Source organism: Arachis hypogaea, chromosome 15, assembly GCF_003086295.3.
Source record: "Arachis hypogaea cultivar Tifrunner chromosome 15, arahy.Tifrunner.gnm2.J5K5, whole genome shotgun sequence".
NCBI classification, from domain to species: Eukaryota; Viridiplantae; Streptophyta; class Magnoliopsida; order Fabales; family Fabaceae; genus Arachis; species Arachis hypogaea.
Genome location: NC_092050.1, coordinates 152,668,962 through 152,813,140, shown reverse-complemented (window position 1 = coordinate 152,813,140; position 144,179 = coordinate 152,668,962). Strand labels below are relative to the sequence as shown.

General features: G+C 31.9%; 9 protein-coding genes and 1 pseudogene across 12 annotated transcripts; 3 read left to right on the top strand and 7 right to left on the bottom strand.

Annotated features, from left to right (window-relative positions):
• The first annotated feature begins 21,428 nt into the window (after positions 1-21,428).
• On the top strand, positions 21,429-22,934 carry LOC112749283 (alkane hydroxylase MAH1-like). Its single transcript, XM_025797545.1, has one exon. The coding sequence runs from the start codon at positions 21,429-21,431 to the stop codon at positions 22,932-22,934; it is 1,506 nt and encodes a 501-aa protein (XP_025653330.1).
• A 6,539-nt stretch (positions 22,935-29,473) lies between these two features.
• LOC112749282 (alkane hydroxylase MAH1-like) lies at positions 29,474-31,132 on the top strand (annotated as a pseudogene).
• A 3,583-nt stretch (positions 31,133-34,715) lies between these two features.
• LOC112749280 (alkane hydroxylase MAH1-like) lies at positions 34,716-36,263 on the bottom strand. The gene has a single exon (XM_025797542.1). It carries the CDS (start codon positions 36,261-36,263, stop codon positions 34,716-34,718), a length of 1,548 nt encoding a protein of 515 aa, XP_025653327.1.
• A 29,857-nt stretch (positions 36,264-66,120) lies between these two features.
• LOC112749279 (alkane hydroxylase MAH1-like) lies at positions 66,121-67,705 on the bottom strand. The gene has a single exon (XM_025797541.2). It carries the CDS (start codon positions 67,669-67,671, stop codon positions 66,121-66,123), a length of 1,551 nt encoding a protein of 516 aa, XP_025653326.2. The 5' UTR covers positions 67,672-67,705.
• Positions 67,706-76,817: 9,112 nt separating this feature from the next.
• LOC112751422 (altered inheritance of mitochondria protein 32) lies at positions 76,818-82,814 on the bottom strand. 3 transcript variants are annotated; one of them, XM_072217256.1, is made up of 8 exons: positions 82,376-82,814; positions 82,181-82,266; positions 80,981-81,286; positions 80,803-80,886; positions 79,775-80,092; positions 77,942-78,838; positions 77,296-77,500; positions 76,818-77,208 (listed from the first exon to the last, which is right to left on the bottom strand). In XM_072217256.1, exons 1-6 carry the CDS (start codon positions 82,715-82,717, stop codon positions 78,769-78,771), a joined length of 1,206 nt encoding a protein of 401 aa, XP_072073357.1. In that variant the 5' UTR covers positions 82,718-82,814; the 3' UTR covers positions 76,818-77,208; positions 77,296-77,500; positions 77,942-78,768. The 3 variants fall into 3 exon arrangements, with proteins under 3 accessions (XP_072073357.1, XP_025656347.1, XP_025656349.1); XM_025800562.3 differs by having other exon boundaries at positions 77,296-78,838; XM_025800564.3 differs by lacking the exons at positions 76,818-77,208; positions 77,296-77,500; positions 77,942-78,838 and adding an exon at positions 79,400-79,686.
• LOC140179023 (uncharacterized) lies at positions 77,026-79,017 on the top strand. Its single transcript, XM_072217257.1, has 2 exons — positions 77,026-77,486; positions 77,969-79,017. Exons 1-2 carry the CDS (start codon positions 77,272-77,274, stop codon positions 78,735-78,737), a joined length of 984 nt encoding a protein of 327 aa, XP_072073358.1. The 5' UTR covers positions 77,026-77,271; the 3' UTR covers positions 78,738-79,017.
• Positions 82,815-86,559: 3,745 nt separating the features above from the next.
• On the bottom strand, positions 86,560-90,169 carry LOC112751421 (protein kinase PVPK-1). The gene is made up of 3 exons (XM_025800560.3): positions 89,896-90,169; positions 88,246-89,420; positions 86,560-87,569 (listed from the first exon to the last, which is right to left on the bottom strand). Exons 2-3 carry the CDS (start codon positions 89,316-89,318, stop codon positions 86,735-86,737), a joined length of 1,908 nt encoding a protein of 635 aa, XP_025656345.1. The 5' UTR covers positions 89,319-89,420; positions 89,896-90,169; the 3' UTR covers positions 86,560-86,734.
• A 13,176-nt stretch (positions 90,170-103,345) lies between these two features.
• On the bottom strand, positions 103,346-106,757 carry LOC112751419 (heterogeneous nuclear ribonucleoprotein 1). 2 transcript variants are annotated; one of them, XM_025800557.3, is made up of 6 exons: positions 106,467-106,757; positions 106,177-106,217; positions 105,861-106,024; positions 105,651-105,750; positions 104,894-105,063; positions 103,346-104,102 (listed from the first exon to the last, which is right to left on the bottom strand). In XM_025800557.3, exons 1-6 carry the CDS (start codon positions 106,628-106,630, stop codon positions 103,593-103,595), a joined length of 1,149 nt encoding a protein of 382 aa, XP_025656342.1. In that variant the 5' UTR covers positions 106,631-106,757; the 3' UTR covers positions 103,346-103,592. The 2 variants fall into 2 exon arrangements, with proteins under 2 accessions (XP_025656342.1, XP_025656343.1); XM_025800558.3 differs by lacking the exon at positions 106,177-106,217 and having other exon boundaries at positions 106,467-106,751.
• A 2,700-nt stretch (positions 106,758-109,457) lies between these two features.
• Positions 109,458-111,388, bottom strand: LOC112751420 (uncharacterized). Its single transcript, XM_025800559.2, has 6 exons — positions 111,209-111,388; positions 111,060-111,100; positions 110,799-110,962; positions 110,605-110,701; positions 110,172-110,326; positions 109,458-110,062 (listed from the first exon to the last, which is right to left on the bottom strand). The coding sequence occupies exons 1-6, from the start codon at positions 111,235-111,237 to the stop codon at positions 109,676-109,678; spliced, it is 873 nt and encodes a 290-aa protein (XP_025656344.1). The 5' UTR covers positions 111,238-111,388; the 3' UTR covers positions 109,458-109,675.
• Positions 111,389-113,229: 1,841 nt separating this feature from the next.
• On the bottom strand, positions 113,230-133,202 carry LOC112751418 (nuclear pore complex protein GP210). The gene is made up of 36 exons (XM_025800554.3): positions 132,644-133,202; positions 131,819-132,084; positions 131,494-131,660; positions 131,202-131,418; positions 130,537-130,883; positions 128,486-128,662; positions 128,136-128,265; positions 127,892-128,040; positions 127,300-127,411; positions 126,631-127,217; positions 126,401-126,524; positions 126,049-126,323; positions 125,215-125,322; positions 124,958-125,020; positions 124,332-124,523; positions 124,062-124,121; positions 123,382-123,450; positions 123,011-123,157; positions 122,789-122,908; positions 122,543-122,662; positions 121,301-121,456; positions 121,146-121,208; positions 119,419-119,528; positions 118,653-119,061; positions 118,139-118,241; positions 117,940-118,052; positions 117,583-117,654; positions 116,647-116,722; positions 115,459-115,566; positions 115,195-115,336; positions 115,036-115,107; positions 114,724-114,940; positions 114,461-114,527; positions 114,251-114,342; positions 113,902-113,962; positions 113,230-113,781 (listed from the first exon to the last, which is right to left on the bottom strand). The coding sequence occupies exons 1-36, from the start codon at positions 132,838-132,840 to the stop codon at positions 113,426-113,428; spliced, it is 5,844 nt and encodes a 1,947-aa protein (XP_025656339.1). The 5' UTR covers positions 132,841-133,202; the 3' UTR covers positions 113,230-113,425.
• Positions 133,203-144,179: the final 10,977 nt, after the last annotated feature.

The window sequence follows — 144,179 nt, the reverse complement described above, 5'->3', positions numbered from 1 at the left end:
CCATTAATTACTAAATTTTATTTACTTTAATTCCATTTGATGTCTTAATGTATTTATTGAGTGATTTCAAGCTTGTAAGGCAAAGATTGGATTGAAGGAACGAAGAAAAAGTATGTAAAAGTAGAGAATTCATGAAGAAATGGAGTTTGGAGCTTTTCAGCAAGTGTGCGTACGCATAGGTGGAAGTGTGCAGTCATGCATACGCACAACTTTCTGTGCATATGCACAAGTAAAAAAATCAGCAAGTGTGCGTACGCACACGTCTGTGCATACACACAAGTCCCAGCACGTGACCTCATTAATGCAATTTGCTAGTAGCAAATTTTGGGCCTCCAAAACCCAATCTAACTCATTTCTAAAGCTATTTCAACCCTAATTCAAGAGGAGACAAGGGGGGAGCAATTAGGTTTAGCTTAGTATCATGTTATAGGTCATTTCTAGAGAGAGAAGCTCCTCCTTCTCTCTAGAAATTAGAGTTTCTTAGTTTATTTTCTCTTCAATTTCTCTCTTTAATTCATGTTCTAGTGTAGTTTCATTTACTTTGCCTTGTTTAATTGCCTTAATTCTCATAGTTCTTGTTAATTTCTCATTCTTGCCATTTTTAGTTTATGAACACTTTTGTTAATTTGAATTTTTATTAATGCAATTTAATGTTTTTTTGTTTATTATTATTTAATTGAGTTGTTATTATTATTTTCTTACTTTTGGTAGCTTTAGAATTTATTATTATTGCAATTTAACATACTTTTATTTTCATACACACCAAGTGTTTGATAAAATGTTTAGGTTAGTTTTAGTGTAGTTTTCCACACTCTTGGCATGGAATTGAGGACTTTGGTGACCTTGAGTCATTGATGTCCATTCTTGATTGATATATTAGGGTAGTTAATTGATTTGGTTTCCATTAATGCTAGTCATTCACTAAGTTAATTAGTGAGTTGACTAGGACTTATGGATTGAGATCAATTATGCCTATTTGACTTATTCTCGATGTTATGGTTGACTAAGTAGGATTGACTCTTCATAATCATCATATGTTTGTGGTCAATGGTTAGGATAGGTAACCCTAACTCTCAATCCTTGCTAAGAGGTTTCTTAGCATTTGAATTTCCCTTTTCTTTGATCAATTGCCTTGAGTTTAATTGCTTTGACATTTAGTTATTGCATGCTTCTTTAATTCCTTGCTATTTACATTACTTGCCTCTTGCCATCAAACCTTATCCCCCCCATAGCCAATAATTGATCACCTCATTGCAATTCCTAGGGAGAACGATCCGAAATTTAAAACTCCCGGTTTATATTTATTTTGGATTGTGACATCTTTATTTTAAACTTTGATGTGAGGATCCATTACCGGTTTGGACTATACTTGCAACGAAATACTTAATTTCTAATGTGAATTTCGGATCGGCACAAATCTTCTCACATTAGTTTACTAAAAGTCAAACTAAGAAGGCAGGTTCTAGGTTTGAAGTCTTGGCCCAGGAACAGCCAGAAACAAATAGTCCACTAGCAAATCAAAAAAGTAAAGCCCATTATGGAATGCAAAAAGCTCTTCAGGTAACGCTAACAAGCCTTCTATTATGAAACAACACTATCATGCGGGCCCTTCAAATAAAGTGGCTCAAAAAATCTTCAGAAAAACAATATGGTAGAATCTTCGAGGAACAAAACAAATAATGTTGGAACTCCTAATAATCAAAATTTTCAACATGATAAGAGGAAGGACAAAATAGATGATACGACCCCCAATTTGCTGAGAGAGAAAAATGATTATTATTGGCTCTCCTTGGAGCTCATTAAGCAAGCTATATACATGCTAGGAGGTGATTCTTTGTGCTTGGGTGAAGGTTCCTACGTTCAAACCCATTACCCATCCAAGGAAGTTATGGAAGCGGTGAATTTGCTTCACAACAGGGTTGGAGGCAATATGTAGGAATCAAAACCTCCATATCTGGGTAAGACTCCTGCGGATATATCTCTCAGTGATAGTCAAGTACATTTTGCTTTGGGTAATAAACAGGAAAGCATGGCGGTGGATTCAGCTACCACTAATGTTTCCTCTATCTAGTAAGTTACTGTTTGATTTCCACCTTCTTTTTTCATTTTTTATGAATATTATTACATGGAATTATAGAGGTGTGGGGAGTAAAGGATTTTCTGTTTTGCTTAGAGAGCTATATTTTTGTTATCATGCTATTTTATATGTCTTCTAGAAACTCATATAAATGGTATGAAAGCTAATAATATTGTGAGGAAGTTTGGTTTGTCGAATTGGTATTTGATGGAAGGAGTTGGTTTTGCAGGCGGTATTTAGTGTCTTTGGAACTTTTCTCATTGGGATATCTCAGTGGTGACATCTCACAAGCAATTTATTCATCTTGAAATCGCTTATGGGCAAGAACCATTTTGGTATCTTACTCTGGTTTATAGATCTTCCAATCTTAGCCTCCATTCTGAACTATGGAGTGGGTTGAAGGATTTATCAGGGCAAACCTTAGAGGAATGGTGCACGGGGGGCAATTTTAACTGTGTTCTCTTGGTGGCAAATACTGGTGGGACTTCTGGCCTATCTCGAGACTCTTAGTGTTTTTCTGGGTGTCTTCTAGATTGTGGTCTTCAAGATATTGGATTTCGTGGTCAACCTTTCACTTGGCAATGTGGTGGAATTTGTAGACACGACTAGAAAGGTATGTTGCAAATAATACCTAGTCCCAAAGATTTAGTCAAGCTATGATCAAGCATCTCCCAAAACTAAAGTCTGATCATATCCTAATTCTTTTGAATCTTGAGGTGACTTTTGCTTCTTCTAATGCTTCTCGACCCTTCTAGTTTCTGGCAACCTAGAGTTCGCATGAGGACTTTGATAATTTTCTTGGAAGGACCTAGAGAAATGATGTTTCCTTAGAAACTAATATGAGTACTTTTATAGAAGCTGCAAAAAGTTAGAATAAAGATGTGTTTGGTAATCTCGCTCGCAGGAAAGCTCGGATTCTAGCTCGTCTAAATGGTATTTCAGAGCATCTTCGGTTTCATAATAGTCTCTTTCTTGATGATTTACAATCTTTGCTTTGGAAGGAGCTGGAAGCTATTTTAATTCAAGAGAAAATTTATCAGAAACAATGCTCTCGATGTAAGTGGATCAATTTCAGAAATAAAAAACTTCCTACTTCCATAGTATGGAAACGGCGAGGAGAAGGAAAAATAGAGTTACTATGCTGAAGAATTCTGAAGGTGACTGGGTGGAAGATGAAAATTTTCTATGCGACCTCGGAGTTCAAAATTTTCAAAATCTTTATTCTGAGGATAGCATTTATGTGAAATTAGAGGCTCTTGGTCTATTCCTAGAGCTAAATATGGCAGAAAGGAGTGAACTTGGCAGAGGGATAACACCGGAGGAGATTTCTTTTGCTCTTTTTTCAATGGGAGCTTGGAAGGCCCCAGGGCCAAATGGGCTACCTGCTATGTTCTAAAGTAAATGGAATATAGTGAAATCCTCCCCAACAAGTTGGATGGAAAATATATTCAATAATCATGAGGCTATTAAGGAAGTCAATCAAATGTTCATTTCCTTAATTCTGAATAAGGAAACTCCTGAGAACCTTAACCACTTTTGGCCCATTGAGCTCTGCAATGTTTCATACAAGCTTGTCACCAAGATCATTGCTCAAAGGCTTAAAGTGGTAATGCCAAAGCTAATTAATTCATCTCAGCGTGCTTTTGTCCCGGGGAGACAAAGTGCGGACAATATTATAATGGCCCAAGAAGCTATTCATACTATAAAAGCAAAAAAGGGGTCCATTGGTTATATGGCGGTGAAAATTGATCTTGAGAAGGCTTATGATCTCCTTAACTGAAACTTTATTCATGATACTCTTGTGGAAGCCAGGCTACCTGAGAACCTGATCGATCTTATCGTTCAATGCTACTCCTCGGCCGAAATGCAAGTTCTTTGAAATGGGATTCCCTCCTCCTCATTTTCTCCTTCTAGAGGTGTTCGGTAAGGAAATTTTATTTCACCATGACTATTTGTTCGCTGTATTGAAGGTTGTCCCAGGTTATCTCTGTTGCAGTTAATAATAACCCGTGGGTTCTTATCATGCTTCTTCGTGGAGGACCGAAGTTGTCGCACCTGTATTTTGCTGATGATATTGTGCTTTTTGGTGAGGTATCTATGGAGCAAGTGGGTCTAATTAGAGATATTTTAGATTTATTTTGTTGTGGCTCTTGCCAGAAAGTGAGTTATAAGAAATCTTGCGTATTCTTCTCCGATAATGTATCATTTACTAGGAAGTTGGAAATGAGTGAGGCCCTTGGTATGCATTTGACCTCTAATTTGGGAAAGTATCTTGGTGTTCCTTTGCTTCATGGACGAACCAAGTTGGGAGATTTTTACTTTATTGAGGAGAGGATGTAGAGTTGACTGAGTGTTTGGAAGGCAAGAAATTTATCTTTAGCTGCACGAGTAACATGAACACAATCTGCCTTAGCTACCATTCCATCATACATTATGCAAACTATGAAGCTTCCTTTGAGCATCTGTGACAAAATTTACAAAATCTATCGGAATTTTATTTAGGATGGTGATTCTAATGGGAAAAATCCTCGCCTAATCATTTGGGCAGAATATGCCGACCCAAGTAGCAAGGGGGTCTAAGTCTGAGATCGGCCAAAATCCTGAATAATGCAAACATGATGAAACTAGCATAGAGGCTAATTCATGACAAGGAGACCTTGTGGGTACGGGTTTTGAGAAATAAATATGGTAGTGGTGATACTATTGTGCCGAAGGTAACCAAACCCCAATCTTATTCTAATGTGTGAAAGAGAATCTGTCAAGTTTGGAGGCGGTTTAAAGGGAACCTTATTTAGAGATTAGGTGCTGGTAATATAACTCGGTTCTGGGTTGACCACTGTCTGCTTGGTGTTCATCGGCTTGCTGATTTTGTTCAGAATGGTGTAACAAAGGATAGGCTAGAAGATAGAGTTGGTGACTATGTTAGAGGCTTAGATTGGGATCTTGATCCCATTTTGGAGTTACTGGGTGAGGACTGGGCTCCCATTTTTTTTTGCGATGAAACCTCTTGAGGCGAGTTTTGAGGATGACCAAGTGGCTTTGTTGCACTAATCAAATGGCTCCTTTTCCATTAAGTTGGCATACTCCATTTTCCTAAAAATGCTTGAGAACTCGACTACAAATTTATTTTTGAAGGTCTGGAAGCTTAATGCCCCCCAAAGAATCCGAGCTTTTTGTTGGCTGGTTGAAAATGATGCCTTACTCACCAATGCTCTATGATTTAGAAGGGAGATGGCTCAAGATTATGTTTGTAGTATCTGTGGAATCTCTTCTGAATTTGTGCTCCATGTCCTCCGTGATTGTAGAATTACGTGCATGACGTGGAAGAGTATAGACAGTTCATTGGGTCTTGATAATTTCTTCAATAAACCTCTTCAAACTTGGCTTTTAGAGAATCTGTCATCCCAATCCACCTACTAAGGTATTCTTTGGCCCCTTCTCTTCTCTTACATCATGAACACTCTTTGGTTTTGGCTGCTCTTCGGTTAGCTCGAGATTATGCTGCTGCACAGTCTAAGTTTACTAGAATAAGGAGAAATGTTGGTTCTTTTATGAAAAAACAGGTCAATTGATCTCCCCCTAAACCCTCCCCTTTCATTAAATTAAATACAGATGGATTAGTGTTAAAGGACGGAAAGAATATATATGGTGGCATTTTATGGGATCATGAGGGATAATTCTTGGCTTGTTTCAATGCTAATTTACGTGTTTGTACTATTATTGTGGCTGAATTGTGGGGCATATTTCTTGGTATGGAATTGGCCATTAATTTGGGTATTGCTAATCTCTCTATTGAGGTTGATTCAAGAGCTACAATTTCGGTGTGTCTACATGATACTATCAACCTCCATGTAGCTCGCACCCTCATTGTGGCTATTAAGGACAGGTTCAACAAGTTTTTGAGCTGAGAGCTTCATCATGAATTTAGCAAAGCAAATGGTTGTGCTGATTATTTAGCGTTTAAAGGACATTTTTTTAGAACTTGGCTGTCATCTCTTTTACAGTTTGTAAAAATAATAAAGTTAATTTTGCAGTTAGAAAGCTAATACTATTTTTACTATAAACAAATGGATGGAGAGAAGCTCCTAATTAATAGCAATCATTAATTGTTTGGTATGGAAGAGAAAAACAAGGTCGTTGCTATGTTACGAGTGGTTTACATACAAGAAGTTTATCTATAAATTAAGTTCTTTTCTTTGTATTTTTCATCAAGCCATCCAGAGAGAAAAACATAGGTTTCTTTGAGTAGTTTTCTCCTATATATCTAGAGAGAAGTGTATTCTCCTTTTGTCAAGAGAGAGTGTTATTGTAATCTTCTTATGTTAGAGAGAAGTTGTAATTCTCAAAGAAAGTTATTTTATACACATTTCTAATTTTTCATCTCTATATTTTGCTGCGTCATTTGTCTGGTGCCCAAAAGTGATATCAGAGTCAAAGGTTGCTGATTATTTTTTTTCGCTACGAGTTACTGCCTAAAAAAAGGCAGCAAAGTATGATATTCTAAAATTCAATGGGAGTAATTTTTTCTTATGGAAATTGAAAATACAAGCACTTATGAGGAAAGACAACTGTGTGGCAGCAATTGAAGGTAGACCCACTGGGATTATAGATGAAAAATAGAAGGAGATGGATGACAATGCCATTGCAAACTTACACTTGGCACTTAGTGATTCAGTCTTGTCAAGTGTAGCAAAGAAAAGGACAGCAAAAGAAATTTGGGATACTCTCACTAAATTATATGAAGTCAAATCACTTCACAATAAGATATTCTTAAAGAGAAAACTTTATACTCTTCGAATGAGTGAATCTACATCGACAACAAATCATATCAACAATCTCAATACGCTATTTTTCCAACTCTCATCGTTGGATTACAACATAGCAGAAAATAAACGTGCAGTACTTCTACTTCAAAGTCTACCAGATTCATATAATCAGCTCATCATTAGCTTAACTAATAATGTTTTGATAGACTATCTTTCTTTTGATGATATGGCAGCTGTGATTCTTGAAGAAGAATCCATGTGCAAGAATAAGGAAGATAGATTAGAGAGCTCTAAGCAAGCAAAGTTGTTGTTGATGACGAGAGGAAGATTAATGGAGCGTGGTTCCAGTGGGAGCCAAAGTAAACCAAAGTCACAAGGAAAGAAGCAATTCAAATGCTATAATGGCAAGAGAGGGCACTTCAAGAAAGATTGTCAGAATAAGAAGAGTATAGAGAAGGTTTTAAAAGGATCAAGTTCTCAAGGAAGTGTTGTGAGTACCTCTGATGATGGACAAATCCTGTATGGTGAAGCAACAATTGGTTCTAAAAGCAGTAAACAGCTCACCGATGTCTGGATTGTTGATTCAGGAGCAACCTGGCACATGACTCCTCATTGTTATTGGTTTTGTACATATGAACCTGTCTTGGAAGGATCTGTGTTTATGGGAAACAATCATCCCTTAGAAATTATTGGAATAGGTACTGTCAAAATAAAAATATTTGATGATTCTATCCATTCATTTCAACGGGTAAGACATGTGAAGGGCCTGAAGAAGAATTTGTTGTCAATTGGATAATTGGATGAACTTGGTTGCAAGACCCATATTGAAGGTGGGATCTTAAAAGTTGTTAAAGGTTCTCTTATGGTAATATAAGTAGAAAAAATTGCCACAAATCTATACATGCTTATGGGAGATACTTTGCAAGAGGCAGATGCATCAATTACTTCAGCAAGCTAAGAAGAAATGACGATGATATGGCATCACAAACTGGGCCACATGTTAGAACGAGGCTTGAAGATTCTTGTGGAGCGTAATCTCATTTCTGAGCTCAAATCAGTAAACTTACCATTTTGTAAGCACTGTGTTACAAGCAAGCAACATAGATTGATGTTTGGTAGATCAATTACTCGAAGCAAGTACATATTGGAGCTAATTCATTCTGATGTGAATCACCAGAGATGTCCCTAGGAGGAGCAAAATATTTTAGATTATTTGTTGATAATTACTCTCGGAGGTTATGGGTGTACCCGATCAAGAAGAAGTCTGATGTGTTTGCGATGTTTAAAGAGTTCAAAGCAAAGTTGGAACTTGAATCTAGAAAGAAGATCAAGTGTTTAAGGACAGGAGGAGAATATATCGGTGGTGACTTTCTAACATTTTGCAAGCAAGCAGGTATTCAACGATAATTCACAGATGCATATACGCCTTAGCAAAATGGTGTAGCAGAGCAAATAAATAGGACTCTGCTAGAAAGATCGCGAGCTATATTGCAAACAGCAGATTTAGCTAAGTCTTTTTGGACAGAAGCTGTTAAAATTGCCTATTATGTGATAAATTGGTCGCCATCGGTCACTATCAACTGCAATTGAGTTAAAGACACCAATGGAGATGTGGCAAGGTAAGTCACCTAATTATTCTTCTTTACATATATTCAGTTGTCATGTGTATGTGATGTACAATTCCTAGGAAAGAACAAAGCTGGACCCAAAGTCTAGGAAATGTATATTCTTGGGTTATGCTGATAGAGTTAAGGGGTATCGCCTGTGGGATCCCACTGCCCGCAAGGTAGTTGTCAGTAGAGATGTAATATTTGTAGAAGATGAATTTCAAAAAGAACAAGAAAATGACGGCACTATTGAAGAAATAATCACTGTTCAAATAGATAAAAAATGCAGAGAAGGTGATCTTTCTAAAGTAGAACCATAGCACAAAGAACAAGAAGTAGAGGCCAATGACATAGAAGTAACATCGATCCACTCGACAAAGAAGAACACCATCATGACACTCAAATTATGTTTTGACAAACCATGATGCATATTGTCTTCTAACAGAAGACGGAGAGCCAACAACTTTTATGGAGGCTATGCACAATCTAGATGCCTCTATGTGGATGACAACAATGCAAGAAGAAATCGAGGCATTACATAGAAACCAAACTTGGAAACTTGTTGAACTTCCAGCAGGTCGGAAAGCCATTGGTAACAAATGGGTTTACAAGATCAAATTAGATAGTAAGGATTAGGTAGAACAATATTCTGCAAGATTGGTTGTCAAGGGTTGTGCTCAGAAAGAAGGTGTTGACTTCAATGAAATATTTTCTCGGGTTGTGAGACTAACTACTATCAAAGTAGTTTTGGCTATGTGTGTTGTATTTGATTTACATCTAGAGCAATTAGATGTAAAAACTACTATTCTTCATGGAGAACTTGAAGAAGAGATATATATGCTCCAACCAGAAGATTTTGAAGAACAAGAAAAAAAACTTGATTTGCAGGTTAACTAAATCTCTATACGGTCTAAAGCAAGCACCAAGGTGTTGGTACAAGAGATTTGATTCTTTCATTATTAGCCTTGGATACAACAGACTTAGTTCATATCATTGTACCTATTACAAGAGGTCTGGTGATAATGATTTCATCATTTTGCTGTTGTATGTGGATGACATAGGTAGTAGGTCCTACACCACAAAAAAAAGTAATATTTGTAACGAAAAAGTTATTACAAAAAATCAAAATTTTGAAACAAAAGGATTTTGTAACAAAAAAAACGTCGTTGCAGTATGTCCCGTTACAAAAAGTTTTTGTAACAAAAAATGAAACTGTTACAATTCAAAGTAATATTTTGTAACAAATTTTTCTGATACAAAAAACCAGAAATGTTACAAAAATGATAACAATTTTGACCTTTAAAATGTTTTTCGTAACAATTTAAATTTTGTGTCGTAATATTTTGTTACAAAATACTACTTACTTTTGTAACATTTTTTATTCTTAGTTACAAAAATAAAAAGTTCATTTTAAAATATTTAATTAAATAATTGATATATCAATTAATTTTTTAAACACGTTAACTTAACATTTATATAATATATAATCATATAGATAATTAAAATATCTTACATATCATTAAGATTCTTTTACAATAAAATAAGTTCTAGAAATTCAACTAAACACAACTTTTTCCTAACATAAAATTGTATCATATCAGATTTATAATTCTCGACTCTTCTAGCATATTTCAGTCAAGTTGGCATCAATTTTGTACCCCTGCAAATATGAACAATAAAAACCAAAATTAAAAAATAACACATAACACTATCTTCATTAGAGTAAAAATTAAGTTAGAACTTACAAGTTAAAATTAACTAATTCTTTAAGAGTCTATTCTTAAAGTTTAACATTAGCCAATCAAGAATGTAAATTATCAAGAATTAACAATTCAATATATAAACTCGGCCTAATTAATCATAATTCAATTCATTAAATTTACATAAATATCAATCACTACAAAACACACTTCCACCAAAATTCTCATAACAAATATACTTGACTTTTTTTTTATGCTTTTACACTCATAAAGTTTCATAATGAGATTTATGTCAAAACACAAAATAAGAACATTACAACAATTATCCTAATGAAAATTCAAACCTGAAAAGAGAAAATTCCAAAGCAGCAAATTATGCAAATTATGCATAAACTTAAAATAGCAACAATTAATCCTTCGAAACAATCCAATATGGTTGACTTTTCTCATCATTGTAGATTGTACAGCATGAGCAACAAGTATCAATGAGTCTTATTATATTTTTAATTACAGAGAGGTGCTAAACTCTCATTTATCAAAATAAAACTCTAAACAAATAGCATCTAAGCAATTAATTGGAGTTCTGAATTCTAATGAGATTCTAATATACATTTGAATGAAATATTTGGGACAGTTGGCTAGGGAGTTTGATATGAAAGATTTGGGACCAGCAAATAAGATTTTAGGGATGCAAATCTACCGAGACAAAAGGAATAGGAAGATTTGACTATCGCAAAAGAATTATTTGAAGAAGATCTTGCAATGCTTAAATATGCAAGAATGTAAGCCAATTTCAACCCCAATTCCTATGAATTTTAAATTATCCTCAAGTATATGCTCTATTAGCGAAGCAGAGAGAATTGAAATGTCTCGAGTACCGTATGCATCAGCGATGAAAGCCTTATACATGCCATGATCTGTACAAGGCCAGATATTGCTCAACCAGTTGCGGTGGTAAGTCGATTTATGGTAGATCCGGGTAAAGAGAATTGGAATGTTGTTAAGAGGATCCTAACATACATCAAAGGGACCTCGAATGTTGCATTATGTTTTGAAGGATCAGAATTTATTGTCAATGGATATGTCGATTCAGACTTTGCATGTGATGATCTTAATAAAAAAAATTACTACAGGATACGTGTTCATTCTTCCAGGAGGAGCTGTGAGCTGGCTATCTAAATTATAGATTGTTATAACTTTATCTACTACAGAAACTAAATATATGGAAGCTACATAAATATGTAAGAAGCTATTTGGACTACAGAAGATTTTTGTGTATTTTGACAGTCAGAGTGCCTTGCACATTGTAAGGAATCTTGCCTTTCATTCAAGAACAAAACACATTGGAGTATAACATCACTTTATTCGGGAAGTAGTAGAAGAAAGGAGTATTGATATGCAGAAGATTCACACTAAAGATAACCTAGCAGATGCGATGACAAAACCAATCAACACTGAAAAGTTTGAATGGTGTATATCCTCATATGGCCTATCAAATACATGAGCAACATGAATTTTGAAGATTTACCGAAATTAGCTTTAAGTGAAAAATTATAAAAATAATAGAGTTAATTTTGTAATTAGAAAGTTAATACTATTTTTATGATAAACAAATGGATGGAGAGAAGCTCCTAATTAATAGCAATCATTAATTGTTTGGTATGGAAGAGAGAAACAAGGTCATTGCTATGTTATGAGTTGTTTACATACAAGAAGTTTATCTATAAATTAAGTTCTTTTCTTTTTGTTTTTCATCAAGTCATTCAGAGAGAAAAACATAGGTTTCTTTGAGTAATTTTCTCCTATATATGTAGAGAAAAGTATGTTCTCCTTTTATCAAGAGAGAGTGTTATTATAATCTCTTTATGATAGAGAGAATTTGTAATTCTCAAAGAAAGTTATTTTATGCAAGTTTCTAATTTTTTATCTCTATATTTTGCTGCATCATTTATCTGGTGCCTAACACAGTTTACCTTCGTATATTTCGTCTTATTTTCTTTCTAATGCTATGAGCATCTCTTTTTTTAGAATAAATTATACGTTGTGTCTTTGAGCTTTTGTCCCATTGATTATAAAAAAAATGTTCAGAGTATTTTTCCAATTAATGATTCCAACTCTTTATTCTGATCCTAAAATTCTTATTTATAGAGAATTATAATAATTAAAAATTACAATTATATCTAACTACATCTAATAAGAATCAATTATGTTCCTGTAAATATACTTGTACCATTATAATTTCAATAGAGTACATATCTAAATACGTAATCACTTCTAAACAGATTCTAATTTATAATTGAAATTTTGAGTACATAACTACTTCCAAAGTCGTTCTAATATGTTATGTACTTATAACTTGATCAAAGTTAATTTATCAAATAGTTTAATAATAACTCATCGAAAATATTATTTTTGATATATCAAATAGGTTTCATCCTTTTTATTTAATCAACATATATCCTTTAAAAAAATTTGTTAAGTTGTCATTACGAGATTCGATGGCAACAAACTAACGACATCACTCATCAATTTCAATTAGCTTGACATTAGAAGAAGATGAATTTGCTGTAGGCCACTACACACCGACATTCTTAATTATCGTCAATTTATGATTATTACGACGTTTGGACAACGACGTCACTCATCAATTTGTGATTATTACGACGTTTGGACAATGACATCACTCATTAATTTTAATTAGCTTGGCATCACCGACATCCATGATGAATCCACCGACAATAGATCGACCACCACAAACCAGTGTTAAATTCTTGATTAGTGTCAATTTGTCATTATTGGGTTCGATGGCAATACATTTTAACTACTAATTTTAGATAGCTTGGTATTATCAAGATGGATTTAGATTCTCTAAATTTTGAATTTCATTTTAGAGGGTAAAATATGATCTATCACCATTTATTTCATAAATGGGACCAAGAGAAAATATGAGAGAGAAAATATTTAATGGTGAGAGGTCTCACTTTATTCTCTAAAGTAAAAATCTAAAATTTAGAAGATCCAAATTCCACCGAAATTAAGACCACTACAGTATCAAATTTTTAGTGTGCAATATAAAACTGTTTTTAAATAACTAATTTTATTTAAAATAAATTAATGTCAATGTAGTTTATGTTCGGATATTTTTTTGTCAAATATAATAATTATAAGATTTTGAATATTATTTAAATAATATTAGCCAAATTATATTAAAATGCGTAATTATTAAATAGGATATCCTCAGTTGGTCTCTTACGTTTGGGCGTAATCCTGTTTTAGTCCTTAAAGTTTAAAGTGTCATATTTGAATTCAAAAAAGTTTCATTTAACTTTAATGTAGTCTCACCGTGAGGTCAAAGTTAAATAATTAATGAAATGTCCTACATGACAGCAGTACAAGAACAAAGTCGATAATCTAGAGAATAAGTACAAGCTCCAGAGACACAAAATTAACCGTAGATGCATCAATACATTTATTTATTATTTTTCTTATAATTTAAATGAAATATTTTCTATAGAACTAAAGAGAATAATAAATAAATGTATTGATGTATCCACAGTTGATTTTGTGTCTCTGGATCTTGTACTTATTCTCCAGATTATCGACCTTGTTCTTGTATTGCTGTTATGTAGGACGTTTCTTTAATTATTTAATTTTGACATCACATTGGGATTACATTGAAGCTAATTGAACCTTTTTTGGATTATCCAAATGAGAAATACAAGTCTTTACAAATGCACCTTCTTCTTCTTCTTTTTCTTTTCTTTCGTTTCTTGCCTTCTCTTTCTCCTTCTTCAACCATTACTGCACGTTTTCACTGCACATTCTTCTTCTTCTTGCTGCACGTTCTTCTTCCTCTTCCTCTTCTTCTTCTTCTTCTTCTTCTTTTCTTTCATTTCTTGCCTTCTCTTTCTCCTTCTTCAACCGTTACTGCACGTTTTCACTGCACCATCTTTTTCTTCTTGCTGCACGTTCTTCTTCCTCTTCCTCTTCTTCTTCTTCTTCTTCTTTTCTTTCGTTTCTTACCTTCTCTTTCTCCTTCTTTATTTACGTGCTTTTCTCTCTGTTTTCTTTCTTCATTATTCTCGATTTCCATTATTTTTTGACATCAAGCTCTGAAATTGTTTTTGAAGAAGAAGAAGAAGTAGTAGAAGATGAGGAGGAGAAAGAGAAAGAGTTCTGAATTATGCATAAGGTGTACTTCAACGAATTTTGGGTGTAGTTTTTGTAATCCTTTGGGTGTATTTCTGTAATCCTTTGGGTGTATTTCTATAATCTTTTGGATGAATTCATGTAACCATTTGGGTGTATTTCTGTAATTCTTTGGGTGTATTTCTGTAATCGTTTGAGTGTATTTCTGTAATCGTTTGGGTGTATTTCTGAAGTTTTATTATCTTCAAATTTGGCAAGAAACTCGTTTTCATGGAGGAAGAAGAAGAAGAGTCGTTTATAATGCATGGTGAGTAGCGCGCTTTGGAAACAGGAAGTGGTTGAATAACGTGCGTTTATTTACTCTTGAATGTGGGAGTGTAATGCGTGTTTTTTGTTGGACTTGTACCAACTTGTAAGACTTGTAAGCCAAAAAGACTTGTATGTGTAGCAGGCCTCTGTTCAAATAGAATATTTTAAATCTTAAGGACCAAAACAGGATTACGCCTAAATATAGGGGACCAATTTAGTACTTTACTCTAATTTATATCATATTATTTATATTACTTTATTTTGTCATTTATTTTTTCCAATAAAATGAAATATATTTAAAAATAAAATATTATTTTAATTTAAAAAAGAAAAATATATATACATAATTTTGACGTCTACCTCCCGTCCCTATCACACTGCCGTCGCCCATTACGTCACGCCCACGTCCTCGCGTCGCACTCCTTCATCGCACTACAGTGGGAGCATCTTCTCTCTCGTCGTCGTCTTCCATTGTGCCGCGTCCTTCCTCACGTCGCCGTCCTCTCTATCACATCGCGCCCTCCGCCACCGTCCTCCTCCTCCTTTTTCTTCCGGTTTTTTATTTTTATAAATTGAATAAATGTAATAATTACCAAAATAAATAATTTTAAAAATATTTACCGAAATAAATACTCCCCTCTTATCTCGTTTACACGTTAAACGAGATAATTTTGCATGTATCTCGTTTACAGTGTAAACGAGATATATGTATTTTTTAAAAAAAATAAAAATAATAAAAAAATATTAATAATATCAATAATTTAAATTTTTGGCATGCAATTAGTACGTAAAAAAGTTAGTAAAAGAGATTAAAATGAATATATTTAATCAATTTCAGTCCATTTTAAAGGATATAGATTAACATGTTTACTTAAAAACTATTAAAGTGCCCATTATTAATACGATTATCTCTTCTCTAACTTCTCACTATTTAAAAATTTAAAATATAATTTAAATATACGTAATTTATTTAATGATTCAATTAATACATATCACTACTTTATTGGTATATAATATAAAATTTTTTTTTACTTAAATTATATTTTAAATTTTTATGTATTTCTATGTAACAAATAAGTGAAATAAGTAAAAGCACACATAAATATGCGGTTAAATAGTCACCAAAAAAATATGCGGTTAAATTGTCTATTATTAATATTAGAGGTAGTACGTGGAGGTAGTTAGTAAATAGAAAAATTTGATGGTGGTGTGTGGAGGTGGTCGACGTTTGGGGGCTTGAAGGTGTGGAAAATGAGGGGAGAGTTTGTTCAAACAAATTAAAGCAACACGAAGCAGAGGATAATGCAGTTACAGAGTTTATTCAAAACAGTTTAATAAGGAGATTCTTTGTTTTTTTTTTTCAAATTGTTTAAAAGTAAAGATAAAAAAAGTAAAATTTATTTTTTTATTTTATATCTAAAATTTAAGTACCATAAAAAAAATTTATTAATTACATATGTGTATTTTTCCTTATTTCAATAGTAAGAAAAATAAACGTGTTAATATATTTATTTTAAATAGACAGTCCATCTTTTTTATTATTAACTATTTATTTTTTTTATTATTTAAAATTGTTTATCTTTTTTATTATTTTTAAAATTATATTTAATTATTTATAAATACATATATTTCGTTTACCGTGTAAACGAGATATACGAAAATTAAAAAACTATCGTTTACAGTGTAAACGAGATACCTGCAAAATTATCTCGTTTACATTGTAAACGAAATAAGAGAGAAATATTTATTTCGATAAATATTTTTTAAATTATTTATTTCAGTAATTATGATAATTAATTTATTTATTAAAATAAAAAATTCTTTTTCTTCTTCTGATTTTTTGATGTAATTTTTGTACTTTTTTCATATAAAGTGGACATTTTTTTTGATATAATTTAGATATTTTTTAATATATTATGGATATTTTTTTTCCCTTAATAAAAAAATATATTAGGATTTAGGATGCGGATGTTTCTTTTTTGTTTTTTTAATAGAAAAAGAAACATCCACAATTTCTGAAAATAAATTTAACGTGATTTAAATTTTTTTTATATAATTTTGATATTTTTCTATAATTTAGATTTTTTCAGTACACTACGAATACTTTTTTTACGGATTTATTTTAATACCCCTTATTGATTATATGTAACGAAGTTGTAAAAAAAACTACTTTTAAATGATCAAACATTAAACAAAATAAATACGAAGGTTGTGTTTGACAAACTCGTTTGAGAGGATAAAAATATGTTGAAGTTCTTTGAACGCTGCTTTCTTATTTTTGGTAATCTTTTTCTTCTAAACGCATAAGTGATTTTGCAGCTTAAAAGCGTGTTTACTGGAAACAAAAAATTATTGCTTCTAAGTTCACTTCAACGTGAGTTCACCTTTGATGATTTATTATTGGTTTTTTCCAAAAGAATTTTCATATTCGTTTCAAGTCATTTCAAATATTTTAAAAAAATTTTCAATTTTTAGTACTTTTTTTTTATATTTTGATTCTTTTATTAAATTTGTTATTGTAATTCTATTATAATATGAATTATTGATCTTATTAAAAATGATAAAGTAAATAAAAAACTAATCATACATAACAATAGAATCATAAGTAATAGATTTTACGGTTCAAAATAATACTAAATAAAAGAATACTAAAAGTACTAAAAAAATTATAGAATATTTTTTTGTTTGACATTGTAAAATTTATTATTATAATTTTTGTTCATTGTTTATTATTCTAATTTGTTATAATATGTATTATTGTTCCTATTGAAAATGATAAATTCAATAAAAAATTAATCATAAATAATAATAAAAACATAATTAGTAAAAAGTTAGAATCCAAAACAATAAACAAAATAAGATTATTGAGAATACTCATAAAAAGTACAAAAATATATTATTTTATATGTTATTTTTAATTTAATAAATAAATATTAATTTTTATTAAAAAAATTATAACAAACTAAAATAGAATTTTATAAAAAATATTATATAAAAAATATACTAAAAGAAGTATAAAAAAGAATTAAATATATTAAAAAATAATATTATAATTTAATATTATATTTTTTTAGTAATTAACTAATTATTTATCTAAAAATGACTTTAATTAATATTATCCAAATAATTTTATTTTATCAAAATTAATTTTAGTATAGAATTATTAAACATAAATCATGTTTACACAAATTTACTTTTATCCAAAATCAATTTTATAAAATTACTTTTATTCAAACTCCAGTTTGACCAACTCTAATCCAAATACACACTAAAACGGTTAAACTCAGATATATCTAAGTCTAAGATTGTGGACATGTTGAGGAAAGTATAGCTAGGAGGACAGGTTCTCATCGATGGAACAAAGACTGCTCCTGGATAAGGTGTCAGGAAAATTTCCTATTTTATTTTGTCGGTTATATATATTAGGTATAGCCGTATAAATAAATATAAGATTTAATTATTCTGTTAATTTTTATAATTTTATTAAATTTTTATTTTTTTTATTGAATTTTTTTATTATATTAATTTTTGTAATTAAATTTCTGTCATAATAAAAATATTATGAATTAATAGAATATTTTATTAAATAAAATAAATATATTTAATATTTGACTGAATATTTTATATAATTTAATAGAATATTTTATTAATTTCAATATTTTTATTATAGTAGAAACTTAGTTATAAAATTTGATATGATGTAAGGATTTAATTTAAAAAAAGTATATGGGCTTAATTAAAAATTTAATAAAATTATAGGAGTGGACAAAATAATTAAACCTAAATAAAATTATCTAAGTTATTTTATATTTTGACTTATATAAAATAATTTTATTATGAGTATAAATAATAAAATGAATAAATAAAATTACTTATCAATTTATTCGGTTTGGAAAAGTATGGGGAGCCAATAAAATATCTGTATAATACGTACAATGAAGGTTTAGGGAGTATTAGAGATATAATAATTAATGTTATCTTTTTCTATCAACTTAAGCTTTTGGAATGAGTGGTTGTATTTTTTTTTTTTTTGGTGACTGAAATAAATTAAACAAAGAAAAAGAAAACAAACAAAACAAGGAACTGCCTAAATAGAGGGACAGTCCCGTTTAAGACTACTCTTAAACTCCTCCCAAGGTGAAAGAAGCTCCACATGCGAAAGTTGTAACTTCATCGCCATCTTTGCCATAGTATCTGCCACCGTGTTTGCATCTCTCATAATCAAACGAAAGTCAACCCGCCAATTCCAATGCATGATATCTCTTATTTTGAGCACTAGTGGATCAATAAACCCAAAACCATCTTGAGTAACAAGATTAAATGCTTCCACACAATCCGTCTCACAAATAACATCTCGTTGACCCACATCCCAAACTAAGAGATATCCTCTCCAAATAGCAAACAATTCTCCTTGAAGAATACTATTACTCTCAATCATTCCCAAACACCCCCTTTGCCAGCTCCCATTACAATCTCTAATAACACAAGCAAAACCAACACTATCACCCGAACTAAAATAACTAGCATCACAATTAATCTTAAAAGTACCAATGGATGGGGGATTCCAAAAACCATTTAGAGTAGAGGGAAGGGACATACGTTGTAATTCAAAGATATTCCTAAGCTCATTTTCTGAAGTTAATGCCAGACAAATCACTTTTTTCGGAGGCCAAGTTTCATCGGGATTAAAGATGTCATTATTCCTTGCTCGCCATATCCACCAAAGTCCCGAAAAGAACTTGAACGGATGCTCTCTGCTATGATACAAGAACCAGTTCTTCAAATCCAAAGGATGACAAGAAATATCCAACCTATGCCAGACAAGCTGAGCTTTGGGACAATCTCGAATACAATGTAAAACCGATTCCTGGTTAGAAAGACATCTTGGACACTTATCCGATGACGACATCCCTCTTCTAAAGCGAAAACTTGCAGTAGGAAGAGCCTCCTTAAGACACAACCAAGCCAAAAATTTATGCTTTTCCGGAACAAGCTGGCGCCAAAGCCAAAGCCAATTCTCCCGCTCCTCCCAACCAAACAGCTGCTTACACAACCACAAGTAACCATTGCGAGAGTTATAGACTTTGGCAGCAGACCCACTCCAATACCAACCCACTTCCGGACCTGCTTGTTCATCTGGATTGTAAGAAAGAATATTATCTTTCAGATTTTGAGATAAAGGAGAATAAAGAGTATCCAAATGCCACCTACCAACCGACCAAATATCCTGTATCCGGAGATTCGAATCAGAAATGTGAACATAATCGATCTCATTAGATAACCGTCCTTCTTTCCTCCAGCTAGAAAACCAAAAATTCTGGTTCAAATCTCCAATACACCAAGCAAACCCATCCTTCAACACTTCCCAAGCCTTGCAAAGACACCTCCAAATAGGAGAGTCCTTGTTCTTAGGATAACTAAAACAGTCATATAGAGATGATCGGTATTTGGCATCTAACAATTGGACCCATAGCTTGTTTGGCTGCTGGAAGAAAGTCCAAACTAGCTTCCCAAGAAGAGCAATATTTACACAATAAGGATCTCTAATCCCTAAACCTCCATATTTTTTTGGAGTAACCAGTACCTTCCAACTAACAAGATTCAATCCTCTTCCATCAACTTGTCCTTTCCAAAGAAAATTCCTCATCATAGACTCCAATTTACTAATGATTTCTTTGGGAAAAATAGAGACCTGCATCTGGTACGTGGGAATAGCAGCGACAACAGAATTAACCAAGCAAAGCCTACCAGCCCGATTGAGTAAACTTCCTTTCCAGCTTGCTAGCCTACTCCGAATCTTATCCAGGACACCATTGAAAGCTGAACGAGTCACCCTAGAATGGCTAAGGGTAACTCCAAGATACTTGCCCAAGTCCTGGACAAATCTGATAGAGGATACCCCAGTGAAAACCTCTTTCCTTGTTGCAGAGACATTCTTGGAGCAAAGCGCTTTAGACTTCTCGAATGAGTGGTTGTATGACATGGTATTAGAATTTTAGATTCAAAAAGTTAAGAGTTCAATCCAATCAACTTAAGCTTTTGGGATAAGTGATTTCATATTTGTTAACTCATAATCCATTGTACACTTAGACCATTAGATTTTGATGAGAATAAAATTAATATTATTTTATTTTATTTGAATTTTAGGAAATTAATAGTAAAATATAAACAAAAATACAAATTTTAATTACAAATCTACCAAAATCACGTTCATCCTAACCAATTAGAAAATTGCTATTGAGCAAATTTTGATTGAAAAAAGTAAAAAAAAAAAATACGCATTAAAATTAAAAATAATAAATTAAGATAGTAATTAAGAATTAAATTTATGTCAGAAAAAAAAAAATCAATCATGCTCATGAATAAAAATATATTTTTGTTTTCTGATATTTTTTAATAATTTAACATAATTAATCATAAAATTAAGGAATTTATTAATAGTTTTAACAGTAGACACTTTAGCAGTATTTGTTTAGAGATACTAGAACGAAAATTAAGAGATTGAAAGTCGGTATCGACTTAAAGATAGGTACTAAAATTTTAGTTTCTATCTCCAAAATTTCAGTATTTTAGTACTTCTAAAAAGTAGAAATACAAAGAACTAAAATTTTTAAAAATAAAAACTAAAATTTTAATAACATTTTATACCTAAAATATTCCCATTTTAATTAATTAATTTCAACTTTACCCTTTATACAAATTAAATTACAACTTCATTCTTATATATAACCGTAGTTATGGCAACAGTTCATCGACACAGCAAATATATGTACCAATATAAAAAAGTTGCATAATCCTATCCGATCCCCAAACTTTTCAAATGGCCATATTGTTTCTCATTATACCAATCCTCCTATTATTCTCATATCTTGTTCATCGCAGAAGAAGTTGTGAAACCCCTCTCTTGATAGATTGGCCAATCCTTGGCATGTTGCCACAAGTCCTTAGCAACTTGTGGCATATCCATGATTTTGTAACAAATGTTTTGAGACAAAAAGGTGGCACCGGTGAATTCATGGGGCCATGGTTCACCAAAATGAACTATATGGTCACTAGTGACCCCATGAATGTTCATCACATAATGAGCAAAAGCTTTGACAACTATGTCAAGGGCCCAGAGTTTCGCGAGATCTTCCAAGCTTTTGGAGACGGTATTGTGACTGCAGATTCAGAGACATGGAGATACATTAGGACCATGCAACATTCCTTGTTCCGGCAACCGAGTTTTGAGACGATGGTGGAGAAAACCTTTCAAAAGAAGGTTCAGGATAGCTTGCTTCCGATACTTGATCATGCATGGTTACATGGAAATGTTTTGGATCTTCAAGATGTGTTTAGTCGATTAATGTTCGACGAGACATGCATCATGGTTTTAGGATATGATCCTAAGAGTCTCTCAATTGAATTTCCATTGGTGGAAATTGAGAAGGCTTTCGTTGAAGTTGGGGAGTCCATATTCTATAGGCACGTAGTGCCAAGAAGTGTTTGGAAGTTTCAAGAGTGGCTTCAAATTGGTGAGGAGAAGAAGATGACAAAAGCATGCAAAGTTTTTGACCGATTTCTATATTCATGCATTGCAACTAAGCGCCAAGAGTTAAATGAACGCAACAAAAGTAGTGGTGATGACTTGCTTAGTGCTATCATGATGATGGGTGAAGAAAAGGGCAAAATGGTCCATGATGATAAGTTTCTAAGAGATGCCGTATTCAATCTTTTTGTAGCCGGGAGAGATCCCATAACTTCGGCTCTTACATGGTTTTTTTGGCTCGTTGCAACACATCCATTAGTGGAGGCCAAGATTCTTGAAGAAATCGAAAAAGTTTTTGGCGCAAATGATGGGGAGAAACGCAAAGTTTTAGGGAAGGAAGATGTAAGGAAGCTAGTTTATCTGCATTGTGCTATATGTGAAAGTTTGAGACTATATCCACCTGTTCCTATTGAACGTAAGCAATCATTGAAATGTGACACACTTCCTAGTGGTCATCGTGTTAATCCAAATACAATTATTTTGTTTTTTACTTATGCAATGGGAAGGTTTGAAGATATTTGGGGAAAAGATTGTTTGGAGTTCAAGCCAGAGAGATGGATTTCAGAGAAAGGAGGAACAATACGTGTTCCATCTTATAAGTTTTTTAGTTTTAATGCAGGTCCAAGGACATGCATGGGAAAAGACTTGTCTTTTATTCAAATGAAAATGGTGGCATCTGCTATTTTGCGCAATTATCATATACAAGTGGTGGAAAATCATCCTACTACCCCAGCTCATTCCACTGTCCTTTTTATGAAGCATGGCTTAAAGGTTATGATGACAAAAAGACAATTTTAATTTGATCAACGAATTTCTATACCAAATGTGATAAGATAGCACGCATTGTGTTTATGTAATTTAGGGAAATTAAATGAGTAATATAATGTACACTGTGATGGAATTGGAGTGTGAAAAAAAAAAAGAAAAAAAAAACAAAGGTAATAATAAAGCTATCTATTTTGTTTCAATAATTATATAATTTATCATAATAAAGTGTGTGAATTTTAACTAATTAGAGATTGAATTTCTTGTTATACCATATTATAATTTTGTTAAATAATTAGAGAAACAAGAAGCAATGAAATTCAATTGGGGGTTGAAATTAATGCAGAAGACTAATTAGAGTGTGTTAAAAATATAATTATTTAAATTCGTTTAAATTTTTAGAAAGAGTGATTTTATGATATATAAAACTCAACTTGCTCTTTTTATCCCTGCCATTTTCTCTTCCAAACCTTGGCACTCTCTCTCTCCCCACCATGCTCTAATCTGCTCCGACAACCAAGTCGGGTTCAACATGGCTCAAGTACCCCTCTAGCAAAGGCATCCCCACCGTCGGTGGCGTCGACCTTGATTCTTTCCTTCGTTGCAACCTGTCACCACTCCCCTGATTCCCTCCAAGCCTTGCCGAATGTACCATCCCCGCCCTTGGAGGCCCATGTCGAGCCATCAAGCATGACCACCATCCTTATTAAGCTATTCAACATGGGTGCCACCATCACCCGTGACGCGGAAGCAAGTAAAGTTAGTAGGTTAATTATATTAATTAAATATAATAAGGGAATACAAGTTTCATATTATTTAGAATAATGAATTTTGTGTTATGTATTAGTCTTATATGGTTCAAGTTATGAAGATTCTTCCTTCTCTCACTAGTATAAATAACTCATGTACCTTTTATTTATGAAATAGAATTGAAGTTTATTTGAATATGAAGTAAGTTGTGTACTTATTTTTCTCTAAGCTCTTTGAGAGTAAGAGGTGCATCCTTGACTTGGCCAACCAAGATGAATTTATGACTATTTTTTATCATAGTAGAATTATTAACCCCGTCAAGATTGGTGACCCAAGCGACGTCCCGGCAACCCAAACCTACCCTCCAAAAAATATCTCACTAACAAACCCACCTGAAAATTCTTTCTTGCCAATTTTTTTTCATAATGAGCCAATGAATTGAGTTTGCCTAAACTCAAACTTAGTTCAATTAAAATATGAATTCAAATTCAAACTCAAACATATCTCACAAGCTCATAATTCAGTTTAATTGTTTTAAACCAATTACTTAGGTCTGATTGCCTGAAATTGTTTTAAATGTTTTGTTATTTGGGGTAAAGATGGTTATCCTATTTGTTCGTGTATTGTTTTTTTATTTTTTTATTTTATGGAGAATGCTAGGTAAATAATGACTATCTTGAACAATATGAACAACTATCAATCAAATAAAAATACAGTACACCATAATTTAATGCTACTAATTAAATTTAAGATTAATTTACTTTTTTAACCCTATTAATTCACATTGTTCATACATTGTTAAAAAATATTGTTGGTTACCTATACTTTTCCTTATTTTATTTTCACGTGTCCAAGTTGGATGGAAACAATTTGTTAGATAGATAAAGAGTTATGAATAACGGGCTACATTTGTAGGTTCAATAATATATTTATTTATTTTTATTTTTACCTATTTTAAATCCTAGTTAAACCACAACCATTTCACCGTCACCGTCTCTATGACGACGCTCATCGCTGCCTTCCATGTGACGCTGCTCACTGTGGCTGGCACGAAACTTTTCAATGTCGCATTCGTCTGCTGTCACCTCAACGAAGCCATCTTCTCCTTTTCTTTTCCGCCGCTACTCCAACTTATCTTTGTCCAGTGTCCTCCCAATGTTGTGTCTCTGCCCAGTATGGTTGCTGCTGCAGTCTCGAACCAGTGTCGATCGTTCTCTCTACTGCGCGTCTTCAACGACCAAGCCCGACCAGATCCATCATTGCGCCACCACCCTCTCCACCATGAGTCTCCTATGTTTTTATCGCGTTCGTACTTATTTCTTTTTTCAAACCATATACTGGAGGGAGAAGAAATTGGAGGTTTTCTTTGAGTGGTGTTTAATAATGAACATCCACATCTTAGGCTGCGTTTGTTTTCAGAGACAGGACAGAACATGACATTGAGACAGAGACAATAGGACGGAGACACTAAAAATTATTGTTTGTGTATTGTGTTTGGATACCATGTACAAGACACTAATGTAATGTCCAGTATTATGTTTGGATACACGTGGACAAGACTAAAATATTATATGAAATGACTAAAATAATCATATGATTTCAAATTTTCTACATCAAGTACAAACTAATTTAATAAAGAATGAGAGTACGTAGGAGTACAGACGAAATTTGAAAAAATGTTTGAAGAGACCAAAAATTTTAATAAAAAAATATATAATAGTATTTATATTAAAATAAAAATTATAAATATATTTATTTTATTTTAAATTTATTATTAATATGTAGGAATACATATGGTTAAGATTAATAAAAAAATAGATCTGAGTTTGATTAATAAAAAATTTTATTTAAGTTAATAAGCCAGATTAATTTTAAATAAAAAATCAGATTTAAAAAGGAATCCATTTTTACATGAAAAAAAAAGTTTAAGACTAATTATAGAAAAAATAAGAAGAGATAATAGTGGAATAATAAAAAATATCTATGGACAAAAAGGAAAACAAAATTTATAAAAAGTTCGTGTCCACTCTTCCAAATCCTGTGTCCATCATTGTCCTTCGTAGAAGAGTGGACACAAAAATATAAAAAACTGTCTCGGAGACGATGTGTTCCGTGTCCATGTCTCTGCTTCCAAACACGTTTTAAACATGTACTGTCCATATCTTTGTGTCCTGTCTCCGAAAATAAACGCTACCTTAGTGAAAAGAATCATCTGCATACATAGTAAAATAAACATCTTGTGGAACATGTGTATGTAGAATTAAGCAAATCAAGTAAAAATCAACGGTATACTCAAATAAACATCCACTTTAGAATGAAAAAACCATCCGCATATATAATAAAATGAACATCTGACTTAATTGATAAAAAATAAGTAACGAGACAGCAGTTACGCACTACAAAAAATTTTGATTAAAATGGCACTAATATTATGGCAGTTTTACATAACTGCCACAATTCTTGCTAATGTTGGTGGTTTTATCATCTGCCAGAATGATCATGTTTTTATTGGCGGTTTTCATTGGTTGTGGCAGGTTAAAACGCCATTATCATTAAAAAAAGGAAACACATTTAAAGCTGAGGTGGTGTATTGTATATGAAAGTAATCACTAATCAGTATTGTTGCATGCGAGAGAGCGAGCTAGAGGGATCTGAATGTGACGAACCCTAATTTTAAGATCTCGCTTGTTGTCGGCGTTCATCTCTTGCCGTCGTATACAATGCGGTTGTTGCTGCCTTCGAAAGAGCGCTCTTCTTTGATTAGGTTTTCTGACTTCGATTTGAGGGTTCGTTGCGTCGCCACTTATCTCCTTGTCACCACAAGCAACACCATCATTGCTGTCCTCGGTGGAGCTTCTGTTATCTGGTTTTGTGCATCTTAGTTTATCCTGAATTTTCTTAATTCTAATTTGGTTAACCTTGTACAGAGCCTTTATTTTCTTTTTCCCCTTCAATGGTGGTCCTGCTTGGTTGAATCTGAGTTTTGTGAAGCTTTCGTCTCAATAGCTCTCTAAGTATAATTCTCTTGGTTAATTAATTTTCTTTTTCCTTCTAGGTATAATCTGAGATCGCACATGAGAGGGAAAGGAGAATGAGAGTGAATTGATTTGAAACACTAAAGCTTGTCGCTGCCATGGTCACCACCATTCATCTCATTTCTGCCGCGAAATCAACCTTCTGGGTTCGAGTGAAGGCGCCTCCACTATCCATTAATGTGTCTCCTCCGCCAGCAGCGACGGTACGTTCTCACTTCTGCATTCTCTTCTTCTTCGATCCACTCAACATTACTTGTAGTGTGTTTCTGTTCATTTTCAATTTCTATTTTTATTCTCTTTCTCTTCTTGTTCATTCTCAATTGCTTGTTTTCTAACTGTATTTCGGTTCAGTATTGTTATGCTTGCCATGTGGTTGATGAATTTTCTGAGAAGAGTGGAACTTATTTTCTGTTATAGATGATGATTCTTTGGTACTTATTATTATAATTACTGCATGTTCATTATTGTGCATTTTTGAAATTCAAAACTAGCTTAGCTCCCAATGTGAATCCAGCAAGGACATGCCTTCTTTGTTTTCTTTTTTCATCAATGTCATGACTTGAATGCTTACATTTTATGCTGGGAAAATCAAACTACATTTACTGCATTTTAGTTTGCAGTTGACTTGTTTATATGCTAAGTTGTCTAAAGAAAGATATACTCTACCTAGTAAATTGAATACCTAATTATTTAAAGAATCTTCTTGTTGTTTATTTTGTTAATTATCTTGTAAAAAGGATTGAATGAAAAGTACTTGTTTAAATCCCATGTATTGGATGAGGGTGGCCAAGGAGTACTTCATCTTACGGCTGCTCTTGGTTATGATTGGGCCTCACAATCCACAATAATTTCTAGTGTAAATGTGAACTTCCGCGATGTAAATGGATGGGCTGCTCTTCGTTGGGCTGCATTCTGTGGCAGGTGAGAACTTTAGCGCTTTTAGAATGAAATGCATTTGATCAAAGTAGTATTTGAAGCTGTTTATATCTGTCTACCATATTATAAGTTTATAACTCACATCATGTCCACTATTTGCGCAGCAGGATCAACGACAACTGCAAGAATAAGAAGAGGTGTGGTTAAATCTGGTTTACGTCTTATTCTAAACTTGTAATTATGGTTTTAGATTGCTATTGATGTGATTATGATTATGATTGAGTTATAGTTATTGCAATCGAAATAAGAATTCTAGGTTTTTGGCAAGCATTTAGACCTAATTGTGACTAGAATAAAAAATAGGAAATTGTTCCTCTTTACTCTTGAGATCAACATTCCAAACAAACTCATTTTTCATCTTATCCAAACTAGCACTGGATTTTGAATCGTAGTGGAGTAGTAGTAGCAAGTGTACTTTTCTACAGTTCACATCCGCTATGGCCGAGCATTGAAGCTTTGATTTTGGTGAAGAGGAAAGCTCTGAATTTTTTTGCTATATTATGAATATTTTTTTCGTAAACCTTAGAGTGTGGCCTAAAAAAGAGTTAGCTGCAGAATCCTTATTGATTACCAAACGAAGTTGCAAAAAGAATTACTTTTGAATGATAAACATTAAACAAAACATACACTTAAACAGTTAATTAAACTCATATATATCTAAATCCAAGATTCCAAATCCAAGATTGTGGACACGTTGAGGAAGTATAGCTACGAGGACAGGTTCTCATCGATGGAACAAAGACTGCTCCTGGATAAGGTGTTAGGAAATTTTTCTATTTTATTTTATCGGTTGTATATATATTACGTGTAGCGATATAAATAAATACAAAATTTAATTATTCTGTCAATTTTTATAATTTTATTAAATTTTTAATTAAATTATATTTTTTTTATCGAATTTTTATATCATATCAATTTTTGTAATTAAGTTTCTACTATAATAAAAATATTAGAATTAATGAAATATTCTATTAAACAAAATAAATATACCTAACACTTAACTTAATATTTTGTATAGTTTAATAAAATATTTTGTTAATTCTAATACTTTTTATTACGGTAGTAACTTAATAAAAAAAAATATAAAGACCTAATTAAAAATTTAGTTAAACTATAAAGATGGACAAATAATTATACCTAAATATAATCATCTAAGTTGTTTTATAATTTGACTAATATAAAATAAATTTATTATGAGTATAAATAATAAAATGAATAAATAAAATTACTTATCAATTTAGGTTTTTTGATGAGAATAAAATTAATATTATTTTATTTTATTTGAATTTTAGAAAATCAATAGTAAAATATAAATAAAAATACAAGTTTTAATTACAAATCTACCAAAATCACCTTAATCCTTACCAATTAGAAAATTGCTATTGTGCAAATTTTTATTGAAAAAGGTCAAAAAAAAGAAAACCACACATACATTAAAATTAGAAATAACAAATTAAGATAATAATCAAGAATTAAATTTAAGTCAACAATTAAAAAAATTAATCATGCTCATATATAAAAGTATATTTTTGTTTTCAGATATTTTTTTAATAATTTAACATAAATAATTATAAAGAATTCAATAAAAAAAAGTTAGAGAATCAATATTTTTATTAAGATTTGAACAGCACTTAACTAATAAAAAAAATGAATAATCATATAGCATTAGATATAATTTTACACTATTAAAAATATTAATAATCACTAATTAATAACTATAAATTACAAAAGTTACTACCTTATTAATAATTCTAACAGTAGGCACTTTAGGCGTTATCCTTCCATCTGTATATATAACCGTAGCTGGCAAGAGTTCATCGACACAGCAAATATACGTACCAATATAAAAAAGTTGCATAATCCTATCCGATCCCCAAACTTTTCAAATGGCCACATTGTTCCTCATTCTACCAATAATTCTCCTATTCCTACATGTTCTTCATCGCAGAAGATATTGTAGAACCCCTCTGTTGATAGATTGGCCAATCCTTGGCATGTTACGACAAATCCTTAGCGACTTGTGGCATATCCATGATTTTGCAACAAATGTTTTGAGACAAAAAGGAGGCACCGGTGAATTCATGGGGCCATGGTTCACCAAAGTGAACTATATGGTGACTAGTGACCCCATGAATGTTCATCACATAATGAGCAAAAGCTTTGACAACTATGTCAAGGGCCCAGAGTTTCGCGAGATCTTCCAAGCTTTTGGAGACGGTATTGTGACTGCAGATTCAGAGTCATTGAGATACCTTAGGACCATGCATCATTTCTTGCTCCGGCAACAGAGTTTTGAGACGACGGTGGAGAAAACCTTTCAAGAGAAGGTTCAGAATAGCTTGCTTCCGATACTTGATCATGCATGGTTACACGGAAATGTTTTGGATCTTCAAGACGTGTTTAGTCGATTAATGTTCGACGAGACATGCATCATGGTTTTAGGATATGATCCTAAGAGTCTCTCAATTGAGTTTCCGTTGGTGGAAGTTGAGAAGGCTTTTGACGAAATTGAGGAGTCCATATTCTATAGACACATAGTGCCAAGAAGTGTTTGGAAGTTTCAAGAGTGGCTTCAAATTGGTGAGGAGAAGAAGATGACAAAAGCATGCAAAGTTTTTGACCGATTTCTATATTCATGCATTGCAACTAAGCGCCAAGAGTTAAATGAATGCAACAAAAGTAGTGGTGATGACTTGCTTAGTGCTATCATGATGATGGGTGAAGAAAAGGGCAAAATGGTCCATGATGATAAGTTTCTAAGAGATGCCGTATTCAATCTTTTTGTAGCCGGGAGAGATCCCATAACTTCGGCTCTTACATGGTTTTTTTGGCTCGTTGCAACACATCCATTAGTGGAGGCCAAGATTCTTGAAGAAATCGAAAAAGTTTTGGCGCAAATGACGGGGAGAAACGCAAAGTTTTAGGGAAGGAAGATGTAAGGAAGCTAGTTTATCTGCATGGTGCTATATGTGAAAGTTTGAGACTATATCCAGCTGTTCCTATTGAACGTAAGCAATCATTGAAATGTGACACACTTCCTAGTGGTCATCGTGTTAATCCAAATACAATTATTTTGTTTTTTACTTATGCAATGGGAAGGTTTGAAGTTATTTGGGGAAAAGATTGTTTGGAGTTCAAGCCAGAGAGATGGATTTCAGAGAAAGGAGGAACAATACGTGTTCCATCTTATAAGTTTTTTAGTTTTAATGCAGGTCCAAGGACATGCATGGGAAAAGACTTGTCTTTTATTCAAATGAAAATGGTGGCATCTGCTATTTTGCGCAATTATCATATACAAGTGGTGGAAAATCATCCTACTACCCCAGCTCATTCCACTGTCCTTTTTATGAAGCATGGCTTAAAGGTTATGATGACAAAAAGACAATTCTAATTTGATCAACGAATTTCTATATCAAATGTGATAAGATAGCACGCATTCTGTTTATGTAATTTAGGGAAATTAAATGAGTAATATAGTGTTCGAGGAGTGTTAGGAGTAGCAATTTTTGTGTTTTGTAACCATCAATAGTGTTTTCAATGGTGTGAGATTACATCAAATAATAGAAAATTACTCACTTTTCTTTTAATGGTTAAGTGCTGACCACAAAACATAAAAGTTGCTGGCCTAAACTTTTCTTATAATGTTCACTGTGATGGAATTGGAGTGTGAAAAAAAAAAGGAAAAAAAAAAACAAAGGTAATAATAAGGCTATCTACTTTGTTTCAATTATATAATTTATCATAATAAAGTGTGTGATTTTTTAACTAATTAGGGATTGAATTTTTTGTTAATATCATATTATAATTTTGTTAAATAATTAGAGAAACAAGAAGCAATGAAATTCTGAAATGAGTGCAGAATACATAATTAGATTGTATTAAAAATATAATTATTTATGTTATTTTTTTATCAACTTAAATTTTAAAAAAAAAATAATTTTATGATAGAGAAATGTTAGGAGTCAGTAACTTTTGTGATTTGTAGCTATCAATGAGATTAGTGTGAGATTTCATCCAATGATTCACTTTTCTTTACTGATTATATGCTGACCAGAATTTAAGAAAGTTGCTGCCGTAGACTTTTACTTTATGATGTATACAACTCAACTTGCTCTTTTTTATCCCAGCCACTTTCATTCCCAAACCCTTCACACACACTCTCTTTCTCTCTGTCGGTCTGTCCCCACCATGCTCTAATCTGCTCCGACAACAAGTCCGGTTCAACATGGCTCAAGTACCTTGCTCTAGCAAAGGCATCCCCACCGTCGATGGCGTTGTCCTTGATTCTTTCCTTCATTGCAACTGGTCACCACTCCGCTCATTCCTTCCAAGCCTTGCCGAATATCGTACCATCCCAGCCCTTGGAGTCCCATATCTAGCCATTAAGCATGACCACCGTCCTTATTAAGCTATTCAACATGGGCGCGGTGTCTCACAAGCTCATAATTCAGTTTATTGAATTGTTCATTAATCAAATTCGAATTGAGTCCCAATCAGATATGACTCACTTCCTGTCTTAAAATTTAGAGATATTTTAAGATTTATAACAACAAAATACTAATAATAAGAAAACATCTCGACCAACTACTTAGGCCTGATTGCCTGAAATTGTTTTAAATGTTTTTTTATTTGGGGTCAAGATGGTTATCCTATTTGTTCCTGTGTTGTTTTTTATTATTATTTTTATTTTTACTGTGTCCAAGTTGGATAGAAATAATAATGGAAATTATGAATAACGGGCTGCATCTATAGGCCTAATTATACATTTACTTATTTTTATGTTTATCTATTCTAAATTCTAATTTAACCATAACTATTCTACTGCCGGAGCTCCTATGACGACGTTCATCACTGCCTTTCTTGTGACGCCGCTCATTGTGACCGGTACGAAGCTTTTCAATGCCGCATTTACCTGCCGTCACCGCAACGAAATCACCTTTTTTTTTGTTCTGTTGTTGTCGCGACGCACCTTTGTCCAGCTTTCTCCTCAATGTCATGTCTCTATCCAGTATGATTGTTGCTGCAGCTTCAAACTAGCGTTGATCATCCTCTTTGCTGCGCCTCTTCAACGGCGAAGCCCGACTCGGTCCATCACTGTGTTACCACCCTCCCCACCGTGAGTCTCCTGCATTTTTATCATGTTTGTACCTAGCTGGTTCCTTTTTCAAATCATATACTAGCTAGAGGGAGAAGAAATTGGAGTTTTTTTAGTGGTGTTTAATAATGAACATCCACGTTTTAATAAAAAAAATTATCCGCATATATAGTAAAATGAACATCCTGCGAACACATGTGTATACAAAATCAAGTAAATAAAGTGAAAATCAATAATATATCCAAATAAATATCTATTTTAAAATAAAAAGAACCATCCACATAGTAAAATGAACATCTGACTTAATTGATAAAAAATAAGTAATGACATAGCAGTTGCGAGGGACACCGAAATCGTGATACAGCAACGACGACGATACAGAATTGCAAGAAAGTGGTTGCTGAAAAAATAAAAAAAAAATTAAAATTAACTTTCTTTCTATTATAATTAAACCTAATTAATTTAAAATTTGATTTTTAAAATTAAAATTAATTTTTTTAACCTCTTATTATAATTATTTAGGTCATTCAGAAAAAACGCCGTTTTCTATACTTTCTCACCATGGAAATTGGTTTATCCATTTATGGCCGAAATTCATCCGACCTCCAAATAGGGGTTTTGTATAGAGCTCTTCAGTCTTTATTGGAATCTAAAGAACCAAAAGCTATGTGATGATTTCATTGGAAATTAATTGCCTTGAACAATAATCTTGAGAATTTGGGATAGTCTTATGTAGTTATTCTGTCAGAATAAAAATATTAAAATACTTAAAAAAAACAAACTTATTTATAAAAGAAAATACAAAAGACAAATCACCATTTCTATTTATCTAATTTGTAGTCAACACATCTAGTCACATCTATTGTGTAATCTGAAAATAATAAAAAAAATAGAGACATTGATGAAATAGCTGTGAAAATTGTGTTTAAAATCTTAATTATTTTTAGTTTATCTAACTATTATGTATTAATATTTATATATTTCAACAAAAATGTTTACAAATGTAATAAGTTTATTATTTTTGATAGGGTACAAATGTAATAACTTTAATCCAAACCCACTAAGCACTAACTAATTTTTTTGACAAAATATCCTGTTTGGCATTTGTGGCCTTGTTCTCTATTTGTATAAATACTAAAATATTTTATGAACCTAATTTTTTTTGCAACATCCAGATTCGAACATTGGAAATATTAAATAGTTAATAACAACTCTTAAAAATATTAGCTGTGTGAGCAAATATATAATATATTATCTAAAATTAAAAATTGTCTTTTTTAAAATATTTAGTTTACTACGAATAGGCAGGTTAAGTAAAAGAGCAGGATATCATTTTTTACATATTTCACAAAGTAGACTTAAGGTCTATTTTAGATGATGACTGCAAAGAGATTTTTTTATCTCGAATAGTTATATTTTTATAATTTTTTTTATTATTTTTTTTTTTATCTTTTAGTCCCGTTTTCAACAAAATTATTGATTAATTTTTATCTATTATACTTTTTATTATTAAATAAAAAAATTTTAAAATAAAAAATTAACAAAAATTCATTCTAAAAATATTTTTATTATTTTCCAATAATTATTAATATTTTCAGTAGAAATTAATTTTCATCTAAAAATATTCAGTACAAATACAAAGCTACCGATAAAATGAAAAAAAAAAAAACATAATTGCTGAATAAGCAAGAGAAACTTTATTTCCTTCCTTGCTTATCACAACCTAGTTTTACACATTTTATTAAAAAATATTTAATAATAAAAAAATTAAACAAAAACAACTAATATTTATTTTATTTAATATTCATCAATTATCACAATAATTAATAAATATTAAATAAGATAAATTATGTCTTTTTTTCTCTAACATTATTGCATCTTATTATACATTATGAAAACACACGTACATTCATTATTCATACATTATGCCATGACATATAGTTTTGACTATTGAGCAACATATCATTCATACATTTATTTGAAACTGAAATTCATTACTCAAGCTTGTCTTTTTGTTATCTTGACCTTCAAACCATGCTTCATAAGAAGAATAATCGAAAGGGTCGGTGTAACTTCATCAGAATGATCTTTCACAATTCTAACCCTATAATTTTGCAAAATAGCAGATGTAACAATCTTTATTTGAATGAAAGACATATCTTTACCCAAACAAGTCCTTGGTCCTGCATTGAAGCTAATGAACTTGTAAGAAGGAACATGAACGATTCCTCCTTTTTCATTCATCCATCTCTCTGGCTTGAACTCCAAGCAATCCTTCCCCCAAATTTCTTCCGATCTCCCCATTCCGTAGAAAGAAAATACAACATTCGTATTCGAATCCACAACATGTCCACTTGGAAGTATGTCATCTTTGATTGGTTTCTTGCGCTCCATAGGTATTGGAGGAAAAAGCCTTAAAACTTCACACAAAGCGCCATGGAGATAAACTAGCTTCTTGACATCTTCTGTGCTTAAAATTTTGTAATTTTCTCTGTCAACAGCGCCAAAAACTTTATCTATTTCTTCCAGAATCTTAGCTTCTACTACCGGATGCGAAGCAACAAGCCAAAAGAACCACGTAAGAACTGAGGCAATGGTATCTCTTCCGGCAGCAAAAAAATTAAATCCATAATCTCTTAAAAGTTTCGCATCGAGCGATTCGTATCTTGTAGCTTCAGCAAGAAAGCTACCGAATCGAATAGTTTTATCGCTCTTTGCATTCATAGTTTTCTTAGTTTTGCTTAGCTCTTCGAGTTTAGAAGCTATTTGAGTACAAAGGAAATGGTCGAAAACCTTGAGCGCTTTCGCCATCTTCTTCTCATTACCAATTTGGAGCCATTCTTGAAACTTCCAAACACTTTTCGGCACCATTTGTCTGTAGAACAAGCATTTTTCAATCTCATCAAAAGCCTTTTCAGCTTCAACAGTTGGGAATCCAAGGGAAAGGGATTTGGGATCAAACCCTAACACCATCAAGCTTGTGAAATCAAATGTGAACCTACAAAAGACATCTTGAAGATCCAACACTGTTCCTTGCAACCATGCATGATCCAACATGGGAAGCAAACTATTCTTCACCTTGTTCTGAATCGTTTTCTCGAAGAAGATATCAAAACCTTTATGCTTGATCAGAGAAAGGAAGAAAGACTTCATGTATCTCCATTTCTCAAGATCATCCGTCACGATTATGGCGTCGCCGAAAACATCGAAAACGTCGCGAAACTCGGGTCCCTTGACATAGTTTTCAAAATTCTTGCTGAATACGTGATGAGCGTTCATGGGATCGGTAGAGAGCAAGAAGTTCATGTTGGTGAACCAAGGTCCCATGAATTCAGCAGTGCCTCCTTTGCGATTCAAGACATTTGCTAAGAAATCATGAATTTGGGACAAGTTGTAAAAAAGTTGAAGTGACATGCCAAAGAGTGGCCAATCTATGAAAAGAGGGTCTTTACAACTTCTTTTGCGATCAAGAACATGGAGGACTAGGAGGATTATTGTTATTATTATGGATGCAATTGTTGCTGCATAGAAGAATAGCATGGCCATTGACATTTTTGGTTGATCAAACTAACTAGCTTGCTTTGTAGGATTTGTTAAATTTGATTCTCCTTCTTATTCTAGGTTTATTTTATAAGCTTTTAAAATGTCAAATGTTATCAGATTTTCAAAGAAAATAAACAAATTTTGACACATGATAATTGTTAAAAAATAATGATAACGATAGAATAAGTATAGAAAATTAATTTTTAATTAGTTAATATTAGTTAATTTTTTATTATAAAATAATTTTAATTTTAAATTTTCACTTTTTAAAAGATTGAGTTTAATAAAGTTATTAAAATTTAGAATTTAAATTTAAGACAAAAAGTAATTTCAAAAACTTGGCTGATATTATATTTTAAAGTTATCTTATTTAACTTAATATATATAAATTCATATATATAACATCATAGGTGCACATTTATTATATTTAATATTATTCAATTATTAGATAATATTTAAAGAATACAGAATAAAATAAGTGATAATTATTAAAAATGCAAACTAACATAAATTTAGGCTACTTTAATTTGAACTTATTTATATTGTCTCTCGAATATTTTTTTTATATTGTATACAAGCTTATTTATTACTTGTACATTCATAAAAAATATTATTTATACCTCAAAAGTTAATTATTAAATTAATTACTATATATTTATATAAATATATGTTATTTAATTTAATTTTAATAAATATTTTATATTTTAATATATATTTTATATAAATAATTGATTTAATAATTAATTTTTAATACACATCTAAGTATAATTGTACATTTTTATACGGAGAAATTAGCTAGAGGCATTTTGTTGACGTTATCTTTTTTCTACATAACAACATTCAAAAAATCAAAAGAATTTATTGGGGAATTATCATACGGCTATATATGCTACATAGATACGGCAACACTAATAAGTAATAATATAAGTAGGATGGCTGCAAACATTAATGTGGGTTAAGAAAAGTTTGGAAAATACTAAATAGTGATCCCCCAGAATTTATTATTCTTAGTATGTTTTAGGGGAAAAAGTTGAAAATTAACATTTTTGAGTTAATAAGACATCAACATTTATCCTTTTTTATTTTTCTTTTTTTCTTTCAACCTTTGTCAATCCGGTCCATTGCTCTGTAACTCTGTTGGTTGATTGTTGGTTTAAAAAATTGGTTTTCTAACAAAATTGTAATATTTATATTGAATAAATTAATATTTAATAAAAAATGACAAATTAATTATTTATATTTTAGAATATTAAATAATTGAATTCTTAATAAAATAAATAAACAAATTGAACCGTCACTCTATAACTCAATCTTTATTGTGCATTATGAGTTATAATTCGGCGTTAACTATCATTCATTCTTTGTTTGTAATCGACACCTTCATTACCGACTTAATGACCATCATTTCCATCTTAATGACTAAACGGTCATAACATGAATATCATTCATCAATTTTATGCTTATAAATTTCCATCTTAATGACTAAACGGTCATAACATGAATATCATTCATCAATTTTATGCTTATAAAAGGCACCAATTTCTATATCTCAAAACATAATGCATGATAAGTTCTATTTTCATGTTTTACATTCTATATTCATAGAATTATTATAAACACACATGAGAAGTTTTATTTCATGTCTAATATTCTATATTCATAGAATTATTATATATCTCTTAAACACTTACTGACTTGAGCGTCGGAGTGTCTTTCGCAGGTACCCACCCCCTTATTCTCTCATTATCGACGTATACATCATCTTGACGGAGAGCTTACAAGTATTCACCGGCGGACGAGTTATACACCGGCCAATCTCAGCAAGAACAATTGGCGCCGTTTGTGGGAAACGAGTAAAATAATTCATACTCCCCTTAGGTTCATAAAATTTGATTTACATTTAAATTTTTGAACCAATCTCAACAATCTTGTTTAAGATTTTATTTAATACCTCTTATCAAATTTCAATCTATAGTAACTTTTTATAAAGTATGTACTTTATACATTCGAATTGCTTTACTTTTACGTATCATAATATTTCACATCTCATAATTGATCAATAAATCAATTCGAGAACAAAGTCAATCCAAGAACAAACTCGATTTTCAATCAATCCGAGCACATACTCGCTTATCAATTTTGCTTACTTTTTTCAAAGTTCTCTATTTACACAAATAAAATTATATATTTTATTCAACATACTTTTGCATTTATATTTTGTGTAACTAATATTTACTAATTTATTAGTTATATTCAAACCTTAATATATGTCCTATACTTTATGCTATTAAATTTTATGTTACTATTTGTTTAATACAGAAAGTTAAACAAAAAAATAGTTACAAACATGCAAATTTGCTATTTTTGCACAAGGAATATACTTCATAGTTAAACAAAATTTATTATATTATTAAATGACTAATAATTTTATTGCTTTATTAACAAGTTAATGCAAATTCTACGAAATAAAGTTCAAATATTAACAAATAAAATTAAATAATTTATATTTGACATGTATGACATTCATATATGTTATCTTCTTCTCTACAATTATCAACTTTTAAGGTATATTTTTTTACTTTGAACTCTTTTACTTTTACAATATATATTATTCAATATATATTGCGACTTTGTACATATTCATTTTCTCAATTTATCGTATTCATGTCAGACCTTCACTGTAAATTGTAAATATTCAATAACAAATTGTTTTGAGCAAGAAATTCATCAATAAGCTGTTGTGGGTCGAAAAAATTCCCAAGACAATTAATCATTTTATCTTCGGATCATACAATCGATTCCGTCAATGGATATCTATGTCTGAACTTTTCAGTTCACATACAATCAAATGCTAAAATTGTTCTTAAGCGAAAAAGTATCCCCACACAACTATCTTGATTGAATGACTCTTATCACTCAATTATTTTTTGAATAAGTGCCGACATAATAACCCGACTAAGCTTGGGGCTCACCATATCATTATTCACTTATCTTTTAACCGAGTTATAACTCATTTTATTTTCTAAGCTTAGCCTGGATCATATGATCAGCAGACAATGCTTGGGAGCTGTGATCCGTCACCCTATAACTTGGTCTTTATTATGCATTATGAGTTATAACTCAGCGTTAACTATCATTCATTCTTTGCTTGTAATCGACACCTTCATTACCGACTTAATGACCATCATTTCCATCTTAATGACCAAACGGTCATAACATGAATATCATTCATCAATTTTATACCTATAAAAGGCACCAATTTCTATATCTCAAAACATAATGCATGATAAGTTCTATTTTTTTGTTTTACATTCTATATTCATAGAATTATTATAAACACACATGAGAAGTTATATTTCATGTCTAACATTCTATATTCATAGAATTATTATTATATACCTCTTAAACACTTACTAACTTAAGCGTCGACGTGTCTTTTGCAGGTATCTACCCCCTTGTTCTCTCATTGCTGACGTATACCTCATCTTGACGGAGAGCTTACAAGTATTCACCGGCAGACGAATTATACACCGGCCAATCTCAGGAAGAACACAAATTAATCCATAGCATTTGTATATAAAAAAAGTAACAAATTTTAATTTTGTCATTTTTTTTCCTATTGTTAATCAACACTTCACTTTCAAAAAGAAAAGTAAAGAATACACTGAAAACTTTCTTTCAATCTCAAATATATATCATATAGAAAAATATATTTGTGTTCATGAAAAATTTTGATTATATTACTATAAAACAAGTTAATTATTCTATTTTGATAAATTTAATTTTCTAATATATAATCAATTAATTTATTAAAAAATATGTGAAGTAACATGTATAAATTATATATATAGTGCTAATTTTTTATGTTAACAAAAATTTTTGCAAAACCTAATCTAATCCCAAAATCTCAGCTTTAAAAAAACTTGACATTATTGGGCTGAGATTTCATTTTCTTGGTCATCATGATGAGTCATAGGCCTAACTCTTAGACTTTATCATGATGCTTAAGTATTTTGTGACGATTTTTGTTGATTGTAATGGTTTAAAACTGTCACTATCGTTTACTTTTGTTTCGATTTTTAAACTGAGATGAGGGTGCATATGAAAACATAATTAAATTATTGTACGAGAAAGTAAGAGTGAGAGCGAGAGGGAGAAAGTGATAGTCCAAACGGCACTTTAATATTATTCTATATTTGGGTTTAAATTTTTTTAACATAAACTCTACTTGCATCTAAAAATTCTCGGTCCAACGAACTTTATCTACCAAAAAATAATAAAGATAAAAAAAATAAAAGTAAAAATGTGTGAAAATACATTCAAATGAATGGTGTACCTATCCAAATTTATTACAAATATTATTCTTAAAATCTGTATAGTTTCGCATACAATTTTGTAATATTTGAATTGAACCATCTGATTCGGCCAAAAAACCTATAAACTTGTGATCTATCCAATTCGATTAATTATACAGATCAAACCTATAATCGAATTTGTCAACATTGCTCAAATCTATGGAAACTAATTGTAATCCGATCTAATCGACAAAATTAGGAATGGAGCTAAAAATTCATTAGGATCACTTTGCCATTAAGACAACTGTAAAATGAGTGATACTTATTATATATATAAAATACTAAAAATAGAGTTTTGATTAAATTATATTTTATTTTATATTTTACATATTTATTTAATTTTGTAGATATGCTACACATCTAAGTTTATTGTCATCTAAGTCAAACCAAACAAGCCTAACACTAGTAAAAATCACTCTCATTAAAAGAGTGTGTGTAACATCTTAATTTTTAGCACCTCATGATCGTACCAAAAGTAAGGCGTTACTAACCTGTTTTTCTTATTAACTATTTAATATTGAGCCTTTAGTTCGATATCGCATTTCAACTTTTAAGAAAAATATCAGAAAATTTTGTTTTTATTTATCAAAATCGTATATCAAACATCACCAAGTAATAATAGTCACATAATTATTAATAATATTAAATGACATACAAGTAAATTCAATATGAAACTCGAATACAATACCTATCCCTCTGGATAAAATAAAATCTAAAGCAATAAGGGCGAGAGAATTCTATGAAAGAAACTTAACTCATAAATAAATTCTATAATCGTCCGCAGTTTCAAACTGGGTCTTCGAACCCATGTCACTGAAAGGGTGGAAGATTTTGGGGTGAGAACAAACCACACGTTCTCAGTAGGGAAATGAGAATGTCGTAAAAGTAATTATATCAAATGCAAATAATTAACTTTACTCAATAAAACTATTTTTATTAAACCCCTGAAAATACTTAGTTTTATTTTAGATAACCAATTACTTTTCTCTAAATTTCTAAACTCCAACAGATTTTAATCACAAAATTAGTCATATTAACCATCTCTCAGCTATATAATCATTTCTCAACCACAACATTACACCTCAATGCTTCCGTAAACCAACAGCACAAGTAAGAGATCCAAATCAACACACAAACAAGTCAAACAGCACAATCACAAAGAAGTAAAACAAACAAACATAGCCAAATGCAAATGTGCAAACAAGGATGATGCATATCTAGTCCTATCGGAGGTAATAAGCTCATTTGTCGGTTTCAACCCGCACCTGACGCAATCCGACTCGCAAGTCAGATAAGGCATTCCAGCGGCATAACCTCTGCAAGTTTCTACTTCTTGTAGGCGCTGATTCTCCAGCTGAAGCATGTGCCCCTTTCTCCTGGAAGCCATTCCATACACACGGGCATCCCCGCACAATCATTTATACATAAAGCCCACGGCTTAACATTTTCACATTAGCACCCTAACTAGTTACTTTTCGTCACCCTCTCGTGACCTATTATTCATTTCATAATCACACGTGCCGTGTTCTCTTTCCTCTTTCCTTCTTTCTCTTAACAAACCAAACTCAAATCATAACTTGAAACAAAATATATTCTCAAAAACTGAACATAAAACTTTATACTTTCTTAATAAATCAAGCTAAAAACAAGACTTTTTGTAATAAATCAAAATCAAATAATTTTTAGTAATTAAAACGTTTTCTTTAAAGTTAAGCCACTTTCTATTTTAATAAAATTTAGACCTTTCAAATCTTGTATTATTGAGTCAAACCAATCATTATTAATAAATCAAATCAATAATTTCTCAAAATAAGCTTCTAAATCGGATTTTTAAAATGAAATCACTTTTCGTGTATTTTTACAAAAAAAATTGGACAGCATCTCTCCTTAAAATTGGACTTCACCACTCATGCGGGCTCCCTCAAATTCATAACTTTCCAAACCAAACTCAAATCCAACTCCATTCAACAATTATCAATACGACAATTTTTTCAATAATTAACTCATCATATTTCTATTTAACAAGTAACACTAATTTAATCACCTTTCACAGCCACAACTCAACCAATCCATCACAATCACACAAAATTAAAATTTCAGCAACTCCATCAAAATCAGAAAACCAATATCAATCACAGCCTCACACCAAAATTAATCTTATCAATTAATCACTCATAATAACAATAAAACCAATCACATTCTCAGCCATGACCTAAACTCAATAAACTAATTATAACACCAAAACTTCATCTCAATACTAAACAAATCACAATTTTATAACCTCAAACCAAGCTTATTCCTATCAATTATCATTTAAAACTGTTTTTAAATTATTCGCAATTACTCATTAAACTTCATTGGCATTCATAGATTAAAACAATTAATTTTAAAATAAATTCCCTACCTCGATCGCGATTCAACTATGCGACAAAATCCTCTTTTTTCCTTGCGGCCCGCAAAATCCACAGCTTCAGACCATTTCCGAGGCAACAACGACGACTTCAAACATGACATGCAAGCATCGATACTCAACCGTATGGAAATTAACGCCGCAAAATCCTTAGTAACATATAACTGAATAGCGACTATAAGGGTTTCGAAAGAAAAATAACTTACTGCACTAACACGAAACCGAGACAACTGAGCAGCATCAGCCTCCGAACAACTCTGGTGGGTTCTATTAGCGGCGGTCAGAACGGCCCACAGGGCTGACGGCGACGAACCTGGAAATGGTGGAGGCACGACAGCGCGAACCAAACTCCTCCTTCGCATTTTGACCTCCCCTGACAGCGGATCTAACGACAACGACAGGCAACTCGGCGACAGTGGTCCTCCAGCGGCGGCGACAAGACACGAACAACGTGCTTGCAGCTGACGTGACGGGCTCCTGCTCTCCTTCCTCATCGCGACATTTCCTTCCTCTCTGAACCGCGTTGACGGCGGCACTACTCGAAGCTCCATGGACGGCGGCGACAGAATCCTCAGCGGCGGCTCTGGCTCAACAGCGACGCTCCTCTCTCCGCGATGGCAATGGCTCCCGTGTGCGGCAGTAGGGTGCGGCTCCCTCTTCTTCGATTCCGAGCTCTCTTCTCCCTTTCCAGTTCTGTGTGCGTTGTGTTTAGGAAGAAAGGGGGGTTAGGGTTAGAAATTGGGAAATTAGGGTTTCTGAATTAATTTGGAGATTTTGGGATTTAGGGTTAGGAATTAAAGAGTTTATAAGGGAATAAGGATAAATATGAATAGATATTTTAATAAAATTGGAGGGTAGAGTAATTTTAAAATCAAATATACTCTATTAAAAATATTTAAGAACACTATTTATCAATATATTGCTAAGTTCAAATAATTATTTCTAATTTAAATTATAAAATAACCAATTATAATAAAATTACACAAGAATGTTAATTAACTTAAATTCTAAATATTTATAAAATCAATTTAATCATTTTTAATAAATTATTTTCTAAAAATAAGAAACTCGAATTAAATCATAAAACATTCATAATAAAATTTATTTAAATTAAATTATACAATTCTTTCTTATTTTTCAATGGCTGATATTATATGAAATATTCAATTATAATAAAGATTATAATAAAATTTTAATTAGTTTAATTTTCAATTATCATGAAACTCTATTTAATTATCCTTAGTAAAATAATTTTTTTTTAAAATAAAATTATCACAATTATAATAAATTGTAAATAACTTATTATTTAATTTTCCGAAAACTTGGGTTGTTACAGTGTGTACACGCTCTCAAAATCTCCCAAACAAACGTTATTCTTTATGTTCTAATATAAAAAAATCATTCTTCTTCTTCTTCCCTGTGTTACGTCTTCTTCTTCTTTTTTTCTTTTTTCGTTATCTTTCTTTTTCGTTATCGTCATCACTAACAACACCAACATTTTGCTAATATATTTATTGGTTCTAATTTTCTTTGGTGTCATTATTAAATAATTTCGTTTCATTTGTATCCAGAAATAAATTCGATGTATTTTTGTTGATGATTGAGTCTTTTTGACTGTTTGTTCAAATCTAAACTAATTTCAGTTCATTTGTGTGTTAATTAAGGTTCACTTGATGCTGTTGATAAGTATTGATCAAATTTTTTACTCCTTAAGTAATTTCGGTTCATTTCTTAGTTTAATTGATGTTCATTTGGATCCAGAAATAATTTGATGTACTTTTGTTAATGATTGAGTCTTTTTTTAGCAAAAAAAAAAAATTATTCATTATCACTTTATTCAATTATATTAAATTTTATTTCATTCCATTCAATTTATCTTAAAAGTCATTTTAACTATTGAAACAAATTATTTATCAACAATACACCTAAAATAGTGACTAGTGAGTACATCAAATTCACATTCACATTCACACCATTCTTGAATCTTTGATAATGCAATGACCCATGCATACAACTTCATTGCTGCCACGTCCTACCAATCATCATTCCACCTTTAATTCATCTAATCTTCCTTTATTATTGCAGCTTAAAATATGGTTTATCTATTCATCTTATAATTAAATACAATTAACTTTGACATATAACATATGACATATCATGTATAATTGATAAGGACTATGAAGATTGAAAGAGACTGTTTTAATTTGCAGTATAAAAAATAACTGCACATTCTTTAAGTTAACTGTAGCCAAACATATTTGATATTAACAAATGAACCAAAATATTATTATAATAATATCATTTTATAATAACAAATGAATTGAAAATTGTGCATTTTATAAATTCAAAAATTCTTACATTTTATCTGAATTTAAATTCATAAACAATACTAATTTTAGTAAAGAAGGATAAAATTATTTATTATTATCTTTTTCAATTGCATTCTATTCTATTGAATTTAAAATTGTTAAAAAATGAACCGAAATATTATTATAACAACACTATTGTGTAATAATAAATGAACCGAAAATCGTATATTCTATAAATTCAGAAACTCCTGCATTCTATCCAAATTTAAATTTATAAACAATATTGATTTTAATAAAGAAAAATAAAATTATTTATTATCACTTTATTCAATTGCATTAGATTTTATTCCATTCTATTCAATTCAAAATTATTAAAAACGATAATAACGAAAGAGAAAGATAACAAAAAAAAAAACGCAACATCAAAAGAAAAGAAAAACCTGCATGCGCAAATTTAAAAATTTGAATCAACTCCCATACTTATATTTTACAAAACTTATTATCCAAATCTCTATTCTCATTTGCCATTTTAAAAACCATCATATTAGATGGAAAAATTCCAGTAACATTCATTGTTTCATCTAATAAAAAGAATTTCAAAATTTTTAATTGAAATAACCCACGAAAAATACTAATGAGAAAACCTCTCATCCAAGTAATTAGATCTGAAATTGTTTGAAATACTTTTGTTACCCGTGGAATAATTAAGAAATTATGAACCGTCTTACCCCATTGGTTTCGAATAGAGAACATGTGATCGATGCACATGCCCAAAATTCATTCGACCTCCAAAAAGGGGGAGTTCCCTATATATATAGAGCTCGATCTTTATTATGAATCTAAATTAAATATGTAAATAACTAAAAGTAGTAATGTGATGATTTCATTGGAAATGAGTGAAAACTCGCGAGAAAACATGATGGATAGAGGGGTTATCGATTCGATTTGGTTTGATTTTAGACAAAAACCAACTAAATCGATATAATCGATTCTTTTTCATAAGCAACCAATCGGTTTTTGCTATTTTTGCACCAATCGAATCAAATCGAATTAAATAAACAGCAGTTTAGTTCGGTTGATTTTTTTAATTTTTAAATTTTAATTAAACAGAACATTAATCACAATAAAATGAGATTTAAAATAGTTAATAAATTAAAATAAAAATACATCACATTCAAATTCAATACAATTTTAACTTATTTCAATTACTAAGTATAAAATAAACATACATAAACATAAAACAAATACATTTGAAAATAAATCGTTGTCCATTAGAAACGTACCACGGACTCAACATTTTCATCTCCAACTTCATCAAGTATAGGTTCACTACTTGCTGGTTGCATATATATAAACATAGCAAATGAACAACATACATTAAATTATTATATAAAAAATTTGTCATCAAACAACAAGAATTACAACAAATCTATCTTCAAACAATAACAACAAATTATAGTAACAACAACAACAAATTTAAATTAGGAACAACAACAAAAAATTAGCAACGAATTAACAACAACAGCAACAATAAATTAGCAGCAAATCAGCAATGACAGCAATAACAATAAATTAGCAATAAATCATCAACAAATTTAAAAATTAAAAATTAGGAACAATAACAATAAATTAGCAGCAAATCAGCAACAACAACCACAACAATAAATTAGCGGCAACAACAACAAATTAGGGCCAGCAATAGCAACAAATTAAGGCCAGCAAATCAGCAATAGAAGAACCAGCAACAACAACAATTTTTATTCCAAAATTAGGACATATACTGACCTCTGAAGAAGACATTGTTGAGTTGCAGGAGAGGGCTTGACGATGGCGCAGGGTTCTCGGCGACGGAGATGTCTGCTTGGTGACGGTGAGGGCTACTTGGCGACGGATAGGTGCTTCATGGTGGCGTGGGCTTCTTGCTTGGTGACGGAACAAATCACCACCGCAGATTGCGTGAGAAGGATGGATGGGAAGAGGGAGGATGGAGGGAGATGGCTACGATCTACGACTAGATGGAGGCAGGGACGGACATACGGGGGCGAGTGGAGGCCTCGGCCCCCAGCTTTTTTTTAAAAGATTAATAGTAATAAGTTATTAAGTATGATTTAATTTTTTAAAAATTTTATTTAATATTTAGTCTATTATAAATAAAATTTCAGTCCAACCTAAATATTAATGATTTCTAATATCTAAAAAGTAAGTAACAATATTAAAAAAATCTGAAAAATATATTATTACTAATATTTTTTAATTAAATAAAATTTTTTAAATCCCATAAAGTGAATTTTTTCTTCTTGTGACCGTCTTTCTTAATTCATTTGGTATTAATTCTCTCTGTTTCAACTGCTACAACTGAAAGATCTTTTTTAACTATGAATATTGTGAATAATGACGCAGAAACAAAATGAAAGATGAATTTCTTGTTAATTGTATTTTAATTATATTGAAAAGACAATTGCTGAAAAATTTGACATAGATTCTATTAGAGATGAATTTTATGAAACGAAGAATCGACCAATTTGTTAGTAAAAAGTACACGCATATTTTTTGCACTTTAAAATATATTTTCTATCGGTATATTTTTGTAATATATCTTATATTATATAATTTTTTGCATAATTTTTTAATATTATATATGTTATTGGCCCCCTAATAATATTTCTGGATCCGTCCCTGAATGGAGGGAGAGAGGGAGATTCTGAGATTCTTCAGAAGAAGGAGGGAGGAGTTGCATCCTTTGAGTTCGTGAGTTAGTCACTCAAATTTACGATATTTTATGTTAGGTTAAAGGGTGAAATAGTAAAAAAATATATCACTGCAGGTTAATCTTTGGTTTGGTTTGGTTTGATTTGGTTTTTATTAAGCCAATTCAAAACCGAACCAATCCGATCGATTTTATTGAAAAAACAAAAAAAAATCAATTTTTTCAGTTTTCGTATCAATTGTTGAAAATTTTAGTTTGGTTTTGCAGTAATTTTCTATCCGATTTGATAATTTACACCCCTAATGAATACTTCGTAATAATTGCGCCTTCAACAGTCTCCTTAGTCCTAGTTAGGCAACTATAATACATTTTTTTATTTACGGTAATATTAGGAAGATCAAAAAAAGTGAAAATTTGCCTTATTTTATTTATTAAAATTATTATAACAATTAATGAATGTTAAATAAGATAAGTTCTGATTATTTTTTATTAATTCTTTTTTGTTATCAAATATTTTTATTTTATTTAATATATAACCAACATTTATATATAAAAGAGATATAAAATATAATGATTTATAATTTATATTCATATGTGATGGTTATCAATGGCTAAGAGAAGGGAGAGTTGAATCTTAACTACCCTTTTTTTTTTGCTGAATATTACTTTTTCTTTCTCAAGAGAATTTAGGAGATATTTTTACTTTTGTCTCGTGATCAACTGAGAGATATTTTTATTTTTGTCTCCTGAGTAGCAGAAACAAAAAAGTAGAAGGGAAGAAGAAATAACACCCAAATGTATCCTGGTTCAGCTACTACGTGCAATGCAGGCTACATCCAGTCTCCATCGATTCTTTCCCTAACATCTACCCAAACATCAATTCTTTCCCTAACATCTACCCAATCCTATCTTAGACAAATCCATATTCTAAACCCAATCTGAATTTGACTAGACCTAAATCTTGCTTTCAACAGCAAAATGCTAACCCAACTTGCAAGGAAATCCCCACAGGATTATGACACAAAACAGAAAGATGTACAAAGAACTTCTTAGACATCTTATGGCTTTTTCTCACTGTCTTTTTTCTCTCATTGGCTTTTTTTCACCATGTTTGCTTTTTACAATGAGAGTTAAACAGATCAAAACTGAGAAAAAGAAATTACTTAATGTACTACATAAAGGAGAAGAACTCTAACAGTTTGGGTAGCTATGAGAGTGAACTTTGTGCTTTTCACTTACTCTCCTTACTTTCAACCCTTGGCCGTACACCCTTAATATAAAAGGGTGAAGCTTCCAAGGTTGAAGCTTGTTCAACCCTCACACTTTCTTTCTTCTCCACCATCAGAGTAGCAGCGGCTTCAACAAAGAGGAGGGAGAGGACCGAGGCTGTTGCATGCATGCTCACATCTTCTCTCTCATCCTTTTTTTTCAAACTTCTTCAATTTTGACCATTGAGCTTGACTTTGGCCCCCAAGTTTTGATATTGAGCGTTGATGTGCTTCTGACCCAAAATGGCTTCATGTTCTCCATTGTTGCTTCATCCATGCATGAGAACTTGAAGCTTTCTTCTTCGTTCCTCGTTGAAGCACAAAAGAGGAAATAAAATTTTGTTGTGCTTTAACCAAGATAGATTTGCTTCTTGATCGAAGCTTTTTTCCTTTCTTTGATTTGGCAATAATCCCTTTGCCTTTCTTCATATCCTTCCCTCTGTACATTTCATTTTTCTTCTTTCTTCTTCTTTGAATGAGTGATGTAACCGAAGCAAGAGAGAGAAGAGAGAGGGAAGAGATAAGCTTTCGGTGAAAGCCCCAAGAAAATTAAATTGAATTGAATTTCAATTTCCAGTTGCCAAGAATGATAGAATCCGTATGAAGCTTGTGAACTCTTGGGTTTCTTTCTTTAATTCATCAAGCTTGCTTCTTTGGGATGCTTTACCTCTTGGGCTTGTTTTCTTTTTTTTTCTTAATGCCAAGGTTCAGCCACTTATTTGAATCAATTTTATTCAAGGCTGAATTTGTTTATGGGCTTTAAACATTTATCCTTTGGGCCAACTTGTTTCATTTTATTTCCTGCACACTTGATCAAATATATCAAACAAACAATTGGTGATATTTTGATAAATATTTAATTAACATTTTAATAATGTTTGATCATCATTTTTAATATTTGTTTCCAAACTCAACAATCTCTTCCTTAATGACAAAACATTATTAAAATGAATTGAAACAAATTAGGATAGAAAACTTCCCTTTGATGATTCACGGATTGCTCCCCTTTCTTTTGTTCAATATGCTCCCCCTCAATATGTGCTTTGATTACCCTATTTGTACGAAAATATTCATAGAAACAATATCTAAGCTCTAAAAAAATTCCTAAGAGATGATGAAGAATTTTTAAGACATGGAACCTTTAAAAACGGAGCCAGATTTTCACAAGTGAATGCACATAAAACTGTTTCAAGACAGGGATTAATAAAGCTCTATTAGCCAAACAGCCCACGATGAATTTGAGCAAATAATTTTATCCAAACAATTCAATGCTCAAGGTCGAATCAAAACATAGCACATGGACAGGTCACTTAGAGTCAAATCAGAGCACAAAACAGAGGGCTCAAAACAATATAAACTGTTTCAATTCAGACCCTTTTCTCCCCTTTTTGTCATCAAAGAGGGACACCTACAAGTAAAACAAGGCAAGGAATGCAGTCCATAATATTAAACCATGCAGAATAGGAAAATAGTACTAAAGTTAAAGTTATTATAGTTATCCAACTGAGAAGCAAAGTGCAAGATAAATGAAAACAGTTTCAGAGTTCAAAATCCAGAGTTATCAAAAGTAAAGATCTGTCATAGGCAGCAAGGAGCAGAATTAGGCATCAGAGGGCTTTTCATCAGATTCCAGAACATCATCTTCTTGCTCGGAGGCTACCATATCTTCATCAAGGGAATCCAAGTGCTTTAGAAGCATAGATACCCTGTCATGAGATTTTAGCCAAGCCTTTTCATTTTGCATTGCCAGCTTATGAGCTTCCTTACTAGATTTAACCATTTGCTCAGTCATGGTAGCAAATTTCAAAAGGACCTCTTTAACTATTTCAGAGAAGAGATATTTGTAGGAATCAAATATACCAGCAATTGAGGGAGGTGGGAGGCTTTCATCCTCACTTTTAGACACAACCGTAGCCCTTGTCTCTTTGACATTTTTTCCTTTAGCATGTTGCGGTACACCAACACCTTTGATTGTGGACACTCTGTTCTCAACAGGCTCATTACTCAAATCAATATTAAAATACTCAAACAAGCAAGTTAAAAACATTCCATAGGGCAGAGAACTCTTTTTATCACTTTTCACACAATCCCACATATAACGTATCATAAAGTAAGCAGAAGATATGGGAAAGAATTCAAAACATCATAGAATACGAGGGTATCACAGACAGTTACCCTCTGGTATGAACCGCTTTGTGGCATGATAATATGAGTGATGATTCAATGCAGCAGAGCCTAACAGGTCCTAGGGCTTTGTGTGTGGGAGTAGTGCCATCCATAGAATAAAAGTTTTTACAAACTTAAGCCAGAGCATCTTGATAAAAAATGCCAACATGATTATCCCACTTACCAGACATGTAAGCTCTTACCCCTGTGTCCTCATACCCCAGGGCCGCATTTATGGTTTCAGAATTTAGAACAAACTGAGTGTTTTTAACAAAAGAATGGAGCTCTCCTTCGTGAAAAATCACATTTGCATAAAATTCGCGCACTAAATTCAGATAAAAGGGTTTTCGGATTTTGAAAATAGGATACCATTTCAGATCATGAAAGTTTGTTTTAAAAGCAATCCATTTTTTAGATAATGCATCGAGATCAACAACAAAGGAAGAACAAAGATTACAAATTGTAAGGACTTGTGTATGAAACTCATAGGCCACACATGATACAAAACGATAAGGGTCAAAGTGAGAATGAGTTTGCCATATTTCTATTTGAAGTCCAGTTAATCGAGGTTAGGGGGCTCCCTTGTATTTTGAAGAACAGAGCATTTTGAATCTCAAGAAGGATGATGACTAGGAGCAGAACGGCCAATTGAGTGAGGAGTTGAGCAGTGAGGAGGAGGTGACAATGGGGCTTCCTCTTCATGCATAGGTCCCTTTCCCTTTGCACCTTTACCATGGGAAGATGCTGCCTCCTTTCGAGCTGAAGACCCCTTTTGGTGAATAACCTTCCTTGCCATGGATTTGGTTGATGGTGAAGAATGAGAAGAAGAGGAGTGTGAGTGAATGTGTATGTGTGTGTGTGTGTGACTGGGGTTGTTTGGAATGAGGAGGATTTTTGGAGGGAATGTATGCTCCGGTGCTTCTTCTTGTAGCAATCTTCTTTCTCATTTTGAAAAAAATGGTGGAAGGAAAGATAGAGAGTAACGAAGAGGGGAGGTAATGGAGAGAGATTAGAGTGAATAACCGTCATAAATGCTTAGTGGGAACTTTCTCTTTTAAAGCAAAATCATTCAATGAAATGGTTTTTAAAAATTAATTTAAATTTAAAAAACATGAAAACTGAAAAGACAAGTCATGAGGAATGATGAAAAATTAAAACTGACATGACTTGGAAATGGAATGAAGTGATTGCTCATGTAAAAAATTTTTAAATAAAAAATTTATGATTTAAAATAATGAGCCCATATCATGTGAACAAAGATTGTCTTACATAGGCCCAATGGTGGGTACTGTGCGCTGGGCTCTAAGACACAAATTTCCATGTTTCAATCCAGAAATTTATCTAGGCTTTGTGCAGGCCTTCTTTTGAAGAATTCGTCATTTGCCCAGTTTTGTCTCCCTGCTACCTACGAGACAAAACAACACAAAGACCTGAAAATCATTATTTAAACAACAGAATTAAAATTAAACATTCCTAGTTCTATTCTCAGCTTGCAAAATCTTTCTTCACACAGTGGTTTAGTGAAAATGTCAGTCAATTGTTCTTCCGATTTTACAAATTGAATATCAATATTTTTTTTTTGCACATGTTCTCTAATGAAATAATATCTCACTATGTACTTAGTTCTTGAGTGCAACACAGGATTTTTTGAAATATTTATAGCACTCATATTGTCACAAAGTAAGGGAATACTATTAATTTTTAGTTTGTAATCTTCAAGTTGAGTTTTAATCCAAATTAATTGTGAGCAACAAGCAAATGCGGATATATATTTAGCTTCAGCCGTGGATAAAGCAACAGTGGCTTGCTTTTTGCTTAACCACATATTTAGGAAGTTTCCAAGAAAGTAACATATTCCCGAAGTGCTTCTTCTATCCACACGATCTCCCACATAATCTGCATCATAATACCCAACTACACCAAACTCATTAGATTTAGGATACCACAAGCCAAGGTCACATGTGCCTTTTATATATCTAATGATTCTCTTAACGGCTGAAAGATGCGATTCCTTAGGGTGAGATTGAAATCTAGAGTATACACCCACACTTTGAACAATGTCTGGTCTAGAGGATGTAAGATACATAAGAGATTCTATCATTCCTCTATACCTTGTTTCATCAACATCTTTGCCATTCTCATCCTTGTCAAGTTTAGTATTTGGATGCATGGGAGTACCCATTGGTTTGGAGTTTTATATACCAAAATTCTTAATTAATTCCTTAGCATATTTTCCTTGGTGAATGAAATACCACTAGGAGTTTGTTTGATTTGAAGTCCAAGAAAGAATGTTAATTCTCCCATCAAACTCATTTCAAACTCACTAGTCATTAGTTTTCCAAACTCTTCACACAATGATTCATTTGCCGATCCAAACACAATATCATCCACATAAACTTGGACAGGTAATATGTCATCATTAGATTCCTTTATGAATAGAGTAGTATCGGTGGTGCCCCTTTGAAACTCATTTGCAACAAGAAGGCACTAAGCCTTTCATACCAAGCTCTTGGAGCTTGCCTAAGACCATAAAGGGCCTTTGAGAGTTAAAAAACATGATTAGAAAAATTTTTGTTTTTAAAATCGGGGGGTTGTGTCATAAATACTTCTCTATCAATATATTCATTTAAAAAAACACATTTAACATCCATTTGGAATATTTTAAAACCCTTGTGGGCAGTATAAGTAAGAAACAACCGAATTGCTTCCATTCTTGCCACCGGGGCAAATGACTCATCAAAGTCAATGTCTTCCTCTTAATCGTAACCTTGGGCTTACTAATCTAGCCTTGTTACAAACAACACTACCATCCTCACCCAATTTATTTTTGAAAATCTACTTGGTACTGGTTATCTTTTTACCATTTGTGTGTGGTACAAGTGTCCAAATCTCATTCTTTTCAAATTGATTTAGCTCTTCTTCCATGACCTTCACCCAAGAGAGATCTTCAAGAGCTTGTTTCACATTTAGAGGTTCTAATTGGGATAAGAAAGCAACATTGTTAGCCTCCACTTGCTTCTTGCTTGAGGATCTAGTGGTTACACCTTGTGAAGGGTCTCCAATTATGAATTCATGAGGATAATTCTTTAAGAACTTCCATTCACGTGGCTTTTGAGATGAGGCTTCAGTTTGACCTTGACAAGATTCTGATGAGTTCACTATTTTGGATTCTTTGACCTGGTCAGGAGACAAAATGAAAATGTCTCCTTCATTTTGAGGAGCATTTTCTGGACTGACGTTTTCCACAGCTGGAACAGATTTGGGATTTGCTTGATTTTCTTAAGGACTTGCTTCTGTTTCACTTCCTGCATCATCATCTAAAATAGCACTAGGTATGGAGTTAGCATCACAAAAAGATACATGTATGGACTCTTTAATGGTTCTATGTTCTTTAGGGTAAACTCTATAAGCTTTGCTAGTGGTTGAATACCCAACAAACATACCTTCATAAGATTTTGGATCAAATTTTCTAAGATTTTCTTTGTTGTTAAGTACAAAACATTTGCATCCAAAAATATGAAAGTACTTAAGATTAGGGGGAGTTCCTTTCCATAGCTCATAGGGGGTTTTTTTCAAACCTTTTCTAATGATGGTTCTATTTAGAATGTAACAAGCTGTGTTTATAGCTTCGCCTCACAAAAATTTTGGAACATCATTTTCACAAAGCATTGCCCTAGTCATTTCTTGAATACTTCTATTTCTTCTTTCAACAACCCCATTTTGTTGAGGTGTTCTAGGATATGAAAAATTGTGTGCAATTCCAAATTCATCACAAAAGCTTTCAAAATCTTGATTTTCAAATTCCTTTCCATGATCACTTCTTATGTGGGCAATTTTCAAACCTTTTTCGTGTTGAATCTTTTTACAAAGAGAAGAAAAGGCATAGAAAGCATCATTTTTATGAGCTAAGAAAAGAACCCATCCATATCTAGAATAATCATCAGCCGCCACCAAACCATAGTGTTTTCCTCCCGAACTTTGAGTTCTAGTGGGCCAAAAAGATCAATATGCAACATTTCTAATGGCCTTTTAGTAGAAATTTCATCTTTGAGCTTAAAAGAAGATTTTGTTTGTTTGCCTAATTGACAAGCTTCACAAACAATATCTTTGTCAAATTTAATATTTGGAATTCTTCTAACCAAATTTTTTTTAACAAGTTTAGAAATTTGGTACATACTAGCATGTCCCAATTTCTTATGCCAAAGCCATTTTTTAGATTTTATAGATGTAAAACATGTTACTTTTTGATCTTTTAAGTCCTCTAGAGTAAGTCCATACACATTGTTGCATCTTTTTGCCTCAAACAAAACATCATCAGATTTCTCACAAATAACTAAGCAATCTAATTTTCTAAATATAACCAAATATCCAAGATCACACAATTGGCTAATGCTTAGTAGGTTATGTTTCAATCCATCAACAAGTAAAATATCATTTATGAAAGAAGAAAGGTTCTTACCAACTTTACCTATGGCCACTATCTTTCCTTTACCATTATCACCGAAAGTTACAAAGCCTCTATCATACTCGTCAAGCTTGATGAAGAATGTAGACTTGTCGGTCATATGCCTAGAGCATCCACTATCCATGTACCACATATTATTTTTTCTCTTGGATGCTAGGCAACCCTACAAAAGATACTCAAGTGGCCTTAGGTATCCAAATCTTTTTGGATCCTTTAATTTTAAACCATCTTCTTTGGACAAGACCATTGTAGTTGCCTACTATCTTGTACACTTTGTCTCCAATTATTTTCTCACTTATGAAACATTGAATAGGAAAATGTCCATTCCGATTGCATAATCTACAAAATCTTTTAGGCTACTGTTTTTTAAAATTTGTTGAGTTTTGAAATCTTATGTCATCTGAAGTGGAAGCCATATTAGAAAAAGGGGATTTTTCAATAAACATTTCAGATTTTTTGTGAAAACCCAAATGTGCTTTATCATAAAGAGGTTTTTGACTAACCAAAAGTTGATTCGAATTTTCATAACTTTGAGCAAAGTTAGCTAGGTCCTCTTTTAGACTTTTTACCTCTTTGTGCAATCTTTTATTTTCTTCAAAACAGTTTAAATATGCAATCACAGAGTGCTGTTTCTCACAGCCTTTAAGCTCAGCTTTTAACTGCTTATTTTCTTCAACAAGATCAACAGCGGTTTCACCTTCCCTTAATTTTCGTTCAAGAAGCATCTGAGTTTTTCAGTGAGATGATCGATCATAAGATGAAGGTCTTCAGTAGAAGGTTCAATGAAAATTACCTCATTGGTTTGGTCGGCCATGAGACAGGTTTGGGACTTAGTTTCTGATTCGTCCTCTTCCTCAGAGTCGTTCTCCAAGTCTTCCCAAGACACCATGAGTCCCTTCTTCTTTTTCCTTTTTGGCTTGTCTTCTTTTTCAGTTTTGGACAGTCAAACTTATAGTGTCCAGCTTCTCTGCAGTTGTGGCAAATGACCTTGCTTAAATCCCTCTTTGGTTTTCTTGAACTGCCTCCTCTATTTCGTTCCTTCATCTTCATCATTTTCCTGAATTTCTTAGCAAACAAAACAAACTCATCAAATAAATTATCACCAGATTCATCATCCAGAGATTCATTGACTGATTTGAGAGCAATTCCTTTCTTTTTGTATCTTTTTTCAAATAAGTGGTTTCAAAAGCAAGTACATTTTCTCTCATATCATCATAGGTCAATTCATCTAAGCTACTGCTCTCAGTTATTACTATAGCCTTAGTTTTTCACTCTTTGGAGAGACTTCTCAAAACTTTCCTCACTAGCACATGTTCTGGGTGAGTGATTCCCATAGCATCCAAGCCATTTATGATGACGTTGAATTGTTCAAACACTTCATCAATTGTTTCTCCTTCCTTCATAGAAAATGTAACACCCTAATTAGCCTAAGCCTTATTTCGCGTCGTAAAGCAAAGGTTAATAAGAGATTACGACAGTTCTAAGCTCATACATAATATATATATATATATATATATATATATATATATATAGAATAGTATAATCTAGAAGCCCGATGAAGGATATAGCTCAAAAATAGGATTTAAAAGCACAAACGTACTATCGAAGCTTCTAACTTAAAGTACAAGCTATAGATGTAATATAACAAAAGATAGGAGTATAATATCATAATAATCTAGCCACGGCTCGCGGAGTTTAAGCCGGATAGCCATATACAGACTATACAGAAAATAGACAATAAAACTAACTTATACAAGTTTTTCTCTCTCAAAACAAGCCTCTAGACCAAAAACAAAAGTACAAAAGTGAGAGATATATAATAGGATAAACCAAAAAGACTTCAAGAGTAATAGGATCCTCCGCTTCTGTCACCATCCAAGCAACTCACCGAGGTGGGTTGCGACTTGCATCTGAAAAATACAACAGAAATATGGTATGAGAACCGGAGGTTCTCAGTATGGTAACAATGCTCAGTGATGTAGGATATAAGACCCCGGGACGCCAAAGGCAATCCTAGACTTCATATCCATCACAAGATTCAATCTTAAAGCACACTAAAATAATAAAGCATAACTATATAAATCTTAACACAAATAAACAGGGTACTCTATCTTAAGGGATTTCTATTCTAACCAAACACCACTATCCCACAGCCTTCACCAACCTATCCTCCATGCGATCCCATCGCCACCGCCTTCCGAACCTCCTCAATCCCAGTAGAAATCACAATTAATTACAATGCAAGTAAAACACAAGTAGAAGTATATAAGGCAAGTAATTCAAGTAAGCAAATAGGCATGTTATTCAATTAGGCATACAATTACAAGTCGACAAAGCAAATAAACAGATAGAAAATGCACATGATGAATGCCTGTGCTACTGGCTGTGATATCATATTGTCGGTTCAACTGCTAACTGGTGCGGAATTTATAACCACAAACTAACCGGCAAGTGCACCGAGTCGTACCAAGTAGTACCTCAAGTGAATGAGGGTCGATCCCATGAGGATTGATGGACTAAGCAATAATGGTTGATTAATTTACTTAGTTAGACAAGTAGAAAATGATGTTTTAAGAGTTCAAACGCATTAACAGTAAATTTAGAAAATTAATAAAGCAAGCAGTAAACAGGTTGTGAAATATGTATGGAGAAACAGATAAGATTTCAAAGTTATCTATTTTCCGGATTGACTTTTCTTACTAACTATTTTAATCATGCAAGATTTAATTCATGGCAAACTATATGTGACTAAACCCTAATTTCTTAGACCTATTTAGTCTCCTCTAAAATTCATCAACCACCAATTCCTTGGTCACTTAATTCCAATTAGAGGGTAAAGTTCAATTCTAGTTTATATGCCACAAAAACCCTAATTACCCAAATATAAGAGGATTATATGTCACGTATCCCATTAAGTCCAGATAATTAGAAGTTTAGGAGAAATTGTTTTCAAGTTGTTGTTCAAGTAAAGAACGTTTCCAAGTTATACAAGAACTCAATTAGAAAAAGGGTCATACTTCCGTTCGACCCAAATTCATAAGATAAAGAATGAAAACAATTCTTGAAATAGAAATCAGTACATGAATTAAAATAGGAAAATAATAGTATCAATCTATACAATAGACAGAGCTCCTAACCTTAACAGTGGAGGTTTAGTTGCTCATGGTTCAAAGAGAAAATAAGGATTCTAAAAACCTGTAAATTGTGGAATGAGGTAGAAGAGAAGAGATGAGCCCGAAGGGCTGATTCCTTTTCCTTTTATATCTAATCCTAATTAATGTAAATTATATTTTCTAAAACTAAATAATATCTTTTCCTATTTTTAAATAAAATAAAGTTTAATCAGAATTTAATTAAACACTCGTGCAATCCTTGATTTGGTGCTAGGACCACTTGCTAAATTGACGAACTGGCGCCTAAGTTGGAGTGGAGCATGCCTAACTTCGGTATAGCAACATGAATTGGAGTTTAGTTGAGTGATGCTGCGCCTAACTTGGGCTTTAGTGTGCCTAACTTGAAGTGGGCAGAACCAATCTTGCGTGTTGTTGTTGTGCATTGCGCCTAACTTGAAATTTCTCAAGTTAGGCGCAGCCTTGGCAGAGTTGATGGAAAAAAAAGTATAGACTATTATATATCGTTGGAAAGCTCTGAAAGTTAGCTTTCCAACGCCACTAAAGTCAAGTCCATTGAACTTCTGTAGCTCGAGTTATTCATGTTTGAGTGCAGAGAGGTCAGGGTTGACAACATCATTCGCTTCCTTCTCTTTTTCTACAGAAACTCCATCAAATCCATCAGAATGCTACCTAAAATAAATAGAATTGCACACGACTCAAAGTAGCATCCATAGTAGCTAAAAGATAATTAATTCTTGATTAAACTCAACAAATTAAATGCAAATTCACTAGGAAAAGATAGGAAAGATGCTCACGCATCACCAACCCGACACATCTCCATGGAGATGTCGCCCTTCAGAATCATCATTAGGAACCCCCGAGATATAGTGCTCAGATCACTGTCCAGGGTTTTGTGCTTGCACACTCTATAGATCCGAAGGGATGCGAGCGGGATACTCTTGCCACAGACCTCACATCTTAATGCAAGCGGGACGAACCACCGCCTTTATGCCGCCGCCGCTACCTCGACAGGCGGGATCCAACCCCGTCCCTGCCAGGCGCATAGCGTATCAACAAATCTCAGTACAAATCAGTACTTCAGTGGTTTTCAGAAAACATTTTCAGTATACATGGATCCATCATCTAATTCAAAGTCCTCGACTTATCTCAATCACTGTCAATTCACATTTCAGGTCCGAACTCAACAGTTCATCATTTCTCATTTCACATACAGTCTACCTTCACACACCATCAAAGCATCCTCAGTACACCCGAAACCTAATCCTCCGTTTTCTAATTTTTCCAAAATAACGTCAACTAAATCTCTAAAATTCTTTCCTATGTTCTCATACCCAAAATTATGTCCAAAAGCCTTAAAATTGTGTCATAGAAACTTACAATCTTGTCGGGAAGGTGAAATAGTTGAAAACAAAACTTAAATTTGAGAAACAGGACGTGTGCGTACGCACAGGCGTGTGCGCGCGCACGTCTAGAAGAAGTTTTAAAACTTGTGTGTACGCATAGGTGTGTATACGCACTGGTACAAAATTCACAAGTCTGTTCGCTCGCACAAGCTGTGCTAGCGCCCTCAATAGACTGACCTCCCCAACGTGTGCGTGTGCAAGCTATGCTAGCGCTGCAAACAGCACACCCTTCCCTGCCTGTGCATGCGCACAGATCTATGTGTATGCACAGGTTTAAAATCTTGCAGGGTTGTGCATGCGCACAAGGCTGTGCGTGCGCACATACCAGAAATCACAAAATTCTGCAACTTTGCATAATTTCAGATTTTAACACCAATCTTTGTTTGATCATAACTTTCTCTTCAAAATTCCAAATTTTACAAACTTTATATCGTTTCGAAGAGTTTTCAATAAGCTTTGTTTATAAACCAATTTCAACAAATTTTGAAAACCAAGGCGAAAGTTATGATCAGACAAAGTTCACCAAAAACCTATTTTTACCCAATATCACTATTTACTCATTTTCATAGCTCAAACCGACCAAAACCAAATAGAACCATTCCAAACTCCATTTTTCATCAAAACCTACATTTTACAACATTTTGAACCATTCTTACCACATTTTCCTTCACATATTATTCTCAACCTCAACATCACATATATCACATATTCACTAATCCTCATTATATCACTATCAATTTTCATCATCAACTCAACCATGATTCATATTAATAATCAACAACATTCATTCATCCAAATTCATCATATCTCAACTTCATCACTTAACCACAACAACAACATCAATTCATTATACATCATCAACCCAAACAATCATCAACAACATATAATTTCCAAACCTATCTTATGTGTCACTAGCTTAAGTGTCCATGAATATTATATACTACATAGAGAAAACCGAAACCATACCTTGGCTGATTTCCAATATGCTCAAACACCAAAATTGATTCCAATCAAGCTTCCACTAAGCTCCAAACCATCAAAGCCAAACCAAAAGCCACCACCAACTCCAAAAACAAGCTTCATACATACAACATAACCATACATCAATAACTAAAGTCCATACTATACCAAACCACAAGGATAAATAGGTTCCTTACCTTATCCAACGAGATTAGGGGTAGAATCCATCAATTATCCGCTACTAGAGATCACCAAAACAAGCAAAACTACAAAATCTACTCAAAGCCATAACCTCAAAAACGCAGAAATCTAGGGCACAAAACTGGGGCTTGAGCTTCGAGTTCTTATCAGGTTTGCTTAGATAGAAACGTAGAGCTCGACGAGAGCTTCACGTGGCCGCAAACAGCTCGTCAATCGGAGCTCCGTAGCTCAAGTTATGGCTCCCGGAAGGTGGAGGTGAATAGTAAAACCCCACCCTCACCTCTCTTCTCTCTCAAATCTGGTTGGTGTGTGTGTGTGGCTAAAGGGTTCATTAATGAACCCTTATATATGTTGGACTTGGGCCCGGTCCAACCCGTTAGCATTTTTAGCCCGTTCGGTCCAACTTTGGGCCAAACCTTAAACACTAACGCCTGGCTTTTCATTTCTAATACTTTTCTAAGGCTTTCAACTGTTTTCACTTTTTCTTGCGCAGCAATACCGGGCAGACTTGAACCAGTTCAACTGCCGGTTCGTGATTTTTCACGGTTTTTTGCAGAAAACACATTTTCTGACTCAGAAAAACCTACTGAGTCCAAAAATTATATTTAAATTCCCAAATTCTCATCCTAATTTTTCGAAATCTAATTTGGGCATTTAAATGATTTTATTCGTGAAAACTCCGGTTCTTACAGAGAACATTTCATATTCTTTGCTCAGCATGTCTATTCTGGTCCGATTGACTAGAGTGGTTCCTTCATGAGTAACTTGAAGCTTGTCCCCGATTTCTTTTGCTGTTTTGCATCTAGATACCCTTCAAAATTCCTCGAAGCTGATAGCATAATTAAGCAAGTTGACAGCTTTAGTGTTGAGCTCCATTTTCTTTCTGTCTTCATCATTCCACTCGGCTACGGTCTTTGAAGTGACCACACCATCTGCTCTGGTTTTGGTTAGGATTTGGGGATCATTCAGAATGATATGCCAGATGTTAAAATCTATAGATTGAACAAATATCTTCATTCTTTCCTTCCAGTAGCTGTAGTTCTTTCCATTGAAGAATGGGGGTCTGTTGCTTGATTGCCCTTCTTCCAGAGTATAGGACGCCAAATTTGAACCACTATTGTTTGCCATAAGAGACTTTCCTCCAAGTTGCAAAGCTTGATCTCTTTGAAACCAAGCTCTGATACCAATTGATGGTTATCAGTGGCTAAGAGAATGGGAGGTTGAATCTTAGCTACCCCTTTTTTGCTGAATATTACTTTTTCTTTCTCAAGAAAACTTAGGAGATATTTTCACTTTTGTCTCGTGATCAATTGAGAGATATTTTTGCTTTTGTCTCCTGAGTAGCAGAAATAGAAAAGTAGTAGAGAAGAAGAAATAACACCCAGATGTATCCTAGGTGTAATGTAGCCTACATCCAGTCTCCATCACAATAATGATTGAATTTTACTATTTTAAACAGATTACAAACACCAATTATTTTTCTAAGATCTACCCAATCCTATCTGGAGCAAATCCAGATTCTAAACCCAATCTGAATTTTACTAGACCTCAATCTTGCTTTGAACTGCAAAGTGCTAACCCAACTTGCAAGGGAATCCCCATAGGATCATGACACAAAACAGAAAGATGTACAAAGAACCTTTGAGACATCTTATGGCTTTTTCTCACTGTTTAACTCACTGTCTTTTTTCTCTCATTGGCTTTTTTCATCATGTTTGCCTTTTATAATGAGACTCAAACAGATCAAAACTAAGAAAAAGAAATTACTTAATGTACTACATGAAGGAGAAGAACTCTAACAGTTTGGGTAGCTATGAGAGTGAACTTTGTGCTTTTCACTTACTCTCCTTACTTTCAACCCTTGGTCGTTCATCCTTAATATAGAAGGGTGAATCTTCCAAGGTTGAAATTTGTTCAACCTTCACACTTTCTTTTTTCTCCAACATCAAAGTAGCAGCGGTTTCAACAGAGAGGAGAGAGAGAACCGAGGTTGTTGCATGCATGCTCACCTCTTCTCTCTCATCATTTTTCTTCAAGCTTCTTCAATCTTGACCATTGAGCTTGACTTTGGCCCCAAGTTTTGATATTGAGCGTTGATGTGCTTCTGACCCAAGATGGCTTCACGTTCTCCATTGTTGCTTCATCCATGCATGAGAACTTGAAACTTTCTTCTTCGTTCCTCGTTGAAGCACAAAAGAGGAAATAAACTTTTGTTGTGCTTTGACCAAGATATATTTGCTTCTTGACCGAAGCCTTTTTCCTTTCTTTGATTTGGCAATAATCTTTTTGCCTTTCTTTATCCTTTCCTTTGTGCATTTCATTTTTCTTCTTTCTTCTTCTTTGAATGAGTGATATGACCAAAGTAAGTGAGAGAAGAGAGAGAAAAACTTTCTGTGGAAGCCTCAAGGAAATTAAATTGAATTGAATTTCAATTTTCAATTACCAAGAATGATAGAATCCGTATGAAGCTTGTCAACTCTTGGGTTTCTTTCTTTAATTCATCCAAGCTTGCTTTTTTGGGCTGCTTTACCTTTTGGGTTTGGTTTCTTTTATTTCTTAATGCCAATGTTTAGCCACTGATTTGAATCAATTTTGTTCAAGACTGAATTTGTTTATGAATTTTAAACATTTATCTCTTGGGCCAACTTATTTCATTTTATTTCCTGCACACTTGATCAAATATATCAAACAAACAATTGGTGATATTTTGATAAATATTTAATTAATATTTTAATAATATTTAATCATCATTTTTAATATTTATTTTCAAATTTAACAATATGTATATAACTTTATCAATTTGTGTATAAATTTTATATAATATGTTGTATAAATTATATTGATTTATGCATGTAAGCGTATATAAAAAATTAATAAAATATAAAATATTTAGTGTATTATTAGTTAAATCTTAATTAAAAGTTGTTAATCTTTTAGAATTTATATTTGTATTTATTTAATTTGCAATCCACTGCGTCTTATTGTGTGAGAAAATAATACCAAAAAAAAGTAGAGAAAAAAGCTAAATAAGCAAATATATAGAAAATAACGGTGAAAAATATTTTTTTGATATTCTTAAAAATTCTATACATATATTTTATACAGTAATCAAATTTTATTTTATTTAATATTTACTAATTATTATAATAATTAATAAATAAAATAAATTTTAATTTATTTTTAATTAATTTTTTTGTTATCAAATATTTTTGTATTGTATTATATATAGAGAGAGAGCATGCGCACCAAACGGATTATAGGCAAAGAGTGAGAAATTTCTTTTTTCTTTTTTTTTTTTTACTAAAGATAAGGGACTCGAACCCGCAACTTTTTACTTGAGTATGTGAAAACTATGTCATTTGAGCTATAACTCATTGGCAAAGAGCGAGAAATTTCAATACCACATCAAATTACAATTTGCATCCAATAAAATACAAACACATTCACTGTCCAATAATATTTTATAACATATTCAACATAATTATTTTATTCTTGTAAGTATCTAATAATTCGCTATTTTATTTATTAAATATATAAAATAACACAACAAATATAAAATTAAATACCTTAAACTCAAACTAAGATTTCGATTTTAAGTCTTTATATATATATATATATATATATATATATATATATATATATATATGTGGTGAACTCTACTATATCCTCTCTAAAATTAAGAGTAAATTATTTCTTGTGATATATACAGTAATTATTGATAAATTATTTTTTCATTAAAACTCCAAGATTCACGTTATCTTCTCTTTTCTTTATGTTTCTCTTAAAATTTAATAACAGTGTCATTTTCATTATCTCCACCAAATACATCTCTTCCCTAATTTAAAAAAAAAAAAACTAATGCATTGGTGGGAGCATATTAAACTATTATATTGTTACAAAAAATATTAAATTATTATTCAGATAACAATAAGACAAAATAGAATAAGTATTTTAATATTCACATTCGGCTCAAATATTAATTAATTATTTTATTATTCATGCCATTAATTACCTATAAGAATTTTATTTATGGTGCAAATTTATATCTGTCGTACAAACCTATACCCTCTTGTTTTTCTCCGAACGTAATATCTTCTAATACGAAAAAAATCTTAAAAAGAAGAGAGCTGAAAAATTGATAGTTGTACTCGTTGAAATTGGAGATTAAAAACGTAAGAACAAGTTCAAAATCCTAACTTAATTGATTGGAAATGGTGATTCGATTTAAAAGGAATTAGAATTTTAAAATTGAAAAAGAAGAAGTGTATTTGGTGGAATGATGAAAATGACATTCTTATCAAGTATCAAGAGAAACATAGCATCAATTAAAAAGGAAAGAGAAGATAACGTGGATCTTGAAACTCTAGTAGAAAGATAATTATCAATAATCACTGTATATATCACAAGGGGTAATTTACCCTTTATTTTAGAGAAGGTACGGTAGAATTCACCTATATATATATATATATATAATAGAAAAATCTATTTAAATGAATCAATGTTTTCTCTTTTTGTTATCTTAACCTTCAAACCATTCTTCATTAGAAGCGCAATTGAAAGGCTTGGGATAACTCGAGGATGATCCTCCACCAAATGTACACAATAGTGGCGCAAAATAGCAGATGTAACCATCTTCATTTGAATGAAAGACATATCCTTACCCAAACAAGTCCTTGGTCCTGCATTAAAACTAATAAACTTGTAAGAAGGCACATGAATTATTCCTCCTTTTTCAGATATCCATCTCTCTGGCTTGAACTCCAAGCAATCCTTCCCCCAAATTTCTTCACTTCTCCCCATTGCGTAGAAAGAAAATATAATATTTGTATCCGAATCCACATGATGTCCACTTGGAAGCACATCAGCTTTCATAGGCTGCTTGCGCTCCAGAGGTATTGGAGGGAAAAGTCTTAAAACTTCACACAAAGCGCCGTGGAGATAAACTAGCTTCTTGGCATCCACCATGCCTAAAATTCTGTACTGTTCTCCGTCATTAGCGCCAAAAACTTCTCGAATTTCTTCAAGAATCTTAGCTTCCACTAACGGATGCGTAGCGACGAGCCAAAAGAACCAGGTAAGAGCCGAAGCAATTGTATCTTTTCCGGCTACAAAAAGATTGAATGCTGAATCTCTTAAGAACTTTTCGTCGCGTCGCGCTTCGTCTCTTGTAACCACCTCAAGCAAGCTATCAAATTGATGAAGAACACTTTCATCAACTTGATGATTATTATTAGTTTCTCTTTCGCTTAGTTCTTCAAGCTTAGATGCTATAAGAGTGCATAGAAAATTGTCAAAAACTCTGCATGCTTTCGCCATCTTCTTCTCTTCGCCGATTTGAAGCCATTCTTGAAGCTTCCAAACACTTCTCGGCACTCCGTGTCGGTAAAGAATGCATTCTTGGATTTGGTCGAAAGCCTTCTTAGCTTCAACAACAGGGAATTCAATTGAAAGGGAATTGGGATCAAACCCTAACCCTAACGAGCTTATATTATCAAATGTGAATCTACAAAAGAGATCTTGCAGGTCCACCGTAGTCTCTTCACAAAGATTTGATAATATCGGAAGCAAGCTATTTTGAAGTTTCTTCTGAATAGTTTTCTCTAACAAAACCTCGAAGCTTTTGTGTTTGAACAAAGAATGGAACAAAGACCTCATGTCCTTCCATTTTTCTGAATCCGCGGCGACAATACCGTCGCCAAAAGCGGCGAAAACCTCGCGAAAATCGGCCCCTTTTACATAATCTTCGAACCTTTTGCTTAGTATATGGTGCGCGTTCATGGGATCTCTAGTTACCAAATAGTTCATTTTGGTAAACCAAGGTCCCATGAACTCCGCAGTACCGCCTTGTTTGTTGATGGTGTGCGCCAAGAAGTCATGGATTTGGAAGAAGTTCCAAAGAAGTTGCGGTAACATGCCAAGGATTGGCCAATCGTTGGAGAGTGGAGTTTTGCAACGCCGTCTTCTGCCGTGATGAACAAGGTATAGGATTGATGCAATTATTGTTATTATGGCTGGATAGAAAAACATGGCCATGGAAAATTTTATTTGAATTATTATATTGTATGAAACTTTTGATACAGTGGTAGTTTCATAAATGTCAAGACATACAAACCTATATTTATACTGGAACAGTGCCATACCGGATTTGACACTAGTCCTTCATTTGGTAACAACAATAACAACAACGATACCAATTAGGTAAAAATTGGCTCGGTTAATTTTATATGAAATTGATAATTAAAAATAAAGTAGAAATTCAGATGCAGTCGACTTCACATGAAATTGATAGTTGAGAGCTGTTAGATGATTTGACTGATTTGACTAAATTTTTATCTAACGGCTCTCAGTTATTAACTTCACGTAAAATCGACTGCACCTGAATTTTTACCTAATAATTAAATAAAAATTTAATTAAATATATTAAATTATTTAATAATTTTTAATTATAAATCTTATATAAATATATCTACGTGCACATGTTTGCCTACTAATAATGCGAGGACAACTACTTCATCTTAAGGAAATTCTACTATGATTGGTTCCTAATTTTTTTATTTAGTACACTTTTATAAGATATATAAATATTTGAAAAAAGAGATATTAATACAATTATTGAAATTTGATAGCATTAGAATATAAACAAATGAGTTTGTAAATTTGAATTCAGTATTTTAAATACAAAAATATTTAGAGCCATAGTTTGAGAGTTAGAGGTACTCATAACTTGTTATTTTTTGCTTTTGTTTGTATTTATTAATTATCACTGAAATAAATATATAACAATATTAAATATAATAAATATATAATTATAAATATTTTATATATAAAATTATAGATGTTAAAGTAATTAAATAAAATAATTTTAAATTATTCTCTGACGAATGTTCCATATATAACTACTATTTTGTAGTTGCTTTTGTGTTTATAAAGCCAGTTAATAAATTTGAATGAATAAACACTACATATTATACAATCCATAATAATATTGTGTTTTAAATTTAATAAATCATATTAATATCTAAAAAACAAACAAAATCTAATACCTGTTGGGACGCTAATACATACAATGGTAATAAACATGAGATTATTAATTAACATACTAACATAGTGATGATATATAGTTACATTTTAGAAGTCGAAAAAAGTTTAATAACCACATATATATAAATAATAAGAAAAAATATAGATAAACAACTCCTAACCAGTTAATTTTAAATAACTGTAATTAATAATTATTAATTTTATATTTTTTAAAAATAAAATTTGAATAATCACTAGTATAGAGTGCAATTCAAAAACGCTTATTATTGATTTGTTGTTGGGTAAATTTTTATTGATTACCTAATAGAATTGAAATAAGAAGGAAAAGTATTTATTACATAACTTTTCCTATATTTAAAAGGATAACCTATAAAAATATTTCTAAATGATTTTAATGCTAACAAAACTATCTCTAAAAAACTAAAACGACAAAAAAATTAAATTTAAAAAGTGACAAAAATAGAAAGAAATTTTTAATAATGACAAATGATTTTTATATTTGATAAATCACTTGTGTATTTAATCAAAAAATCTTTATAAAAATATTTGAATATTTATTTAAAAATACATAAAAAAAAAAGCAAAATTCGATAATCAGATTTTTGTTTTCTTTTTTAGTAATGATGATAGATATATAATTATTTTTTTTTAGTCAACATTAGTGAATTTTTATTTTTTAAATTATTTTATTTATTATATAACTTAAATCATAAATTTTTAATCTAAAATTCTAAATGGTAAATTTAAATGCTAAAATCGACTAATGTTAACAAACAAAACATTAATCTCTTATACTTTGTCTCTTTTTTATAATATTTTCAGTCATTTATAAAAAAAGAAAAAATCACAAAAATGTTTTACTCTGACATAAAATTACTAAATTTAAAAAAAAATATTTTTTTCTAGGCATATAATAAATTATTGCATGCAAAAAGTAAGATTTAAACCTCCGACACTTACTTAAACGGACTAGTAAATTAACCATTAAACCAATCAAATTTGATTACATAAAAAAATTTAGATTATGCTAGGTAACCAATAACTTTTTTGAACAACAACCAATCAAATCACAATATGAACTGTAGTAAAATGAACATCCAATATATCTATTGTTCACATTGTTTAGTATTTTCATTATCTACTTATACTTTTTCAAAAAATTTATAATGAATATGGAGCTTATTTTGGCGGTTACCAGCCTAAATTTCATCTTACCCCACAATATTTAAAACTTGTTGGTAGAAAAATTAAATTGCTACATGCTTAGTTAGCTTGGATTGGTCCATTTCTTTTACCCCCTTAACTCTCTCATATGATTTGGCGAGTTGACCTCCAACTGCCGTTTCATATTTTCCCATGCAAATGCATGCCACTTCACTCCCACTTAATTCCATGTCTCTTTATTTCTCTACTTGTTGGATTCTCACTTTTTTTAAGATTGACCTACATATCTATTAGATAATACTATTTATTTGAAAATAAAAAATATTGTTTTAAAATAATTATCTATTTCAAAAGAAAATATTATTTTAATTTTTTGCTAATAATATTCTTAATGTAACTATAGTAATTGAATAGTGTTTAATTATATGATTTTTTATTCAAAAATAATTTCATCTACTTATGAAAATTTATTTAAAAATCGTTTTAAACGAAAAGAGAAAAAAAAAAGAAATAATAAATAAATGAGACTAAAGAAGAATAAATAAGACATGTTCATGCAATTAATGCGTCCCATATCTAGGCATTTCACACTTCTCAATTCTCATGCCTAGCTATCACAAAATTTTGAGTGGAAGAGATTAAAGAAAATTAAAAGATGTCAGAGAAGATTTTAATCCGACATACACTTAATAAATTTCTAACTACTATATATCTTTCCCTAATTATATGCGATGACATGAACTACACATCACCCTTTATATGTACATACCCATATCACCCTTTTATATTGCACGATATAAAGACATAGATTTGGGTTGATTTAGTAACTAACTGAGTTTGTCGATTTTATTTTTTAAAAATACATACTAAAATTATAAATTAAAATTTTTTTATTAAAAATATAACAAATTTATATTTTTAATGTATTTATTTTATATTTATTAAAAAAAATTAAAATATTTTATTTAATAATAATAATCTTATCATGTATTTTAAGGGCATACTAGTAGTTTGAATTTTATTTTATATATATAATAATTTATTAATTAATAAAAATTTGTTAAATAAAATTTAAATTTATGACAGATTAATTTATTAAATAAAAAATATTGTGAAAAACTAAAAAAAAAAGTGTTGGCTGAATTAGGAAAGATTGGCGGAAGACTTTTTGGCTCAAGTGCAAACAATGATAATAATTAATGTAGGGTAAACAAAACCAAATAATGATAGTGTGTGTCCAAAGGCTATATATATGCGTGTGTTGTAGACCTACTTAATATATGAAGCAACAAGAGAGTGAGCATTTAATGTAAGTATTTATATATAGAGTACTGTCACACATATATAAGTCATACAAGTTAATTTTAATTCAATAAATTTTATTTATATAACATGTGCGTAAAAATTATGTTGTTTTTCTTTGTATCTTATGTTTTTCTTTTTTTTTTTCTCTTCTTTTTTTTCTTCTTATTTTTTGTGTTTTTTCTTCTTTTTCTTCACGTGTTTTATCTTTATCGTCATTTTTTTTATTACTGTTGTTGTTTTTATATTTTTTTTCTTCTCCTCTTTCTATTAATTTGCAACGCTATGTATTTTTTTTTTCTTCCCAAGAAAATTATAAGAATATAAAATAAGAAGATGAAGAAGAAGCAGCAAAAGATGAGGAGGATGAAGAGGAAGAGTTTTGAATTATGCAGAACTTATCAGCACATATACACTGAAAATTCTTAAACAATACACTCAAATATCTTCGTATTACATCCAAATATTTTCGTGTTACACCCAACTTTGCTGCAAATACAGAAAAATATTTTCTCTAATGCTACATTTTTTTCTTCTTTTTTTTCTTATTTTTTTCTTTCTTTTAGTTGAATAAATGTAGGTTCATCATCTTCCAAGTAATTTTGCAACATTATGTGTTTCTTTTTTTTCTTTGTTTGATTTTTTTGTTTTTATTCTTGTTAAGAGAGTAAAACAAAAAGAAACTTGAGAAGGTAAAACAAAAAGGAAAAGATGAATAAGAAAAAAAAGAAGAAGAAGATAGTGATGATGATGGAAAAAAGAAGAAGAAGAAGCAGAAGATGAGGAGGAGGAGGAGGAAGAAGCATTCTGAATTATGCAGAACTTCTCAGCACACATACACCAAAAATTCTTAAATAATACACTCAAATATCTTCATGTTACACCCAAATATCTTCGTGTTACATCCAAATTTGCTGCAAATACAGAAAAATATTTTCTCTAATGCAAAATTTTTACATTACATTCAATTCAAACCATCAACGATTTTTACAAACAAAAATATTATTCACCTACAGAATCATAAACTACTAACAAAAACATTAACTAGAATCGAATCACATCTCAGCCACTTGATTGGATTCAAAACAATAATCAATTTCGTTCTAATTCAATTGACAATCTGAACTTGAATTATTTATTATCTTCAACAACGAGATAACTAATGATGAAAGAGAAGGAGAAAAAGGAAGGAGGAGAAGAAATTTCAATGAAAAAAGGAGGAGGAGGAGGAGGAGGAGGAGGAGGAGGAGGAGGAGGAGGAGGAGGAGGAGGAGGTGGTGGTGGTGGTGGTGACAACGATAATAAAAGAGAAAAATAACGAAGAAGAAGAAAAACATGCAGTAACGGCACGAAGAAAAATATGCGCGCATGAATATAAATAATTTGTATAGGCTTGTATCGAAAAATGACTTGTATGTAGAGAATAATACTTATATATATGTTTGTAACAAAATTTTAAAGGTATATTTATATATAATGTTCAATTTATTTGAATTTTGAAATAAAAAGCAAATGTAACTTTTGGGATAATTATTTAAATAAAACGAATGAGTAACAAAATTATCCAATTGTCCTAAATTAAATTTCGTTACATATTTATCGTGTGTGTGTATACATATATCGTAGTATATGAATGGATATTATGCTTGTTCATAAGCCCACTTAAATACAACGATTTATTAATACAAATTTGTATAAAAAAAAATACTACTATCATGGATTTTCCAATGATTTATAAAAGAGAATCATAAAACCCAAAAAAGTGCCAAGATTTATTAGGAAAATATAATGGAGCAGACATCAAATCATGGTACATTCGAAAGATTTAGCATGATTGTATAAAAAAAAAGTAAAACTTGAAATCATCTTCTGATGTGATTTTTTCAGACATTTTTATTTCTAAAATTTAGTCATTTTACATCAAGTAATTTTTTTGTGAATAATAATTAAAAAAAAAGTCAAAAAATAAATTTTGTTTTGATTTTTTGTATGAATTTTTTTAATTATTATTCAAATATTCTCATACAAATTCAAATCAAATGTACAAGTTATTTGATAAATATAAAATTTATTTGTCACTTATAAAAAAATATAGTTTTAATTATTTTTATCATATTTTTGAATCATTCAAAAATTTATTTACTGTTAGTAATAGAAATTTCCAAAGGAAAAAAGGACCAAAAGTGAAAAAAAAAATGACACCACTAAATCTTGGTACATATTTTTCTAGGTTTTACATTTTTTTCTACACAAATGAACATACTAAATCGTTATTGGAGTGTACCATGATTTAGTATCTACTTCACTCTCCTAAATCTTGGTACATCCTTGGGTTTTATGACTTTTTTATAAATTCTTGGCAAAGCCGAAGGCTTAGTACTGTATTTTCATGCAAATTCGTGTTAGTAAATCATTGTATTTTAATGGTTTTATGAATAAACGTAATACCTAACAATATACCACGATTTTATGAAAAAAGAGGACAAATATATAATAAAATTTAGTTAAGGACAATTGAATAAACTTATTTTCTCATTCTTTTAAGTAAATTAATCCTAATTTTTGTGAAGAATATTGATGTTTAAAAATGTTAGCTGAATATCTTAATTTTTTATGTTCTATTAAAAAACTAAACACATTGAAATGTGGATAAGCTAAGTGACAAGAGAAGGTGACGAAATCGCTACCTATTTTTATTAAGAATGAAATGGTTGATATATTTACAAATTTATTAGCTCATGTTTTATTCAAATGTGAAAATTCACATGTAGTTGTCTTTACGTGAAATTCATAATTAAAAATTATTAGATGATAATATAGTCAAACTTGTTAAATCATCTAACGGTATAAAATATTAATTTCACATAAAGACAACTACATGTGAATTTACATCTTATTTAAAATATGTAATACTTATCATATACGTGTAGCATAGAATGAAGAAAGGTGCCATCTATCATTATCAAAAAATGAAAAAAAATGTTTTTCTCTTCTCTATTGATATCTCTCTGTTCTTAGTGTTCATCTTAAAGAATTTCTTTTCAACTTCTTACAACCTTAATTTTCGTAATAAAAATATTATTTGTACATTAAAATTAGCATGTAGTTGTTTTGGCAAACATAGTGCCAACTTGAGGACTTGTTTAAATATGAGTTTAGAAAGACAAATATCTATGACTATTTAGTTAAGTTTAGCCATTCTTTACCTTTTGGATCTATTTTGTCTTTAACTCTTTACCTAAAAAGTATTTGAAAAAAAAAATACCCGTTGATAAAATAGAAGTTACTCTCTTTAAAATAGTTATTATTGTCTAATTTCTTTTGGACTCTTGTCATATTGCTAATAAAAAAGAAAAACAAAAAAGGATTATAACATTTCAAATATTGTGAACCGTAGAGCATCTATCTTAAAGTTTCAAAAATGAACAACGTGGGACAAAAATAGTTAGTGTCATAATTCATATCACACTGTCACAAAGGATCGGAAGACCTGAATTATTTGTATATATATATATATATATATAGAACAATGTGGAATAATAAAAATAAAAGGAAAGCAAGGTCTATTGAGAAAAAAAAATGGCCCAATCATACATGTTTAATTTTTAAATAAATAACTGCTTTAAAATTTAAAAGAAAAAGAGCTTGTCCCATGAGTGCATTATTGAATAAAAAAAATAATATATAAAAAAAAACTCTCTTGGTAAACGAACTTGTCTACGAGAAAGTGCAAAACAAGGGTCAAAAGAAATGGCGAGAATCATAATAGATATAAAGTCATTATATTTTGATTAGATAGATGAATAATATTAAGTACAATAATTGTTGAAGATTTCACAAATGAGAACACCTGAAGTATATCCCTAAAGTAATAACAACGAAAGCAGAAGCTATTGGATTCGATACACAAATATATTTTGGATAACGAACCTTTTCTTTCTTTTCTTTTTTTTTTTTAATTTCTCACCTCAATTAGCCATGCAATCATTCCGTTATGGCGTTAACTATGTACTATGCCATTGCTTTAACAATATAATTTTATTTCCATAATTATATATTTATATACATGTTTTTCATATTTTTATATATTGAATTATTTTTAATTTATATTCACATCATATAATTAAATGTTTATTTTTTATATTTTGATAAAATATAATAAATAATAAATATATAAATAAAACTACACTTATACAGCGTAAAATAGGTAGTCATCAGTGTAAGAGTGTACTAAGCAAGGTTGGGTAAAGTAAAAAATCACTAATACGTAATACTTATTTTATTGCCATCCTTAATAAATAATAATAGGGTTTAGATTAATCCGATTCGACCTAACTAAAGTTTATATAGGGAATAGAAATCTTCTAATGAAGATTTTTTCTATTTTAAATAATATTCGAACCCAAAATTACTAAAGAACTAAAATATTTTTCACACTGGCGAATTATGAGTTGCTTTAATAATTATTAATGTGCTAAATAAAAGAGAACTAGAGAAAGATTATTGTATAACCTTTTAATTTCGCGGAAAAGATAGAGAATATCCAAACTAAATAAACCAGGATAGTGTATCCTATAATTTTTTAAGGAGAATGTCATACCTCAAATAATATCACGTAGATGGAAACTCAGGTGCAGTCGACTTCACGTGAAGTTGATACCTGAGAGCCGTTAAATAATTTGGCTGATTTGACTAATTTTTCATCTAACGACTCTCAGGTATCAACTTCACGTGAAATCGACCTGAGTTTTTGCCTATCACGTACATTACATGTATTGCTATATTCTTTTGGTTTATCAGGTGAATCTTATGATTGCTTCTTGTTATTTCAACTTTGATCTTTATCAACACCCATCCACGTCAAAAGAATAATAATAATAATAAAAATCATATCTTTTTAAAACCATACCTATACTCTGTTAGATTCATATGCTAATTGATTCATGTACCAATTATATGATTTGCAAGGCTAGGTTGTACTATTAAGAGAATGAATAATTCCCCTAAACGCACTATATATATATAAGAAAAGAATGAGACAAATCCCTTTAAATTTATTGTGAAGAAACCTAATTTTGATTATTGACTGTAAAAGCTGGCCAGAGAATACGTCCAAGTGTAACAAGCTAAACAATTTTTGTCCCCTCTTTTACTTTGAATTTACTATATTGGAACAATGATGAAGTATATAATGACTAATCAGGAAGAGGGAGGTGGTGGGTTGAAGTGCACGTAAAATAAGACTATATCACCGGATTAATAAATATGAACGTGGAAGTGGGCAAATATGAAAGGTAAAAGCTAAATAGATACAGAATAAATTATTTAAAAAAAAAAAAAAAAACATGTTATGCTTCAAGCCTTCAATTCAATTTAAATATCTATTATATACCTTTTTTTTATCCTATCTTCCTCAGTTGCTCTTCTTATTCTTTTCATTTTTTTAGGTGTTTCTATTTATATTTTTTAGAATTTTGCTTATTAGTACACTTGTAGCAATAAAAAGAGGAAAGATTTTATAGATAAAGCAAATTTCTATACATTTATTATCATTGAAAATCCCAAAATCTTTCTTTTTAAAACAAGATCCTTCTAAAATCTGATTTTATAAATAAACAAATAAATAGTAGCTACAGTACCAACGGTCCCAAGGGATATGGCATTATTGAAGAAAAGAATAATGCTGAGAACGTGACCAGCAAGAGGGATTAATTATAATGTATAGCATTCTTTCTAAGACCCTACAAACCTAACATAGAGAGACACAAACTCACTAGAAAAATATTCACACCCAGAAAATAAATAAATAAAATAAATAACCTTCCAAAAGCTGACGGCGTTTGCTTCCATATAAGGAAAGTTAAAGATTCATTCTTAGGAATCGATATTGTTTTTTTATACTCACAACACCAACATGCACCAAAGAGAAAGAAAAAAAAAAAAGCTGACCAAAAGAATTGTATGTTGCTTCTAGCTGAAACAATGGATTGGGATAACATTACCTCTTCAAGCAACCACTCTTGATGCTACAATAGCCACTTCATAGCAAAGTTTTAGAAGAACCTTGGAGTGAGACAAAGCAAAACAAGAAACAGAGTTAGAGTTAGAGCTAGAGAGAGAGCTTCAATGGAGAAAGTGGTTGTGGAAAACCTTTGGAATGGTGACAGAGATGCACAAATTCAAGCAGCTATGGAGCTAAGCAGATTTAGTAGTAAGCAAAGGCACAAGTTGGGAGAAAGTGGAGTCTTGGTTCCTCTGGTTTCCATGCTTCATTCTGAAGACTATGAAGCCATTGAAGCTTCTCTCTGTGCTCTACTCAGTCTTGCATTCGGCAGCGAACGGTTAGTTCATTCGCCTTCAATATTCAATGCAAGTTTCTTTCAGTTCTTGTGAAATCTTTTCTCAAGATTGCATTTAGCCAGGAACAATTCCAAGATCAAGAGTAAATTATAAAAGAACAATCATTGATTAGTGGTTACTAAAGATTATTATTTCTCATTAAGAGGATTATCTAGATGAAATAAAACAACCCAACCCAAGATAGTATAATGAGGTTGATTAAAAAGTTTGAACTTTTTAACTACCCCATGATTCTTTTTTTTTTTTTTTTTCTGTGGGACTAAGGAATATGTTCTTGGTAATAATGCTAGCCATTGGTTAATGGTACATTCTACCATCATGATTCTTTAATCTTTGGCATAAAGTAATGTTTAAAAACAAAGGGAGAATCATAAAATTTCCTTCTGATGTAAGAGTGCCTTTCAAAAAGTTTCCTTAGCAGTTAGTGAAATCTCACCGGTATCTTCTATCACAATTTGTACAGAAACAAGAGAAGGATCATCAAGTGTGGAGCTTTGCCAGTTCTGCTGAATCACCTTCACTCTCAAAGCCAAACAGTGGTGCAATTGACAGTAGCAGCCATGCTAACCCTCTCATCCTGCAAGGCAAATAAGGTTGCAATTGCTTCATCCGGTGCTCTACAACACTTGGCTGAATTTGTAAATAGCGGTGACATTCAGTTACAGCTTGATGTTGTGGCCACAATCCACAACCTCTCAACCTGCGAAGAGATTGTTCCATTAATCATTGCTTCTGGCATTATACTTTCATTGCTTGAACTGGTCCACAACTCTGTGAAATCATCTCCGCTGGGTGAAAAGGCGATTGGTTTGCTCGAAAATATTGTCTCTTCATCGGAGAGTGCACTTTGTGAGGCTGCTAGTGTTGGTGGGGCAATTCGGATACTGGTCGAGACTATTGAAGATGGATCATCACTAGGGAAAGAGCATGCAGTTGGTATACTTTTCCTTATATGCCAAAGTTGCAGAGAGAAATACAGAGGTTTGATTCTGAGAGAGGGAGTGATGCCAGGACTGCTTCAGTTAAGCATAGATGGAACGCGGAGAGCCAAGAACATGGCTCGAGAACTGTTGTTGCTTCTGAGAGATTACTCCGATTATAGTTCAAGACAAAAACAAATGAATCATGAGCTCATAGAGCGGATCATGGAAGAAATTGATGCAGATGGAGAGAAATTGGCTGATGCTAAGCTGCGGTTAGTGGAGGAGATGATTGCAAAGCTGAACACATAATCTTTTGAGTAAATAGGAACGGGCATAAGGTTCAGGTCATAATGCCGTACAGCATCACCCGTTTTTTCTTTTTTGAACATTTCGTTATCAGTGTGGAGCACCTATAGGACTAAGACTTCCATTAGAAACTAGAAAAGAAACATGACCAGAAAAAAAAAGAAACTAGAAAAAAAAGCATTGGTGTCCTCTAGGACGGTGTAAAATTAACAACATTCTGTGTACATAGATTGGTTAGTGATCTGATATGTATCGAGTTTGATTATGGCGGTTCCTATTCGATTGATGATTTTCTAACAATATTGATAGTGAGTAGCAAATTCTTAAAGTTTGAACCTGAGTGACCATAAGCTACTTTCCACTATATAATATAATTCCTAACAAGTGAACAAACGAATCAACATCCCTTCAGGCTAACGAACAAAACAAGAAGCCCGAATGAATAGGGGAATTTAGGCTAAGATCGCATGCCAACTTGGATGTTCGTATTTGAGATGAAACCGACAGTTCCTTGAATTTAAAATGTGGCTATAAAACTATATATCCTAACCCACAAGTTTTCCCTTGCTTTAGAGATGCTCAAGCAGTTGCAGTCTCAAATATATTGCATATAGCCCAATGTATCGGACCCAAAAAAAAAAAAAACAATGCAGACCAAAAGATCATACAGCATATGTACTCTTTATCCAAAATGAGTATAAGGTTCGATTCAGTGTCTACATTTTTTGGTAGTAGTGTACACACAAAAATATAGAAACAAACAGCTTTAGTACCAAATACAACATAATCAAACAGATATAACTCATAACTCTGTAGAAAAAGAACAAATATAATATTCATTACTAGATCTCTGACTAGATTTTACTATCTTCCCATTTAACAAAAGGAAGATAGTACCTGACTTGTGTAGGAATTGGTTCTCACGGTTATTTCTTAAGGTTATAAACCCTCTCTACAAAAAAAGGTATGGAACTATGGATTATAAAACCGCAAGCAACCTAGTATATAATACTTATTATTAAAGCGTATTTCATCCTGACCTTCGGTAAAATCTGTACGCCACAGCAATAGCTGCCAGAGCTCCAAGCACACCTGCAGCTGTAATAATATTATGCTGCTGCAGGGCAGGCCACTTCAAACATGTTTCGCTCCCCTGCTTTTTATGTGCTCCAGTGGTTTCTTCAATCCCTTTGTTTTGCTCAAAATTTGCAGTTTGGCAGCAAGAAACTCCATTAACACCCTGGCAACAACCACCTACATTTACGTTGCTGCTCAGATTGTTACTTTCAACATTATTCTGCTTGACAGTCTCAGTATCACCTCCGTTTGCAACTTCAGTAGCTGGTCCCATTTGGCCCCTAATGAAATTTTCCATAGTTAAATTAAGTCATCTTCCACTGTAATGATCGAGTTTCATATGCAATGAGCGAAATGAACAAGCAACCAAACAATATCATAGATGATGAACAACTTAATAAAGCAACCAAATAATTCTCTCCTCTAGTTATTTATATAGCAACTTAGGTTGAAAACCACATAAAATTCAAAAGAACCATAGCAAGAGAAAAATGGAAGAATTGAGGCTGAAGGAGAGAATTTAAGGCTCAGAAAGTAATAACAAGTAAACACTATTAGACTAGATTAATAACATGTTAGTTTTTTATTAATTTTAATGCCAGCTGGCAATCTGACATTTAGGGAAAGAAAGGAAACAAAAAATTTGAACAAAATTATGGAAATCACTTTTCTAAGTTTACTTGACAAACACAGGCTTATTCAATAGTGGGGTTGAAAATAGAACGTAAATAATAGGATAATGAACATAAAACACATCTGATAACTAGAAGGATGTTGTTGTCTACAACCATTCACCTCCCAGATATGTATATTGATATGGCTATGCTCAGCAACCATCTTAGTAAGTCTATACCCACAAACTTACAGGTTACTTTGCAAATCTAAAGAACATAGGTGTTTTTTTTTTCTGTCCGTCTGTACAAACAATAAAATAACATATCCGTCACATTAAATTATCATCAAATAGAAAATGCAGAATAAATGTACAAACCTCCATAATTTTTGTATGACCACTCCCTTTGCAATATGTTGGTCCAACAGTGCAGGCACATCATTAGGAGTAACATAGCCATACCTGTAAATAGTAACATTAAAAGCTACAATGAAACATGAAGCACTAAATTCCTTCGAAATTGGAGGATACATCATATACGAGTCTGAGATCTCACCAGTGACCCGTGATTTTCTCATCTGGCCCTGGACTGAAAACAATTACATTCCCAGCATACTTGTGGCCACCAATATGAGAACAAGCCAAAACAGATATCTGTTCCTTCAGCCCGCGGAGTTCAATTTCCTCATTAAGCTTCTCGATGAGAACTGGTCCACAAACACCACATCTCACATCACGACTTCCATGAGCACATACAAAAATATGTGAACCAGTCAACCCATCCTGCACACCAGCAGTCCATGGTTTGCCACCCAGCAGAACATCATCAAAAAAGCTATCAGCATTTGATTCATCCAACCTCCTGACAATTGAAAGAGAGAAAAAATCCTCAGAAGCAACAGAGGGAAAGGTCTGAATATACAAATTCAAAGGTACAATTTAACATATAGACATTCTGGCGTACAACTAAATACTTGCATAAGTTACAGTTTACTTTAAATTAAACTTCACAAACTCAGTATTGTACTTTTAAATGTCTCAAAAATCACAACATAGAAGCATTTGAATCGTTATTAGTTATATTTTTCCAAAGCTTAAGTAGAAGGGTGTTTTTCTCGTTGTCTAAACAACAGCATCGAAAACCTCCAACTATTTTAGCTCAAGCAGCTGGATCAATCCACTGGTAAAAATCTATAATCGCTACATTTTCCATCTACAAGAGCAAATTCAAAACCTTGGTTAATGAGAATAAGAGCAAGTCCCAAATTCAAAACCTTGCTCAATGAGAATAAGCATCGAACCATTGAACTAGTTAAATGGTGGTAACATAAACAAGTAATACTTCAACAAAACATTATTCTAAGTTGGTCTAATTTAAACTGCTGTTCAGAACCATAATATTGTACTTTCGAAAATTTCACAAATCTCATCAGCCACATACTTCGCTAATATCAGTAATTTTAATAATCTGACACTTGCAGTAAGCTAAAGTAGAACTACAGAAGCAGAACCCAGCACCAGATCCTAATATACATCAAGCGATTAGCTGTATTAGTCTAAGTTTAACTTGAATTGCCGTTCGCAATTACATTTGTACTTTTCGAAGTTCTCACAAACCATAGGTTTCCCTAATTATAAGTAAATTTTTCTTAATCAACACGTAACCGCAACTTGAAGCTATGGAGAAAAACAATCGATACAACATAAGGAACAACCAGAACCGGACTCCTAATATATTCAAGCAGCAAAGTTTCACCTGTATTTAATCATCTCCGGGAAAAGCAACACGTCACCGTCGAATAAACCAGCCTCCTCACGCGACTCGCACACTGTGATCTTCGTCTACAAACACAAACACAAAAAAATCAAAAATCAAAAATCAAAAATCAAAATAACCGCAAACGAAGAATCGCAGTATAAAAGTGAAAAACAAAAACGACGCCGCAGAAACCTTGGAGAGATCCTTCTTGCGAGCTTTAAAAGCCGATCCAACGCCCTTCAAGAACGGATCGTCTTTGGAGGCCTCGAGACGCGCGGGCCAGGAGTGGTGGTTCTTGTAGCAGACAAACACGTGGCGGTCGTAGGCTTCGACGGTGCCAGCAAGGTTCTCCTTGTACATCTCCGGCCGCGTGAAGCCGCTCTTGGCGTCGACGTCGGCGGAAGCCATGAACGCAACGGTGTTTGGGAGAAGAGTGTGAGTGTTTCTGTTAAGAGAGAAAATGGGAGCGAAAAGTGAGAAATGGTTGCGGACTCTGAAAAGAGCAGAGATATTATGAGTTAGAGTTAGCGTCATGAGTGCGCAATGCGCATATATGCGTAGGTTAAGAGCTTCTGTTCTTTATTTATTTAAAACCGGAGCTTAGACGCAATGAAGAAAGTGACTTAGACTCACTGTACCAACTGCCAGCTGAGTGACCTTAATTATGCTAAAGGAACGGTTCGTTTAAACCGCCGCAAACGAACATCACAAGCTCCCCCTGATTCTGTCAAAGTCAACGCACATGCCTATTCAGTCTTATGGCGTTTATATTAGTAAATTTTTTTAATCAATCAAATTCTTTTCTCCTCCTTTCTTTTCTTTCTGATTTTTTTTTTAACATTCATTCATATATATATATATATAGGGCTGGCAATATATACCCTATTCATGAATATCCAACTCGAATCAATATGTTCGAGTATGATTGTCTATCCAACCCACTATGAGTAGGATAGAGTGCGGTGTGAATTTGCTTGCAAGTAGAGTACGGTACAGATTTAGGATATATACTACCTTACCCGTACCTCTAATATATAATATAATATATATGTAATAGTTATGTATGTAGTGAAAAAAGTGAGTGTTGAACGTACAATCTTTTTTTTATAAAAATTTAAAATAATCACTAAGTTAGTTGATGATCATATTATTTGTAATTTTATATTAGATTTTTTTAAGATTTTATTGTTTTTTATTTTAATTTGAATTTAGTTTTTTATTTTCTATTTTATTAATATGGATAAAATTTAGAATGGTTGAATTATTTTATATTTGTTGAAAATCTTTTTATTTTTCTGCAGATAGAGTCGTATAGGGTAGAATTTAGAACTTTAGAGTACGAATAAGATTAGGGTTGAAAAATCATCAACCCGCGAATAGAGTAAGGTAAAATTTAAAAAAAAAAATTAACCCACAAATAAAGTTATTGATAGAATTTAAACCCTACCGGCCTATCCTACCTTACTAGTTGCCAACTCTGGATATATGACCATAATTCAAATAGCAGCTAACAAGTTACTGTTGAATCAATCCATTTATGCCATGTGGACCAATTAAGAAATTAACATGACATCTACTTGTTATAAAATAATATTTTAACTGTCCAAGCATATATTAAAATTTGTAAAAATTTTTAGATAATGACCAATCAATCCATTTATGCTATGTGGATCAATTAAGAAAATGAGCTCAATGATGAATCCAAAAAATTTTAATGTGACAGTAAAATATATATAACATAATAATAAAAATTATTATGTTTATATAAAAAATTAGCTATTAAATTATTTACTATAAATTTGTGTATAAATATATATATTATTTAATTTATTTTTAATGTACATTTTATATTTTAAAATTTGTATTTTAAGATTTATTCTATACAAGTGATTATTTTATATATACGTAGTATAATTATTGTTATAATTATATTTTGTTATTTTAAAATATGATTAGATTTTAAAATATTTAATTACAAATTAAAATACTAAAATAATAATTTAAATAATAACATATAATTTAAAATTTAATTTTTTATATTTCATATTTTGAAACATTGATAATATAATCAAAATATCTTTTTTTTATATATGTCGTTAAACAATCATTTAAAACTCAACGTTCATACAATTAGCTCTTGATGATATTCATAGTTAAAAAGGTTCATTCAATCAGTGTAGTTGTTATGAAAAATACTAAAACTAATTTTACAAGAAGAAATACAAATGGATAAATAATATTCTTTCGAGTCGATTTAAAAAAAATACCAATCTTATTTGAAGTTTAAAAATTGATCATTATGATGGACATCTAATATGAAGTTCTCAAATTGATTATCAAGTGTCGGAAATTGAATAAAAAATTATTGTTGAGTCAAATTTAATAATTTAATGGGACAAATAAATATTATTATTATTATTATTATTATTATTATTATTATTATTATTATTATTATTATTATTATTATTATTATATACTCAATAAAATTTAATAATTTATTGTTGACTATCAAGTACCTGCACTACAATTTTAGTTAATATTTAAAAAAATTAATTACTAAAATCAGTAATGACAAAATTAATTATTAGTATAAAATATATATTAAAATATAAAATAAAAAATTGTCTAAAATAAAAATAATAGTAAAATAATAAAATAATATTTTAATTATTTTTTAATTTGTAATATTTATTATTTATGTCTTAATATTTTGATTCAAAGACGATTAAAATATTATTTTATTAATTTTTCATTTTAAAAAAATTAATTTATATAAAATATATATTAAAAATAATACATATATCTATATATAAATATATAATGATTAATTTTAATAACTAATTTTAAAATACGCACATAATTTTTATGATCTTTTATATACAGGTTTTTCTTATTATTTTTTAGATTTATTATATTAAGACCCAATAAAATTGCTTTAATCAGTTGATGGTGTGAGAGCGAGATGGGTGTAAAAAAAAAAAAAATTTCTTCCTTCTAGAGGACATATAAGTATTTCCCTGTTTTTAGGCTCCATGTATTAACATATTAAATATAAGTAAATTTCTTTGGGGATTTGACTTTTGACCAAATAAAATACAAATTTATATGCTATGTTATTAACGCGCTTTGGTGAATGAATAGAATTGCGTGGGGTGCAGGTAACTGAAAACAAATAAAAAAAATTAAAACTATTAAAGACCAAATTCTATTTAAGAAGTTAGAACTTTCCGGTCACATGATTACTTAACTTCTGCTGCACTGGTCGGTCAACATTAATTTTCCCTTAAAATATCTAAATATTCATGCAAATTTTGAGAAATAAAATTATATAAAGTGAATTTGTTTGTATGAATATAATATAATATATAGTTATTTTTTATTTTAAGATTAAAAAAGGCATTACAATATGATAAGGTAAAATATTAACATAACAAGATTTGACACGTTAATATTTAAGTAAAAATTCAAATGCAGCTAAATTATATAAAGTTAATAGTTAAAAATGGTTAAATAATTTAATAAGTTTGGCTATATTATTATTTTATGTCTCTCAATTATCAACTAAGTGCACATCAATTTCTGCTTAACGTTTAACATACTATGTGATTAGCACTTGATGAAGAAAGGTAATGATGGTTAGGACAAAAATAAGATCTTTTAAATATTATTAGAACAAATTATAGTGTGTAACTGTTTAAATTCAAGCGGTTGAAATTATTTTAAGGCACAAGTATGGCATGAAAATTTTAATCTCTTACATAATCAAGCTTGTATGATGGTATTATGGTAATAGCATCATTTCATTTGTTCAGCAAAGTCGAGTACACGTTAAGCATTTAGGTATTTCAATTTATTACGAATATTCTACTATTAGTTGATATAATAGAATAGACTAGTTAATTTTGACCAAGAATAAAAATTGTCACTCTTGGCATGCGTATATAAATCAACAAATTTTGTTAAGCATATATATATATGACGTATGCTCTTACGTATAACCATAATGGAGCATGGTGTTTATATAACAAGAGTCTTGCCGGTCCTTAACCTCTTCTATTTTTTTTTTTTTTAATGTTATGTGTACATAAAACTTTTTTTTGGAGAAGCATACTTTTTTTTCAAGTTTCTAGACACCAAGGTTTAGGTTCATGACTAGTCATTTGTCACAAAGACTAGGACCATCAATGAATGGATCCTATTCATTCAATAAAGATTGGTATATAGATTACTTTTCCATTACAAGTAGTTTAGTTTATAATCAAGACTAGCATATTAATTAGTCTACTTTGAAGGTTATTTATATTATGTGATTGTAACATAAACTTATCTTAACATTGTTATAAAATAAAATTACCAAGGGGAAACTGAGACAAATGAGAACAGAAACTTTGATCCTCACTTCAAGGGAAATTAGAATTTTCTTACAGCAGTTTTCATGATGAACAATTAGAAGTGGTGATCAATGTATGTTTAAAATGGACCAATGCAGTTCTTATTGCAAAGGAAAAGAACAATGGACCAAGAAACAACCAGAAAAACACAACATTAGGATCAAAAGAAATCAATGTCTAAATAATTACCAGAAGGGTTCAAACCAGGGTCCATCTCAACTGGGGTTGGTTTAACGAGTCGTGGAACCTCAGGAGGATTCGCGCACCGGATCAGCGCCCAGTTAACATTCTGAAAGAACGGATGCTGTTTGATTTCGGTGGCTCCACGTCTATAGGCAAGACGATGCTGAGGCTCTTTCACGAGTAAGCCCCTAATCAAGTCCCTGGCAGCAAAACTGACAGTTGGAGACTCTGGAAACCTTAAGGGCTGGCCAACAACGTTAAACAGCGTTGCTCGATTGGCCGAGCCCTTGAAGGGTGTTCGCCCAAACAAGAGCTCGTATAGGAATATCCCAAATGTCCACCAGTCCACAGCACTGCCGTGCCCTTCGCCCTTAATGATCTCAGGAGCCAAGTACTCGTGTGTACCAACGAAGGACATCGATCTGGCATTTGTTGGCTCGGCAATAAGCTCCGGAAGAGGGGTCACCTGATGATGCATGTCATTCTTTGGCTTGTACTTCTTTCCTTTCTTGGATTTGCTGGAAAGAAATCGAGGCGAGAAGCATGCCGGTTGGATGCAGTCTGGCTGCATTGAACAAGTCGGTTCGGCGCAAGAAGGCTGAATGCAGTATCCTGAGGTCTTCGTCTCCAAGATAGAGTTTGATGACTTTACAAGAGTTGGACTGACCGTGCACCTTAGAGAGAGGTCGAAATCCGACAGCATTATATGACCATCTTCCCTCACCAACACGTTCTCCGGTTTAAGGTCTCTGTAGATGATCCCAAGCATATGTAAATACTCCAAAGCAAGGAGAACTTCTGCCACATAAAACCTACATTCAAAGATTCATCAACTTATAAATAGAGTGATCATTAAAGATATAACTAGAAACCAATACAACAGCAAAATTAATCTATTTGTCATAAGTTGGATACAAGTTTCAATAATGAGAAATTAACATATTAAGCAAGCTGTCAGAGAGGCCAATTAATTGGTATATGAGTTCATCATTTTTTTTATCAATTGTCAACAAAAAGAATTTGTTTGTACTATTATCCATTCATGTATTGCCACAATAACATGATTTGGAAACAGTGTAAAACTTTCACCAAAAGCAACAATCGATTAAAACCGAACTCTAATGGAATCAGAATGTAACAATTCTGGGAAAACAGAAAGCATAGAGATAGAGTAATCAACTAACCATAAAGGCAATAAGTAAAATAAAGAGGAACATATCCATGAGTTTTTCCAACAATAAAGCCATAAGAAAACAAATCAACTTGGTTAGTTATAAAACTAGCAAACCATGTTTTGCTACAAATAGGGACTGGAGTGATTAGAGGTACATCAAAAACCCCAACTGTGGAACAATTGAGTTCATAAATCTAATACAGAATCAGCTAATATCAGGTTTGCTGATTGTTGCTTTAGGTATAGGAGCCTGCATTTTGATACATGGATACAATCCAACACAGCAAGCATAAAAAGGAATTGTGATTGCTAACCTGACAGCGTGCTCCGAGAAATACTTCCCGGGTTGCCTTTGCCTGAGTGCATGCAAGTCTCCACCGGGGCAGAACTCCATTACTAAGCAGGAGAATGTCTCAGTCTCAAAATGTGTATACAATGTGGGCAGAAACGGATGATCTAAGGACTGCAATATCTCTCTCTCAGTCTGAGCCCTCACAAGCTTCTTGCGATTCGCTAGCTCTGTCTTGTTCATTATTTTCATGGCAAAAGAAGTCCTCGTGCCGCTCAGTTCAGCTAGATACACACTTCCAATGTCTCCGCGTCCCAATTTCTTCAACAACCTGAAATGTCTCATCTCCAACATACCATCGCGCGCTCGGATGGCCTGAATTGCTTCCCACCGTTTATCATTCGCCTTATGTGGTTTATACATAGCACTACTCAAGCTACTGGTGCTGCTCTCATCGCTGATATCGCTCCCAGTACTCGCCCTGCAGATGCTGGTCTTCCTACTCTCATTAAAATCACAGGAATTCGCAACCTCAATGCCACTTTCTAGTGACTTATCAACACTAGTACCACACTCACTAATTTCAGTATAGGTGAAACTTTGTTTAGCTTCCGAATAGACAGTAGCAGCATAGCAACTATTCTGAGGACTTGCATAAAAAGTAACCTCTGATGGGCAGTAACTCCTGCTGTGATTACCAACGGCTCGTCTCGATGGACCTGAGATGGAATTGTCAATGTCAGATTCGAATATGACACTTGAATCACAAGTCTTGGAATCATCAAATGATTGCTTGATGCAAGATTTCGAAGGCAATCCTTCATGGTCCGCATTTTCACCCTCCAAATAGGAATGCTTCTGATTAACTACATAGGTATTTTGATGATGGATGATGGACTTTGATCCGTGACTATGGTGGTGACCGGCCGAATGGGGCATGGGAGAAGGCCCATGAACATGATTCCGAGATGGTCTTAAGGGAGGCCGCGTAGGACAGGGAGTCCCGGATGTAGAAGGAGGATCATGCTGCTGTGCAACAGAAACTGAATTCTGAACCTCTGATAAAGACTCTAGTACTCCATTTGCAGGTGACTCCATGAAGAAACTATGAACACAAAAGCTTGAAATTGAAATTTCAACTCAGCTCAGTGAATTAATCAATATCTGATCATCCAAAAAGCCCTTTAATTACAGAATCTCCTGCACACCATTAAAACGTAAATCAATGATTATGATGATAGAAATAACAGACATTATTAATATGCAAACACAGAATGGAATTTGAACAAGCAAAAAACAAAAAGAAAGCATGACATAATCTTCAAGAATAACACATTCAGTGGAAAAATCACCCCAAATGGAACTCTTTACATAATAAAACACAATCAACTCAACAACTTCATCAAGCATCAAGAAAAACTCAAAAGGGGTTCCCAGAGACAGTAAAAGGTTCAAGCTTTTTTTACATGTTTCCCAAGAACCCACTCATCATTCAGAACCAACAAGACTTATATGAACAAAAACACAACACCCCAACTGAAAAGTTTGATTCTTTATAAGTCCCAATGATCTTTCTTTGATTCTCCTTCAACCACAGCGAATAAAAAAAATGAATAAATAATAAAAAAAACAACCCTATAAAGAAAGAACAGAGAGAAAGAGAGAGAGGGAGAACCTGATCAGAGTAGAGAAATGGTAATGCAAATGAAGAGCGAGAAATGTAGTTTGATTTGTTCATGACAATGTGGAGAAAGAAGGTGGAGAGGTAAAAAGAGCATGTGGGCATGCTAAGAAAAAAGCACTCCAAAAAAAAAAAGAAAAAAAACAGCAAGAAAGTGAAGTAACTTTGGTGTGTCTTTGTGCAGCAGTGAACAAGAGTGAAACACTGAAGTGAACACACACTCGCTCTCTGATCTCTCTTCTCAGATCGGATCCATAAAGAATGCACTAAACAAAACACTTTGATGTAACAATAGTAAAAAAACCCATCATAATTTGTAACTATTTTTGTTTTGTGATTATAGTAAAAGTTTAATTTTGATATATTTATATCGTCATTTATTAAGATTTATTTTTTATTTAATTTTAATGTAATATTATTGTAAAAAATTATTTGTGCTATTGTGAAAAGTATTTATATTTTAAAAATTTAATTACTCTGTTAGTTCTTATAATTTTACTGAATTTTTAATTAGATTTTTATACTTTTTTTTATTGAGTTCCATATCATATAAGATTTTGTAATTAAATTCCTGCTGTGACAAAAATATTAGAATTAACAAAACGAACAAAATATTCTGTTAAACAAAACGAATATATCTAACATTCGACTGAATATTTCCTATAGTTCAACAGAATATTTTGTTAATTCCAACGTTTTTGTTACGATAGGAATTTAGTTACAAAATCTGATATAATATAGAGACCTAATTAAAAATAAAAAAAAGTATAGAGACCTAATTAAAAATTTAATAAAACTATAGGGACAGACAAAATAATTAAACCAACTTTAAATTTACTATTTAAATGGTCATTGTTTAAATATAAAAATATAATTGAATAACTGTATAACATTTTTTAATAAAAGACAAATATTTTTTAAATTAGGTAATATAATATTGAATATTTGTATAAATTTTTTCATTGATTATATTTTCAACTTAAAGTCATATAATAATATGTACTTTTTGTGGTAGGAAATTTCATTATTTATTGTTTCTAAATTCTATGTTATTTTTTTAAAAAATCATTTTAATTTTTTTTTTTTTTTTTTGTTGGGGATTAGTTTTGGATCTTTGGCCAAGTGGAATGAACATTAGAGAAAATGTAGCCAGCAAACTTGATGAGCAAATAAAATAATAAAATGTAAGGGCATTCCCTTATCTTAGTGGATGTTTCCCTCTAAAAAGCCAAAGTTCTCCTTTGTGTCTTTGTTTTTTTCTTTCAAAATTTTTAATGCTTTTTCAATACAAATATTATTTGAAGGGAAAATGGGTTATGTAGTGGCTGGTAGTGTTATGGGACACTATAGTTTCTGCTTTCTATCCCTCTATAAACCATGACTTGTAAATCATCATGGGCCATTCAAGAAAAAATGGTAGATATAGCCTCTAAAATGTTTACAAGAATTTATTACATGAAAATTTCTATGATAAAGTGATTTTTGTGTAAAGAGAATATAGAAAATTGTATAATTTATTTTAAGAAATTAATTAATAAAAATAAAATAACACACTATCTTAAATAAGTATCTAACAATATATCAAAATAAATTTTTTATCTCTTTACTATTTTTCCTTTTCATTGTAATATGCACCTTGTTACATAGGTCCTTAAATAAATGAATAAAAATTACTTCTTTTCTAGTATATTAGAATTTAATATGTTAAAATATTGTCATCATTACTCTCTATTTATAATAACTTTTTATATAAAATTATATTAACATCACTTTTTTATTACGAATTTAAATTCTTAGTGTATACACAAGATGAAATTCAAATATTTAATACTTATTTAAACAAATAAACAAATTAATCACTCCATCAACTTAAATTAATTTTTACACAACTTTAACCCTACTAACAATGATATTGAGAGGACTCATGAAGTAGTGTGTATATATTTTTTCGAACCTACAATGTACAATTATACTTGCATTTATATATTTTCCTCACAATCAGTGGCGGATCCAGAAATCTTATAAAGAGGGGATCGAAAACAAAAAAAATTGAAAGTACCACATTAAAACTGAAAGTTTTAATAAAAAAAATAATTGTATATTTTGATATTATTTTAAACTAAAATTAATTTTAAAAAAATTATTTATATCAAAGGTTTTTTTCCATAAAATTCTAATTTTTATCCTTATTATAAAAGATATAACATAAATAATATAAATTTGTTTCTCTAATACTTTTAATATATGTATTTAAAATAAATTAATGAATATAATATATAAGATATATTCATATTAATAAATAATTCACTTAATATATTTTAATTTTAATATCATAAAAAATAAAATATAATCTAATTTATTTTTATGTATATATTTTTTTATTACATTTAATTAAAAATTATTATAAAAACTAAAGTATTTTTATATAATAATAGATAGAAGAATTATTAAAAAGAAAAAAATTGAAAGAACAAAAGAAAATAAATTTAAAATATATAAAATGAGATTTGAATCTATATTTTGGAGTATAAAATATCTCTCTTTTATCATTGAACTAGAAGGTATATTGTTAAAAGTTTTAGACATTATATTAAATATATTTTAAGTTTTAAAAATTTAGGGGGACATAATCTATGGTGTTCCCTAAATTCGCCTCTTATCACAATTGTAAGATAATAATGATGATTTTTTTTATAGGATAATAACAATGAAATTAAATACTACTTGAAGACAGTAATCAATTATTTGTTGATATTATGAAAAAATAAATAACATAGAGTATTGCAAAGTGTTTTAAAACAAATAAAAATAAGGTTCCTAAATATTGAGTAGGCTAACTATCTAGTTTCCCATATGAAGTCAAATTTTTATTATATTTGAAATTGCATTATTGCTGAACTAATTATTATTAATCCATAATTAATCCTAAATCACCCAAAATAAGTTGAAAACAAGCAACGAGAAATTAGTTTTATTTATTTATAATTGATTAAAAGGAAAAATATATATTATGATTGAATTAAATTTCACAACTTATCCAAACATCCTTAGTCGAATCTAATCCATATTTAGGAACAAGAATTTCCATTTTTTAAATTTCATTTGCCAATTGTCATTGACCTGTAGAAAGAAATAATAATTCAATTATTGAGGGAACGAGACAATAGAATTAGATAGTTTGTCTGCCCATTCCTATACCACATGCTTCCGTTGATTTTGTGAATGTTTCTTGCTAAAAGATTCACACTAATTTTTTTAGGTAATTTTTAATTGGTTTCCCTTTCTCTCTTTTTCTTAATTGATATATAGAAAGAAACCCCCTCTCCCATAAAAAAAGCTGCTGTAATTTAAATATTTGTAATTTAATTTTACCACCTATAAACGAAGAAAGTAGAGTAAATCTCTAAAATGGTCGTTTAGATTGAACCCGTGCACTAATGTTGCACCTCAGTTTTTAAATGTTCTAAATGCACTCTCCAATTTGAACTCCGTGTGAAATCCTGGTCCTTTCACTCAATTCCGGCATGACTCAGCAGCCGGAACACTGATCTGGCGCTTCCACCACCTCCACGTAGGCTTCATCACCCTCCACCATTACCATTGTTCCTCTTCTTCTCCCAACAGAGCCATTACCCTTCTCTCTTCTTCCAATCCTCTTTTCTTTTTCTCCTTTCCTCAAGCATTGTAGTCCTTTCCATTGGCCTAAGGCTGAACCACCACCGCGAACCACCATAGCCTCCACCATCTATGACCACCGCGTCCAACCTCCTCCCTCTATCATTTCCTTCCCCGTCAGGTCCAGAGACGTCGAGCTTTTTTCTTGGCGAACCACCTCCGCCGGGTCTGAACTTACTGTCACCGCCAATCTGCCATCTTCATCACCCTCTTCCACGCACCGAGCCCTAGCCCTATCGCAGCTGCCAGCATCTCCATCGCCACCACCATCACCTTCGGCCTTTATCCAGCGCCGCCACATCTTCCTCTCCCATTTTCTCTTCTCAGCTAAAGAGCCGGGTTCCTCATCACCGAACTACTGCTACCGCAATAGCCGCTGCAACCACTACTCTGCCGGTGTCCTCCCCTCGTCTGCTTCTCCTTGTCATTTCCATCACCCACGATGACTAACCCTCCTCTCCTTCCTCACGTTTGCCTTCTTTCTCTGTCTGACCACCCCAACTTCCCCTATTAGTTTAGGTTTATTTAGAATTTAGTTTTAATTTTCACCAGTTTTAGGCTTAGTTTAGTTTAATTATCTGTTTTAATTGATTTTAGGTGGTTATGATAGGTTAATTTAGTTTGTTGGATTCTGATTGTTACTGAAAGTGTATGGAAATATTCTCCAAACTTGAGGAAGAAGAGAAAAGAAGAGAGGAAAAAGAAAAGAGAAAGGGTTGCGGCGGTGGTTCTGAGGTAGTGATCTGGAGGCTGGTGAACTGAGAGAAGGAAATGGTTACAATGCTTGAGGAAGGGAGAAAGGGAAAGGAGGATTGGAAGAAAAGAGAAGGGTAGTGGCTCCGTTGGGAGAAGAGGAGGAATGATGGTGATGGTGAAGGGTGATGAAGCCTACGTGGAGGTGGTGGAACCGCCAGCTCAGCACTCCGGCTACTGAGTTATGTCGGAATTGGGTGGAAGGACCAAGATTTCGCACGGAGTTTAAATTGGAGGATGCATTTAGAGCATTTAAAAACTGAAGGGCTACATTGATGCACGGGCCCAATCTGGAGGACTATTTTGGGGATTTACTCTATGAAAGTGGCCATTATCATATATAAAAAACGCTCAATTTAAGAATGTCGTACAAAATGATATGTCATAATTCTTAGTATCATAAATTATTATTTTGGGTATTATTTATTAGTTCAGAAAATTTATAAACAAATACAAAATTTTGTTCTCGTCTTTCATATTATGATATGTTGTAAGGCCAATAAATTGATTCAATATTTTACTATCAATTTTTTGGTCTAAAAAAAATATTTCTCTATAAAATTGATTAATTAGGATAAAATTTTATCCTTTAAGAACCTACATATATCTTTAATTTTGATGCATACGGTTCATAAAGAATCGAAAAAATAAATCAATGTGTAGATTTTATGTATATAATTTTACAAAATATTTTTTCTATGAATAGAGTTAAAAAATACAAAATTATACAATATATACCGTTAAAGGACACGGATAATCAAATCAATTTAAAAAAATTATGTAATTTTTTTGTTGGAATGAAAAATCCTAATTTAAAATATAGAAAATTTATTTTTTGCATCTGAAAAATGTCTTCTATTATTATTATTATTATTATTATTATTATTATTATTATTATTATTATTATTATTTAAACTAACTTAATTATAAAAACAATTTAGATGAGTTGCGAACCAAAAATAATCTCCTATAAATAAATTTAAATAAAATAGGTTTACAAATATCATTTGATAGCAGAGTGCTTCGTGGATGGTCAGGGCGTCAAAATGGGTCAAAGTTTGGAGCCATATCCCATCATTTGTTCTTAGATAGGGCCAAATTAGGGTCCAAAATTCCAAGACCAATATTATTTGCATGAATATTTTTATTAACATTGATAACTACAATGATTGATTTATTTATATTTATATGTAGTGCATCGCTGTGATCCTGAGTTTACTATCATCATTTGTACTTGTATATTTGATTAATGAAGAAACTTATATCGCACGGATATTTAAGTTATTTTTTATACATTTTTTACATTTTTTATAATGTAAAAGATATTTTTTTTTTTCATTTTTTATCAATAATTTTTAATATAAAAGAAGTTGCACAAAAGTGATACTTAGTGTTTGTTTGGGTACCATCATTTTAATAAAAAAAATCTTTTTTCAATATAAAAGATCTTTTTTTTAATGTGTTTGGCAAATTTCTAGTAGTAAAAGTAAAAATAAAAGCACTAGAAAAATAAAAAGAACATCTTTTTCGAGAAGCTATAATTTACATCTTTTTTTAAAAGATTTTTTTAAAAAAAAAAAAGATGTTTTTCATGTAATAAATAAACAAAAAAGTACTTTTATATCGTTATACCCAAACATAATTGATAGATAAAAAGATCTTTTTGCATGAGATACCCAAACATAAAATTACTTTTACTTTTTCATAAGATCTTTTAAAAAAAGATAACTCAAAAAAATATTTTTTTTAGAAACTCATCCAAACAAGCTCTTATAGTATTCATTTTTATATATTTTTTCTCATATATCTATTGTTACGTGGGTATCCTGAAGTTAGTGGGTTGGGCTTGTGAAACTGGCCCACGCGTTTGATGGAGGTGATCTCCGACTAGGTTCGCGTCTGGAAGCTGCTCTTCGACTTATGTACGTGGAAGAGTAGGGGTAGTACCTGCAAAGACACTCTGATGCCTAAATTAGCAAAGGGTTTTAGCAGGTTTTGAGAGTATTGGAACTTAGCCATACCTGAAGGGTGTCAGTGTATTTATAATGGTGAACCAATAACTACTGTTGGAGTAGTTCCACCTTTTAGATGGATAACCGTCCCTTCTTAGGGGAGTTGAGATATGGCTCCTGAGAGTGGGTTGAGAGATTTTAGAGGCAGTTACTTATTGGAATAAGGATTATCTGCCAGCTAATCTTCGATCCGACTTCCTTAGAGCAAGTCTGTGTAGGATCCGACTTCTTGCGAGAAGGTCAATATTGAGTGAAGGCTAATTTTTGGATTGGGCCTTTTATTTAGTCTTGGACTTTAATGTTGGGTTAGGGTATGAACATCTATCATTGAAGGAGAAATTCTATTTCTAATATTTGTACCGTGTTATTTAAAAATTTATCTACTTTAAAATACGATTTCCATTTTTTTTTCTTGAGTTGAATAATCATGAGACTTTTTTTCTTCTTAAGATTAAAACTTAAAACTCTAAATAAGATCAATTTGTTTTGCAACCAATGAATTTGATGTTTATAGAATACCCTATGTATATGTTCATGAACATGTTAATTAAACCTCTTTATTTGGGAAATAAATGAAAGAATGGTACGGATCGAATTGCTAAAAGAATAATTAAACTTCTTATTTTTTAAATCATAAAACTTAAATTTTTTTAAATTTTTCAAAACTCTCTGAAAACAAAAGCGTTACAAAAATTTGAGAGGAATCACACTTGAGAATTCGAAAAAACTCACATGGGAGTTAGTTGAGGGAAAAAGCAGCATAGAATGTGGAAACTCCAAATTAAAATAAGTTTATAATATGATTGGCGGGAACAAAATTGGAAGAAGCATTCACATGCACACACGTGAACCTGACTTGTACCACGTTGATATTATTCATTTCCAATAAACAAATCAATCTTCAAAATTCCAACTAAGATTTATTTCTCTCTAATTTTTCACCGAGAAGAGGGACACCCCCACACCCATGTTTTTGTTTTTCACAAATCAAATTTTCTATTACTTTACTCTCTCATTCATTGGAACCAATTAGAGACATCACATTCAACTTTTGCTGTTTCTAACCACCCTCTAGTTTTCATGCAAGCCTACCAACAATTCTCATCAAACAACCTGTATACACACACTCAGACTTGGTTTAGTAAAACTTTTCGAAGAAATATTTGTGTTTTTTAAAAGCTTAAACTTCTCATTTTGTATTTGATAAATAAAAAAGATTACGTGTTTGTGTTTGCAGCTTTTAAAAGATCAGTGTACTTTTGAAAGCACATAAGATAGAAATTTTAAAGTTGATTTCTATTTTTTAAAATTTAAAAGTCTAATATAACTTCATATATTAACTAATTTTCAAATTTAATACTTACATTTATGTCTATTATAATATTTTTAAATTTTAAAAACTATTTTACCAAATACAATTATTGTTACTTGTGTTTATTGAAAGTTATTTTTAATTTGATTTATTAAACATAAATGCTACAATTTTTAAAAAACCATCTTTTAAAAGTTAACTTTTATAAGCTACTCTTGAGAAATAAAAACTTTACTAAACTAAGTATGATTTTGAAAATCGAATTAAACCGAGTAATTAGACCCAATTAAACCCAGTTTATAAAAAAACACTTGATAGCAAACTGGTTGAAAATCTAAAAAATCAGTTCATGGGTTGAACGAATACAGTTTTTTAATTTAATACTTAACCGATTTAAAATAATTATAAAAAAATTACTTTTTTTAAATTATATATTTTATGCATAAATATATTATTCAGTTCAATCTTAAATGAACATCTATCAGTTAAATTTTTAAATCTTTAAAGATCTAATCCCATTAGTTGGATAACCGATTCGATTTTTAAAACTTTGAATACTAACACATGTACATGGGTTCCTTAAGGTGAAAATAGAGGATCCCACGGTTCTTCTGTTTGGGTTTTGCATAGTGCAATGGTGGGACATCAATGGCCACAAAGTAATTTGTTAGTTCTAAAAATTCTAATGATTAAGACCACATACATGGTTTTCCAATAATCATAGGTCTCACTGGTCTTTTAGGCCTAGCCCCACTACAACTAATCCCATCTATTAATTTAACTAAGCAAAATAATTAAATGTCATCATATAATACATCAATTTAAAGTATGTAGTATATCGTCCATCAACTCAGATTTTAATAAATAATAAATAATAAATAAAATATAAATTAAATCTTTTTTAAAAAATATTAAATAATTAATAATTTTTTTCTTATTTTATTTTGTATTTAAACAATTGAACCAACTCTAAACAATTTTTTTTTCATATAAAAATATTGACATCCTAACATTTTTCATAATTTTATGTTAAGTATGTGGTGTAATATAACTCTTTTTTCAATCAATTAGGAGAAGAAATTAAATCCCCAACTTAGATTGAGTTTCTTGAGTTGAAAAACTCAAGGATAAGATTGACAGTCTGGGGTAGCCAGATTTTTTATTTTTTGGTTGTCTATGGTATTTTTTAATTCGATAAGTTAAAAACTGTTTTGTCGTAGATTTGAGCTCCAATTAAAAGTTTGTCATTGGTTAATGAATTGCGAACGATTGAGTTGATTAATCGACCAATCTAAATTTGTTGGAGTAGCCAAGTTTATAACTTTATACACATGTTTGACACGTGTAATAATTAGGTGGGGTCTAGAAGACATTGTGCAACATGTGGGGACCACAATGATAGGAGATATAACCAATGACCTAAACATGTTTCTAACAATAATTTCCATTGATAACCTGTAAATTCATCATATATATGCTTTAATTTGGATCATCAATCATTCTAATTAGCTTTAATAAGTGGAATATGGTGGCACTTTTATAGCTTTCTTAAACATGATATTATGGACTTAATATACAATATAATATGTTAATTATATTTAGTGATTTTTTCAGCAGATACATGATATGATATGATATTTGACTAAATATATTAAGAGAATACATACATATGTCGTATATGTTGTAGATTTGTATTGTCTTGCAATGTATGATGAATATCTATAAGATTTGGAACTTATGAAAAGTTTTGAGAATATTATTTGCTGGCAGTAGAAAAATAATTTTATAATTTATATGTAGATATTATAATAATAATGATGTGAATGCTTTTTGTAATCATCAGTTTTTTTCCTTTATAATACATCATCAATACCTATATAACTTATATCGTCTTAAGACATAATTTTAAAATACGCCAAAAGTATTTTAAAGAATCAAATTTGGTATGTTATGAAGGTTTCTACTTTCTATACACACAAGATAGACTATGGTCGTCATTGGTTAATTATTGTGTACTTTTTGTATCATATAAATTATATATATCTCTCTATCTAGAAATATGATTTGATAGGCACGGAATGAATGATCGATAAGACACTAATATAACATAATCTTGATCAAATAGAATTAATAATGAGCATGTACTTAAATTTTTCATTCTTTTCTATTAGTTGTTTTTTTTTTTGTTAAATACTAACGTATTAGGTTAAATACTAATCTAACAAAATGTTATATCAATACCGAATAAAATGAATTAAGGTTAAAAATAAGAGCGGTAATACTATCCGAATTTGCGAGTCTACCTCGCTTCTATCCATTTGGGGTGAGAAATTATATGTCTCGGTGTGAGAGTGCGGGACGGATTCTTAACAAAACAGAGTCTTGAACAGAGCAGAAAAGTGCGGGATCGAATTTATGTAATACCCGCCCCTACTCATTGCAGTATATATATATATATATATATATATATATATATATATATATATATATATATATATATATATATAATTTTAATATAAAATAATTAGTAAAATATTTAATAATATTAAATTATATTTAAGTTTTTAGTTTAATTTATGTTATATATGTGATAATAGTTATATAAATTTTAAATTTTAATTTTATTTGTTAGATTTTAATAATTATAAGAGTAGGGTGGGTGGATACCTATAAAAATAAATTAGAGTTTAATTTTTTATTATCTAAAAGTAGAAGTGAGGCGGATTCTATACAGATTATTATAGAACGGAAAAAAATATAGAAAAATAAAAAAAAATATAGAAACGTAATAGTTACTTGAGTCTAATAAATTATTTTCTAGAGAAAAAGACAAATAGATCCCTGACCTTTTGTCTCGTGGACATTTTTGTCCCTGACTATTGAAAAATACTTTTAAGTCCCTGACCTTCACAAAACTTGGACGAATTAATCCCTCCGTCCAAATGCCTCCGTCAGGGACTGATCCGTCCAAGTTTTGTGAAGGTCAGAGACTTAAAAATATTTTTCAATGGTCATGGACAAAAATATCTGCGGGGCAAAAGATTAGGTACCTATTTGTCCTTTTCTCTATTTTCTATATATATAGTTACATCAAATTTCTTCAACTAGTTGAAAGTTGAAGGGAATGGTATAATAGTTGAAAGTATTGATAAGAAGGAAATTAAATAAAAATAAGAGAGCATGAAGATGAATAATGCAAGAATCTTAATCTTGTCTGCAATATTGGCAACATAGGCTTTTTTTTCTATTATAAAGTTAAAAAAAAAAACCTTTATTTTCTAAAAGAAAATAGATAGAAATTATTTACTCACATTATTTTTTTTATATTGCTCTCATTTCGTTTATTGTATAAACAAATTATATTATTTTTTGTAGTTTGCTTAAATATTGGATGAACTGCAACTTCTAAAATGTGAAATGTGATACAGTTCGCCGAAACATGCATTAGCAAACATAAACAATAATGTCTAATTATTTTATTTTAGTAAATAAAGAAATTTTATTTATAAATTGGCAACATAAACGACAAGGGCATGAATAATACAGGTACTAGGCATCACAGGCTGTTGACCAATGAGAGAATAAAACACAAAGGAGAAAAAAAAAAAAAAAACATTGCTAATTTGTTTTCCACTGAGTATTAAAATGAATTGTTGGGGGGCCATAGCTGATGAGGTTTCTGCCATTCTTGCCGGTGCTGCTGCACGTGAGGTTAGGACTACTTGCCATAAATTTCATAACTCTTAAAACAAATGTTTGGAAGCTATCTTACAAAGATACAACTTGGATTTTCTTTTCTTTTTTCTTTTCTTACTAATAGACTTCATTCATTACTCAAAATTCAATTTTTGGTTTTCAAAATGTATTTATTATTCCATGTAATGCAAGAGTAATTCTTTTCATGAATTAACAAGAGAGTCATTTTTTTTTTATCAATATTAGTCAATTTTTAAACTTTAAATTTTAAATCATGAATCTTAACTTTTAAAAGTTTAAGATTTAATATTAAGGATAAAAAAATTTAATTTTATAATAAAAATTTGATTAATATTAACTAATTAAATTTAATTTCATTTACTTATTCTTTTTTCCTTAATCAATTTAAAACGATAATGTAACTTTGATAGACTAACCAATCTTTGACTTATCTAATTTTTATGGCATGAATAAGTTAAAACCTAGGTGGTTTCCCCCACGAACCTAGTCTACTTTAGGTTGAACTCTTTTTTTGGGGGGGGGGGGGTGTCATAGTATTTGTTATATCATATATTGGTACACCTTTGTTATTTCTGGGGTGTGTGTAGTTTAAGTATTACTTTGTTACAAAGATTCCATTCCCATGGGAATCAAAGATATCCAAAGGGAATGTGAGAATTGAAATGATGGTATTTTGATTCCCTGAAATCAAATTTGCTTAGGAATAACTTTTCAAACTTTGAACCAAACATGAGAATATGATGTTCCCATCTTAAAATTCCTAAGAATTATTTATAATTCCTCCAACCACACACCTGGATTAATTGGAAATAATACTCTAAAATAGTCTTTCACCATTAACCTCTTCATAAACCTTTCATAATAATTTATTTATTTTCATCAAGAATTGAATTATAAGAAAGGCTTCTTATAATGTTCGATTATAGACTCCAACTCTTACAAGGAAACAACAAATGTTGGATCACATACTTTGTTTGCAAATAAGGTTGCTCTCTCATGTACTACTAAATTAATTACCTAACACACTAGTCTTATGGGGGAAAAAAAATATATAAGTTTGCTAATAATAATAATAATAATAATAATAATGTAGTTACCAATATACAAGTTAAACCCTTGGAGAAAACTATGAGGTCTGTGATGTACTTTGTCCCCTTTTCTTAATCATACTTTCTTAAAATGAACGGAGCTTTTTAATTTGCTTTCGTGAAAGGAAATTAAAAGAGAAACAAGGAGATAAAAGAACTAGTACTACAAATCTCCTGGTATCAAATGGAACCAGACAAGATATACTCGTCAAGATTTTTGTAATGATACATCCCATTTTAAAATTAATACTCATCAAGAATATCTAGTACTTTTTTCCCAATGAGATGAAATGGTAACATTTTTTTTCTTATATGGAAAAGAAAAAAAAGGAGAGATTAGGCAAACAAGCATAAGTTCCTAGTTTTTTGGACAAAACAATTCCTCTTCAAACCAGCTTTCTAGATTTGAAGCTTCAACACTCATAAAATAGCACGAAAATGTGCTAATTGTTTGCAACTCATGGTTGTCTTGGTGGTAGCGGAGTGATTTTCAATCTTCTTCCCATATTCTCATGTCCATGCTAGGTAGTAATGTTTATTAGATTTAAGTAAATGTATTCTTCATATTTTAGTAACAGAAAAAGTTTAGGTATATCAAAAGCACCTCATTCTACCACCATCATAGTACTCCTTCAATTCTGAGAATACATCTGCTTTACACATCACTCAACAAAATGACTCTTACATCAATGGGGAAACAAAATGAAAGAAGAATCCATTCTTCTTTTGTAGTTGGTTTTTCACCTTTCTTGATTTCAGTAGGAAAAAAAAAAAATTCTCTTGCAAGAAGCACCCAAGACATACTTCATATCTTTCATGAATGAAAAGTCAGTAATCAAATCAAAATAAAAAGACAAGTAAAAACCATTGTAGCAACTAGCAAGAAATGACAAACAAAATTAATACATCCTCTTTGTAATTTGCAGCTCTTGCATCAATCACAACTAAGTTCAACAGGGAACCAAGGAGAATTTTAATCTAAAACTGAAAAGTAAACAGTTCGCAGAAATAAAAGTGTGCGGGACAAATTTTCTTTCCTCCCGAAGAAATAACCCTAAAGAAACACAATACAAACTCTGGCTTTAATTTGGTGCTAGACATCAGTCCTAAGATTAAAATATGCTTTACAAGCTTCTACCTTCCATAAGGATGATATCGACCAGCACCATATCCACCTCTACTCCCATAAAAGGAGCCTCCGCTAGCCCCTCCATATCCGCCACCTAGTCCAGCACCATAGCCAGTTTGATAGGCACCACCAGCAGAAGAACCACCTCCAGCAGCAGCACCGCCATATGCCCCATAATTCTCACTAGCTCCACCATACCCACCAAGATCATAGCCTCGGCTAAAGCCTCCTCCACCATAACGACCAGCATATCCCAAGGAAGGATCTCCTCTGTAAGGCCCCATTGCACCGGCATATCCTCCATACCCGCTGAATTCGCTTCCATAGCCACCATAAGCACCACTCCTACCACCGTACATGCCACCTGACCGATAACCACCAACACCAAAGCTGCCACCAAATCCATCATAAGCATCTCCGTATCCACCACCATATGAAGACCTTGAGTCATTATAGCGCTTGGATGACGTAGGTGGTGGGTTTGGCTTCTTTGGTTCAGCCTTCTTGATTTCCACCTAAAATAGAAGACAACAAACTTCCTTAATTGATAAGAAGTTTCGCATAATAGGAAAAACAAAATAATACAAGTACCTCAAGTTTTTGGATTAGTCAAACAATTAGATTACTATGTATAATATGGGGGAAAAAAACATGATTAACAAAGCAGCAACCCACAATAGTTGTCCAAACAGTGAAATCAAGAAACTTGATGACTCGGGATAAAGAATCACTAGAGGCATAAAAAACACTCATGCAGATGAGCTCATGCATTTAAACATGAGGAATAATACAAATGAGGCAAATTTCTGACTCATCAGAAAAGAAATTACGGCAAGAACTTCCTCCCCACACCCTACTCCTTCCACAAAGTTTCTGCACACTATCCAATGACCAATGCTAGCCTAGCCACCATGAAAATTCCACTCTATTCAAGCAGTATGCAGACGGAAGAAGCTACATCCAAATCCAATTATATACAAAAGTAAACAATCATAGCAAATGAATATTTGCCTAAAGTGCATCATGATTAACGATCCAAAAATATTTGGACATGAACAACAGAGCTATAATAAACAACAACCAAAATCCTTGAACTTTTAGAACTGTTGATTCTGCCAAACACAAATTTTAAGAAGCACTACAGGTTAGCCACAAAACCAAGACATCAGAAATTTACTCCAACATGAACTTCAAGATTTAGAGAGTCAACCATAGAAGTAATAGCCCTTTGAATTCCATATATGACATGTGTGCTATGTACAATAAGACAATGCAGAAATAAATTTAGAATTGAAAGATTCTTCACCTGAGCTCCAGCAAACTCAATCCTGTTCCCCATGGACAACAGATCATCAACAGCTTCCTCAGAGTCGAAGGTGATAAACCCGAATCCTCGAGAACGATTGGTGGAGTGGTCCCTCATTATTTGGTGATCCTTGACTTCCCCATAGCGTGTAAAGAAGTCTCTAAACTCATCTGCACATGCAGAACATACGAGTTCAAAAACAACACCAAAAAAAGTATGAAGCCATCTGTGCACAAACTTCATGATTGACAAGTCTCTTTTCTTTTAAAATCCAATAAATTCTTTTTGTGGTTGAGAAGCAGCAAATTGAGTTACTTAGAAAAATCTTTGAATCACAAAATTCAAGTAATGATGAATACATTCAATCACTTATATATTACCATGAACTGATGATACACAAGGCACATCTTGCATATGTAAATGATGTGCACACAAGTGATTCATAAGATTTTCTCCAATGCAACACATATTTGAACATATCAAATAAAATAAATTACGGAGCTCTGTCTCTGAATACAATATCAGAGCAAAACCACCAAACTCACGACAAATCCTAAATAGTACTCTCAAACATGAAAAACAAAATCGAACTATAGAAATCAAAACTTAGATAACTTCTTATTATATATGATTATACGTCCATAGTGTCCTAAAATTTTGGAGTACACCCTCTCATGTCAAGGTTTTGTGCCGGGTGACCCTTGTTGACACCTCCTATTCAAGCAGCAATAATTTGGTCACTAACGAGGCAGCCTACCTTCAGTCACAGTTGAAGGAATTCCACCTACAAAAATTTTCTTTGTCCTAAAATCCTTAGAGCCAACAGCTCCCCTTGGTATCGTGCGCTTAATCTCAACCTATATATGATCCCAAAACCATAAAAGAGGCCATCAAATCATACATCCACTAATCACTAGAATAAGTCCTAAAGCTAATAGATCATAAAGTGCAAACCTTAGTTCCTTACCTGTTTGCCATTGATAACATGATTGTCCTCAATGACTTTATCAACCACAGAGGGATCGGCGTAAGTTATAAACCCGAATCCACGAGGCTGGCCGGTTTTGCGGTCCTTCATGATCACAGAATCCGTAATCTCACCATATTTACCAAAGTGCTTCACAAATTGGGCTGCAAATCCATACACAAACACAACTCATATTGTAAAAAAAGAAGTTAAATGAGCAGCAAAAAGAGCACTAACCTGTAGAAGTGCACACTATAGAGAAGGGTTTGGAACCCTAAGAACTTATGATTCAGAAATTATAGACAAAAGCACTAACCTACGGTCGTATCTCTTGCTAAACCACCTATAAATATCTTTCTGCAAATTATGGGGCCGAGTTAAATTAGAACCAAATCTAAGAATACCAACATCTAACAACATAAACAACATATAACGAAGGGAAAGCAAAAACTCTTTTCACCGAATTCTCAAAAAACCTAATCTTTCCGAGGGAAAAGGTGAACTGAATTTAATTCATCAAGGTTGAATTTTCTTGCGTACGAAGAATACAAAAAGGGAATAATTGAAAATCTAGAGAGAGAGAGAGAGAGGAGAGAAGTAAGTTACCCAGGGCTAGCACCATCTCCAGAAAGAGGTTGAGAATTGTGGTGATGCTCGTGTTCTTCGTCTTCTTCATCTTCTCTTCTGTGGTGTTGGAGTTCGTGTTCGTCTTCTCTGTGGGAGAAGGGTTCTCCGCCACCGACGAATTGTTCGTTGCCGGCAGAGTCCATCGTGAGAGAGAGATTTAGGCAGCAGAGAACGGTGCAGAGAGAAGAGAGAAGAGGAGAGAGAGGAGAGTAAAACGTAACCCTAGATATCAGATTAGGTTTATATAGCAGACTCACTCACTCTGATTCCTTTTTATCTTTATCTACCATCCAATAATATATTTTTTCATAAATCAATAAAAATAAGAAAATATCTTTTTTTTTAGTTATCTTTTTTTAAAAGATTTTATGAAAAAATAAAAATAATTTTATATTTTGGTATTTCATGTAAAATAATTTTTTTATCTATTAATTATATTTGGATATAATAATATAAAAATATTTTTTTGTTTATTTATTATATGAAAAATATTTTTTTTAAGAAAAAAAGATGTAAATTACAGTTTCTCAAAAAAGATGTTTTTTTATTTTTTTAGTACTTTTACTTTTATTATTAGAAATTTTTCAAACACGCTAAAAAATAAAAAAATTATTAAAAAAGATCTTTTTTTATCAAAATAATGACGTCCAAATAAACACTAATAATTAAAGTATTATTTTTAAATTACTCAAATTTAATTTAAATTTTTACCCATTATATAACATAATACTAAGAGAAGTTTTTGTAAATTTCTCTTCTAAAATAACAATTATGACTAGTATAAAATATTTAATTTATAAACTAATATCACATTATTATAATAGAATATTATATATATACTTAAAATTAATTTAAACTGATAAAGTTATAGACTTATTTATGTACTTGAATAAGTATCCAAAATTTAAATTAATATAAAAAATTTAGTTCAAATATCTTAATTATTCTAGTATAAAATATTTAACATCACTTAAATAAGTATTAAAAATTTAAATTTTATATTGTATATATAATAATTTAAGAATTTTAGTCCATAACAAATTACACTTTAGCTTATTAAATTGAAAAATATTCCGAAAAAATATAATATATACACATTTAATAAATAAAATAATAAATTAATCGCCAATGAATAATAGCTCAAATGGCATAATCTTCTATACTCAATTAAGAAGTTGCGAGTTCGAGTCTCCTATCTTTAGTAAAAAAAAAATAGTAAATTAATTCTCACGTAAACATTAATTAATTAACTTTAATGTACCCCATTTGTCTAAGCATTTATATCATCATATTATTTTACATGAAGCATTATAATTTTACTTATTTAAAATTTCCTCGCATATTCTTATTTTCAAACGAAAAATGCTACCTTATTATCTGGTAAATTAAAATTAACAACAATAATAATAACAATAATAATAAAGTGTTATGTTAGACTATTTGGAGGAAAGTGTTTTCTATTTTTTAGGAGAATTTTTTTTATTAGGAGGTTTTTTCTAATAGCAGCTTAAAATAAAAATATCGTTTTTTAAAAAAGTTGTATCTAAACACCCTCAAAATGTTATAAAAAGTTTTTTTTTTTTTGCCTCTAAGAAACTAATCCAAGCAGCATAGTTATCAAATTCATATCAGACTAACCTATTCGACTAAAAAATCGGACTGGATCGATCGGTTCGACCGAAAAATCAATAAACCGAATTTTTAATCGATTCAGACTAATAATCAAATCGTACAAACAAACAAACCGGTTAAATTCAAAAAATTTGGTGAAAATTGGACTGAATTGCAGACCAAACCAGACCGATCAACCAACAAGATGACGTTAGCACGTACATTTTAAAAAATTTGGCGCAGCGTCACCAGTTTGGGTTCGACCTAGCACTCCTGGAAAATAAAGGAATTTGTAACCACGAGGCTAACATACTTTTTGATATTATAGATGTCTTTTTATAAATATATTATAACTTATTAAACATATCTTAATTAATAATTTTATCTTATTAACTCTTTTACTCATGTCAAATTTAAAATCTCCTTATACTTTTGTCTTTTTATTCTAATGAGTAATTTTATATTTAATTTAATTGATTTTTTATTTTATATTTACTCACTTAAATTAATTATTTTTTAATTTTACATCGTTATTAAAAATATTAAATGTTGTTAAATATTCTTTAAATTAAAAAGATAAACAAAAATATTTTTATTAATCATACCATATTTTTGTTATTGATAATTATATAATATTTATTAATATTAACTCTTTTTCAACATATATTTGATTAATATAATTAATTAATAAATTATTAAAATAACTTAATTTTGTATAAAAAAAATTATTATAAAAAAATTAAATTCTATATAATTATTTAATTATAACCGAATCAACCGGTTCAACCTATGACCCAACAATTAAACCAATAACCCAATAATCCAATAATCTGATCAAATTGATTACCGGTTCGATTCTAATAACTATGCCAAGCACACGCTTACTAAAGTGCTTTGTTTAAACTTTTTTGGTTTGAATCTACATGATAATTACTATACTCAAAATTTAAGTCCCATAAGAATATAGATGTTTTCTAACAAAAAATTGAACTAAGACAAATAATTATTGGTTAGAAATTGAAATTTTTTTCCTGAACCAACAATTGCAAAACACATTAGTGAATTTTTCATAATTACAACTAATATTTGTGTACCTTTATTTATATAATAAAAATGATTTATAGTTTTCATATATTATCAAGTAAACTAGACTATTCATGTGAGGTTAAGAATATTTGGGGATTATAGTTTACATAAAATTCAGAAAACATAAAATTCTAAAAATAAAAACAGAAAATAAAAACGCAAACCAAACGCATCCTAAATTTAAAAAAAAAAAAAAAAACTATTTAGCAAAATAGTAGCAAATGAATTCTTCTAACTAGAGCTAATTTGAATAACAATCATGCATGTACACAAAAAAAAAAGTCACTAAAATAAGCCCGAAACAAAATCCCAAGATGTTTCAATATACACAAATGTTATGAATGAAGAACAGAACCATGTCTATCTGCACAATCTTTTCATGTAGTAAACTAACACAATTCTAAAACATGAAGTAATCAAATGAACTAAAAAACTAAAAAAAGTTACTAGTAACCACAAATGTCATGAATGAAGAACAAAATCATCTATATCTATTCCTTTGACACCTTTGGATTATCATGGCCAGCATTCAAGGCACCACCTCCACTACTACTAGCCCCTTGAGAGACATTGGCTTCAGCAAAAGTAGAAAAATTCTGTCTCATTGCACCACCACCTTGCCCTCCTTCTTCTATAGGAACATGATAGTATTGTCCATAACCAATGGAATTAGGAAATGCTACAGAGGGTACCATAGTACCATAGCTTCCATAAGGTTGCCACAACTGATTTTGAACCACCCTGCCACTCGACGTGCTTCCCCCGGCCGGGTTAGAAACAGCCATTCGACCAGGATCGGCTCTAGCAGCAATCAATGGAACACTTACCCTACATGGAACCGTTGGTCCCCTTTTTTGGAGATGCTTGCTTATTTCCAACTACAATGCAAGATAAACAAAACTTGCTCAGTTCCAAGAACTTTCTCTTTTGAACAAAATAATAAAAATAGAATCTGAAAAGTGTCAGTTTTAATACAAGATTCCTCACTTTAAATCCATGAAAATTAATCCAATTCCCAAAACGTGCTATAAGATCATCAACTTGCTGAGGAGACTCAAAGTAAATGGATCCATGGCCTTTTTCCCTTTCTATGCTGCATAAACTGACTTGTCCATAATCACTAAAGAAATTTGCCAAAAAACCTGAGACAGAAAAATTAAGATTTCAAATATTTTCTATAATTTACTTCCACATAACTAAAGATAAACAATGACATCAATACAATACCTAAAGGAGTAGGACAAAGAAGTCGTTTTGCTTATAAACTAGTCTACTAATCATGCCATTACTTGTAGTACAAGTAATTAAAAACTAGACTAACTAACAAAGAAAGAAGCATGAACATATTAGGTACCCAAAACAATACTGAGTTAAAAGAATTTGAATTTTGATTAGAATAGTAACTGAAGAAGAAACAAACCTGGAGGCACAGTTCCAGGAATTCCATAAACATAAAGTATGTTTGCCGGAAACGTATCATCAACATTCCTTTTCCCCAGGCATCTTTCAACCCCAACCTATAACCAACCACAAGAAAAGACTTATAACAAATAATTCATGTAGCATAGGAAGAACAAGTCCTAATAAAGCCAAGAGCAATTTGCATTGTTTTACCTGACAACCATTAATAACATGATTCTCCACAATGACTCTATCAACCACAGAGACATCTTTAAAAGTTACAAACCCGATTCTGAGATTCCGCCTCGGGTTGCGGTCCTCCCTGACGGTACATTTCTCAACATTGCCATATTTAGAAAAGTACTTCCTAACTTCATCTGCAAAACTCAAATGGTAAGCAAGAAATCAATGCATACAATCCAAAATAGTCACCAAATTCAGAAAAAGAATATCAATAGAAGACAAAGCACTAACCATATCTTGTGGTTGGTGATAAACCGCGTACATATATCTTGCTGCAAATTGTAGGGTTCAGTTAAATTAGAAAAGAACCCAGGAACATTGACATTCATATCTAACTATACATTTCAAACAGAGTGAAGAAGAAGAAGAAGGGAAATTACCCTGGAACAAAGTTGGGATTTTGGTCCATTGCTCTCAAATCTAAAGAAACGTAATTTCTTGCTCTTTCTTTTCTTTTTCTTTTTCTTGGGGTTGAAGAAAACGTGAGCTCTCAAATTTTTGGAGATAGAAGAAAATGTAAGCTTAGGAAGAAAACAAGAGTAACTACTAACTAACGGTTCATATAAATTTTGGCGCCATGCTTCTTTCTTCTTTGTTTTTCCTTTTTTTTTTTTTTTAATGTTTTAGTTCCTCCTTAAATGCTTATAATTTTACACAATCTTTATCAAAGTTTCTATAGTTTAAAAAATAAAAAAATTAATAAACTTTAAAAGCTTCTAATTGAATAATTTGTAGTTTGGAAATTTTGTGACCAAATTCTTGTATTATTTGTGTTTTTTGGTATATTCTCAACAAATTTTGTATTAGACATATTAGTCTCTAAAAAAATAAATTGACAAATTTGTTCTCAATTTTGAAATATTAAGTATATTAGCCCCTAGCAAAATAGAAACAAAACTTGGATTTTTCAAAGCATAAGTTTTATACTTAATTTCATAAATTAAATGATAATTTAATTGATATAGTATTTTAGTTATTTTTCAAATTACATATTGTATAAATATAATTGGTCATTATATATTGTATAACTATCTGTTACTTCTAATTTTGAAAAAAAAATCAAGTTTTAACTCCTATACTATCTTGGAGGACTATACTTTATATTAATTTTTTTAACATCAAAAGTCCTGGTAATAATTTTTTAGATGCTAATGAATCAGATGATGATTTTTAATAAATTTTTAGAAATTGTTTAATGTTCCGTTTTACATTCATAAGTTTATAAAAATATAGATTTTCTAGAATTTGAACTAAAACACAAAAGTTGGATTTCTATTCTTATTTGTTTTTATTTTTTTGATATTTTATTTGAATCCAAATGGGGTATTTTCTTATTGATATTTATATTTTAAAATTAATACAATTAACTTAAAAGTAATAAATGTCAATAATCTATATCAATACTAAATCGAATCAACTATATTTGATTTACTATTGATATACTTGTAAACATAGAGAGTTGATTAAAAACCTTAAAGAATAAGGATTTGATTAGTATGTTAGTATGCTCAAGGATAATTTGTTATGGCAGCATATCATCCACTCCCATACTATGCATATATTAAAAATCAGCTAAAATCAGCTATCAACTCAGTCACTCATATATAATACATGTTAAAATATAAAATACATATTAAAAATAAGTTAAACAATACTTGTATTTATATAAATACGTAATACCTAATTTAGTAGTTGTTTTTTTTCCGTGTATATAATATTTTTTAATCCCTCTTAAGCGTCACTCACACCGGCAACAGTCCTATCACCCAAAACGCATGTCTTATTTCAGCCTTAATTATTTCATGCTTCATTGGTTCAGCGCATTTTACTTCTACCTACACAGCACGATAAAGGAAACTTGCTCAATTGATAAGAATTTCATGCATTAATAAAACAGAATACAATAGGTTAAAGGAAAAATGTTGAGTATTTTAGTAATTTTCGATGCCTCTCTCACATTAGCTAAAACAACAATCTTTCGGTTCTTTTTTTATAGGTATCTACAATTTTAAGATTTTTAAGATATAATTGCCTGCAACTTGAAGATCTATTGTGGTCATCAAGTTTTTATTACTACATCAAAATGCTCCATTAAATTCTACCCTTTAGATATATTAATAAAAAAGATGTTTAGTCTGGATTTAACTGGAATATCGATGTCCAACTTCTAAATCGAAACATTTTAAACAAGTCCCAAAAGACATCAGCATTCAGCATGCGTGGTAGTTTTCCAAACTCCCTTTTTAACACGCAACAAATTTTAACAAGAAACAGGGAAATTTCATTTTACCAGTCTCTTATGTATGGACGCTTTTTTTTTAATTTATATGGTTGTGCTTTTATTCTCCCCGGGAATGTTTATTAGTTTCCACCCTTTCACGTGCATGGTAACATCATCACATTCACAACAACATTAACCTAGCAACCATACAAATAAATGGACACTAATTAATACAGAATGCTAGCATACATTCTTAAATTTACAATACTAATTACCAAAATTGTCATTGAGAAGATTATACAACAATGAGTGCAAGAGTGCACTCCACCTATGTGTGATGAGAATAGTGGGAGGTGTCAATTAGGCCATGAAAACCCTAAAACGTATTCTGTGGATTAACCCTTCTCCTTTCTCGCTTGTAGTATGGAGTTTCATCAATAGTTCTCCTCACATATTCTACAAAAGGTTGTGGCGTCCGAGGAGACATTTCCTTTACAATGGCAGGGCTGCTTCTTTCCGGTGTGATAGGTGCTGCTGCAGCGCTGCTTGCGGTAGCCGGAGCACGGGTTTGTTGAGATCTCACTCGTCCATCCAAGAAGCCAAAAATCCACGCTATGAGAGTTGACAGCAGAAGTGTCCCCAGTAAGATTGCAATGAGGGCTTTATCAAAGGTTCCACTGGACGACGCTGTTTCCTCAGGTTCATAGTTTACACCTATTTCTACTCTCTGGCCTGTAAAACAGATCAAGAAAAATTAAACTTGTGATCATGCTCAGTCCTTGCATGTTTTGATAAGAAATTCAAAAATTGCTGATAGGAATCAAATTCTATCAGCCTTCGAGATTAGCTAACCAGTAGCTGGAAGTGTGACGATGATTTTGTCCTGGAATCTCTTGTTTTTCAGCACTTTCACCTGGAAACAGAAACAAGAAAAGGGGACCAGTTCAGCAATCAGTTGCAACTTTACAGGTGATAATTTTTTAGCATTTAACAGCAGCACAGAGAAAAGAAACACAAGGCTCATTTGAGGCAGCTCAGTGCAAAAGGCTTCCATCAAGTGGAATCAATAGATGTATGCAGCATTATTAACCTTAACGATGTGCCAAGCCACCAAATACCTTGGGAAAACCAATTGTGTACATCTACACTAAAAAATAATTTCAAATTCAGGTTTACTTTGAACCAGAGTAAAACCACTCGCCTCATATTGTGCCAGGCCTCGAATGCCAAAATCTTCTTTATGAATTGGACTAACCATAACCAAATCTTGGTGATGCCATTGAATTTCAACATCTACAATATGGTAGAAGGCAGAGGTCAAATATTCTGAAGATAGTAGCAAATATGCAAAAACTGGAAATTGGCAATGACATTCTTTTACTCAAATGCTAAAGCAAGGTATGTAATTTACCAGTATTTCCCAAGATGGTTATACTACTTCTGTTAGAGACTGGAGACAGATTCAGTTGCATTGAATTCTGAGGGAACACAAAAATTAACATTTTTAGCATCACAAACTAAACTTTTATAGTTTGTTCCACCACTCATATTTGAGGCATCATGAGATCGAGGGCATTCAACAGGAGAAAAAATAAAATCAACACTTCTGTCATGCAAATACTCAAGCAATGAGATGGAAAAAGACAATCCAATTTTGCTGTTAGTATGCCATACCTTGCCCATCTCCTTTACAGAAAACCCTCCAATAAAAAGTGCTGAAGCAGATCCCGAAATACTATTATGTTGTCTAAGGGAAGCATATATGGAGAGAGATATGTCTCGTCTCGAGCCTTCTAACTTGGGTACTGAGTGCACCAAATGCTCTGGTGAGTAAGGGAAGAAAAGACAGTATGTGTTGCCAGAGTCCAAATCCAGCCATGGCTTCACGTACCTTCAGTTAATTCGAAAAGAAAACATACATATAAAATAATGAACAGAGTGTTGAAGGAATTAAAAGATGAGAAAAATGAGAAGAGATCGAAATACCCCACGTATGGTGGATCTACTCTACAATCAAACGAAACTCCATTGTTTCCTCCAGGTGAACCAGCACTAATGCTGTAGGTATTAATATCAATTATTCAGTCATGAAAATAGATAGTTCCTTTCAAACAAAATGCATGTCTAGGATTGTAATTCACAAACCTTAGCTTCACGGGGAAGTTGTATCCTTTTGTAGGGTATGGAACATTAGTTAACATCTCTTTCGGAGCATCAACAGAAATGGTATCTCCTTTTAACACTGTAATTGTTGTTTGCAGTTTTGATCTTGCATACTGGAAAGACACTGTTGGTAATAACAAATTTCAACCATAAATTTGTATAAGAGTTTCTAAAGCAAAATCTCTAGGCAACGACAATTGCACAGTTAAGTTCATTTTCTGTACTTAAAAATTAATATTTCAGCACCTTGGGCTGAACCTTCCCCAATAGCTTTGACCATCCCAGATATTGGGTCAACCGATATGACACTTCCATTTGTGGTAAACCACTGTCCAGAAACAGTATCGCTCAAACCTAAAATATGAAATCAGAATGACATTATCGTTCATGAAAAAATAGAAAGGAGAAGATTGAAGGGTCGAACCCAAACTCCTTCAAGAAATTGAAAATAACTGTGCCATGCTGACAGACTTAGAGCAAGAACTGACACAATATCTAATACAGATACATCACATGGATATAGCCTGGGACAAATACTAAAAAATAAAAAAATAAAAGTAATAAGACAAGTAGGTCTCTGTAGAATTTTGTGATGGACATATAAATCCCTAAAGAAAAAAGTACCAAGTCCTTGAAAGCTTTTTGTTATGGACTTATAGGTTCTAGAGGGAAAAAAGTACAAAACACGTTCTTGAAAAATTGCAGCACTGGATTTATAAGTCCATGATGAAAAGACAAAACATGTCCAAGTTGCAATTCTTCAAGGACTTGGTATTTTTTCTCTCAAGAACTTGGAAGTCCATCACAATTTTCTCAAGAACTTACTTGGTACTTTTTCTTCTTCAAGGACTTATAATTCCATCACAAAAGTCTTCAAGGACCTATTTATCCTATTACTCAAAAGAAATAAAAAGCATGATAAAGCGACCAAAAGTTAAGTAAATGTACTGTCTATATAGTAATTGTGCTAAGTGACTTTAAGTGTCCAATAAGTTTAAATGCTTAATTTGTATGAGCCTATTTGAGTATGATATCGCAATACACATGCACTTGTCCTATTCCCCAAGCACACAGATACATACAAGGATACTAAAGAATTGAGATATCCAATTCTCATATTTATTTATTTTTACATTGTTTTACAAATAGGAGTAATGAAAAAACAGTGACTATATCATCATTATCTGTCTTCTATGGTATTCATCTTGCAAAAGAAAGTCTATGTGCTTCCTAGCTGAGAAACAACTTTTACTAGAATCCTACGTTAAGTTGCAGCTGCATGCATAATTCTTCACCTCATGTTTATAGAGAAGTTCATAATTCATACTTATCTATAGTGTAAATATTACTTCCATGAAGAACAAATATTTTTATTACTGTTAAGTCGGTTTTTTCATGAAAGTGAAAGCATTCCAGCAAATCAAAATAACAAACCTTTTACGCTGAAGTTAAGAGGGCTTCCAATGTGAATGACTGGATTTTGAGGATGTATATGAGCACCAACTTTAATCTGTTGGGGAAAAAAGCCTATTTAGATAATGCAACAGGACAGAGAAAGAGGAGAGAAAGATCTGATCTAGTGATATTAAATTGACTCTTAAGGTATTATTTCTCTTAAGTTGACAAAAACGAAATAGAGATGACGTAGATCTACAGAATTAACTGGTCCTAAAAGGTAAAATGACCTCGAACACAATTACCAGCATATTTTAAGAGCATCAGCATGATATGATTTATGTGTTGTCATAATAATACAGGTTTCCAAAATATTTAGCATAATGCATAAAGAGATCTAGACATAGGGGTGTTCATGGATCGGATCCGATCCGCATATCCGCATTATCCGAATCCGATCCGAAAATTGTGGATACCGATCTGATCTGCAAGGCTATCGGATCGGATCCGATCCGCACACTAATAAGATCGGATTGCGGATTTCATGTAAGTATCTGCATATCCGCAGATCCACAAAAGTAAATAAATAAATAAGTAAATATTCTTTTAATGTTTTATTTCAACTAATAATTATCATATATGTTGTATTATTTTATTTTTATTATTTAAGAAAAGTATGTTTAATAATAATTTAAGAGTAAACATGTTTAAAAGAGTAGAAAAATAGTATTTTATTGATATTCTTTTAATAAAATAAACTTTTTAAAATATTTATATGTTTTGCGGATATATTAGAGATCCGATCCGCAAATGTGCAGATCAGATCCAAGCTTAGAAATCGCAGATATTGGATCCGATCCAATGATTTTAGTGCGGATCGAATCGAGATTTTGGCCATATCCGATCTGATCCGCGTTGTGGAGCTGTAACTTGATTTTTCTAAACTACATTTTTTTAAAACAAGCAAATACTTACAAGCACATAATCTGATTTTTGTGGAGCTTCACCAATTGATGCACGCACAAGAGCTTTACCTTGTCGAATTGCCTTCATGAGTCAGCCAGGACAATATTTCAATTAGTTTATTTAGCTGAGCAAAGCAATTTCAGTGGATGTAAAAAAAAAATACTAAAGTACCAGACATCAGTCTGCACCATAAACAAACATAATATGGTCTTATGTCATCCCCACATGGATGAGCTAGTTCAATTTGATCACCAAAATAAAAGGGTACCAGAAATCAAAGAATATGCAAGCTGACCATTCTTGCACTGCTTTTGCTCAAGATTCTATAAACCATGAAAAGTTATTTCTGATGGAAACCATCAATACCTTGACATGTACAGTCCCTTTTCCATCAGCTGTTCCGTTTATGTGAAGAATATCAGGGTAGTTACTTTCAACATAAAAAGGCACTGCATTGTATGCTTCATAAAAAGGATTTCCTGTAGAAACATAGGAGGACACAACAGCCAATGAGAATTCAGTCTGAAGTTTCTAACTGTGATTCATCATTGAGGGGTATTGATACCTAAATAATCATAAAAGCTAGTTGGAAGATCAAATTCTGCACCAACAGCAAGGTTAACAACACTGAGAAGAACCTCCTTATTGGCTATTCTTATCTGACTGACCTGATCATAAAATAGAAATATTAAGATGTTAGAATTTCCAAACCAATAAAAATGTCAAAAATGCAAACGACATGGTCAATAAATAGATCTTGCTGTTTTGACAAGATAGAATGGTGCCTAGAAGTGAAACCCAAAAGACGTTGGCCATAACATTACCACAATAAGGCCAACTGATATTTCAAAAGCTTTTCTCTAACACAATGCAGGCCTCTGTACTCAACTAATGAAAACAAACTAAGTGGGGAAGAAGTTAAAAACATTTTGTATTATAAGTTCCATAGTGTGATGTCAAAAGTTAACAATTCTAGCAAAAAACAGAATGGATCAAAGATGAAAAATGTCGGTTTATACTCTCGAAGGAGTAAAGACCTCCCCTCAATAAAGAAGTAAGTGAAAGATAAAATTCCGTACCTCAGCAACCTTTACACAAGAAGCTATCTCTGTTCTTCCTGTGTTACGATCTTTAGCTTGAATGCAGGCAAGATTATTACTTGCAGTTGTTTTAATTCTGTCCCCATCAATGGATATGTCATCCTTTTGCAGAGAATTTTTCTCCAAACTTTTCAATAAAGAATAAATAATGGCTCCTTTACGATTATGACTATCAAACTGCGAATAAGATTCTGATGATGAAGGCAATAGGCTTGTAGTTTCATAATGGGGAGGAAGAATCCAGGTTATTGGGACCCCCAAAGCCAAGGGAAGATCAGGAACCACTGTCACTGATAAAGATGAACTGTAAAACCTTGACTGCGGCTTTGAACGAGAAGTTGAGAGTTCACACGAAAATGACACAGCAACACTGGTCTTGCCTGCAGACCTGAACAAAATATGAACTTATTATATATTTCTCTACAGTACTTTTCAAATTCTTTACAATGATTCATAAAGCTATTCAAAGTATGTTTCATATACACTTTTACACTGCTTCTTACAAGGAATTAATTTCAGCAGTGTAACGTGATATAATTAAACAATAAAACCAACTCAAGGGGTTGAGGATGTGTGCACAAAATATGTTGGAAGCATACACAGTATTATTCAGATTTGGATAACATAATATGATGTAGTACAGGGACTTGATAGCAATTATAAGATACAAAAAATCAAATCATTTATGTCCATTTTAAATATTTTTACACAAACTATATGAACAGAAATGGTGCACAACATATACCTTCCATACAAGACATTAATAAAGCCAAGGTCATTCTCATCCCCGGAACCACTAACTTGACTTTCTTCGGAAGCACTAAGCAAGCTTTCTGCCATTTTGAAACTCAATATCTAAATAAACAAAGCAAAGTCATTATTCTCTTTGAAGAACCCGATAAATATATGGAAAATAAGGGCAGTGAGATTTGTAAGATATAATCATTCATGTACCTCCTCCTATCAATTTAAGCTTTTGGGATAAGCGGCTTCAAGATATGATATCAAGGCTTTTGTGATTAAAAGGCTTAGAGTTCAATCCTTATTACCCCAAAAAGAAAGAATTTAAGCATAAGTTGAAAAAAAATATTCATGACATGACATCAAAGCTTTTCTGATTACGTTTAGAGTTCAATCCTTATTAGCCCAAAAAGAAAGAATTTAAGCATAAGGCAGAAGAGGGGAACAAAAAAGAGAAAGAAAACTTATACAATATACAAAAAATCATGCTTCAAGCCCAAAAAAAGCTTTTGCATGAGGGACGCATTACATAACCATTCAAGTATCTATTAGCTTAAGCTTTTGAAATAAGTGATCTCATAACATGGTATCAAGGCTTTTATGACCTTGATCTTTATTATCCCAAAAGAAAAAAAATTTAGCATAAGACAAATAAAAAGAAGAAGAAAAAAACATTCATGCAAACCCAAAGCCAAGCTTTTTGGATAAGTGCTTTCATGACATGGTTTCAAAGCCCCAATGATTAAAAGATCTGGAGTCCGATCCTTGTTATCCCCCAAAAGAAACAAATTGGACATAAGGCACAATAAAAAAAAAAAAAAAGAAAAGAAAAAGCTCTATGCACAATCACGCTTCAAGCCCAAAAAAGTCCTGCGTGAAGAGGTGTGTTAGATATTTAACCATTCATGCTCCTCTTCTTATCAGCTTAAACTTTTGGGACAAGTTCTGCTACAACAGGATTGTTCCCATTATCGAAAATGTTTTCATCACAGATAAGTCCTTGGAAGATCATGCTCGTGCAGTTTATTTTCATTAATACTTGAAAAAGCTACAGTAACTTGTTGGCATTATTTCAGCTTCAGGTGTGTCTTAAGGTTTCTGCTTGGATAACTTAACTGTAAATGTAATAGCTCGGCTATCAACTTTGGTAACTGTTTTTCTTAAGGTTGAGATTGGGATCTGTAAAGTATGGCTATATCATTGAAATAAAATTGTGGTGCTTTGGTATCATGATAGGCAGATGGGGTGACATGGTTGAGAATTAGCAACTCCACTATCAGAACCATAGATTCTGTGTAGATTGGAAACCTCTGATTTGTTGTAGTCTTTGACACTTTTTGTGTTTCAAGATACAGTTATACTACTAAAAGGGATATTGTATATAGTGCATGCTTCCAGCATGTGCAATGTGGTCCTTAAATACATAGGAATGCTCAAATATAAAAAGCAATGGGAAGTCTCAATTTGAGTTTTAACATCTTCATTTTCAGTAATGGTTTTTTTAGAGCACAATATATCCTTCCAACTCCATTGTATTTTTCTTGATAGGCATAACTTTTAGGCCACTACGATCTTTATATTCCCAGGGGTTACAAACTTTAGTATACATCACGTGATTATGTAACTTACGTTGCACTTGTTAACTGCTCCCTAATGCATTTGTTAGCTATATAGAAAAGAAAAGGAATTTTGTGTTGAAATGGGAAGATAGATTTGAAGATAAAACCAAACCTTTTCATCTTCAATAGTCCAGTGGTAATTTTTGCACAGCTCATAAAATGAAAACAAGTTTCCCTGACAATATCAAAAAGAACAGCCATTAAGATATAGATTAAAAAGGAATGGAAACTTTTCTCTTTCTTTTTAATTGTTATTTTAACCATCACCTCAGGAAATAATGGATAAATTGGCAATTTGCGGCCAACCCCAAGTTGTTCACTCTGCACATGCAATTTGACAGTAGATGGAACTCCCACCCTTAAACTGCTCTGTGCTTCACAAATAACATTGTTCCCGTTCACAAGCACACTGGCAATAATTGTCTGACAATAGTAATGTCGTAGCTTAGATTAAGATCTTCCACAAACCAGATATACTTAAATATAGGATGCATAAAGTACAACATGTTAAAAGAAATGAATATAAATCAGGTTTATTTCAAGCAGACAATTTGAATGATTTGCATGTGTTTCTTTTTTTTATTTTCCATTAGGAATGGCAAAGAAGAAGCACATGAGCAGAAGAAAGATATACACTCAAAATCATAAAATGTTAGAGATCTATGATTATGTTTTTGTAAAATAACGAAATGAACTGAATAATTAAAGCCATAGCAGATAACTACAATATTTTCCTTTTTTTTCTCATTCCTAAAATGTCTGCAGTGCCCCAACAGTAATTGTTCCATGCTTGCAAGGGAAATTTATAGCTTTCAATATAAAAGAATAACAAAAAAGCTTTTCATGAAATAAGAAATCCATTATGACAAGGAGAATAAATTAATGGATAAAGAATCCTCCTAATGTAAAAGCAAAACACAAACAAACAAAGAGAACATCAGCAATGCAAAGCTGCGTAGATCCTCAACATACCAATACAACAACAAAACAAAGCCTTATCCCACTAGGTGGGGTCGGCTATCCTCAACATACCAATAAAGGAAAGAAAAGTTTTCCTCTGAACAGTCCATATAACGTATAATGTATGAGCAAAAGGAAACAGGACAATCCTCATTTGCCCAATATTCCAAAAAAGCCATTCTTTTACTACTCTGACTAACACCCAATCAGGTGAAAATCCATACGCCATTGTGCACATAGCCAAAGCTTAGGTAGTGTTGAAAACATACTTTCACGGTTTTACCTACTATTAGGCAGATGGTGGCGTATATTATTATATATCAACAGCATGCCAGTCCTAATGACATGATCATTACAAATGCAGCAACAGAAACTACTGTGTTCAGCCAAAGTACAGAATCTGTCTTGTCTAGACGTAAAAAAGTAAGGTTTGCAATACATAATCAGCTAAACTATGCATAAACATGAATCTCTGCATTTTGCACAACAAAAATTAAAATTCGAGATAACATCAAGAAGTTATGAGTCTGAATGTATTTCACATCTTACAGTGTTCCCAACAGAAATTGCCAAGAGCCTTCCAGAATATCTATCAATACTTGCAATTTTATCATTTTCAATCGAATACTCAACATTAACACCAAGAGTTGGGCCTCCTTTCATGGCCAGCTGAGCAAACAAATTAAATAAAATAGCGTCACCACAAAACCAACAAAAATAAAACACAAAACAAAGACTCCATAAAAAAGAAAAATAAAATTCACACTGAATGCGCTACAGTGCTACAGTACATACCACATATGATGCACCAGGAAGCAGGAAGATATCACGAGGGTGTATTACTGGCGGTGCATATACTTCCACCTTAATAGCTTGACTCTGTATTATATGTCCAGAATGTTGAACAGCACTGACCTGGTTTCAATGAATTAAAAGAATAACTTTTTGACTTTTCAGGAGTCTAATAAAAATTGGATTGGTGAAGTTCAAGATTTTAAGGTTTGACAATAGACTTACATGAAGGGTTGTAATTCCAAGATGTCTCCCCCTTATTTTAAAACTTGGTGCATTAACATGTCCACCTACAAGACTTGAGAAATTGTCGGAATCCAGCAGCTCAAGTATACCATCCTCAACATGTACATGAAGAGTCATGTAAACAAACTGCAGAATATTTTCCAAATCATTAACTTGTGAATCAAAATAGAAAAAAATCACTATAATCTGTTCCTATAGGTGAATAGAAGACAATCACGTCCAAGAGGACCAATAAAATCAGTAAGATAATAATCATGTAGATCATATTCAAGTCAGTTCATATTACATCAGTGTCCCACACAATCAAACCATTGTAGCCAAAGCAAAAGAAAATTCAAAACAATTCGAACCTGAGAAGCAAGAAAATTCCTTCCATCATTAGTACCAGCCAATAAGTCAATAGTTTGCAAACCTCCCTCCTACAAATATCAGAATAACATCAATTCTAGGTTTGATAGATATCAGTAATTCAGTATATTACATTTTAAAGTGACAACATAATATCATAAAGCAGCATGCAAGCTCAATATCCACATAGTAGAAGTTTTCATCAGAAAATTCATGAGGAAATGTTCCCTCCTTTAAACTAATGAAAAGGAATTCACATTGAGTGCAAAAACCAAGATCAACAAGCGGTGCAAGCATTTATCCTTTCCTTTCCTTGTATTTTTTTCATGCCAAAGTAGACAGATTGTAATACAGATTTCCTCAGCTCTAATCAGTCAAGAAAGTACAGCACTTAATTTTATGACATGTAAAATAGATTCCATATAATTCTGTAAGAAATAAAGAAAACCCAAAATTGGTGACATTGTTAAGAACTAGATATAGATGATAATCAATTTGGTTGAATATGGATTAAATTCTTATAAGCTTTGAATATCATTCAGGATGGACCAGGCTAAGGTGTTATTCAGCTACCTTCCAGAGTAGTTACCCGTTTCTGTGGGAACATTTGATAAGTGTCCATTTTAAGAAAATCTCAAGACCCAGTTAGGGCTGAAACTAGAAAGACTTCGAAAAAAATTACCATCAAGCTAATCTCCTCTCCTGATGCGATCTTAATCCATTCTATATCTGCTACTTGGACCTGTAATGGTTAATAATAACAAGCGTCAAACACTAAATAACAGCTGATTATCGTACAATGGGACCAAGTTACATCACAGTAAAGAATACAAAGGAACGAAAATTTCATATCCTATTGACACTAATTGGTAATAACTTTTTAAGTCATGATACAACAAAAACGTATCCTTATCCACAAGGTGTTACAACAACATGGAACAAGGGAGCTTACAAGGGCAGATGCTCTTGGTGGAGGAGTTAGCCCAATGTCATACAAAGTCAGATTAGCTATCCCTAATCCTTTTGGAGAGAGAATTAGTTGAAAGCATTCTAGTCCTGATGGTGGCTGGGTGACTTCCACAACTTGAGAATCATTTGTAACAGCTTCCAAGAAACAGCTTCCACCAGTAATTGACAAATTTACCTGGAAGCAAACATATAAGATAGTTAAACAGCCCTTAAATAATAAGTCCAACACACTAAAAGTTTAATCAGTAGTGATTGACAACTTCCAAAAGTTACCCATGCTCTTCTTACATAATATGTTTTATTCACCTCTCCCAGTTCCCATGTAATTATATTATATATTGGGCCATGAGGAGTCCATGAGTATATCATCTATTTTATAAATATTTTTTGGTAGACTTTAATTTTTGGGTAGATATTTGTGTTGTCAATTAATTGTAATTGTTAAAATTCATGTCTACCGCTAATCCTTTTTTTTTTACAAGGCAATTTCACATAATATGAACAGTGAAATTATCCAAGGTGGTTGACTACTGTAAATTCTTGAAGGTGAAATAATTCTACCATAATGTGTTAGTGTTCAACAAAGAATTAGTAAATATATTGAGTTACCTTTGCCTTAGGATTGAAATATATCAAGTTGAACTCTGGATCAACTCTTAGGGTAGAAACTAGCTGCATCGTTGAACAAAGATATCTTTTCAACACATAATACAAACAATTGAGATATAGGTGATACAAAATCCCATCACAACTAACAGAAACGCAGCAAGACGTAGAACTAGACCAGAAAGCGAAATCATATTTAATCAAGAAAAGAAAAAAAGATCAGCTCCATATTGAAGAGTCACTATTACAGTAGATAGTACCTGTAACCGAATTGCATCTGTTAGCAAATTTTCTCTTTCACGAAACAGGTGAGATGTATTGTATTCCAAGCTGCCAATGAAGCCAGTAACAGTAGCACGAACAATGCACTAACAGACACAGCATTTAATGTCATGTAAGTTATCCATGAATTAGTTCAAGACTTCAAGGTAAGTAAAAAGGATTTGGATTCTCTAAAGTTTGAATTTCACTTTAGAGAGTAAAGTGTGATCTTCTACCCTTGAATAGTTTCTCTTTCATATTTATTATTGGTCCCACCTATGAAATCAATGGTGAGAGATCACACTTTATTCTCTAAAGTGAAATTCAAACTTTAGAGGATCCAAATCCAAGTAAAAATGATCAAAGATGGATTAGAAACAAGGGAAAAGATTCAAATGGATGTTACACAGTCAATGCATAATAAAGTCTCTGTTGAAATTTATTAAAAGTACTACACTACTCATGCAAGAAAATCTTTAAGCATAACTCTCAGACTAAACAACATTCCTATAACATACCAAATAGTAGCAACAACAATTACTCTTTTTCTTGGGTAGAGAAAGAAATTTATTGAAAAAGAAAAGAACTAATTTATAGATCACAAGGTATAAAAATTAAAATATTGATACACTAACTTGACATGTGCTAACTACAAAGTGTTAGTGGGACATACATGAACAAAAACAATGCCAAAGGCATGCTGAAATAAAATGGTTTTTTAGGACAGCAAGTTTCAACAAACAATCAAGTTATTAAAATACAAAAAGTTGCCAAATATAAAAACAGGAGAGACAGTAAATAAAATGACACATTTAACAGAAATATTTTAGTACCAATCCTGATTCATTTCGCAAGACCAAGAATCTCTCCCAGTTGTTGGACTTCACAATCTCAAAAGCATAATCCCAATATGCTAGTCCCTCACAACTGCTAAGCTCCCACCTCAAACTGAGAGAAGATGAGTTTGCAAAAGGTTCTCCAGAATCACTAATACCAGCAGCCGATACCCGAATAGTGCGTCCATTTGCCACAGTAACAGGGGAATTTCGAAGTTGCCCCGAACTACGGTCAGCTTGAGCTGCGGCTCTAATAATTACGTGTTCATTCACTGTAAAGCATAACTCAGATTATCACAATGTTGTTCTGTCGACGAGAAAAAACTCACATTGTACAAAAGATGTCAACCTGGTTCGTCAGCGATGACTACAATATGAGAAGGAATGCTACAAGTAACCGACAGCCAAACTTCAGCTACTGAAGGAAGAGGATGATCATCTCCCACCAAGTTCCCACGTTTGAAAAGAAGTTTCTGAGTCATTTAAAAGAAGAAAGGGTATTATTTGCTAACTCTTACATCCTCTTAAATTTTAAATACATTGAGAAACTTTCAACCATTAAAAAAGGCTGCAACTTACAAAGGTTCCCAGTGTTTGACATGAAACTCCATACAAACTGTTATAGCTACCAGATAACCTATGCACAAGAACTCCATTTTCAACCAGAGCATTATCCTGACGTATAACATTCACAGTTTCAATAAAATCAACACCTTTGTCCCACTGTTCAGGTCCACCAACAAGTAATATGTCTAAACTTGTCCCAGGGACAAGGTATAACTCCTCTAACGTATGAGATTGCTTATTACTTTTTGTTTGAGCCAAGTCAAGCCAGTAACCACCAAATTTGTTTCCATCACTAGCCTGTTGCACAATAAGGGGTACATATGCCGCAACACGAAATGATGCTTTTAAGACAACAGGACCATGACTGTATTCATTATATTCTTTAGAAAGTATGGCATGGATCACAGCATGACCAGGATTCAAAGCATATAAATGTGTCCAAGAGCAAGGAAAACCATCAGCTGATGAATGGAACTGAGTATTTGTCGCTGTTTCCAAGTATGATAAGTCCCGAGTTGAATTGACAATTACAAAAGACTCGCTTCCAGCTTTCCATTTAATCAAAGAATTAAAGACATTGCATCTATAAAAGAAGGCACCTGCACAGGAAAAACGAACATAAGCACAAAAGGTCAAGCAGTAAAGTGAAAGGAAACCTAATATTATTTAATATGGTATCACCGTTTGCTGCTTTCATTGTCACAGCAGCTTGAAGGTGTGATCCAACAACAGTTTCTACTGGAAAATTGTGAAGCACAACCATAGAAGATGGGATGGAGACTTCAACAAGGACCTATAAGAAGATAAAAACTACAAAATAAAAATAGTTTCCAATTTACACATGGATAAAAGACAGACAAATTGCACAGAGAAAGTACAATAGGAAACACCTGTCACAAAATATTTAAGAAAGAAAACGTCCCACTATCAACAACAATAATAAGCAAGCATCATGCCAGTAACTGGGGCTGGCTAAATAGATTAGAGGATGCCATACTGTGCTGTCATAAATCTTTTTTATAATCAAATCATTAAATTTGATATCTGTTTTAATAGTTTTAATTATCGTAAGTTGATAGATGCTACTATCTTTTTCCACTGTAGGCAATAACACATACCTAATTGCTACTATCTAACGAGCATCACTTTAACATTTAACTGATATGCTACAAAGCATGAGAAATGCAAAGCTGCTATTAGATTAGGCCACAAAGAACCAAACATTACCAATTTGGTAAATAATGTGAAAAGTAATCGACCTTAATGTCATTACCTCGTCATAATTTAGTGAATCATATATAGAAAACACTTTAATGGTAGCTTTACCAGGCTTTTTTGCCTGAACAATACCAAATGCTGATACAGATACAGTAGATGTGTCTGAAGACAACCATTTGTAGTCGCTCACTGCTTTTGCACAACCTACACCATATAGACATATAGGGATCAAAATTCAGTAAAAGATATCAGAAATAAGCTATATATCTCAAACTGATAGGACAGAAAAAGCTTCCAACCTCCTATGGCCTTCAACTCCACATCTTGATAAACACCAGGGGCCCAAGGCAATAAGATGGTTCTATTTTCATTTTCCAAAGTGAACATCACTTGATCACAAACCATAATCTCTTGCACAACTGTTATAATCTGTAAGGTTTAACAAACAGCATGATTTGGAAAAACTTAAAATAATATTGCTCAGTCTACAAAGCAATACACACCCTCTCACCACCCCTAAACAAAGAAGAGCATGACAACAGAGCATCCCATGGTCCATCAAGAAAAAAGAGGTCACAAATAATTAAAGACAAAGGAATTAAAGAAAAATATATGCTTCTGCAGATAATTTCGAAGAAAAAAGGATCACCTCCTTTTTGTTGTCGGCCCCAGCAGGATAGGTCAAAGAAGCTGTAAATTTTCCAAGTCCAGGGGAATAAGCTTTAAGGATTTTAGAATTCCGCCAGCCATGTTTGACAGCAATATCATTTGAAACCAAAAATGTTTTAAAGTATTTGTGGTCATCATAAACCTTAATATCATCATTCTGCAATACAATGAAAAATGTTGTTAGGAGAAAACTCACAAGCAAAATACAAAACAAATTCAAATAAGAGAAGAAGAAATTGCCTAATATAGATATATAATTAATAAAACAGATGAAACAAGGCCAGCATTGAAAATAGAAAACATCATACAATGCAAACAACACAAAACTGTACAACAATAACCAGTTTTTAAGAAGTTTCCTTATCATTTGAATATGAAAGACACAAATTGCAAACAACATTGAAAAGATTATGAGAGACTTCCTTTGGTGTCGAGCTTTGGAAGCAGGATCACTTGGTGAATCGAGAAGTTTGTTGCCATGATGCCATCCTAAAAAGAAGTCGTGGGCCTCGGCAATAGTGTCTAAGAACATTACTTTGGTGTAAAAATGGCTATGGCGTTTTCCCTTAGAACCTCAATCTCTTTGGCATCAACTTATCGAAATTATATGGTGTGGACAGGAAAGGATGGGATGCTAATTTTGATACTCATGCTACTCATTCTAGCCCTTAGAAATTCATTTCTCAAGGTTACACTACTTTCAAAACCTTGCCCTCCTTTATTGTAGGTGATGGGCTCATTTCTACTTTTGGGAAGACCATTGGAAAGAGATACCTCTTTAAACCTAGCTTTTCCTCATCTCCGTCATCTTTCCTTGCATGATTCTCCTATTTGGTTCTTTTACATTACATATGTTTCCTCTTTCTCTCGGGACTTCCAGTTCTTTTGTAACCCTAATGATAGGGAATCCTCTAAACCTTTGACTCTCCTAGGTCTCTCTGATGATTTTTCTTTGTCTTCCAACCTTGACAAAAGGATAAGGTCTCTTGACTCCTCTGGTAGTTTTAGTTGTACATCCTTCTTCCAATTTTTTACTCACTCCTCTAACACAACTTCTTTCCATGTAGATAAACGCAATTGGAAGTCCAAAGTTCCCTCTAAAGTCAACTTTTTTACATCGACAATTGTGCTTAAGAAAAATTAATACCAATGACTTGCTGCAGGTTTGAAGACCACATAAGACTATCTCCCCTAATGTGTGTGTTATGTCCGGGAAAATTCAAAGTCAAATTCACATCCTTTTTTTTTTTTTTTGCATTACCCAATTGTTGTATTCTTATGGAACAACTTTAGCATCTTTGATGAAAATCGGGTGTCCGTATAATCCTAGAGCAATTTCTATTGACTAGTTTGTTGGATTTGGTTGCAGAAAAGAGGCAAAGGTTTTGTGGCAAAGTTCATTTTTTTTCACCATTTGGACTTTTTGGTTGCAGCATAATGCACACACTTTCAATGAGAGATTTTCTGACAAACATGTTCTATGGAATAAAATTAGACACCTAGCTTCTAGTTGGTGTAAAGCTCATGATCTTTATAGGGGACTTTCCCTCAGACATGTTGAGACACCGGAAAACTATGCTTTATAGATAAATCTTGTGTTTTTTGCTTTTGCTTTTCTATAAGAGAACCCTTATCCGCCAAATTGTTTTATCCTTCTCATCATCTTAATGAACTTCTTTTTTAACCCACCCCACCCTGGACGCGGGGCCGGGGAAAAATTTTTTGCCTGAGTTGACATGGGAAGCAATTTACCTTTGTAGGAAACATTTTCCAAAGAAAAAGTAACAACAGTAGTCTGTTTTAAAGATATTGTCTGAGCCAACAGATTGACTTAACAACTAGTTGGATGACATAACATCTACCAAACGGACAGCAGTTCAATTTATTTTCTAGCATGAATATTTTTTTTAAGTTTTTCTCACCATAACGTTAGAATATAAAAGTATACAGTTGTAGTGATGCCAATCAAATACATAAATGGAAGCTTGTCGTTGAAAAATGAATAAGAGAAAGAAAAAGAATGCAACCTACCTCGGTGATATAAATCTCTTGTGCATCATGAGCATGTGCAAAAACTTTTATCTGGATAAGATACTGATGGCCAGACACAACATACCAACGAGCCGTTTGAGGTATGGAGTCGATTTCTTCGACAGGATCACCAGTACTAGATAAAGGTGCTAGAAATAAACTTAACGAAGCTGGTAGGACGACGTTTAGTGAAGAAACTTGTACATGACCAGCAACCCTTATGTCTTCAACAATGATAGCTGTCATTCCCAAGTTCCATGCATATGCTAATCCTGTCTTTGAGTCAACCTGAGCAACCGAACCATTTGAGACAGACCAGTGATGATGTGGTGACGGTAAAGCAACCACTACAAAAGCCAAATAAAATATTAGTAAGACTTTCAATAAAATGCTGACCAACAGCATAACAGGAAGCATATATAAAGCCAATTAATATGAAGAATAGCACAAGTGTTAGAGGCACGTATTTAGGGCCTATAAACCCATAACCATTCATCATTCAGTATTCAATGTTACTAAAAATTATCCTAACACAAAAATATAAGATTCCTCAACTAGACATGATCAGTTATATTCCTAGCAGCTAGTTCTGCAGTTTACATAATCACGGGAAAAAAGGATTTAAAACTAAGACAGCCACAGCTTTAAATGAAAAATAACAAAACCTTGAGGAACATTTCCCCGAGTGACTTTAAGCGTATAGGGAATGACTGCACCAACAAGGACAAAAACTGGTGAGGGAGGATCAAGTGACATAGCTTCAGCTACAGTGAGAACAATCTCATCAGACAAATTCTTCAACTGTGGCTCAAGCAAAAGCACAGAGACAAGCTCGTGGCCAATCTCAACTCCCCGTACTACATATAGATCTGAAAATACACCCTGCAAAACAGGGTTGGAACGAGTGTTAGCTGTGCATTGGCTAAACACGTTTGAACCTGCTAATCACAGACTTACATTTTCTTCAAGCATTATTTGTATATCCAAGTCACCACAGAGTCCTCCACAATCACTAAGGGGAGAATCCTTTAGAGGAACATTAACAAGGTGATGAGGCAATCCACTGACTTCAGGCATAAGGTTCCACATAAACTGTAAGCCGACTAATGAGGAAAACACATTTTCTGCAGTAAAATAGTGGACTTCAATAAATATTTTCAATCTGATCAAAACACAAGGAGAGAAAATTAAAATAAGAGTTTTGAGGATAACTAAGATAATATACATATATTTGTCAGATAATCCCAAGAAATATACAGCATAAACAAGAATTCACAATGACCTTCACTGTCAAAGGCACGGATGCGTAGTGTAGCAAGTCCATCCAAATCAAGCTTAATAGAATTATGGAATATCTGGATCCTGGATATATTATCAATGAAGACTTTGCATCGAACTACAAACCCAGTATTTACATCAGCAGCATAAACGGCAGTCTCCTTCCGACCACTATAAGGGGCAATTGATCGCAGCCTTGCACTAGTCGAGCACTTGCTGCTAGAGTTGTACTCCGGCAGTACATTTAGTATATCATGATGATCCCATGACCTAACAACGTATTACAAAACATTTAACAAACGATGCTCACGAAAGGACAATTGGAGAACTCAAGGAAGATTCAATGGAAGCTGAGACAAAGAGACTTGGAGAATGAGAGCATATTTCTCATTGACATGAATGAATGAATCATCTTACAGTTATTAGGTACAAAGCTGCTGTATATTGTTTTAATTTTTAACTTAACCCCACTAACAATGCATAGCACTAAGCCACTAACTAACTAATTAACTTTGCAACTCACACTGATCGCATTGTTATCAGGCTTGTATGTTCTTGTTGGTGTATGCATGTGTTTCATTTTTTTTCTTTTTCTTCTTTTTTTTTTTTTTTTGGTATCAGAAGGAAAAAAAATGTAAATAACTGAACTTATAACAGAAATGTATCATGCATGCAGCTCAACCAACTCCATGCAGCTTCTTTCAATTTATTCTCACAAATTCAAATTCAAAGTCGAAATTGTATATAATACTATACTATTACATAAAAAATACTTGAATTGTGCATATATAATACGCAAAAAAAAATGGAGGTTTGAGTTATTATTCACCATTTGAAGCAACCATCACTTCCTTGAAGCCTGTACTCGACAGGGTAAGTCATTTTGGGAGGCAAAAGAAGGTTAACATCTGCAATGTGCGGTCCAGAAGAACCACCATACGGCAACGTTTCATGCACAAATGCGATCAGCACCACCACACAGCTCAGCAACAAAAAAGAAGCGAAGTTTGCCATCATCTCCCACATGAACTAGCTAGTTTCGATCATGAACTACTACACCACTGGATTTTGCATTTCGTTGACGAATATGGTAAGAATCTGAGTCAAAGTGAAGCGAATTGAATTGAAGCGAGTATGGAACTGTGAGAGTGAAGTGGTTTTGATTTTTGGGGATTTTGAGGGTTTAGGGTTTTGGGGAGAAAAGCACGTGCAGGTGCACGTGCAAAGTTAAAGTGCAAGCGTTTTAGTGGGTCGCACGAGTCTATAGTGACAGCTGGCAGGTTCTTATTGGTCTAACCGGTCGGAAGCAACTTTGTCTAGCCCTGAAAATTAAAAAGGGCATTAAAAAAAGTTTCACAAATTTTGAATCTTATACAGTTTAGGTATACGCTATACACTACACTCGGTTCTCATTTTTATAGTTCTGATATAATTAAGGATCAAGGTTTGCGGAGAACTTTATTACTTTTTAATAAAGTTCATTTAGGTAATATAAAAATTTATATTTATCTATATGTATATGTCAATAACTCAATATGTGTCCTTGCGATTTTCGTCAACTTTTTTCGTATTGTTATGGTTGTAGAATTTTGTCAAACAAATAAAGCCCAATCTTTATGCACAAGCTTACTTAGCTGGGCTTCTTGGTATGCGTTTTGGTCAAGAATTCTTTAGTTACGTCATATTTTTTGATAATGGGAAGTGGATCACTCTTGGGCTTGAGTTTGAGAGTTTTTAACTTGTTTGCTTTTTAGTTTGAGTAAATCTTCAGTTCTGGACCACAATTAAAGTGTAATAGAAGGTCGAATTAGTGCAAAAAAAAAAGTTCCAGATATTTTTGTTTTTTCCTCAACGTCTCTCTAAGTCACTGTTTAGAGCCACCACCATGAGAGGTGAATCTGTCCGAAGAGGACACTCAAGACTGAACCGGAAATTGAACCAATTAGGTTATTGGATCATTGGGTTACTAATTCAACCGGTATGTTATTGGTTAAATCGGTTAATCCGGTCCTATATAAATAAAAAATAAAAAATAAAAAATAATTAAAATTTAAAAATTTAAATTTAAAATACATATTTGCACTAACATTTTAAGAATATTAACCTATTTCAAAATAATATGGAACAAGAATAATAAGTATTTTTTATTTTTACTCTATCATAAATATTTTTATTTTGTTTTTATATTAAAATAACTATTATTTTTAAATGTAATAATTTATTTATTAGTTTATATCTATTATACTATTATATACTACAAGTATTTATTCAAAAATAATATTAATAGATATTATATAATTATGAAAAAAATTAAGTGAGTTTATAATTATTGTTAAATAAAAATACAATTAATTTAAGAATGAGTGAGTTTATAACTAAATTTAAAATAAATTAAATTGAAATAAATTATTTGATGAAAGATATTTATATATATTATAATTTGCATATAAATTTACAAAGAACATAATAGCCCAGTGGCTGTAAATGGCACCTCCATTTATGAGAATAGGAGTTTGAATCTTGCCTCAAACATTTTGAACAAATTTTTAATTCCAATTTTCAAGTGGCTCGGTCAGACCGATCTTCACCGACTTTGACCAATTTTTAACGATTCACTCTAGGTTTGACTGGTGACCAGGCCGATATAAGATTCGGTTTATCAGTTTTTTGGTTAAACCGGTCCAATTTTAGTAACTATGGTCCTAAAAGACGAAGAATGGATGCATGGGAATACAGAGAAAAAGCATAGAAAAGTTCTCCCCAACAAGTCCTTCAGTGCGGCTTGCAGCTATAAAAGGAGGTTATATGCCAGAAATGGAGTGTGACAAAGATGACTCTTTCTCAGAGTCGGAAGAAAAAGACTCAGAGGAGGACCAGATCATAGATTGTGAGCAAAACATGAAGGATGGTCAAACCAAACAAAGAAGTCAAAGATCAACGGAGAAATCACAAGGCACATATATCAGAATTGAGAATATAGATGGGATATTTAATGTAGTGATAAATGATACGGGATTGAAGCAGTTGAGGAATCCCTGGTGGGAAACTTTGATTGTCAAGCTTCTCGGGAGGAAAATCTCCTTGCCAGTACTCACCAGAAGATCTGAAGCAATGTAGAGCAAACAAGGAAGCATTTAAGTGATAGATATTGGGAATGATTATTTCACTGTGAAATTTTATACTCAGGAAGACTTGGACTATGCATTAACTGAAGGGCCCTAGAGAATCTTCGATCATTATCTAGCTATAAAGCTATGGAAGCCAAACTTCAACCCTGTTAAAGCTACAATAGACAACATAACAACTTGGGTAAGACTTCTAGGCTTGGTTATAGAGTATTATGAAGAAGAAGTTCTGAAGAAAATGGGAAACATCCTGGGAAGAATAATGAAAGTTGATACAAACACAGCACAAAATAGTAGAAGAAAGTTTGCAAGGCTGTGTGGAGTTGGACCTGACTTTCCCTCCAATGTCACAAAATGCTATTAATGGGAAAAGTTATAAAAATTGAATATGAAGGGCTCTATAACATATGCTTCCAATGTGGAATGGTAGGCCATGAGAAAATAAATTGTTCACAGAAAGCTTCAATGGAGAAGAGTCAAAGAGGAGAAAAAGTGGCAGTTGAAGGAGACAGAAGCCACGGAAGACAAGAGAGGCCTCATAGTTCATGTGAGGAGGTCAAAAATGGAAACACAAAATATGAGAAGGGTAAGAAAGTAAGCGTAGAAGAAGACAATATGTACAGACCATGGATGGTCGTACAAAAGACAAATCGTTGAGGGAAAAAAGGAAAAGCTACAGGTGAAGCTAGTGGAGGTGCGGATGGAGCATCTAGAAGGAATCAGAATGTGGAATGAGGTATTAGGTTTGTTATTTTGAGTGAGGTAGGGAAATCCCCTATTATTGAAGAAGGTCCTAATGTGAATAAACAGCCATCAGACAAAGCTGATCACAATAAGAATGTCACACAACTCATCCCCAATGTTTTCACAAAGAGTAACGAAAAGGACCCATTACAAGGAACCCTAATAGTTGTTTCCTCCCAAGCCCAACAAACCTAGCCCTTGAACAAATCCTCTAATTCCAACATTAAAGTTATCAATCAAGCCCAAAAAACACAGTCCTCTAAAAGATCTACTTCCGCCAAGCCAAGCTCTAATAACCCGACCCAAAACCAAGTTCTTCTTCCCATTTCTAAATATAACATGGGCATCAATCAAGCCCACAAGAGCGACTCCACACCCGTTTTAATCTAGAAACCAAAGCAGGAATACAACTCTAACCCGACACAACTGAATAACCACCCTGACCCAACATTCAACACCAGGAATAACCATTTTATCAACAACCTTGGTCCTAACATTTTTTCTAACTCTTTGCCCAAAATCCAACCTTCAAACTTTTATCTTTCATCTAACATGGACGATGAAACCATTCTTGAAATAGTGAAACCAGATGAGGTCATGGACAAACAACAACAACCAAACCCAAAGCCTGCCTCTTGATCTAAATTTCATCAATACTAAAGTGTTGATTGAAGCAATGAGACATTATGAAAAACAGAGAATGACTTCTAACCCACCATATGCAACTCTGGTGCAAAAAGAGGAGGAGAATGTTTCGATAAATGAAGAAGCAGTAGTTGCCATGCATGAGGACGAAGAAGCCATTCAGATGGCAGTTTAGGTAACCCCTTCTTTGCTCTCCATTTTTCTATGAATATTCTGGTTTGGAACTGTAGAAGGGCAGTGAGTAAAGTGTTTAGTCGTACTCTATTGAAAATTATGAGAGTCAACAGACCTAATATTGTTATTCTATTAGAGACAAGATGTAGTGGTTATAAGGCGAGAATAATGATCATAAGATTAGGCTTTTCGTTGTTTCACATAGAGGAGGTAGTTGGATATAGTGAAGGTATCTGAATTTTTTGGAGAGATCAGGATATTTCCATAAACATAGTGCATTCCAAAATGCAATATGTTCACGTGAAGGTTCAGAGGAGACTTGAAAATGAATGATTTTTAACAACGATGTATGCTAGTCCTCAAGAGACTATTAGAAGGAATTTATTGGAAGAATTGAAAATAGTCAAAATTACTATATCAAAAGAGTGGCTTGTAGTGGGTGACTTCAATGAGATAGCAGACACATCAGAGAAAAAAAAGGGAGGCAAAGTAGATATTGAAGCCTGTAAGAAATTTAAGAAGTGGATAGAAGATTGTTTGTTAATTGACCTGGGAGCTGTTGGAGTGCATTTCACCTGGAGAGGCCCCAAATGGAATGACCTCAACAAATTTTTCAAGATGTTAGATCGTACTTTGGCCAATGTGGATTGGAGAATCAAGTTCCAAGAAGCAAGGGTGGATGTCCTCCCAAGGCTAAACTCTGACCACCATCCACTCCTTGTTATCATGGATCCCCATATTAGCAAAATCAAGGACAAACCTTTTAGATATGAAGCAATGTGAAATTTGCATCCGGGGTTTAAGGAGGTCATCAAAATCTAATGGAACAATAATTTGAGTATGAACAACTCTTTTAACCTCTTGACAGAAAAGTTTACTAAGTGAAATAAGGAGATTTTTAGACACATAGGAAAGCAAAACAGGGAGCTTATGAACAGAATTAATGGGATTCAAATATCAGCAAGCTATGGGCGTAATCCCTTTCTGGAGGACCTAGAGATAAAGTTAAGAAAGGAGTTGAAAGATATTCTTAATAAAGAGGAGATCATGTGGATGCAGAAAGCTATAGACCAGTGGATGGTAGAAGAGGATAGGAATACCAAGTATTATCATGGTCGCGCAATAATTCGAAGAAAAAGAAATACGGTGATCAAGCTAAAAGACCATAATGGGGAGTAGATTGAAGACTCAAACAAGCTAGTAGAGCATGTGATAAATTTCTTTAAAGCTTTGTATGAAGAAGGAAAATCAAGCAGTCCATCTATTAAAGGCAACTGTAGACCTAATAGATGATATTAAAAATAAGTTGAATCTTCTGCCTAATTCTGAGAATATCAGAGATGCTATTTTTAATATTGGGTCCTTTAAAGCCCTTGAACCAGATGATTTTCCTGCTGTTTTCTATATAAAAAAAAATATTGGGATGTGGTGGGAAAAGCCTAATTAGACTAGTGAGGTAGTTTTGGATGAACCTGACACTTATTAAGGACTCTAATGCAACTTTGATTACTCTTATTCCTAAAGTCAAGGTCCCGGAATCAATCATGCGGTTCAGACCCATCTCCCGTTGTAATGTTGGCTACAAATGTCTCTCCAAAATCTTTGTTGATAGGTTGAAACCAACGTTAAAGGACAGAAATGCACCATTCCAATTCAGTTTTGTGCTAGGGAGGATAATACATGATAATATATTGATAGCAAAAAAGCTGTCGCATTCAATGAAGAATATAAAAGGAAAAAGAGGGTTCATGCAGCAAAGTATGATTTTGAGAAGGCCTATGATCAGCATAGGTGGAATTTTTTGAAAGATTTTTTACTGGAATTTGGGTTTGGAAAACAATTTACAAAACCTAATTATGGCTTGTGTCACATCAGTAAAATACAATGTGATATCGAATGGAGGAAAGACAGAAGAATTTCAATCTTCGAGAGGCCTTAGAAAAGGCGATTTATTGTTTCCTCACCTATTTGTGATAGCGATGGACAAGTTGTCTCACGTTATTGAAGAGAGAGTAGAGAAAGGAGAATGAAAAGCTATGAGAGTTGGAAGAGAAGGCCCAATCATTTGACATCTATTATTTATGAACGACTTATTGATTTTTGGATAAGTAACAAAAGAGCAAATGGACAAAATTAATGATTCCATGAAAGTGTTTTGTACGGCATTAGTTTGAAGGTTAGCAATACAAAAACTGCTATCATCTTTTCTAACAATATGAAGAGAGAAGCTCGAAATAAAATATTGGAGGACTGCCAATTTCAGGAGAAACTTTTTATGGAAAGCTATCTTTGAGCCATGATAAGCAACTAAAAAAGAGGAAAGGAGAAATTCAAAAATATCTTGGAGCACATGGAAAGTAAACTAAAAAGATGGAAAACCCAGTATTTATCGCTTGCAGGAAGAATCACTTTAGCAAAGTCGATGCTCAACCCAATAGCAAATTTTGAATGCAACATAATAGGGTGCCAAAGAAAATTTGTGAACAAATTGAGAAGATGTAAAAAACTTTTATATGGGGAGACATACAGAGACATAGGAGAATTCACCACATTAGATGAGAGAGGATATATTCTCTAAAGAAAAAAGAGGATTAGGAATGAGGATGATGCAGATTATGAATGATTATTTCCTCATGAAACTGACTTGAAAAATCACGAAGGAACCACACTCTCTTTGGACTCAGGTTATGCTTCATAAATATATTTATGGGAGCCAAGAGGGTGGTAAAGTCGTATATAGATCAGCGGATTTTCGTTTATGAAAAGAGTTAATCAAGATGCGCCAGAGGTTTAAAGAATTGTGTAGTAGAATTATAGGCAATGGCAAAAGAACTCAATTCTAGATTAATCCTTGAGTCCCAAATGTGGAAAGACTAAAAAGAGCTGTCATCAATCCAATTTCCATGAACTAGAAGGAATGACACGGTTTCAGCATACGTGGATGAAAAATGGATGATGAGATTTTGAAAGTATGAAGGAACTGTTGCCAAAATCAATTTTAAATAAAATTAGAGTCATTCTTTCACCGATAAAAAATATGGAGGATAAGGTTAGCTGGAGCTTAACCTCCAATAGAGAATTTTCTATCTCCTCCACCTACAAGAAGTTGGTTGGCTAGAATACAAAAGAAAATAACAATTTCTAGAGGACTATATGGAAGTGGAAGGATCTTGAACAAGTAAAAGTTTTTATATGGTCGGTGGCGCATGGAAGAATTCTAACAGCGAGTAGGAAAGCAAAGATAATGGAAACTAGTCCGGGTTATCATTTTCGTACGAGTATTCAAGATACTATTTTATATGCTCTAAGAAATTGTCCAAGAGCAACACAAATATGGATACATTTTGTTAATCTTGCAACGGTAGCAATATTTTTTTGGTACTGACTTATAAGATTGGCTAGAATTTAATTTATACAATAATATGTAAAAGTCTACTGAAGATAAATGGAAGGATGAATTTATGGTTACATGTTGGTGGATGTGGAGTTGGAGAAACCAAGAAGTTTTTAATCATCTTTTGTGAGACTGAAGAATGCGAACCTAGTCATAAGGTGCTCAATAAAAAATTATGAAGAGGTTTTAGAGAGAAATCTGAAATCAAGAGGAAGAATAAATAAAGAACTAACTATCAATAAGTGAAAGCCACCTCCATTAAACTGGGTCAAATTAAATATGGATGGATCTATTTGCAATGAAGGGTTGAGAGTTGGGTGTGGGGAGCTCATTAGAACTCATAAAAAAGAATGGGTGAGAGGCTTCAGATCAAAATTAGGAAGCTGTTCAGTTATTCGTGTTGAATTTTGGGGGTGTATCATGGTTTAAAAGTTGCTTGGGAGCTAGGTATGAGAATGGTGATCGCTGAGGTTGATTCAATGGGAGTAGCTGAATGACTGAATAAAAATCAAGAGAATTCCATAAGTCGTAATTTTTTTATCAGAGATATTTGAGAGTTTCACAAAAGACCATGGGATATCAAGTTTCAATACACTCCAAGAAAAGGAAACCTATATGTGTAGATTAGTTGGCAAAGTTTAGCTATGAGAAACAATATGGTGTTTTATTCATGGATATTTCATATCCAGACCTTCTTAGCCTAATGACTCAAGATGTAAAGAAAAATATTATAACCCATATGAGCAGTAGCTGCTAGTCCTTTTGTGTTGGGTTTTTGTCTTGTTGGTATACTGAAAAAAAAAATCATCAATTTTAGAATTAAAATTGGGTATGTCTAATAGTTAGCTTAATATTTAAGTGTTGAAGGGATTCGAATCCTGTTTTGCGCATGCAGTAATCCATTAGCCAACGACAAATTATTATATAGAACTCTGATAATATCGTAGTATCTATAAAAAAATATTTTTTAAAAAAATTAATATAATCAATTCTAAATTTGATAATTGGACAGTATTGTCCGAAAAAATTATTTTTTATAAATATATTATTAGTTTAATTTTTTTATAATTAATTTTGTTCTTGCCTTGTTACAGCCGAACTATAATTCGTCTCCGAGAAGTGTGAGGCCGACCTTATTAACGAGTCCCAATATTCCTCCACCAGCAAACAGAACAAAAAGGAGGGAAGTACCTGCAAAAAGTACTCCAACACTCAAGTCAGTTTAAGGGAATTATTTGAAGGAGCTTTTTTTAGCTTAGAATGATTTACCTTTACCGATTTCAATTGTTTTTTTTTATAAGTGAGAGATGATAACGACAATATTCCTTAATTTATTGTTTCTGATGTAACCGATCAAAAACCATTTATTGCCATAAACTCGGTAGAACTGATGCGTCGGTTACAAGAAGATCAGCCGAATTATAACTCGTAACCGATCTATAACGGTCACATCAAATTTCATCAACATCCAAATTTTTTATAATAAACAATAATTATTTATTCTTTTAGCTTTTAATACGTGGGACATGCATGCCACATAACAGTAAAAATTATTTTATTGATCAATGTTCTAGGTAATAATAATAATAATAATAATAATAATAATAATAATAATAATAATTGAGGTAAAGTGAAAGGAAGGAAGTGTTGTGAACTTGTGATAGTGTGATTGGCATATGTATCTGAAAATGCATAACAATCATATGCTCTGGCTTTCTGGTCCCCTCTATTGCCCTGATTCTTGTGCCACTCTGCCACACCCTCATCAAAGTCATCAATTACATTTACATTAACATTAATATAAATGTCTTCTGTTACAAATATGCTAAACATTTTGAACGTATAATAAGTTATCTACAACATAATATTAGTTCTTCTAAAGGTTTTACACTTTAATAAGCTGTTTTCTCTTTTTGGAAAACATCCTTTTATTTTCGTATATAATATAAGAAGATTTTCATCTTGGATGTAATGCTTACTAGTTAAAGAATTTAGCTAAGTATGCTTATAATAATTAGTACAAATATTTTTTTTGGTTAACTGGTTATTAGTTATTACTTAAATTCTTTTACATAGTACCTTTTCTTTCTTTCTTTCCTTTTTTTTTTTCCAAGGGTCATAGTACTTTGTACATTAATCTAATTGAGTTTGTGTACACAATAAAAATGCAAGTGTTTTATTTTTTGTTTTAATGGGATATATAATATACTGAATGAAAGACAAAATAAAAGTCTGTGATGAGTGACGATCAAGAAGCTGTGTTGGCCCATCATCATGCTGAAATGGACGAGGACAGAGGACAGTGGACAAGGGGCAATCCCGTCATTTCACGTAGTTCTTATTTTAGAAAGTAATACCTACGAAAGAGTTTTAAGTGTATCGAAAATACCGGTATTCCAGTTATTTTAACTGTTGATCTGAACTATAAAAAATATATATAATATATATTAATTAAAATCAACGGTTGAAACAACTGGAATACTGGTGTTTTCGATACACTTGAAATTTTTTCAATACCTTAAAGGTATTTAAATGTAGTTATTTTTATGTAAAATTAATAGTTAAAAATAATTAAATAATTTGACAGATTTAATTAAATTATAATTTAATAGTTTTTAACTATCAACTTCACTTAAAAATAATTATACGTGAGTCTCTATTTATTCTTAATTATTAATCAAGATATTTTAGTTTTTAATAAATTTTAATTATCAAGATAATTAATAACAGAAATTAATTTTTCATATTTTTATAAGAAACTAATGAATTTACCTATATAAAAAGACCATTTTAAACATTGTAAAAATTGAATGTTTATGTATTTTTAAATAACAATAAAAAATAATTTAACTAAATTTATTACTCTTTAACATACAAATATAACATGAAAATAATTTACATCTAATAATATAAAAGATTAAAAATTAAAAAATTTGATTAAAAGTGTGTTAAAAGTTGATTGAGGTATTGATCTGTATTTTGTAATTGTGGGACACGACAGCCGCCATTGCCCGCATTTCGCGGGCTACAAAACATTGTGTCCTCTCGTCGTTGTTTTGGCGCCAACTCTCAAATTTTTGCAAAATCTCACGGGCACTTCGGGCAGAACGGGCACCAAAACGATGTGACTACCGTAACACTTCTCAAAACCGCGTCACAACCAAACAAGCCACGCTGGAATCCAAAATATGTTATATTTTGAAAATAGATAAAGTATATTTATTGTGTTTAAAATTTATAAAAAAATTTTAAAAATATTTTTAAATTTTATTTTATTTTTAATTTTATTTTAAAAAATATCAAATATATCTTTGATAGTTAATTTTTAAAAAATTTAAGACTAATCTAATAAAAATGCATGACAAAATAATAATTATATCTGATTTGCTTGTGTTAATAGTTATTTTTGTAAAATTATTGTTGAATTGGTTCTAAGTGTTTTAAAAAAATAGTCATCAAGGATATATTTGATGCAAATAAAAATTTTTTGAGACAAAATTAAAATAAAATAAAACTTAAGGTTATTTTTAAAATTTTTAGCAAATTTTAAAGACAAAAAATATATTTTACCCTTTAAAAATATATGTTAAGATTATAAATTAAAATTTTCTATTAAAACACAAAATGTTTAAATTTTTAATGTATTTATTTTATAATTATTAAAAAATTTAAAATATTTTACTAATAATAATTTTATTTTATATATTTTTAGAACACATATTAGCTAAACTCTAATAATAATAATAATAATAATAATAATAATAATAATAATAAGTGGTTAAAAAACTAAGAGAAAAGTTGATGTTAGAGATGTGAAAAATTTTCATATATATTAAATATACAAAAATTTACCCCAAAAAATTATTTTAGTATCATTACCTAATATTTTAAGTTGTATGTGTTAAATATTTTATGAAAATGAAAAAAAAAAAATTTAAGTGTAAATTAAACAATTTTAAGGGTATTGATTACATGATCTTTAATAACAATGGTATTCAAACAAATTATTTTTAAAAGGTAAAAAACATTAGTCAAATCTTGAGAGGAATTTTTTTTAAATAAATAAAATAAATTATTTATTTACTAATATATTTTTTTAGGTATATATATTTTTCTTTAATTTTATTATTTATCCTATTTGCAGTGACTGCTTAAGATGTGCATTTTTATTACTTATTTCATTAGTATTAACAATGAGATAAGTAATAAAATTAAAAAATATAAATATTTATAAAAATGATTTATTAATAATAATTTTTTTTTTCTCAATCCACCTTGAGAGA

What these genes read in the sequence shown, in the direction of transcription:
- LOC112749283 (XM_025797545.1), top strand. Translation starts at nt 21,429, where the DNA reads ATGGCCATATTGTTTCTCATTATACCAATCCTCCTATTATTCTCATAT.
- LOC112749280 (XM_025797542.1), bottom strand. Translation starts at nt 36,263, where the DNA reads ATGGCCATGCTATTCTTCTATGCAGCAACAATTGCATCCATAATAATA.
- LOC112749279 (XM_025797541.2), bottom strand. Translation starts at nt 67,671, where the DNA reads ATGGCCATGTTTTTCTATCCAGCCATAATAACAATAATTGCATCAATC.
- LOC140179023 (XM_072217257.1), top strand. Translation starts at nt 77,272, where the DNA reads ATGGAGAAAGTGGTTGTGGAAAACCTTTGGAATGGTGACAGAGATGCA. An exon ending in CTTGCATTCGGCAGCGAACG is followed by an intron (nt 77,487 to 77,968) that starts GTTAGTTCATTC and finishes CAATTTGTACAG; the next exon opens with AAACAAGAGAAGGATCATCA.
- LOC112751422 (XM_025800562.3), bottom strand. Translation starts at nt 82,717, where the DNA reads ATGACGCTAACTCTAACTCATAATATCTCTGCTCTTTTCAGAGTCCGC. An exon ending in GAGAAAATCACGGGTCACTG is followed by an intron (nt 80,887 to 80,980) that starts GTGAGATCTCAG and finishes TACTATTTACAG; the next exon opens with GTATGGCTATGTTACTCCTA. An exon ending in GTCATACAAAAATTATGGAG is followed by an intron (nt 80,093 to 80,802) that starts GTTTGTACATTT and finishes AAATTTCATTAG; the next exon opens with GGGCCAAATGGGACCAGCTA.
- LOC112751421 (XM_025800560.3), bottom strand. Translation starts at nt 89,318, where the DNA reads ATGGAGTCACCTGCAAATGGAGTACTAGAGTCTTTATCAGAGGTTCAG. An exon ending in TTCTCGGAGCACGCTGTCAG is followed by an intron (nt 87,570 to 88,245) that starts GTTAGCAATCAC and finishes CTTTGAATGTAG; the next exon opens with GTTTTATGTGGCAGAAGTTC.
- LOC112751419 (XM_025800557.3), bottom strand. Translation starts at nt 106,630, where the DNA reads ATGGACTCTGCCGGCAACGAACAATTCGTCGGTGGCGGAGAACCCTTC. An exon ending in AGCAAGAGATACGACCGTAG is followed by an intron (nt 106,025 to 106,176) that starts GTTAGTGCTTTT and finishes ATGGATTTGCAG; the next exon opens with CCCAATTTGTGAAGCACTTT. An exon ending in TTGAGTTTGCTGGAGCTCAG is followed by an intron (nt 104,103 to 104,893) that starts GTGAAGAATCTT and finishes CTTCTATTTTAG; the next exon opens with GTGGAAATCAAGAAGGCTGA.
- LOC112751420 (XM_025800559.2), bottom strand. Translation starts at nt 111,237, where the DNA reads ATGGACCAAAATCCCAACTTTGTTCCAGG. An exon ending in ATCACCAACCACAAGATATG is followed by an intron (nt 110,963 to 111,059) that starts GTTAGTGCTTTG and finishes TGAGTTTTGCAG; the next exon opens with ATGAAGTTAGGAAGTACTTT. An exon ending in TCCTGGAACTGTGCCTCCAG is followed by an intron (nt 110,327 to 110,604) that starts GTTTGTTTCTTC and finishes TTTCTGTCTCAG; the next exon opens with GTTTTTTGGCAAATTTCTTT.
- LOC112751418 (XM_025800554.3), bottom strand. Translation starts at nt 132,840, where the DNA reads ATGTGGGAGATGATGGCAAACTTCGCTTCTTTTTTGTTGCTGAGCTGT. An exon ending in ATTCACTAAATTATGACGAG is followed by an intron (nt 127,412 to 127,891) that starts GTAATGACATTA and finishes ATCTTCTTATAG; the next exon opens with GTCCTTGTTGAAGTCTCCAT. An exon ending in CTTGTGTAAAGGTTGCTGAG is followed by an intron (nt 118,242 to 118,652) that starts GTACGGAATTTT and finishes TTTTATGATCAG; the next exon opens with GTCAGTCAGATAAGAATAGC.